General features: G+C 38.4%; 2 protein-coding genes across 14 annotated transcripts; both read right to left on the bottom strand.

Annotated features, from left to right (window-relative positions):
• Positions 1–18,732: 18,732 nt before the first annotated feature.
• LOC103559934 (zinc finger protein 420) lies at positions 18,733–76,980 on the bottom strand. The gene is made up of 11 exons (XM_070559514.1): positions 76,864–76,980; positions 68,577–68,662; positions 67,083–67,224; positions 65,634–65,726; positions 54,795–56,149; positions 40,122–40,479; positions 36,560–36,723; positions 35,937–36,023; positions 31,755–31,881; positions 30,539–30,637; positions 18,733–22,727 (listed from the first exon to the last, which is right to left on the bottom strand). Exons 2-11 carry the CDS (start codon positions 68,583–68,585, stop codon positions 21,361–21,363), a joined length of 3,801 nt encoding a protein of 1,266 aa, XP_070415615.1. The 5' UTR covers positions 68,586–68,662; positions 76,864–76,980; the 3' UTR covers positions 18,733–21,360.
• Positions 76,981–92,154: 15,174 nt separating this feature from the next.
• LOC103559933 (zinc finger protein 566) lies at positions 92,155–120,447 on the bottom strand. 13 transcript variants are annotated; one of them, XM_070557566.1, is made up of 6 exons: positions 119,722–119,863; positions 114,785–114,831; positions 110,289–110,360; positions 107,028–107,154; positions 106,629–106,724; positions 92,155–94,217 (listed from the first exon to the last, which is right to left on the bottom strand). In XM_070557566.1, exons 3-6 carry the CDS (start codon positions 110,295–110,297, stop codon positions 93,193–93,195), a joined length of 1,257 nt encoding a protein of 418 aa, XP_070413667.1. In that variant the 5' UTR covers positions 110,298–110,360; positions 114,785–114,831; positions 119,722–119,863; the 3' UTR covers positions 92,155–93,192. The 13 variants fall into 13 exon arrangements, with proteins under 13 accessions (XP_070413667.1, XP_070413666.1, XP_008531986.1 ...); XM_070557565.1 differs by having other exon boundaries at positions 106,629–106,727; positions 119,722–119,832; XM_008533764.2 differs by lacking the exon at positions 114,785–114,831 and having other exon boundaries at positions 119,722–120,447.
• Positions 120,448–132,531: the final 12,084 nt, after the last annotated feature.

Below are 132,531 nucleotides of genomic sequence, written 5' to 3'. Positions count from 1 at the left end.
ATTTTAAGCAGAAAGGGATTTAATAAAGGCTATTTTGTAATTTGAAGAATTTTCAGGAGACCAAGGAATCAGGCTTATGGGCTGCACAACCCTGAAGAAAGTAGTAAGGATAAAGGCCCAGCTATACCACAAGTATGCAGATAAAAGCTCAGATACACTGTTCCTCAAATGGTGCTTGACACAGGACAGTCACGTGCCACATAACAATGTTTCCGTCAACGACAGACTGCATAACGGCTGGTGATCCTGTAAGATTAGTACCCTGTAGCCTAGGTGTGTGGTAGGCTGTACTGTCTAGGTTTGTGTAAGTCCACTCTATGATGCTCACCCCATTATGCTTGCTTTCTCCACCTCCAAAGTTCAGGTAGTGGCTGGTGGAACCAAGATTGCCTGCCAACTTCCAGCCACAGTGGAGTTGGGGTGAAGTATGTAAATTGTAATGAGTAGTCACAACTTGGGGGATGATAAGGCAGATTCATTCTTGTCTGGCACTGTCCCATTAAATTTTTTTGGTGAAACAAATACTTTCTCTGACCCTGGATGAAATCATGTGCAAACCATGCCCTGACTTTGAATCCTATGTAGAAATCAAAACCATAAGCATTGTTCACAGATGGGGCTTCTCCCCTCCCTTAGCTCAGGCATGTTGCAAGGTGGGTAAGATGGCAGATGAGGAAAGAATACACAGGATGGCATCTGCCTTTCCCGTCCTCTTTCTCATCTCTCAGCTTGCTGTCCCTGGTTTCTGAATACTTCATGGGTGAGCTTAAATATTGGAGAGAAAAAGAGATCAAGTTCCTACTTGCATGATAACTCATGGTCTTGCCACACTGCGCTCTGCACTTGGCTGGTTCCCTGCTGGAGCCCTTTTATAAAATTCTTTGGAGGTCCTCAATATATGAGAGAGATCATATGTCCAATAATCTTTTTGCATTCCTTTTCTGATTTGTGTCTACATTGCTGTACTCTTCTTAAATTTGTCTAAATAATATGATTTTTCTTATTTAATCTGTTAATGCAATGAATTATATCACTCAATTTAGTTTGTTAAAGGTTTCCTCATAATTCGGTTCAGAATATGTATCTTTGCATTAATGAATTTTTGACAGAAATACTATATAATATATCTTCAGGCATTATGTCGGGGTGCATGATGTGGCTCTGACCTATTGGTGATGATAACTAATCACCTCATTAAAGTGGCACTTTCCAGGTTTCTCCACTGGGAAGAACACTTTTCTCTTTGTAATTAAGCAGTAGTATGTGGGGAAATGCTTTCAAATTATCAAAATAGAATCCCATTCCACATCAAAAGTTTAATATCCATTGATGATTCTTCATTGAATCAATTATTAGTATGATGGTCATATCCTATATGATTCTAATCCTTTAGAAATTTGTTGAAATTTGTTTTATGGCTCAGCATATTTGAAATTTGTAGAAAAGTTCTCTGCTTGCTTGAAAAAATGCCCACCCATCAACTCACTATTCATGAGCTTCCCAGGCTGCTTCTAAAGGTTGTACAAAGAATCATCCATTCAATGAATTAATATGTTTAAAGTGTTTAGAACAGATCTTGATTGACCTATTAACTGTTGATGATAATAATAATTCACATACTATTATGTAAATACATTTTAGCTGCTGTTACAACTGCCTTCATCAACAGTTGTGAATTTTCCTTTATTGTATAGTATATTAATGTAATTGCAGCAATGTCCCATTGTGGAATTGACTCTTTGGTTTCAGGCTGAGTCTCTAGAAGGAAAGGAATCCAAAATGGAAATGTGTTCTGTCTGCTAATATTTGAGAGGGAAACTCCCCTGAGTATAGGTAGAAACTGACAACAACAGTTATCCATAGTCTTGACTACCTTTAAAGATAACTTAGCACATTTCAGAAATCTACATATTGTGACAATTACGATGGAGGTGTGATAACAAAACTGGGAGGGTCCACATAGGATAACTAAACAAGGAGCAGAATGACCAGAAAAGTGAAGAGACACAGACTAGTGAATGCATACAGTGCTTAATTCTGTTCCTTCCTAAAATCCCATTAAAATGACAGTAAAGGAAAGGAAGTATAAAATCAAAAGAACAGAGAGAAGGGAAGGGGAAATAGTAGAAAAACACGTCAAATTTTTGGAAGCTGGAAAGCATATGGAAGATTGTCAACTGATACCATAACCTTAGGAGCGTAAAGAAGTCTTAAAGAAAAGAATCTTAGAAAAGTGAGACATTTTATCAGAGAGGCCCCCAACAATCCCATAGCAGCAATGGCGGTAACAGCAGAGGCAGCTGGGCCAGTGCCTAAAATTCCAAGGGAGGAAAACCACCCTCTGACCAGAGGAACTGTTTCTGAGAACATATGGGGAATCCTGTTGCTTTTTTTCTCTCTATCCTTTCGCTACTTGGCCCAAGAGGTTCATAGGAAATGCACGGCAGAACAGAAAAGCTAATTCCCTCACCTTTCTACCCAGAAGATAGGGAGGAGGGGTCTCTGAGTTGGAACATGTTAGGAAGATTGGAGAGAACGGAGCTCAAGGAAACAAACTCATAAAGTTGTGTGAACTGGAGTCACCCCCAAGATGTGCATTTGTGGGACTAACCTCAAATAGCATATCAAAGCCTTGAGAACTGAAATATGGGGTAGACCACTGCCCAGGTTTCAGACTGGCCATCGTGTGGCACAAATATGGAACTGTTCTGAAGAGAACTGCAACGGCCTTGAAAACTGAACTGATATTGAAACCACAGAACACGGAAGGTGAGTAGGAGCTTGTGGTCTGAACTTTACTGGGTCAATTGTCTGCTAATCCAAAAAATAATTTAAACACTATCCAGAGAAATATAACAGTAAAATGTCCAAGATGCAGTCCAACATTAGCTGGATGTAGAAAGAACCAGGAAAACCATGTCATCTCTCAGGGATAGAGATAATAAAAAGACACCAATCCTGAGATGACACAGGTGTTGGAATTATCAGATAATGACTTTAAAGTAGCTATTATAACCAAGCTCCTTATAGCTATTATAAGGGCAAATACACTTGGAATAAATGGAAAAATAGAAAGTGCAGAGAAATGAAAGATATAAAAAATACACAAATGGAAATATTAGAACCAAAAAATACAACATCTCAAATAAAAAGTTCACCATAGGACTCACTATCAGAATGAAGATGATAGAGGAAACATTAAGTGAACTTGAAGATTGATTAACGGAAATATTCTAATCTGTGAGACAGAAAAAAAAAGACTGAAAAAAATGACCACAAACTGCTGGTTTCAGCACTGACATGCAAAATGCTTGGAAGTCATCACTCCCATCCTCACAACAAGAAAAAGCTGGACAAATTAAAAATCAATAACTTTTCTTAGACACATGAGAAAACAGGTTGCAGAGCAAATCACTTCCCTGAAATCTAGAGAGACAGGCAAACCCAGACACAGTCAAGATCTGTTTACCTGGATCACAGCAGACTTCAGAATAAAGAACATTTTCAGGGATAAAGGGGGCACAGCATAATGATAAAGGAGGAATTTTCCAAGAAGATGTAATAACCGTGAAGGTGTATGCACCTGACAACAGAGCATCAAAATACGTGAAGCAAAAAATAATAGAATTGAAAGGAGAAATAGACAAATCCACCAGTGTAGTTGAAGACTTCAACACTCTCCTGTCAGTAATTGATAGATCAAACAGGTAGAAAATTAATGAGGATATAGTTGACCTTAACAGCACTATTAACCCACTTGATTGAACTGACTTTTTTTTTTGAGTTTTGAGTCATTTTTATTTTTTTCTCAGTTTTATTGAGGTATAATTGGCATACAGCACTGTGTAAGTTTAACGTGTACAACATAACGACTTGGCATACATATATTGTGAAATGATTACCACAATAAGTTTAGTTAACATCCATCACCTCATATGGTTACAGAAAAATATTTTTCCTTGTGATCAGAACTTTTAGGATTTACTCTGTTAGTAACTATATACCATACAGCAGTGTTAACTATGGTCATCATGTTGTACATTACATAGCCAGTACTTATTGATCTTACAACTGCAAGTTTGCACCTTTATAGAATACTCCATCCAGCAACAACAGAACACACATTCTTATGCTCCCACTGAACATTTACCAAGTTAGACTACATTATTGGCCATTAGACACACCTTAACAAATTTCAAAGAATAAAAATCATGCAAATACATTCTCAGGCCTCAATAGAATTAAAGTAGAAATTAATAACAGAAAGATAGCTGGAAAAATGTCCAACTGTATGGAAATTAAATAACACGGTTCTTTATAATAAATGGATGAAAGAAGTATCAAGAGAAATTTTTAAAAATATTTTTAACTAAATGAAAATAAAATACAACTGTAGTAAGTTGGAAAAATGGCCCCCCAATGATTCCTAATCCCTAAACCTATGACTGTTACCTTCTTTGGAAAAAAGTGTCTTTGTAGATGTGATTAAGTTACAGATCTTGAAATGGAGAGATTATTATGGCTTATCTCATTGAGTCCTAGGAGGGAGATTTGATGCACAGAGAGGAAAAAGTGATGTGAAGACACAGGCAAAGTATATTTGAAGATGCCAGTGCTAAAGACTGAAGTGAAATGGCTCATGGACTGAAGTGAAATGGCTCAAGGACTGAAGTGAAATGGCCAAGGACTGAAGTGAAATGGCTCAAGGACTGAAGTGAAATGGCTCAAGGAATTCCAGCAACTGCCAGAAGCTGGGAAAGTCAAGGAATGGATTCTCTCCTGGAGCCCATGGAGGAAACCTGACACATGAACCCTTGATTTCAGCCAAGTTCTACTGATTTCAGACTTCTGGCCTCCAGAACTGTGAGCAAATGATTTCCTGTCGTTTTAAGCCATTGAGTGTGTGGTAATGAGTGAAAGCAGTGGTTAAAGGGAAATGTATAGCATTGAAGAGAGAGATAAACTCAATAACCTGAGCTTTCACTGTAGGAAAGTAGAGAAAGAAGAATAATTTCAGCCTAAAAAAAAAAATTTAGAGCAGAAATCATTGAAATAAAAGACAAGAAAATGATAGAAGAAATCAATGAAAGCAAAAGCTATTGAAAAGATGACTAAGTGAAAAGATGACAAATCTCTAGGCAGAGTAACCAAGAAAAAAGAGAAAAGACACAAATGACCAATATCAGAAATGAAAGCAGGGTCATCAGTACTGATCCCACAGACATTAAAAGAATAACAAGGGAATCCTATGAACAACTCTTTGTCCACAACCTTGATAATTTAGATGAAATGGACCAATTCCCTGAAAAAATAAACTACCAAAACTCACACAAGGAGAAATAGACAACTGAATAGCCCTTTATAATGAAGAAATTGAATCAATAATTAATAACACCCTGAAGAAGAAAGACCAGGCACAGATGGTTTCAACAGTGAATGCTACCAAACATGTAAGGAAGAAATGACAACCAATTTCCACAATCTCTTTCAGAAAGTAGAATCATGACAGAACACTAATAGCTCATTCTATGAGGGCAGCATTATCTTAATACCAAAAGCAGATAAAAATATTATAAGAAAACTACAGACCAATATCTCTTATCAACATAGATGAAAAAATTATCACAAAATATTAACAAGTTGAATCCAATAATATATTAAAAGAATTATACACCATGACCAAGTAGGATTTATTCCAGTTATGCAAAGCTGGTTAGCATTCAAAAATCAAATGATATAATCTATCACATCAACAGACTAAAGAATAAAGATCATATGATCGTGTCAATGACACAGAAGAAGATTTTGACAAAATCCAACATCCATTCATGATAAAAAAAAAAAATTCCCAGAAAATTAGGAAAAGAGGAAAACTTCCTCAACTTGATCAAGAGTGTCTACAGAAAACCTGCAGCTAAACGTCATCCCTAGTGGGGAGAAACTGGATACTTTCCCCATCAGATCAGGAACAACACAAGAATATCCTCTTTCACCATTCCTATTCAGCATCACACTAGAAGCCCTTACTGGTTTAATAAGACAAGAAAATTAAATAAAAGGTATACAGGTTGGAATAGGAACCAAAACTTTTTTTGTTCACAGATGATACAATTGCCTACGTAACCCCAAAGGATCAATAAGAAATTCCTGGAACTAAAATGCAAGTATAACAAGGTCACAGGATACCAGGTTAATATACAAAAGTCAATTGCTTTCCTTTATACCAGTAATGAACAATTGGAATTTGAACTTAAAAATGCCATTTTAAAAAGTGTTGCTTTTAAAAGTACCATTTATATTAGCGTGAAAAAAAAATTAGGTACAAATCTGTTGAGAGTTTAGCTAAGCTACCCATCGTATTGCTGCCTCAGCATCCATTTTGTCTGGCCAAGCAGCCTGCAGGGGACCTTAAACTGACACTAGCCCCCTCATGCAAGTGCACACCCTAAATAACAGCCTGCTGCGTCACAAGCAAACGTAAGCTCCTGATACGACGTCCTCAATAGCCCTTGCGATCCACACTCTCCTCTGCCTCCAGCGCCTTCTTGTGCACCCTCACGTAAGACTCCTGTGGGACCGACCAAAACGCCACTCTTTTGGTTTGAATTGACCAATCCAACCTTAGCCCAGGAAGCCCAAATCACTCCAGCATGGACCCTAATAAAGTGTGTGCCCCGCGTCCTACCTCTCTCTATCCGTGCTCTGCCTTGACCTCCCCATGTGACCCCTGAGGCATGCCTGCTGATTCCCCCAGGACCTGTGAGTGACAAACTTCTCTATTTCATTTTCTCTTGTGGTCTGTTGTTGAGCCATGGCTCACTCTCTGGCACCCTGTGCTGCCCTTAACAAGTGTTAATTTGACAGATTCATAACAAAATCTAAGAAAATATGTGCAGGATCTATGCGTGGAAAACTACAAAGTTCTGACGAAAGAAATCAAAGATCTAAATAAATGGAGAGAGAATCTAAGTTCATGAATCGCAATACTCCATATTATGAAGAAGTCAATTGTTCCAGACTTGATCTGTAGATTCAACACAATCTCAACCAAAATGCTAGAAAATTATTTTGTAGATATCAGCAAAGTCATTCTAAAGTTTATATGAAAAACAAAATCCCCAGAATAGCCAACACAGTACTAAAAAAGAAGAACAAATTTGTATGGCTCACATTACACATTTTCAAGACTTACTATAAAGCTACAGTAATCAAGGCCACATGGTATTTGAGAAAGAAAAACACATACATCAATTGAACAGAATAGAGAGCCCAGAAACGGACCCACACAAATGTGGTCAACAGATCTTTGACAAAGTGGCAAAGGCAATTTAACAGAGAAATGATAGTCTCTTCAACAAATGGGGCTGGAACAATTGGATGTACATATTTAAAAAAAGAACCTAGACATGACCTTCCTTATACCTTACAGAAAAATTTAAATAATCATAGATCTAAATGTGAAATTTTAAACTACAACATATCTTGAAGAAAACATAGGAGAAAATGTACATGACCTTGGGTTTGGTGATGAATTTCTAAATACAGTGCCAATAGCAAGATCCATGAAAGGAAATATTAATAAGTTGGACTTTTTATTAAAATTTAAAATGTCTGCTCCATGGAAATATGCAAAGATAATGAAAAGATAAATCACAGGCTTGGAGAAAATGTTTGCAACCACATATCTCATTAAAGATTGTATACAAAAAAGTCTTTTTTTTTTTTTTGAGGAAGATTAGCCCTGAGCTAACATCTGCTGCCAATCTTCCTCTTTTTGCTGAGGAAGACTGGCCCTGAGCTAACATCCGTGCCCATCTTCCTCTACTTTATATGTGGGACGCCTGCCACAGCATAGCTTGCCAAGCAGTGCCATGTCTGCACCTGGGATCCGAACTGGCAAACCCTGGGCCGCCAAAGCAGAATGTGCGCACTTAGCTGCTGCACCACCAGGCCGGCCCCAGAACTCTTAAAACTCAACAAGCAGAAAAATCAAAAACCTATTAAAAAATGGGCAAAAGATCTAAGTAAACATCTCGCTAAGGAAGATATACAGATGCCAAATAAGCATAAAAAGATACTTGACATTGTTTTTTGTCATTAAGGAATTGCAAAGTAAAACAAGATACTGTACACACTTGTTAGAATGGCTAATATCCCCCCAAAACTGACAATACACTAACTGCTGGCAACACTAACGTGAAGAGCAACAGGAACTCTCATTAATTATTGGTAGGAATGAAAAATGACACAGCCAGTTAGGAAGGCAGTTTGGCAATTTCTTACGAAACTAAACATCATCTTACCCTATGATCCAGCAACTGCACTCCTTAATATTTCCCCAACTGAGTTGAAAACTTATGTCCACACAAAACACTGCAGGTGAATATTCATAGCCACTTTATACATAACTTTCAAAAAGCTGGAGGCAACCAGGATGTCCTTCAATAGGTGAACGGACAAGCAAATGTGATGCATCTATGAAAATGAATATTATTTGGCAATAAAAAGAAATTAACTATCAAGCTATGAAAAGACATAGAGGAATTTTAAATGTATATTGCTAAGTCAAAGGAGGCAGTCTGAAAAGTCTACATACTACACCATTTCAATTATATTGGAAGCCAAATATATGACATTCTGGAAAATGCAAAACTGTGGAAATAGTAAATAGGTGAGTGGTTGCCAGGAGTTCAAGGATGGGAGTGGGAGAGGAGAGTTGATAAGTGAAGCAGGGAGATTTTTTTTTTTTTTTTAAAGATTTTTTCCTTTTTCTCCCCAAAGCCCCTGGTACATAGTTGTATATTCTTCGTTGTGGGTTCTTCTAGTTGTGGCATGTGGGACGCTGCCTCAGCGTGGTCTGATGAGCAGCGCCGTGTCCGCGCCCAGGATTCGAACCAATGAAACACTGGGCCGCCTGCAGCGGAGCGCGCGAACTTAACCACTCGGCCACGGGGCCAGCCCCAGGGAGATACTTTTTTTAAGGTAGTGAAACTGTTCCATATGATACTGTTAACGGTGAATCAAGACATTAAGCATTTATCAAGCCCACAGAACTCTAAGGCACAAAGAATAAACCTTAATGTATACAAGTTTAAAAATATTTAGGAGATCAGAGAATCCAAAGATGGGCTGCAGAATGGGATAAAATAATCTAAATGTGTTGTTCAGGTTAGCAAGTCCATTATAGCAGACGCTATAGTGAGAGTTGTAATCATCATGAAATTGTTCTCTTTGGCATTTGTATTGTTTGAACTGAGTAATTAAGGAATTTTTGTGGTTTTGTTGGCATTCATTACTCCAGTTCTCTCACATTCAAAAACATATTGGGGAGGCTGGCCCAGTGGTGCAGTGGTTAAGTGCGCACGTTCTGCTTCGCGGCCTGGGGTTCGCTGGTTTGGATCCCGGGTGCAGACATGGCACCACTTGGCAAGCCATGCTGTGGCAGGCGTCCCACATATAAAGTAGAGGAAGATGGGCACGGATGTTAGCTCAGGGCCAGTCTTCCTCAGCAAAAAGAGGAGGATTGGCAGCACTTAGATCAGGGCTAATCTTAAAAAAAAAACAACATATTGGCTCTCTTTAACAGAAGCAGTTGAGAGAATCCTCAGTTTATTTGAAGCATTAAAGTCACAATTTAATTCTGAAGAAAAGGCCCTCCCAAATTTTTGTGGACTTTTTAAATAATCTACTGAGCGAAACTTACTTGTTAAATAATCTAACAATGAAGCCTACTTCTCTCTTGTTCATAGTTTTTAATATCTCTTTGTGATGGTTAATTTTATGTGTCAGCTTGGCTGGGCCATGGTGTCCAGATATTTGGTCAAACATTATTCTGGATCTGCTGGATCACATGGCCGAAGTGACAGAGCAGCTTGCATGGCAGCCTGTTGCAGAGCTTTCTCTTGTTCTGGGCCCCACTCAAAACTAGCAGCTTTCCAGGTCACTCGGCCAGTGGGCCAGAATAGCACATCCCAGTGAGGAATATGTTGCCTGCAAAGTCCAAAGAGGCCCACTAGGCACTGCGCCCCCTTTTTGGTTCTAGGAGTCGGACGCAACAACATCCCTCACCTTAGGAGGGATATCCTGCCATGCCCCACACCACCGGACCCATGGAAATTTCACTGAGGCAGAAGGCCTCTGAGTGTTTCTCAGATTTATTTCCCACCCTCTGACACACAAATATTTTACCAAGAAATCTAGAGTGGTTGCTACTTCTTGCTCACTAGATCCAACCAGCAATAACATCATTTTGTTCATTTTGCTTAGAAGGAGAAAAAGCCAGACGTATGATTATGTACCAGTTCATGGGCGTAGCCAATGGTTCAGCTGGATGGTCAGGGACCTGGAAGGAACATGATTGGAAAATTGATGACAAGGAAGTCTGGGTAAGAGATCTGTGGATAGACCTCTCTGAACAGGCGAAAAATGTGAAGATGTTTGTGTCTCATGTGAATGCTCACCAAAGTGTGACCTCAGCAGAGAAGGCTTCTAATAATCAAGGGGATAGGAGGACGTGTTCTGTGGATATCAGTCAGTCTCTTTCCCCAGCCATTGGGCTCATGAACAAAGAGGCCATGGTGGCAGGGCTGGAGATTATGCACGGGCTCAGCAACACTCACCAAGACCTACCCGGCTACAACCGCTGCTGGGTGCCCAATCTGCCAGCAGCAGAGACTAACGCAGGTCCTCAATGAGGCATCATTCCCCAGGTTGATCAGACAGCTATCTGGCGGCAGGTTGATTACACTGGACTGCTTCCGTCACAGAAGGGGCAGCATTTTGTTCTTAGTGGAATAGATACTCTGAACACGGATTTGCCTTCCTTGCACACAATGCTTCTGTGCAAACTACCACCCATGGACTCACAGAATGTCTTATGCACCATAGTGGTGTCCCAGACAGGATTGCTTCTGATTAAGGAACTCATTTTACAGCAAATGAAGTGCAGCAATGGGCCCATGCTCACGGGATTCTCTGGTTTTATCATGTTCCCCACCATCCTGATGCAGCTGCTGTGATAGAATGGTGGAATGGCCTTTTGAAGACCGAGTTATTGCACTTGCTGGGTGGCAATGCGGGCTCTGAATCAGTGTCCACTATATAGTGCTATTTCTCCAGCAGGATCCACTGGTCCAGGATTCACTGGTCCAGGGGTGGAGAAATGGGAATGGTACCACTGCTATTACCCCTACTGTCACACTAACAAAATTTTTGCTTCCCGTTCCTGCAACCTTATTCTCTGTTGGCCTAGAGGTCTCAGTTCCAAAGGAGGAGTAGGGGGCCGGCCCTATTGCCAAGTGGTTAAAAGTTCACGAACTCCATTTTGGAGGCCTGGGGTTCCCCAGTTTGGATCCTGGGCACGGACCTACACACCACTCATCAGGCCATGCTGTGGCAGCGTCCCACATAGAAGAACTAGAATGACTTGCAACTAGGATATACAACCATGTGCTGGGGCTTTGGGGAGAAAAAAATAAAAAGAGGAAGATTGGCAACAGATGTTAGCTCAGGGCCAAGCTTCCTCACCAAAAAGCATACTTAAAAAATAAAAAATAAATAAAAGGGAGGAATGCTTCCACCGGGGGGCACAACAATTCCATTGAACTGGAAGTTAAAATTGTGATCATTTGGATGTTGAAGGTGAGAAAAAAAATGGCATTCTCACACAATGCTGATGGTAGTTATATTATATCTTCTTGGGAAATTCAGTTGCTTCATATCCCAACATTTTAGATGTACATATAATTTGAACTTCTGATTCCACCTCCTAACATTTAATAGTTTAAAATAAAAAAGTGAAAAAAAAAACGGAAAAAGCATGTGACTGTTTAAATACACTATGATTCATCTGTGCAACAGAATACCACGTGGCTGTTAAAGTAATGAGGTAAATTCATATGTGGTGACACAATGACACTGCACTGATATTTTCTGAGAGCTCTACAAACTTTTAACAGTGGCTGCCTCTGGGATGTGAGATACAGACGGTCTCACGTGCCACAGAGTTTTACATTTGATCATGGGCTCTCATTTTCTTTCAAAGTTTTACCATATGCAGGTGTATTTTTTACTTTTTCAAGGAAAAATATTCCTTTTCAAAAGCATTTTTGCGTCTGTTTGAGGATCCATGCAACTAACTATATGCCTAGAGGCAGGATTTCTTTTCCCTTTTATCTCAAGGAAACCAATGCAAAACATATTTCCTGAAGATGTTCACTTTAAAATTATTTAAATAGTAAAACATTTGAAAATCTAAAATTTTCACTTATAAAATTATGAAAAAATAAAAACTAATTGTGTCCTAGTGGCAATTATTTTGCCACAACACCAGATAAGAAAAAACTAAAATGTCATTGCATAGTGAATTCTACAATGCCTGACACTGATGAACGTGGTCCCAAATCAGAAAGTAACAAAAAGCTGTAGTAGTCAGTTGTGCTATGATTGATTTCTCCCTTTTAATATTCTTTATAACTTTTATATTCTTTTAAAGGACATTCTATTTTGTGGTTGGGAATTAAGGAATAGAAAAAAAAACCTGTTAGGTAAGAGAAACAAATTTTAATTATTTTTTGAGCATAAAGGTAAATTGGCTCATTTTATATTGGTTCTTAACAGCATATACACATATGTGCACTAAGACGAAAAGCCTTTCTCTCCCCATTTACCACTCACACAAATGCAGTGGCCCGGGACTCGACTACCAAATCACAGAGCAGTGCAGCCCTTTCCAAAGAGATGTACTAACCTGATTACATCGCAGTATCCCCATCCCGCCCCCAATTCACACATTGCGTCTCATTCAGTTTCTTGTTCAGCCTGAAACAACCTATTAATGGCAGAAATATCAGCAAAAGTGGGAAGTAATTAGCTGTTCCCTGTTTTCACCGATTGAACTAAAAACATTTGTTGCAGGTGATCTTAAGGCTTTGATTAAATAAGGAAATGTACAACTTCCTTAGTGTTGAACCCAACTAAGCTTCTCGTCAGTCAGTTCAAAAACTGAACCCTAAAGTTAACCTGTATATCTTTATGCTAATATTTTTCACTGAGCATACGAGTTACATGGCAAAGGAGTGTCAGCGTCCTCCAGCCAAACTCCACCAGGAACATTACTGTAGCCAAGCAAGTTTGGTTTACTGCTCATTGCAGCAAAGAACACACCATTGGGAGCCAAGGGGACCTGTCTGCAAAAAGGTGTTAGAAAAGATTTGGGCTTGTGTTTACTAACTTAGAGGTTTAAGAAAGTGGGGCTTTGCTCCATATTGGGATGTTGTCAGGAATCAGGGGTAATTAATAAATCTTACCTCTAGGGAGGGCAGACTAAAGCAAGGCTAAAATTGTAATTGGTAAAGAAATCGCAGTCATTCACATTACCCAGGAGTATGTCTGGCATTCTGTGGCTTGAACGATGTTCATGTTTCATCTGTGTTTAGATATGATTACAGAGTGGTCTTGTTTTTGTCTTGATCCATCAGAGTCACAGAACTGGCTACCTGCTGATGTTCTGTGAATTCATTTACGAGCAACAAGAAGATACCAAGATGTACCAGGCCAGGTCCTGCCCATCAGGGGCTGCTTGTCTCTTTCTCACGTGCATAAAGGGCATAAATCCTAAGTGTACAGCTTGATGTCATTTTATCAACTTTATTGAGGTATAATTTATATACAACAAATTGCACCCATTTTTTCCCGTCATCACAACACAGTTACGAAACTTTGTTCTTGTGATGAGAACTTTTAAGACTTACTCTTTTAGCAACTTTCAAATATACAATACACCCATTTTAAGTGTACAGTTGAGTTTTGAAAAATGACATCCATGTAACCACCACGACAGTAAGATGCAGAACATTTCCACTGCTTGAGAAAGTTCCCTCATGGTCCCTTACAGTTAACCTCTCCCTCCACACCATGTCCCAGACAACCACTGATCTGCTCTCTGTCAATTGTATTAGTTTGAATTTTCCAGAGTTTCACAAAAAGGAATCACACAGTGTTTGCTCATTTGCGTATGGCTTCTTTTGCTTAGCATGCTTTGTGCATATGGTTGTATTTCTTTTGGGTAAATTCCTAGGAGTGGAATTTCTCATTTGTTTGTTAAGTTTATTTCTTATTAGAAAATGCTAAACTGCCTTCAAAAGTGGTTGTACCACTTTTTACTCCCACAAACAGAATTTAAGAGTTCCACTTGCTCCATATCCTTGCCAACACTTTGTCAATCTTTTTAATTTTGGCTAATGTTTCAGTTGTGGTGTCTCATTGTGGTTTTAATTTGCATTTCTGTGATAACGAGTGACATTGAGCATCTTTTCACGTGTATATTGGCCATTCCTGTATCTTCTTTTTGAAGTATCTATTAAACAAGACTGAAAGTTTTTGCTGCATGTCAGTACTTTCCTCAAAAGAGCAAATAGGGCCCAGAGGTCTAGGTTCTGAGCGTGCTGGTTATAGCAGAGAAATACTGGGTAATACTCGGACACTAAAGATGTAGAGGTCTGAAGGACTGCACGCTCGAATAATGGAAAGATAGAAGAACTGACTGTTTTAAAAAATATGACCTATAAGCAAGAGTCCTAGACCAGAGAGGGGGACATTTTTCCTTCAGTTGAGATTTGACCTGAAGACTCAATTCAATAGAGAACTAGACAAAAATTTGATAAGAACCAATTAAAAAGAAACCTGAATATGGAGTACTTAATGACCCCAGAAGAGGCACTTCCACATAGTTGGTTTTCACACCCTTCAAATATCTCTTTATCAAATTCTCCTGCTCCTCCCACTTCACATGAGACAGAGGGAAAGAAGATAAACACCAAAATACCCTGGTATGTTGCAGCACAGCAAATAGATAAGTCTGGTTCAAATCACAAATGGGCGCTGAGTAATAGGATGACCAACTTTTTAGAGAGGCAACTGGGGCACAGCCCTATGGAACAAACAAAAAACCTCCCACAGCAATATGATATATAATAAATAATCATACACATATGTATTAATATGAAAAATTAGTTTATTTGAAATTGAATATCATTCTGTATTATTTACTCTCCTGTTACATACAGGCAATCATTTAAACAAAACAACAGGACTAGTTAGTAGCTAACTAGTAATAATTTTTATTACTAATAATTAGTAATAATTATTGGGGCTAATTAAATGTGTAAGAAAATATAACAGTACTTTTATAAAGCTTCTGTTCTCTGATTCAGCAACTTAATTCTACTTGATATTTAAATTTCGTATGGGGCTGGCCCTGTGGCTGAGTGGTTAAGTTCGTGCGCTCCGCTGCAGTGGCCCAGGGTTTCACTGGTTGGGATCCTGGGTGCGGCCATGGCACCACTCATCAGAGCAAGCTGAGGCGGTGTCCCACATGCCACAACTAGAAGGACCTGCAACTATGATATACAACAACGTACCGGGGGCATTTGGGGAGATAAAGCAAAAAAAAAAAAAGATAGATTGGCAACAGTTGTTAGATCAGGTGCCAATCTTTAAGAAAAAAAAAGATTAAAAAAAAAACAAAAAAATAAAGAAAGAAATTTTGTAGGCCATAGTATTGTGTATTCTTAAGATACATATGTGTAAGACTTTTTAAAAAGAGGACGGAAATATAATAGGACCAATTAAACAGATACTACCTATACATAATAAAAATTAACAATGGCATGTTTCTGTCTATCCCTTGGTGTAGCAGGGTATTTTTACTCGTTTCCTTTTCCAATAACACTTCTTCTGAACTGCCTGCAGCCTTTAAGACATCATTTTATTCTCATACATTGGTAGAATGGAATACAGGCAAACAGAAAATTCACTTTGACTTGCAGCCTTGCTCTTCTCAAGCCCACATTACACTGATCCTGGGTGTCAGGCCAACGTGATGACATCACATTAAATATCCTCTCAACGAAAGCATTTGAGCACGGAACATACAGGATTTTACTTACAGGCAACATGTTTTTAGACTTGCAGGTGATGTATGGGCCCCTGGAACGTCCTGCCTGACAGGAGTGTCTTTGTTTTCTTGGAGGCTTTGAACACTAGAGGTCTGGGGACATGCCCTATCAGTTCTGACTTCTGGAAGAACTGGAGACTAAAGGTATGAGCTCCAACCTTCTGAAGGCGCTGAAGACTAAAGACCAGAATGTGACTGACCCCAATAAAAACTCTGGAGACCAAAAGTCTAAGCAACCTTTCCTGTGCATATTGTCACGTGTCATGGCCAAGAGGAGAAAACGCCATCCCTGACTCCAAAGGGAGGGGACGACTGGAAGCTTGCAGGTGGATCTCTCCCACACTTTGCCCTATGTGTCTCTTCCTTTAGCTGATTCTAATTTGTACCTTTTCACTATAATAAAACTAATCACAGGTGCACTTCTTTCCTGAGTTCTGTTGGTTGTTGTAGTGAATTAGTGAACCTAAGAATGGTCATAGGAACCCCTGAATTTGTCAAGAAGTCTGTATAATTCATCACATAAGGAAATTAAAGGAGAAAAACAAGTTTACCAATGGATGATAAAACAGCTCTGATAAAATTGAGCAGGCATTAAGTAAACTAGGACTGAATGAAACTACTTATATACAGCAAAGACTATTTACTCTAAATCAATAAGCACCACACTAAATGTTTAAATAAAAATGTGATTTCCATTAAATTGGAAAAATGAGGGAAATGTCTACTATCTCCACAAACACTCAAACTTATTCTGAAAATTCCAGCTACTGCAGTAAGAAATGTAAACAAAATAAATAATATAAATATTGAGGAAACATTTCTATTTGCAGATACCATGACCACATGGCAGAAAACATAAAACAAATAAAAAGAAAAAAAAAGAATACAAGTATTTGGTAAGGTTGAAAACAAAGACTGCATCTAAATTTTAAATGTTAGCAAGACAATAAACACCATAACACAATTACAACACAAGCCACCTTGAGAGAAAGTAAATCCAACATTTATAAATGTATAATGCCTGGAATTACCAAAACCTGGATTCAAGAATCCTGAAAAATCAATGAAATAACCAACAAGAAATGGAGAAAACGCATGAATCACAAAGCGCTGTAAGGGAAACGTGATTGGCCAACAAACACACATGAAAAAAAGATGCTCAACTCACTTGTAATCAGGGAAACTAAATATTGAAACCCGTAACCGAGGCAGGGAAATACGGACACATACTCAATAAGTGGAGGGATTCAAAATTGGTGCAATGATGGGGCAACAATCCGGCAACACGTGAAACTGGAAGTCCACACAGCCTACAGCGAACAACTTCACTTCTAGACATGCACCTGGGAGATTCTCGACTCTTTAAAGAAAATACACAAAACGGTATTCAACACTCCATTTTTATTATAACGAAAAATCATTTATGTCCTAATCCCTGTTTAATAGAACACTTAAGCATGTTATATATATCTATTAGCAAGGACCAGGCTGGAATCTTTTCCGCTCCATAGAAAAACAGGGAGCTGCTTTCAGAGCATGATGTGAGCTGCAAAGAAAGGCGCCCTTCCTCAGCCCTTCCCAACGCGCTCGCTCACCGCACTGCCCGAAACAACATCCGTGAAGACATTCATTGTGGGTACGGTAGCAGCTACCGAAGTGGTTCACATTCTAAAGATGTTAAGAGAGACTGGAGTGAGAATTCCACGATGAAGTAAGCTTGAGATACACTGTGTTAAATAAAAATTTCTTTCCTTTTTTTGACAAGCTGATAACGTGTACTTGAATTTCCCTGAAAGTAGATTTTTCATACTTTGCTTCATTTACTCTTTTTCCCAAGAAATCTTTTTTCCAAATATCATCAAAGACTAGCATTCCATGAAACAAACTTGCGCAGACTGTTGGGTTACGGCCTTATGCTGTGTTAACCACAGGTCGTGTGGAGATACCTGCTACCTGGGAAAGGCCACACACGGACCCCCATTAGCAAAGACTGATTTCGTAATACAGTCTAAATATACCTTATTTAGAAATACGAAGAATAGATTTTTCATAAATGAAGCTGGTCTACACTTTGCTTTTTAGGAGCTATCTTCATCTAGTTTTCTATCAGGATTATCTTAGCTGTGTAAAATTAACTAGTAAAATCTTAAGGATTATCTGTTTCTTAAGGCCACAACTATCAGACTTTTTCTTAAACAGGAACTTTATACCCACACACATTTGTTTGTTGGCCTATTTGGGTCATACAACAGTCAACTGCGGTAACATTCTTACAGAAAAAAATGTAATCCTTCTAAATTTTACACGTACTGGAATACCTATAGTACATACATATAGTATTAACTTATGAACAAAATAAAATTTCCTTGGTAATCTGTAGTTATGTCACTTTTATCATCATTAATGCTCTAAATGTATTATCTTTCATTTTTTTCCCCTTGACTAGATTTGCCAAAATATAGTCATTAACATTGGGTTAAGTATACCGTTATCTAGTCCCTTACTTTCTCCTTTTAATTGTACTTTGCTTCTTGTGTTGATTTTATTTTGCTGTTTCTAGTTTCTTGACATAAATGCTTATTCATTCCTTTCACACATTTATCTGTGTGAAAGGTCCAGTGCTGACTGCTGCGACTAAGTGAAGAGGAAGATGAAGATGGCCCCCAAAGTTTCCTTACTGGATTAATGCAGTAAAGGGCACTAATTTCTCACTGAACAGAACTTTGGTGACATCTGACAATTTTAGATATGCAGGCATCTCATTAACAATCATTTCATTTTGATTTTAAATACTTTATTATTGAAACTTTCAAATACATAAAAAAGTACAAATATTAGAACAATGAACCCCCACAAACAAAGCATTCCACTTTAGTAATTATCAACATTTTGCCAATCTACTTTCTGGCTCTGTTTGCCAATTCCTTTTCCTTTGCCGGAGTATGGTAATGCTAATCTGGATAGCTTATCATTTCATAAATATGTAAGTGTCTCTAACACATACGATCCTTTATTTTTTAATAACCACATCGATATTATCATCCCTAACAAAATTAATATTTCTAAATGTCACCTAACACTGAGTGCACGTCCACGTTTCCCCCACTGTCTCCAAAATGTCTTTTTAACATTTTGTTCGAACTAGGTCCGAGTAACGCCTACACGTTGAATTTAGTTGATACGTCTCTTAAGTCTCCTTTAATCTGTTAACAGTTGCCCTTTTCTTTTTCACGCCGTTCATTAGCTGAAGAAATCAGGCCGTTTGTTTTGCAGAATTTTACATATTCTGGATCTGCTCGGCTGTGGTGCAATTAACTTCATTCATCTATTCCCCAAATTCTTGGTTTTAAAGAATTTGATTTAAAGGTTTGAGTCCTTCAGTTCATCATTTTGGCAATAAGGCTTCACAGGCAGTGGCGTGTACTTCCCATTGCATTATAGCTGGAGGTGCATATTGTGGGACAGTCCCACTTTTATAGAGGTTAAAATTGACCAAAGGGTTCAGAGGTGGTCAGCTTGATAAATCCACTATAAAGTTGTCACTATAAAATCTTTCACCTAATAGTTTTAATATCCACTGAAGATCATTTTCTGGATCCATTATTCCATGAGGGAACTAGAAAGTGATGATTTTTCTAATCATATCAATCTTTTTGTATTTACTGGTTTGATTTCTTAAATTAAAAAAAAAACTACACACTTTAATTTGATAAGCTTTTGGTGGTCCTGAAATTTGGTTCACACGGGAAAAGCAAAATAAATGCTTATTTTCCCCCTTATTTATAGATTTCAGAATGATGAGTTGGCCCAAACATCTTCCATAGCTGACCAAATCGGGCAGCCATAACCAAGTAAACTATCAGACTACCACTAGGGTCACACCCGAAGACCCAACTCCCACTGGTTGAAGATGGGGCAATTTGAGCATCAAAAAGTATACTGACTGAAATGGAATGACGTTTCCTTTCTTTTATACAAGCACTTTACACATACACACACATGAACATGTACACACACAATATTAAATTTCCAAGTGGTTAGTTTCCTTTTCACCATCTCTTTGATAGCTTCTAATTAATCTTGAACAGTGGTCAGAAAATAGGGATTATAAAACATTTATATTTCGGAATTTATTATGGGAAAATAATATCCTATTTCTCTTTGATTACTTCAAAAGTTGTACTCTTTACAACCTCACATTCATGAAATTCATAATGTTTCTATTCCACATGAAATTTCTAATGCAACTTAAGTGATGAAGAACTTCTCACATTCAATATAACCTCTAGATTTTATCCAGAATAAATTATCTTAAGTTTAATAAGTGCTGAGCAGTGACAGGAGGCATTTCTACATTTATTACTTCTATAGGGTACTCCTTTCATATGAATTCACTAATACTAATGACAATAACAATTATAGATAATATTTACAGAAAACATGCTATGTGGCTGCTATTTTTCCAAGTATTAACTACTTATTCCTTACAACAATCCTATTACACAATGTGGCAGGCTGACTCTGAACTGGCCCCTAACGGTCCCTGCCTCCTGGTGTTCATACTCTTGTGTAATCCTCTTCCCTTCGGTGTAGGGCAGTTTAACTTGCTTTTAACCAGCAGAAGACAGCATAGGCGATGAAATGTTACTCCAGTGGTTAGATTACACAAGAAGGTAACTTCTATGATGCTAGCAGATCTATTGCTTTCTTGGCTTGCAAGCTTTAATAAAGTAAGCAGCCACGTTGAAGAGACCCACGTGGCAAGGAATGAGATCAGCCTTCAGCCAACAGCCAGCTAGAAACAGGATTCCAGTGCAACAGCCCTCAAGGAAATGAATTCAGCCAACATCCACTTAAGGTTGGAAGTGGACCCCTCTCCCAGTCAAGCCTTCAGATGAGACATAGCCCTGACTGAAACCTTGATTTTAGCCTTTTGAGAGACCCAGAAGCAGAGGACTCAACTAAGTTACACCCAGACTCCTGACCCACAGAAAGTGTCAGATAATAAATGTGTATAACTTTAAGCTACTAAGTTTGTGGTAATTTATTACATAGCAATAAATAATTACTATACATAGGTACTATTATCACCATTTTACAAGTGAGCAAAATGAGGCACAAAAGTTTAAGTACCTTGTCTAACAACATACTGTTAATAAAGAGGTGAAATGGAGATAATGATAGATAAGGCTAAAGATTTTCCTACATTCATTGTATTATTCTCTCACATGAATTTGCTGAAGACAAACAATGTTTGAATGTGATGGAAGGCTTTTAAAGCAACATATTTTTTTAGGTAAATTATATATTTAACTTAGGCTTAGTTGTGAGCATGAAACAAATTTTCTCAAAAATGAATTTTCTGATGTTCTGTAACATAATGTACATTTGAAGGCTTACTTCTATCAAATTCCATTATGAATTTTCTGATGTTGAGTCAGGTGTGAATGTTGTCTAAAGGCCTTCTTACATTCCTTACATTTGTAAGGTTTCTCACCAGTATGAATTCTCTGGTGTTGAGTAAGAAATGAATAAAGTCTAAAAGCCTTACCACATTCCTTACATTCATAAGGTTTCTCACCAGTATGAATACTCTGATGCTGAGTAAGTTGTGAGAGCAGTCTAAAAGGTTTTCTACATTCCTTACATTCATAAGGTTTCTCACCAGTGTGAATACTCTGATGTTGAGTAAGTTGCGAGAGCAGTCTAAAGGCCTTCCCACATTCTTCACATTCATAAGGCCTCTCACCAATATGAATGCTCTGATGTGAAATAAGTTGTGAGTAACTACTAAAGGTCTTCCAACATTCCATACATTCATAGGGTTTCTCACGAGTATGGATTCTCTGATGGCGAACAAGTTGTTGCCTTAATCTAAAAGTCTTCCCACATTCCTTACATTCATAAGGTTTCTCACCAGTGTGAATACTCTGATGGACAGTAAGTTGTTGGCATATTCTAAAAGCCTTTCCACACTCCTTACATTCATAGGGTTTCTCACCAAAATGAATTTTCTGATGTACTCTAAGGTCTGGACCACATACGAAGGCTTTCCCACATTCCTTACATTCATAGAGCTTCTCAGCAGTGTGAAGTCTCTGATGTCGAGTAAGGTGTGTACACTGCCTAAAGGTCTTCCCACATGCCTTACATTCATAGGGTTTCTCACCAGTGTGAATTCTCTGATGTCGAGCAAGTTGCTGATGTACTCTAAAGGCCTTCCCACATTCCTTACATTCATAGGGCTTTTCACCTGTATGAAGTCTCTGATGTTGAGTAAGTTCTTGGAGCACCGTAAAGGCCTTCCCACATTCCTTACATTCATAGGGTTTCTCACCAGTATGAAGTTTGTGATGTCGAATAAGGTGTGCACGCTGTCTAAAGGCCTGCCCACATTCCTTACATTTATAAGGTTTCTCACCAGTATGAATTCTCAGGTGTTGACTAAGTGTTGAGCGACGAATAAAGGTCTTCCTACATTCCTTACATTCATATAACTTTTCTCCATTATGAACTCTCTGATATTCAGCAAGGAAATTATGCTTTTTGTAAGTGGTCATTTTTTCAGAAGTAATTTTCACTTGCCCAAAATATCCCTCTTGTGGTTCCTTTTGCCCCTCAATCTTGCTTTTGCATTCCCAATCATTTCTGAAAATGGAGTCCTGAAGGCTATAGCTTTTAATTCTTTCCATTATCTCCCATTGGAATGAATATATTTCATAAATGTCCTTTTCTGGAGATAATGTATTGGTCCTGTATCTGGACTCCAAATCTGAAAAAAAAAAAAACAAGAAAGCAAACACAGGCTGTTTTCCTGTTTCAGAAGAAAACTTCTATAGAAAAATTAAAGGCACCTATAATAACGCCTGTTACAAGTGGATGGATTAGACATCTCTAGAACATAGGCATTTCTGCCACAATACCACATATGAGTACCTAAAAAACCCTTATCTTCTTCAAAATTACACACCAAAAATTAAGAGTTTATGAGGAAAATAGGGCTAGAGACGACCACTCAAATCTATGCAACTTTATTAGCAGAACACTAACAAATATAATAATTGATATTGAAAGAGATAACCCAAAACGCAGTCAGCATGGCTGAAGGCCACTTCATGAATATTAAAATACACAAAATAAAGTGGAAATGCTGGATTTCAGGTGCTGAGAAATTGCACATGAAAATAAAGTCTCGAGCCACTGAGGCTACCATTAAAGTGAGAACAGGGCGAAGTGTAACTGGTCTTTAGCTGGAGCTACGCAAGGCTGATGGTATATGTCTCTGGGGAAGGAACACTGTGTGCAGGCATTTATTATTAATTTTCTTAATATAGAGGTGAAAGGGCTCCTAAGAATAAAGCATCAAATTGAAGACTTTTGCCTTTCCTGCTGAATGTCATAAATCTACTTCTACTATTTTGTCTCCATTCAACTAGGAAAATTACCTGTGAACCAACTAGTTTCCACATTGACTGATATCATTCCCTGTTTCATATCACTCTTTAGCAAATGTGTATTATGGATTATTAATTGTATTATAGAACAGACTGTATTTTCATACGTTTCAAAGAAAGGCAAAGGAAACACAGAGAATCTAAGGAGAGACCAGGAATGGAGGTGAGGCTGGTGATTAGGGAAATGAGCGACACCACTGGAGGCCGATTCAGGTGTGGGTGAGAGTCACCTGAAGATTTGTTAAAACCATACAGGGGGATTTGTAACTGACTGAATCCAAACCTACGGGACTAGGTCCCGGGCGTGTTTTTGTTTTGTTCTTATTTACGCTCTTCAACAAATGATTCTGATGCTGACCAATGTTTGAGTCTCTCTACTCCAATGTTTTCAATGATCTCTCTTTGCAATTAGAATAAAATACCGTTACCTGAGCAAGGACAATAAGGCTTCTGCTTATCAACTCCTCTCCCATTTACTCACTCTCTTCATGCCACAAAGGCCTTTTTTCAGCTCACAAAATGCACTACAACTGTTCCCATCAAACAGGACTGTCACAGGCGGCTCCTTCTTTGAGAAATCCTCTGACTCGGCATGGTTGGCTTCTTTTCATCCTCAGGTCTCGAATCAAACATCACTTCTTCAGAAAGGCTACTCCAGCTGACCCGATTTAAATCTATGCACTTTATGGTCTCTCTCAGCAACCTGGTGCTCTTCTTTAGAACACTACTGCCAATGTGGGGATAACGTATTTATTATCTTTCTCATTTCTTATTCTGTTAGCGTCTTACCCTAAGTTTCCCCAGTGGCAGAAACAACCTCTATTCATTTACCATTAAATAACCAACCCCAAATCCACAATAGATGTTACTCACAATTAATTCCTATAATTACGTAACCACTAATAAATATGTACATCTGTCTCTAATCTTTTATACTGCCCTACAAGCCATGACTTACCTATCGGCACTAGAGTTTATTCCATTATTTATCAATGCTACATTTACTGCAACATTTGTGCCTTCATATCTTCCCTGGGTGCTCCTCTCCCACCCTACATGGCCAAAACAACTTTTGGACTTCCCAGAAAACAATCTCAAAGATTTTTCAATCATGCTAACATTGACAGGCTTATGAAATCCTGAGCAAAAAGGCATGGGTGGATAGTGAGTATAGCAGAACGACTCCCAAATGTGGAATTGGGATGGGTATCACCTGAGTGCAAGAGAGTAAAAATAAAAGTTATGTTGGATGTGGGCTCAAAGACGGTGATCCAGATGGGGGACTTGCGTGAAGAAAATCTCTATGCAGACTGAAGTAAGCAAAGAGATGGGGAACGATGGCATAGGAGAGAGAGGAAAGTTTTTTCTGTGACTACAATATAAACGTATAAAACTGTCGAAATGACTCAAACAACAGTCTGATCACTATGAAACAAAATGAGAAATAATAAAATCATAAAACCAAGAGATTTTCACTTCCAATTTTAAAAGCTCTCTACTAAATTGCAGAATTTCTAGAATATTGAAAATAACACATTTCACGAATCTATGAAATCTAGCTACAGATCTTAGAAGAAAATTAATTGACATTTAAATTCTTACAGCAATAAAAATAAAGGAAAAAATATATGAGTATCCCATTCAACACTTAGAAAAAGAACAACAAAATATACTGAGGAACCTAGGAGGGAATACATTAAAATAAAAGCAGAACTTCATTAATTAGGTAACAGAAAAAGAATTAATATACAAAAAACCCAGGTTGTTTAAAAAAAATAGTGAAATATATTAACCACTAGCTAAGATAATAAGAAAAAAAAGGAAAGTATTCAAACAAAACAAAAATAGCAACTAGGTACTCAGAGCAATTCACCATTTTTGCCCATCTTGCGAGCAGAAGCACTGACTACCTTTGTTCCGGGCTGTCTTTTCAAGAATGTTTGCAGAACAAACCACCCTGGAAGGCAGAGATAGTGTCTCTCTCTGGATAAATAGGCAGGCTTGCTAACTGCTCAGTATAATAGAGGTATTATCTCCCCCAGAGCTAAAGTCATACATGCTTATTGCCCATTCTGAACCATGTGGTTCTCTAAGCTCAGGGTTCCTCTCCAATAATGCAGCTCACGTGCAATCAGGGGTCTATGGAGACCCATCCGCACCACCCCCACGGGATGTGTAGGCAAAGAGGCACGATGCCAACATGCTGATGCTCATGCTGCTTGCTGTGCCGTGAGCAATAAAACCCTTTCTTTGGCTTAGGACTCTGTGTCTTCTGCCAGCATCCATGACACTGTGGCAGGCTAACTGCAAGTAGGGGAAAATTGCAGACCCTTCACAGTTCTTTATTAAAATTCCTAAAACTGGACACTAAAGAGTGAATTTTGATGCATGTAAACTATATTTTCACCAACAAACCAGATTTTAAAAAGTATTTAAAAAATCTACACACAAAAAAAGACACCACTACCCACTAATTTATAAAAAGAATGCAATCCTCAGGGAGCATATGGAAAATTTCCATACCTTCCACTCAATTTTGCTGTGAACCTAAAAGTGCTCTAAAAATGAAGTCTATTAAAAAAAAAAAAAGAATGTAAAGTGTCTTTTCCCCTAAGGCATTCATATTCTATTTCTTTTTTCTTGTTCTGAAGTATTTAATAATGAACTCAAAGTAGTGTTTCTGTTTGCCCATACTCTCCTCCAAAAATTAATTTGTAATGGTTTTCTTTAGTCAAAAGATCATCACCTAGAATAGAAAAAACCTGTAGGTCAGAGATTTAAGCAGCCTGATGCAATGTAATAATAATTCAATCATGACAGTATTTTGAATTAAGGATCAACACTATTTTACATGAATCTGTGTAACTGGCTTTTTTGTTTGTTTGTTAAGATTTTATTTTTCCTTTTTCTCCCCAAAGCCACCCGGTACATAGTCGTATATTTTTAGTTGTGGGTCCTCCTAGTTGTGGCATGTGGGATGATGCCTCAGCGTGGTCTGATGAGCGGTTGCCCAGGATCTGAACCAGCGAAACCCTGGGCCGCTGAAGCAGAGCCTGAGAACTTAACCAGTCGGCCACAGGGCCGGCCCCGTAAGTGGCTTTTAAGCATACGTTTTAAAAGGAGTGGGGAGCTATTTTTGTTTGGGGTTTTCTATCACTAATATATAACTACCATTGATAAGCTCGGGTAGCTGATCCCCTAAACCCAGGTCAGCCTACACGAGATTAGACTGCCCAGCCCTTATTTACGAGGGTAACACCAGCCGTCCCCATAACACAGAAGGGCTGGAGGACATCTCAGCAGGACAGCCAAAGAGACCAGGATCCGGCGGCACAGGTGCCGTAACCCGCTGAGCCCTCCGAGAGGAAGCGCTTCCGGCTCTGGCTGAAGCAGCTTCCAGAGGAAACACCACTGAGCAGCTCCTCCCTGAGAGATCCCAAAAGCATAAGAGTGGTGGCCATAAGCTGGCCTGTATTTTTTTTTTTTTTTAAGATTTTATTTTTCCTTTTTCTCCCCAAAGTCCCCTGGTACATAGTTGTGTACTTTTAGTTGTGGGTCCTTCTAGTTGTGGCATGTGGGACGCTGCCCCAGCATGGCCTGAAGAGTGGTGCCAAGTCTGCGCCCAGGACCCCAACCAGCGAAACCCCGGGTCGCCAGAGCAGAGCGCGCGAACGTAACCACTCGGCCCCTGGGGTTGGCCTGTATTTTTAATTGATGCTCTGTGATTCTGTATCTCACTGGAACTCTACTCAACAAGAGGAGAAAGAACATAATTTATTTCTCTAGAATCAGAAAATTAGTCTGTTACCAGAATAATATGCAGGCTAAGGATTGATTTCTTTCTTTAACGCCCTTCGGAAATGCAATTTGCTGTAAGGACCAACAGAAGCCTATTATGCAAACAGAGTGGTGGGACAAAAACAATGCATTCCAAATAGAAAATACCAAAGGATTTATTTCCCCTAGAATTAGACATGTCGATTCAAAAATCCACATAGAAAAATAACCAAGAATAATTTTTAAAAACTGGAAAAGAAGAGTAATGAAAGGTAGTACCCCAAGAGTTATTAAAAGCACACTAAAAAGCTTCAATAATTAAAATAGTATGATGGTGATGACAACTGAATAAAAATACTAAAAATTTTCATAAACATACTGTTGATAACAATATTCTGTTCTTATGCTAAAACTTAAATGTGTGTATGCATGTGTACTTGAATAAAGTAAATTATCAAGCATGTAGATTTCATTAGGACCCATGAACCTTTCTTGAGGAATGCAACAAAAAATAAACTATAGAAGAGCAAGACAGAGCTCAAAAGAAAGAAAAACAAAACTAAATCATAAGGACGAGGAGGAGCACTGAATCTTTTTAACTCTATGACTAGTATTAATACACCGTTAATCATGTAAGGATCACAGTTACAGAACATAATTCACATGTTATTTGATCTAAAATATAGAAATACTCTAACAGAAGATGGGAAAGGCGACTTCTGTTTCTGGCTATCATGCAGAAGCTGCTATCAGGCTAACCTACTAAAAATAACTAAAAAGGTTAAAGTAAAAATTGTTTTATGACACTAATGAACAACCACATAAGCCAGGACTAGACAGCCAAGGTCCTGGGCGAAAGCAAACAGGCTGAATTAAGCCGACACTGCAGGGAACTTCCCCTGAGGCATGTGCTGACTCTTGAGTTGTGCATCTACCCCAGGCGAGAAATTAAACAGAAAGCAGCTTCTAAAAGGCTAAGATCCAAGGAGAGATGTTGGCGGTCTCACAGCGCTAGTGAGAATAACCCTCCTCCTCATTCTAATCGCCCTGGCTGTTCTTCAGGAATCTTCCTGCTGTTCCTCAAACACACGAAGCTCCCGTCCCCCGATCCGAGGCCTCTGCATCTGCTGTTCTATCAGGACTGCTCCTGCTTTTGATATTCCTACGGCTTGAGCTCTTTTCCCATGTCTCCACTCAAATTTCACTCCTCAAAGAGCCCTGACCACCCTAAAACCAACCTGTCTACACCCGCGAATTTCTATTCCCTTACTCTCCTCACTTTTCTTAAAAATACCTGTCACTACCTATACTGTTTATTTATTTGGTTACTTACTGTCCTTACTCCTATTATAATGTAAACAACATGACTGCTGGGACCCCTCACTCTCGCTTACAATTGTTCCACTGGGGTCTAGCACAGTGCTCGGTTCAGACTGAGCACTCAATATAGCTAACCACTGGGGGCCGGGCGAGTGGCCGAGTGGTTAAGTTCACACGCTTCCACTTCAGTGGCCCAGGGTTCACCAGTTCGGATCCTGGGCATGGACCTACACACCGCTCATCAAGCCATGCTGTGGCAGCATCTCACATAGAAGAACTAAACCAACTTACACCTAGGATATACAACTATGTACTGGGGCTTTGGGGAGAAGAAAAAAAAAACCAGGAGATTGGCAACAGATGTTAGCTCAGGGCCAATCTTCCTCATTAAAATAAATAAATAAACAAAATAAATATATATAGCTACCATTGATAGGCTTGGGGAGCTGCCCCCTAAATCCAGGTCAGCCTACATGAGATTAGACTGCCCAGCTGTTAATAAATGAATGCATTTATTTTTAGGCAATGAAAGAAATACATAAACTAATCAAAATAGAAGCTGGAAAGAACCTGGATCCTATATGCTATGGATTGAACTGTGTCCGTCCGAAATTGCACATTGAAGCCCTAAGTGCCAGTGTGACCGTATTTGGAGACAGTGCTTTTAGGAGGTAAAGTTAAATGAAGTCATAAGGGTGGAGTCCTAACCTGATAGGATTGGTGGCCTTGTAAGAGGAAGAGAGAAAGATCTCTCTCCTTCCCCTCTGCCACGTGAGGACAGTGTGAGAAAGGGGCCATCTGCAAGTCAGCAAGAGAGCCCTCACCAGAGCCCCAAAATGCTAATCTCCATTTCCAGCCTTCAGAACTGTGAGAAAACAAATTACTGTTGTTTAAGTCACCCACTCTATGGTATTTTGCTACCGCAGCTCAAGCTAATCCAGATTTGGATATAGACAAATTGTAGTCACTGATCAAGAAAAAGAATACCTGGCCCTTTGTTCAAATATTTCACCCATCAACCCCAACAGGACACTTTTGTTTACTTTTCATTTTGAAATAATTATAGATTCACAGGATGTTGAAATGTAAAATGTAAAAGGAAAGTCTCTTACATAACTACAGAACAATATTCAAATCAAGAAATTAATGTTATTTAGCTTATTTAGACTTCACCTGCTATCCATGCCCTCCTGTGTGTATGTATATACTTTTATACAATTCTATATCACACATCTAGTCTGGCATGACCCCACCACAATCAAGACACTCAACCGTACCACAACCACAAGACTCCCTTGTGCTACTCCTTTACAGCCCTAACCATCCCCTCTCCCCTACACCCCTATCCCCTGGCAACCAGTAATCCATTTTCCATCACCATAATTTTGTTATTTCATTAATATTACATAATTGGAGTCATGCGGTACATAACCTTTTGTTATTGGTTTTTCTTACTCAGCATAACTTCCTTGAGGTTCTCTCAAGACATTGCGTAAATCAATAGTTTATTCCCTTTTGCTGCTGAGTATTATTTCATGGTATGGATGTACCTTTTATCCCTTTTTTTTGAGGGGAGGGCAGGTAAGATTTGCCCTGAGCTAACATCTGTGCCCATCTTCCTCTGTTTTGTATGTGAGACAGCACCACTGCACGGCTTGACGAGCAGTGTGTAGGTCTGTGCCCAGGATCCAAACCCGTGAACCCCAGGCTGCTGAAGCGGAATGTGCAAACTTAACCACTACACTACCAGGCCAGCTCCCCTTTAACCCATTTTTAATTGGGTTGTTTATCATTACAGTCATGTGTCCCATAATGACGTTTTGGTCAACAACGGACTGCATTTACGACAGTTCTTTTGCTAGTCCAGGCTTAAAAGCTTTTAATTTGCTTCCCAGGTCTCAGGTCTTTCCTCCACAGGACACGGGTTTTTGAAGAGAGATCCCAATGCCATCTCAAGGCTGTATCTCTACCCTAACAGGCTTGCTATGACCTGTAGTAATGACTTCCCCATGCCTGCTCAGCCCTCACTCACCAGGGCAGTGTCTTCTTGTCCCTTCCCTCACAACCATCCAGGGCTCCTTCCCTTCATCCAATAAGGTAACTGTGTCTGGTTTAGAAATGGAAGGTCCTGCTTAAAAGATAATGTGATATGAAATTATAAGCTCAAAAGTCCTTAGGTTCAGATTTGGTTAAATTTATAATTAACCATGGATCAAAATGGTACTTTATAAAGCCTAAGAGCAAAGCAACATGAGGGAGCTGAAGAACACTCATATTAGGGTAACCTCAGGACCATAAGAATTGGACACCAGATGGTTAAGAACAGGACTTAATACAATTTAAATTCATACAAGCTCCAGTGAGAAGAAGTCTTGTGTAGCGGTTGAGACACAGAACCTGGATCCAGATTGCCTGGGTTCAAATCGTGCCTCTGATGCTGCGTTATCTCAGCAAATTATTAACCACTCGTGCCTAAGTCTTCCCATCTGAACTGAGGATAATAATAGTATGTTTCTCACAGAGTTGTCGTGAGGATTAATTAATAATGTACAATGCTCAGAATAATACCTAAGCACATATACAATTATATGTGTGTATATATATATATATATATATATATACATAATATGTGTATTAGCTATTAATTTTTATTGTTATCAATTTGCTGAAAGGAGAATAAGAGGCTTCCTGAGACATCCTCAGATCCTTTCTGAGATATTCATTCAATATTAAATGCAGCGGTCTCATATTTTAACTTTCAACCACAAAGCAGGTGGAACTGAATATGTCTGTGATAGGAAACAGAAGGTGTTTACCTGCGTTTTAAATAAACTTTGTGGTTCTATCTCATACTATACAAGTTCTCCAGGCTGCTTCAATTTTTAGAGAGACTCGGAACCCCTGTGTCTAAGTAGTCTCCTTGCAGGTGGATCAGAAAGGCGTGGTAAGCACCTACATCAATTCTGAGCTCAAATACAATGTGAAATCTAGCTTCTCGATTTCTGTTGTAAGCAACCCAGAATTTAAACCCAGCCCCTTGAATACTAAGGAAACAAGGAAATTATAGAGCCTGAAAGGACAAGGCAGATGGGAGGGAAGAAGTGTTAAGTGGAGGGGCCTATTTCTAACCTAACAAAGTGTAAACCATGCCTTTGGAACAGGAAGAAAAAATGTATCCAGTTTCTCAAAACATCGTCCTGAAATTGACAGTAGAGAAAGTGAACATGGTTTGAGAGCAAGAGCCTTACCCAGCGAGACGAAGTTGCTGTAATTCTCCCACATCACATCCCGATACAGGTCCCTCTGAGCCGAGTCCAGGCACTCCCATTCTTCCTGTGAGAAGTCTATGGCCACGTCCCTGAACGTCACCGAACCCTGCAAAAATAAAACGCATGTACTACTTGTGAAAACAAATGAAATACTTTTAAAATAGAAAGAGAGGAGATTGAGGACTGCATTGCAGACAGGGGGTCACACATCAAGCAAACAGGGTAGGGCTGAAAACTTATGACATCCATAGCGGACAGTAAGAAAATTAGTGTCACTGAAGCAGAGTGCTACATGTCTTGAATAGTCCTGTGGCTACATGTAAGATTAAATTTTTACCTAAAACTATCTGGAAATAAATAAAATAATCAAAAAAAGTCCCAATGAAACGCAACAGTGCACACAAGCCTTCTGCAAGCTGTGTCTCCACCACAAACTCTTAAGAAATATGAGGTCTTCCACCTCATATTTTTCCATTTAAGGATCATGAAAAAAAAATTGGTAAAAATTTCTCCTGGATGTATTACAAAATCTCTAAGGAAATAGACTCCAGTCCATAAAGTCAGATTTTACTATAAATATTTTCCCTTTTATGACCAATTCTTTTTTTTTTTATTGGGCCATTTTCCAGGATTTATTTTCCAAAGGTAAAGTTTTAATTTAAAACACAATATTACACACTGTCGTCTCTTTCATATTTCAGGAAAGCATGATCTTGTTAAAACAGTTATTAAAGTTGAAGAACACTGCATTGCACTAATTATTTTGAAGCAACAGCAATTTCCAATTTACTTCAATGAAATTTAACTTCCTCATAACATGTTAACATACGTCTATTAAGATATTACAATGTATGACCAATTCTTTAGTAAACATTTAAAAATTTCGACATGGTAATCCACATCTTGAATATTTTAGATTTAATCTTTCTCTGTTTTTTCTATTTAGAGATTTCAAGTCAATATAAACTCAAAAATCTTCCTCAACTACATGGTCTACACTACCTATTACTTATGCATCTGGGTGACCTTCTTCTCTTTGTCACCCATCATCTCTCACTGAACACCTCTCCTCATTCTCAAGTGAGAGGACACTGAATCGTGAAGACATCCGTCTGGACCAGAGCTTTCCAATGAGGACTGATTTTACTCCCTAGAAGACAAGGGGCCATGTCTCGGGACAATTTTAGTTGCCACAACTGCAGGGAAGGGGTGTGAGTGTTACAGGCACGTGACGGATAGAGGCTGGGATACTGTTAGCCACCCTACAATGCAAAGGACACACAAAATAAAAGATTTCTTGGCTCAAAATATTAATAGTTCCAAGGTTGAGAAGCCCTTCTCTAGACCAGCACATCCTGTAAAACGACACAACGGACTCTGCTCCTGGTTTTCTTCTCTCAGGGTTCCCCAGAGATGATTCTTGATCTCTCCATTTGCAGTCCTGTTCTGATCGCCTCCTCTTCACACCATTGGGGGGGGGGGGGGTCCCTCGCCCTAAGCTGTATGAGATGGCTGAACACCCGACACCAGAGAGATGAGCCTGACGGCAGTTTATCAGTCAGATACACTCACAGCCGGGGGGAGAAGGACACCACACGTCATGCAGGGCCACACAGGGGTTGCACTCAGGAATACAGTGAACAAGCAGGGTGTGTGGGAGGCAGGCTTTGTCGTAAATAGAGGGTGAGGTGTTCCCTGGTTCCCGCAGGAGGACATGACTGGTTTGTGTGAGTAATTCTGCGGGCTGGCAGGGAGGTGAAACCCATTAGGTTGAGGACCAGGACGAGTTTAGCTGGTGTGGCTGATGGGGGAACTGGCCAGGTAGGGAGTCTTCTCCACTGGCTGAGGGACATATCTGGTGAGAGCAGGGGAACTCATGGGTAGGCCTTTGAGGTCTCGACACAGACATCAAGGCAGCACATGAAATTTTAGGTCTTCAGAGGCCCCAACCACATCCCTACCTAATCCACCCGAACCTAAAAGCATTACAACCATAAGATCTCAACACGTACAGAGACTGAGAGCAGCCTACACTGAACCCCATCTTACGCACTTGGAAAGCTCAGGGCTGTGGAGAAGTTTCGAGTTTTCCCTGTGAGCAGTCAAATAGGGCCAAATTCTCTTTCACCAAATCACAGGTCTTCAAGGAAAAGTCAAAACAGGGATCTCCCACTTAACATCAATAATCCATTCCTGCAAATCAGGTGCTGTCACACTACATTATGAACCAGCTGCCTATTTTCCCACCATATTAAAGCAAAGAATTATAAGGCATTATACATCAATTCTAACCCTCCAACTAGCTTCACATTTCCCCCCGATAAAGAATGACAGTACTGGTGCCAGCCTCATAGCATAGTGAAGTTTGGCACGCTTCACTGTGGTGGCCTTGGTTCATGGATTTGGATCCTACACCACGTGTCAGCCATGTTGTGGTGGCGACCTACACAAAAAGTGGAGGAACGGGGCCAGCCCCATGGCCGAGTGGTTAAGTTCCTGCGCTCCACTTCGGCAGCCCACGGTTTCACTGGTTCAGATCCTGGGCACCGACATGGCACCGCTCATCAGGCCATGCTGAGGCGGCGTCCCACACAGCAGAACCAGAAGGACCTACAACTAGAATATACAACTATGTACTGGGGGGCTTTGGGGAGAAGAGGAAAAAAAAAAAAGAAGATGACTGGCAACAGATGTAAGCTCAGGTGCCAATAAAAAAAAAAAGTGGAGGAAGACTGGCACAGATGTTAGCTCAGGGTTAATCTTCCTCAGCAAAAAAAAAAAAGAAGAAGCTAATACACATGGGTCAGTGCACACATTATATCTTTGGCTTTGTATTTTCATTGTCTCTTTTACTGAACTCATTTTTCTCATCTGTTTTGTTTCTTTCTCCACAATTTTCTTCAACACTTTTCCAACTGTTTAGGAACTCATTTTATACTAGACAAAAACAATGGCCATATGTGAGGTGCACTATGAAAATGCACAAAGGCAGGGATGGCTCACACTCACTATCATGCTCGGATGCCTCTTTTATCACCAGCAGCCCCAGATGCACACATCCCCTTTCAAGATACTTGTGTGCATTTCAAAACATCTGCCAATGCTTCTGACAGTCTAGCAATTAAACTTGGAATATGACAAGACTCTTTCTGCACATTGTTTTTTGTTAAAAAATGCTGCATTGAACTATATGATTTCACTTACATAAAGTTCTAAAAATAGGCAAAATTAATATATGGTATTTGAAGTGAGGGCAGAGGTTACATTTGGACTGGGTGGGGAGGGGGTGGCTCAAAGCACAGCATCACAAGTGCGAGTAATATTCTCTTTCTTGACTCGAGTGCTGGCAGCATAGATGCACTCAATTTATGAAAACGCATTCAGCTGTACACTTACAATTTGTGCACTTTTCTCCATGTACATTATATGTCAACGAAAAGTTCAAAAAACTTTAAAAAAAGGTCAAATTGTGTATTGGGGACATAAATTTTCCTACACACAACTAAACTAAAAATCACTGTACTCAGAGAAATACGCTTTCTCTGAAGTTGAAGTATTAAAAACAAAAGCTATTCTGTTGGAAAATGTTAACAGAGGGGACATCCTGCAGAGAATGCCTACATTTTTCGCAAGCATTTCACTTTTGCTCCCTCATGGCTCTTGACAGATGACTTTGTAGAGAGCAGATGCTCCACATTAGTGGAGAAAAGGGAAGGATGCATGGAGAGGATACTGAGCTATTTGTCCCCAACCCTCACAGGAATGAGAGGAACTAGAACAGGTTCTTAGATGGAGTTCTGCTAAATAGGAAATTTCAAGATAACAAATGAGTATGTAGACACGACCTAGAAATTGACAATATCTCAAAACAGAGAAAGAGGGGCCAGCCCCCTGGCCAACTGGTTAAGTTCACACTTTGGCGACCCAGAGTTTCGCCAGTACGGATCCAGGGCGCGGACCTAGCACCGCTCATCAGGCCATGCTGAGGTGGCGTCCCACATAGCACAACCAGAAGAACCTACAGCTGGAATATACAACTACTTACAGGGGGGCCTTGGGAAGAAGAAGAAGAAGAAGGAAAAAAAGAAGATTGGCAACAGATGTTACCGCAGATGCCAATTTTTAAAAAAAAAAAAAAAGGAGAAAGAAACATGAGCTTACATGGGCCATGGTTTCGAACTGCAAGAACTGGTCAGTCCTTCTCCAGACTTCTCTGTTGGAGAACGGCAGTGTCCAGAAAAGCCAGATCTGGAGGAAGAAAAGGAATCCATGAAACCAGATGTGCCTCAGAGCTCCCCAAGTGACTTACGTTAACACAGCTTTTTTTCCTCTTCCATTCCTGCTTCTAAACTATTCCCACCACTATACCCACACCAACCCCAGACCCACACAAACTGGGGGAGAGTATAGGGAGTCTGAAGCAATCCAGCGCCTGAAGAAATCCAGATGGACAACGACAGACTTGGGGTAGAAGCCGATACTTCTACAAGAGGATTCTCACCAGTTCTCTGTTTGGCAATGCGGATCTGGTCCTGACACTAGAGGACTCCAACTTGTCCTGAGCAGCTCTTCCTCCCTCTAGTACAACTTTTCAGGGCTCAGAAAGGGCCACAGCATCCAAATAGAGCCTCCTTTGAGCCCCCAGGATCCTGCCTGAGCTTCCTGAACACAAAGACTGAAAAGCACACGGATTGAGCCTGGCAGCTACAGCCCCTGCAAGGCCGCACTGGCCTTTTCCCCACCAGGACAGCTCACTACTGTTTCCCAAGCAGGACCTCACAGACCATGACATCCTCTGCCAACCCCTCTCTTTCAGGATCCAAGCTGGGTAGGGGGGGATCCATGATGCTGTGGTTAGTCCCCAACGAACAGTCACGGAGAACTTGTGCGTGATGGGCGTTGCTCCTCAGCACTGTTCTGCAACGTAGTGCTTCTCTCCTTCCAACAGCTCAGGAAACTGATGCTCAGGAGCCCGATCATTTGCCCAGATTCAGATAGTAAGTGGCAGAGCTCTGTTCTGCATCCACGTGTCTCTAACTGAAAAGCCACCTTTCAACTTTGGTTTTTGCCTCTGAAGGCTAGCATTTCTACTTCACTGAGAGAAACCTGAGCAAGGGCAATTCACCAAAAAACAGAAATCCCCTTTCAAAAGATACTGAACCTCATCACTAATTAAGGAGATGTGTGTTAAACAATCAAAAAAATATCTTTTTCCAGTGACTAGATGGGGAGATCTAAAAGACTAATGATGCCCCGTATCAGCAGGGTCACAGGGAAACGCACACTAGGTTGGTCCAAACTTAGAATGGTGAGAAGCACCATTTAGACCCTGTAGCCCTGAAAACCCTGTGAAGCAGAAACTCCACTTCCGGGACCAAAGGAACTATTTGTACATGTACCTAAAAATGTCTGCAGAGGGATGCTGAAGATGCTGAAAAGAATCTAGTCAGAGAAATGATTAAATAAACTGTAATGCATTTATACCACTGAAAACCATGTAAATATTAAAAAGTGACAATGTTGCCACAATTTTGATGAAATGAGTGAAGCCAGTGTGTTTAAAAAGAAAAAAACAGGAGCCGGCCGGTAGTCTAGTGGTTAAGTTCGTGAGCTCCATTCTGCCGCCCAGCATTCACAGGTTCGGATTCTGGGCACGGATCTAGCACTGCTCGTCAAGCCACACTGTGGTGGCATCCTACATAAAATAGAGGAAGATTGACACAGATGTTAGCTCAGTGACAATCTTCCTCAAGCAAACAGAGGAAGACTGACGACAGATGTTAACTCAGGGACAATTTTCCTCAAAGAAAAAAAACAACCTCAACATATGTGACATTAAACTATTTTGGCAGGAAAAAAAAATCACACATATGCCTAGAAGGACCAGTCAAATGTTTACAGTGACAGCCAGTGACGCTCACCACCATATTAAACATAGCGTGAACCTCAAGTACACAAATACTCCAAAGAAGGAGACTTTCCCAGTTCAAGGGTTTCTTTCGGTCTTCTGCTGAACTGAGAAAAAAGCTGAGGATACTCTAAAAACAGCTGTCGTTTTTCCTGAGTGACTTTTCTACTTCAGCTTCTAATTCACGAACCAACTCTATGATTTAATTTGCCCCTGGATGTTGGAGTACCACCCAGAAGAGAACGGCAAAAAGCCCGTGACGGACGTCCTCAGCAATGATGGCCATCTCACGGCTGCTGCCTTTCACGTCCTTCTGACAAATGACTTTATTTTGCTTCTTAGTCAATCCTTTGGGCTAAGATGCCTATGAAGCCCTCCCCTGGCTGCTGGATCTTCCTGTCCTACTAGTCTCACTTGGCATTGAACATCATTAAAATAAACATTGTAAGGCATAAATCCTACTGTATGAAATCCATTTACCTCCAGACCCCACAGCTTCAGTATGACCGGGACATAACTTGACAGTGCTTGCTGTCATCAGATTAACATCTTCTCTCTCCATCATGATGGATTACTGAGTAAGGTAGGAAGGATTCTTTTTAAAGTATACATAATGAGACTTGGTATACTGTTGTAATTATTAACACAGGCTTTGCTGTCAAACTTCCAGGATACAAATCTCAGCTCTGATAGTTAATAGCTGTGTCATCTTGGACCTGTTACTTAACTTTTCAGCCTTAGTTTCCTTCTATAAAAAATGCTGATAATTATAGATTCCATCTCAAAGGGTTGCTATGAGGATTGAATAAGACAGTATATATAATAAAGCACTAAAGTAGCAAATAAACCTTTACCTGAAGTCAGCTACATCACTGAAGGTGAAGAATATTACCTACTCTTCTTCCCAGAATTAAAGAAAATTCTCTTCTGCTCTTCCTTTTTTCTTCCATAAAAAGTGTGAGTTCTCAGCCCTGCTTTTTCTTATAACACTAACTACTAAATTTCAAAGTTTCATGTTAATAGGTACTTCCTCTTGATTAGCAACAATTTACGAAACGGGGCTACATGGATGGTATGAAGTAAATGGGACAAAATTCTCATAATTTTTGGATCCGAGTGATAAGGAAAAACATGGAATTACAACATAAGCACACCAATTAAATCTGTGGAGCACTTATCACATGGCAAGCATTATCTGAGAACTTTACATATATTAATTCATCTACTCAAAGCAACCCCACACAGAGGTTCTATCATCACCCTCCTTTCACTGATGAAGAAACTGTGACACAAAGAAATAAAATAAATTGCCCCAAATTCACCTAACTCTAAGTGGCAGGTGTAGGATTAGAATCCTGGTAATTCAGCTCCATACCCCATACTACTGCCACTACACTAAACTGCTTCTCATAAGACCACATAAATATGTGGCCTGAAACAAACTCGCTGTTAGAAACTTCAAACCACTTCTCAAATTTCTACTAAGGTCTTCCCTTCCCACCCCTGTCAACACAGATCTCTCTGTTAGAAACCCTACCACATTTTCACTTCTTAAAAGCCTCAAAAGCAGAAGACTCTGTCACCAACCAAACCACCTCCTTAATCTTCTCAACAAATCACGGCCTAAAATAAAGCTCTGCAGGCGGCCTCCCTTCAGGAGGTTTAGGCGGAGACCACCCAAATGATGAGACAGCAGCGGCCCCCAGGAGGGATTCAATGATCAGGCGAACACCCACTGGAGGGGGGCTACCCTCAGCGCCCCCACCGCTCACCGGGAAGGAAGGGCAAAGCACCAGGTCAAGGATAGGGTATTTCCGAGGTTAAAGCCTAACCAGCTCAAGGGCACCTGGAACAAGCCTGCATAGTCCGACAAAGTCAGATTTATTGACTCGAGAGAGAGAGGAAATTCCACAGGAGCGTTTGGAATGCGATGGAGGAGAGGGAGAAGAAAAGCTCTTTTGTAAAAGGCTAAGTTCCAAGAGAAGGATTTTGAGGAGGAGCTCAAAAGGGAAGCGGGGAACAATTCTGGAATAGTTCCTGTTTCTGAGGAGAAACTGGGATTAACTGGAGACAGTGCTATCATGAAGCGAGGATGGTTTAGCAATTGGGTATCCCCAGCACCAAAAACAGCAAAGTGGGTTGGAGCATCACTGGTAAGACAGCTGCTACTCTCAAAGAAGGAGTCGCTATGGCATCTTACAACTGCTGCATGACCTGGGGAGACATAATATTTTCTATTAACTTTGCAGCTGGCTTTGTCTCTTCTCGCCCAGCCTGATTAATAGCAGGGATGCTTTTTAACTGTTCAGTCCTAGCTGATTTTCACGCTTTCACAGGGAAAGCAAATGTTCTCATGCCCCGAAAAATAAAAATTGTATCTCACGGGCCAAAGAGGAAACACAATCTTCCTAAAGACCAGCGAGATTGGGGACGCAGACCGAAATCTCCAGACATGGAGCCTCCCGGGAGCCCAGCTGGCCCGGCTGACTCAGGACACGCCCCCGCTCCCACCGTCCACACACAGAACCCGAAAGGAGCAAGAGGGGGCCTGGGGGGAAGCTGGCCCTTCCCGGGATGAGAGAGAAAGGCCAGAGGACAAAGGCCAGCTCCGGCATCTATCCCCAGGTCCACGGCAGCTCCCTCGCGAGGGCGCTCTGGTGAGGCCGTGCTCCCGAGATCTGCAGCGGTTCTTTCCCACACTGCGTCTTTTTGTTGGGGGCCTTCACAGACATCTAACTCGGAGCCATTCCGGGCCGCGGGGTTTGTGCGGCCCTGAAGCGCGGGGTCAGAGGACGCCTCGGGGCACCCAGTGCCCAGTCACCGTCACAAGCTCCACAGTGCCTGCAAACCGGTTCACTCGGAGGCCCGCACCACCCCCGCGCCGCCCCCGCGCCCATTTCCTCAATGCACGCGACCAACTCACCTCTCGGAGCCGACACCAGCAAGGAAGCCGGAAGGAAACTGGTCCCAGAGGCCTGTGGGAAATGTAGTCTGCAGTAGAGAGGGCCTAGTCAATGCCCCAACGGGCTGCGCGGAGTGCGCAAGCGCGGGAGCTAGGGCTCTGGGCTTGAAGATGATCTGGCGAGGGAGGGGCTCCCGGGACCTGAACAAAGGGCGGTCTGCGAGCGCTGGTATGTGATTGTCGCTGAGGAAGCCCTACCAGAGCTTAGAAAGAACTCTTGGCATCAACAGGCGCCCAATATACGTACTAGGCACACAGCAGGTGTTCAGTATATATATCCAAGTAGAATGTGGGTACTCAATAAACATATGCTCCAAACCCTACGGCACCTGGAGCTGCACTTTAGGCGGCTGGCGCTCTGGCTCTCTCCCTCCCTCCCTCCTTGCGGATTTTTCCTCTTTCCGTCATGCAGTTATGAACGTATTGTTTTATAAAAGTCTATTAGGTTAAGGTGGTTGATAGTGTTACTCAGATGTTCTTTATCCCTACTGATTTTTAAAAATCTAGTTCTGGTAATTACTGAGAGGTGTGTCTATTTCTGTTCTCCGTTTAGTTCTATCAGGTTTTTGCTTCAAGTATTTTCAAGCTCCGTTAAGCACGTGCATTTATAATTGTTTGCCTTCCTAATGAGGAGGATTGGAGAGTGAATATTAGGAAGAATATCTTCAGAAGCCTTTCTCAGAGGAGTGATAATGGGTTTGTCCTGTCCTGGGTTTGTTCAGGAAGGAAACGGGATAAGCCCACTGGGGACTACAGTGCGGCATCTTCTCCATCTCACATTCTATGATATATTATTTAATAGATGGAAGAATTTGTTCTTCTAAGAATATAAAACTTTAGAAGTCATTTGAAAATGGCTGGGCCAATCTTAAGTCTCGTTTTGCAAACAGTAGAATATATGTGAAGTAGGAGTTAGGTGGAAACTACGATTATGGGTTTGTCTATTTCTCCGTTTAGTTTGCTGACTTTTTGCTTCCTGTTTCATATATATATATATATGTTGTATACACATTTATGATTGTGTGTCCCCCATGAATTGACTGTTCTATTATGAAACATTTCTCTATGTCTCTTGTCTTAACATCTGTTTTGTCTAAAATTATAGTCAGTCTAGTTTTCTTATCCTTTCTGTTTGGATGGTTTATTTTTCCATATTTTTTCCTTGAACCTATCTGATTTTATATTTAATATACATTTCTAGTCGATATCTTGTAGTTTGGGTTTCATATTTTTTATCCAATATGACAGTTTTTGGCTTTTCATTAAAATATAAAGTTTGTTTATATTTATGCAATTATTAGTTTGGTTGGATTTATGTTTACTATATTGTTAGTTTCTATTTGCCGCATTTTTTATTAACTATTTCTCCTTTCCTGCTTTTTTTGGGCAGGTTGATCAATTTTTTCTGATGTATTTGAATTCTTCTGTTGGCTCTTCAGCTGTACCTTTATGCATCTTGTTAGAGGTTGCTCTAAGGATTAAAATATGCATCCTTTTTTTTCTTTAAGATTTTATTTTTCCTTTTTCTCCCCAAAGGCCCCCTGGCACATAGTTGTATATTTCTAGTTGTGGGTGCTTCTAGTTGTGGGTGCTTCTAGTTGTGGCATGCAGGACACCGCCCCATCGTGGCCTGACTAGCAGCGCCATGTCCGCACCTGGGATTCGAACCTGCGAAACCCTGAGCCCCCGAAACGAAGTGCGCAAACTCAACCACTCGGCCACAAGGCTGGCCCCTAAAATATGCATCCTAATTTAACATGGTTCTACTTAGAATTAACACTGTACCGCTCCATGTAAAACATAAGAACTTTGTAACAATATCCTTTCACTTACACTCCTTATTCGTTTTCCTACTGTTGTCATACATTCAGCTACATATATTATAAATCCCACCACACAGTGTTGCATTATTTTGCTTTAAAGTCATATATTTTAATAACATTTATAGAAAACATATTTTATATATACCCACATATTTACCATTTCTGATGCTCTTCCTTTCTTCCTGTTTGTCTGTATTTTCATGTAATGTCAACTCCCTCCAACTGAAGAACGTCCATTAGCACTTTTTATACTGCAATTCTGCTAGTTATGATCTAACTTTTCATTTACCTGAAAATATCTTTATTTCATCTTCAATTTAAAAGGATATTTCTTCTGGAGATAGAATTCTTAGTTGACATTTTTTTATTTAGTGCTTTGAAGATATTATTCCATTGTCTTTTGGCTTCTGTTGTTTCTGAGTAGGAATCATTCATATTTTTGTTTCCCAATATGTTATATGTTGTTTTTCTCTGTCTGATTACAAGATTTTCTTTTTATCAAATTTGAGAGATTTTGGTAGTTTTGGTCATAGTTTTTGTTCTACCACATTCTGTCAATCCTCTCATTCTAGGACTCTATTTAGAAGTACAGGGGCTGGACCCATGGGCAAGTGGTTAAGTTCAGGGGCTCCACTTCGGCGGCCCAGGGTTTTCCAGGTTTGGATCTTGGGCACAGACATGGCACTGCTCATCAAGCCATGCTGAGGTGGCGTCCCACATGCCACAACTAGAAGGACCCACAACTAAAAATATACAACTATGTACCAGGGGGTTTTGGGGAGAAAAAGGGAAAAAACAAAAAAAATTAAAAATATTAGAAGTACAATATGTCACTTAATAGTATTGTTCCTTAAGTACCTTTGCTCTTTTTTTCAATCTTTTTCCTTTTTGTACTTCAGATTGGATAATTATTAGTGATCTATCATGGAGATCACTGACCCTTTCTTTTGATTCCTCTCATCTGCTCTTATGCTCATTCTGTCAAATTTTCATTTCAGTTTTTTAAGTTATAAAACTCTCATTCCCAGTTCTCTTTTATACTTTGCATTTTTCTTCTGAGGTTCCTGTCCACTTATTCATTACGACCATACTTTCCATTAATGTAATAAACATATTTATGTTACCTTCTAATTCCAGTATCTGGGTAATCTCAAGTTCTATTTCCATTGGTTGCTTTTTTCCTGCTTATGGATCACATTTTCCCTCTTTTTAAAATCAATATGAACTCATGTTTAGCTAATATAGTTGCTAACTCATGTTTAGTGTAAAATATATATACACACATATAGATATGTGTGTATATACTTGCGTTAGTATATGCAAATATATTTTCTAGCTGCGTCTGCTGAGAGCTGGGCAGGGAATATACAAGATGAGCTGGGAATATCAGAAAGTAAAGGAAGTGCTCAAGATACAAAATGATAGAGCTATGTCAAAGAGACACAGGAGCCAAATGAAAGAGCTCACAATGGCCAAAGTTGGAAAAGTTTGAGCAAAAGAAAAAAAGGTAACATAGTATTGTGTTATAACCCAAAGTATAAAATAAATATCCATGAGTCTATCCTGACATGAACAAATAAACAAATGGAGGAAAATGAACAAATCTCCCATGTAGGAGAATTCTGGATACTTTGTTTGGATTACCCCTCCTCAAGTAGTTGGAGCTTTACTCCCCACCCTTTAAGTGTGAGCTGTGCGTAGTGACTTCCTTCCCAAGAGTGCAGTATGGGAAGGCAGATAAAGTAAGATTACAGTGGAGAAATCTGGCAAGCACTACCCCAGCTAAGCGTTCGAGGCTAACATCATCAGTGACACTTTATGTTGCTAGCGTGTACCTTTGATATGATGTTGTGAGAGTGGCAATTAATGTGGTCTTCCTCCCCCCATATCCAACCCCCCTGTCTAACTAGGAGAAAAATATTAGTCAATTCCAACTTACGGGACATTCTATAAAATAACTGACCAGTGCTCCTCAAACTGTCAAAGACATCAAACACAAGGAAACTCTGAGAACCTGTCACAGTCTTGATGAACATAAGGAGACAGGATGACTCAATGTAATGTGGTATCCTGGATGGGATTCTGGAACAGAAGAAGGACATTAGATAAAAACAAAGGAAATTTGACTGGAGTATGGGCTTTAGTTAATAATAATGTATCAATATTGGTTTATTATTGTGACAAATCTACTGTAGTAATGTACGATCTTAAAAGGGGAAACTGGGTGCTCATTATTTGGGAACTCAACTATTTTTGCAACTTTTCCGTAAATCTAAAGCCATTCTAAAATAAAAAGTTTATTTAAAACAAAGTATGAGGCTATAGGACAAGATAACAGACACAGGAAACTTTCATTAAACCTTTTTAATTAAGAAGTAACAAGTGAAAAGTGAAATTTATTCTGATGATATTAGAGTGTTTCAAGGATCCCAATGGCAGAAAAGTGGCTCAGAAATATGGAACACAACCCTTAAAACCCAATTAAGCTTCCACATCTCCCACCCTACCTCAATTCCCACCCCCTGAAATATTAGGAAAGAAAGAGTGTGCATAAAACCAGATTAGACTTAAAAAACAAAATAATCTTCTCTCTTGGAGATTAAACACATGAATTAAATAACTCAATTGCTTGGCTGAATAGCAGACTGGAGATAGTGGAGGAGTGACTAAAAGAATAGAAAAATCGATCTTAGAGTTTCTCCCCAAACTCTGCACAAAAGAATAAAGATGGAAAACATGAGAGAAAATGACATGTAAAGGCAGTGCCTGAAATTCTAATGTCTGTCTAATAGGACTTCTAGAAGGAGAAACCAATAATAAGGAAGGAGAGGGAATAGGAAAGGAAAAGAAGACAAAAGAAGAAAATTTCTTGGAGGCAAAAAAAAGACGCAAATTTTCAAAAAATTTAAAAAGCTAAAATTTATAGTGCTCTTTCTATTTGGCAGGCCTAATTTTAAGAATGTTACATGTATTCCTTATATCAACCCCCTTATGTGGGTGCCATTTTGATCCTCATGTGATGGACACAGAGGCACAGTGAGGTGACATAATTTGCCCAACATCACAGAGCAATTAATGGAGGAGGCAGAACGCAAACCTGCTCTTTGTTAATAAAACTTATTATTTTGAAATAATTTCGAACTTACAGAAAAGTTGCAAGTATAGTACAAAGAATTCCTTATAACTTTCATATAGATTCTGCAATTGCTAACATTTATTGCACTTGCTGTATGACTATTTTTTTCTGAACAATTGGAATTTCATTCAGAAAGGTCAGTTGCACCTTTTCCTCTGAATGCTTCAGTGTTATTCATCCTAAAAACAAAGACATTCTCTTCCATAATCACAGTACAATGATGAAAATGAGAAAATTTACACTGATAACAATACTTTTATTTGATCTACAAACCTTATTCAAATTTCACGATTGTTTCAATAAAGCTTTAGAGGAAAAAAAAATTTTCTGGTCCAGGATCATACATTAAATTGTCATGTTTCTTTAGTCTCCTGTATTCTGAAATCATTCCTCAAGCTTTGTATTTCTTGACCTTGACATATTTGCAGGCCAGTTATTTTGTAGAACATTGCTCAATCTGCAGTTTTCTGTGATTTCCTTATGATTAGGTTCTGGTTATGCCCTTTGGCAGGAATATCACAGGAGTTGCTCTGTTCTTCTCAGTGCATTATAACAGGAGGTACAGCATGTCATTTTGTCTCATGCTGGTTATGTTAACTTTGATTACTTGGTTAAGGTGGTGCCTCCAGATTTCTTCACTGCAATGTTACTATTTTTCCCTTTGTGGAGAAACACTTTGATATCAGCATGGGGCTGGCCCTGTGGCCGAGTGGTTAAGTTTGCGCGCTCTGTTTCAGCAGCCCAGGGTTTCCCCGGTTCGAATCCTGGGCGCGGACATAGCACCACACATCAGGTGACACTGAGGTGGCATCCCACATACCACACCTAGAAGGACTCACAACTAAAAATACACAACTATGTACCGGGAGGCTTTGGGGAGAAAAAGGAAAAATAAAATCTTTTAAAAACAAAAATGAACTATAAATCAACACAATAATGATTAAAAAAAGAAGATATCAACATCTGTTTCTTATCAAACTTTTACCCACTAGTTTTAACATCCATTGATGATTCTTACCAGAATCAATTATTACTGTGATGGTTTATCGATGCCGATTTTCTAATTCCACCATTCTTTCTATGTCAATACGTTGGCCTTCTACTATAAAGCATGTTTCATGGATTCTTATTTCAGTCACTGGGTTACTCAATGGTTTTACTCAGTCTGTTACTATCATGACATATTTTGATGCTCAGATTGTCCCAGGTTTGGCAAGTGGGAACTCCTTCAGACTGAAACTGTGACCTTTTGACATATTTCAATCCTTTTTTGAGCACTTCCCTACTTTCTGCCCCCACAAAATGTTCCAACCCCATTTGTGTTTTCTCTACTCAGTGCTGGCATATGCTGTTTTTCCAGGGAGCCCTGTTTCCTTGGATCTGGGTGCTGGAGATTCTCATTACTACTGAGATGTCATTGCTTCTATGTCCTCTCCACTAGGAAATATATATATGTATTCATATACATATAAATATATATGTATTTGTATATAAGACAAAAATATATATGTATTTGTATATAAGACAAATATATGTATATATGTATACACAGACCTATGCAGTTCTATATTTATATATTTTTTAAAACCATGACTTTATAGTGATACCTCCAATTGCTATCCAGCACCACACGGTTCATTCTAGCCTCCTCCTTTGCATATTGCAACTTCCTTCTCCAGCAATGATAAACCTGGTTCCCATTATATTTACTCACTCCTACAATGTATTTACTTTTTTGCTTGATTCTAGTAGTTTCAGAATTGTTAATCTATATAACTGTGTAAATCAATCCTACTAACTGGGAGTTTATTTATATACAACTTTTTTTCTTAGACTGAGGGAATATGGTCAAATTGTCTTCAACAGTTGCCTGGGATAGTTCTTTTTTCCCCTTTAGTGTGGGGGAAATATTTGTTTTTGCTTATATTCCAATTTACAGCCTCTCCACTCTTTGTTGATATTTTTAAAATATGTAAAACATTAACATAGTCCCCGTAGTAAAAAATATACAAAAAGGTATTTTCAGAGAACAGTCACTTCCTCTATTCCTTCATGTACTAAATTCTCTGTATATTTGGGTCGATTTATGGACTTTCTGTTCCATTCTACTGGCCTGTTCATGCATGTTCTGTTCATCACATTATTTTGATTATACAGGTTTTTTAGTATTTTTAAATATCTGGGAGGACTAGTATCCCTTTGTAGCTTTTCTTTTTCAGTGTTAGCCTGGCTATTCTTGCAAAAAACCTGTACTGCTACCACTATGGATACCGTACATACTTCAGACGAAACAACCAACTGAATTGTCCCCCTCCAGTAATTCTCCTTCCCGGTACCTTTTCTCTTCACGGCCCTTATCAGTATGAAGTTAGGTACTCACTTGTCTGCTCCCAGAGTTTCTTGGTGATCAGGGATGTTGTCTTTAGCATTCCCACGTGTACTGTCAAAGGCTAGAGTGCTCTGGGGCACACTGAAGGTACGCATGATGCACAAGCACTTTGTGCACATTTTTTTCATTAGCTATTCTGGTGGGTGTATAGTCCTATCACATTGTGGTTTTAATTTCTCCATTTTCTTGATAATTAATGAACTTGAGCACCTTTTGATATCTTTATTGGCCATTTGGATATCCATTTTATTGAGGTGCTTATTTTTTTCCCCATTTTCTATTTGGTTGTCATTTATTGATCTGTAGTTCTTTATATATTCTGGATGAGTCTTCATGCAAAAATATATATTGTGGATATCCATTTTATTGAAGTGCTTATTTTTTTTCCCCATTTTCTATTTGGTTGTCATTTATGGATCTGTAGGAGTTCTTTATATATTCTGGATGAGTCTTCAGTCAAAAATATATATTGTGGATATCCATTTTATTGAAGTGCTTATTTTTTTTCCCCATTTTCTATTTGGTTGTCATTTATGGATCTGTAGGAGTTCTTTATATATTCTGGATGAGTCTTCAGTCAAAAATATATATTGTGGATATATTCTCCCACTCTGTGGCTTGCCCTTTCACTTTTTTTTTTTTTAAGATTTTATTTTTCCTTTCTCTCCCCAAAGCCCCCCAGTACATAGTTGTATATTCTAGTTGTGGCATGTGGGACGCCGTCTCAGCACGGCCTGATGAGCGGTGCCACGTCTGTGCCCAGGGTCCAAAGCGGCGAAACCCTGGGCCGCTGAAGCAGAGCGCGTGAACTTAACCACTTGGCCATGGGTTTCACTCGGCCCCAACCTTTCACTGTCTTAATGGTGTCTTTTGATGAAAATAGATTCTTACACTCAATATAGTAAAATTTACCATGTTTTCTCCATATGGTTAGTGCTTTTTGTGTTCCGTTTAAGAAATCTTTGCTACCTCAAGGCTAGAAAGATATTCTATGTTTTCTTTTAAAGCCTTTATCTTTTACCATTAGATCACTAATGCATCTGGAATTGATTAGTGTGTAGTGTGAGGTAAGAGCCGAGATTAATTTATCAATATGGATATGCAACTGACCCAGAGCTATTTATTGAAAAGACCACCATTTCCCAACCACACTGCAGAGAGGACCCTTTGTCATAAATCAAATGGCCACATATAAGTGTAGGTCTATTTCAGGGCTCCTTATTTTGCTTTATTGGTCTACTTGTTCCTTCTTGCACCGATACCATACTGCCTTAATGACCAAAGTACAACTTATCACAGTAACAAATTCAAGAAGAAAAATATTATATCGATGTGCCCAAATAGCATTTCAGCAGGCATTTCTATTAAAAAAGTTAAACAGAGACTGAAGGAAACAGCTGAGCCACACAAAGTCTGTTTACCTCAAACCCAGAGCAAACATTGCACCAAGGGTTTCCACTGAAGTGGGGAAAACAATTAGATGCCTGCTATCATCACTAATCTTAAACTGTTCTGGAAATTCTTTCTATTACAATAAGAATAATTAATAATCACTATAAATATTCAGAAAAAACCAAAATTATATCTATTTGCAGTTGACATAACTAACTGCCTAGAAAACCAAGGGTCTAGTAAAAAATAAATTAAAAAGATTATTGGGTAATAATGAAAGCTATGATTGCATCCATATTTAAAATTTTAATATGACAATATCACCATAAATACAGACATAAGCCACAATCTGGGAGAAGGTAAGTCCATCATTTACAATACTAAGTAAAGGATTACTATCTAGAAAATTATTTTTAAGAATCGCACAATTCTTACATGAACGTTGTTAAAAAAAGGAATATGGGCAAAAGACATGAATTGGCAAATTACAGTGTTTAGCAATAAACAGATGTGGAAAGACGCTCAACTCACTAATAACCAGAAAAATATTAAAGCACATACCAGAATTGGAGATACAATGAAATACTATTTCACTGGTTGGAGGGATTGTAAATTGGCACAATGGTGTCCTCCACTTTTATGGCAATATCTAGTGAGGTTGAAAGTGAATATAACCTATGACTGAGCAATTCCACTTTTCGATGAATACTTCAGAGAGACTCTTGCTTATGTATAGCAAGAAACACACATATCTATAAGATATTTTTCAGTGAGAAATTGTATATAATCTAAATAGTGACCAATAAAAGGTCTAAATACATATAGTATATTTATATAAAGAATAGGGCTGGGGTTTTCTCTTCTATTGAAAAGCACCATTTTAAATTTTAAAGACAGCCGGTAGCTAACAGTTGGACAGCATGACGTGAGTTGCTTTCCTTGCCACACAACCACACACCTGCCATAATGCAGACATTTCCATCCTTGAAGCCACTCCTTTTGGTTACAGCAAAACTGCCAAAGTGGAATCACATCTGCAGTAGGCATTGGGAATGGGAATTCTAGAGCGAAGTCTGAGAGACACTGGGTTAGATAAAAGGAAATCTTTTTTTTGATCGTCTTTTGATAGGCACTTAATGTGAATAATTTTTTTCCCAAGAAATACAGTATACAGAGCTCCCATGCTTGTTTGACCAGAAAATCATTTTCTTCAAGTACCATTAAGTACTATTGTTTTGTGGAACACAGTTTCAGAAATTTGGAGTTAGGGGCCGGTCGTGGCGTCCCACATATAAAGTAGAGGAAGATGGGCACAGATGTTAGCTCAGGGCCAGGCTTCCTTAGCAAAAAAAAGAGGGGGACTGGCTGTAGTTAGCTCAGGGCTAATCTTCCTCAAAAAAAGAAAAGAAAAGAAAAGAAAAAGAATACTTAAAATCTGAATACCTAATTAAACCACAACAGGTCAGGCCCCCAGATATTCCTGGCAGATCATTTTACATTTTATAATTGTTTTAATAGACTGAGTTCAATTTATAGAACTTTTTTGGAGTGTTTGCATGTATCTTAAGTAATACTGGTCCAGATTTTCCTTTTTAGGGGCTATCCTCATCTAATTTTATTATTGGGATATTGCCTTATAGAATGATCTGGCAAAAATTTTTAGAGGTTATCTCCTCTTTAAAGCTTTTTATTGCCAGCAAAACTATTGATTCTAGTTTTTAAAAATCAAGATCATAACTACATTTACATTTTTCCTTTGTTTATAGATCTATTCAGGTTTTCTATAGTATGTTGTTTTTTTTTTTAGAGATTGTTACCTGAGCTAACATCTGTTGCCAATCTTTTTTTCTTCTTCTTCTCCCCAAAGCCCCCCAGTACATAGTTGTATATTCTAGTGGTAGGTCCTTCTGGTTGTGCTATGTGGGATGCCGCCTCAGCGTGGCTTGATGGGCGGTGTCATGTCCGCGCCCAGGAACCCAATGGGGGAAACCCTGGGCCACCAAAACGGAGTGGGTGAAGTTGAGCACTTGGCCCTGGGGTCAGCCCCTCTGTAGTATCTTGAGTCAATTTTGATCATTTAGGTTTCTCTAGATAATTCATTCTCTATATTTTTATACATATTGAAATATATGTATATAGTAATACACATATAACTTAAAAAAATGTTTAATCTCCTTAATATATGTAGTGATTTCACCTTTCCCCTACATACAGCTGTAACTGAGGCATCTCTTTTTTCCTCAATAATAACTGCCAATTCTATATTCATGGTCTTTTCAAAGAGAACATCTTTGGATAAAGTCTACTGTTTTATTAACTATTCCATTAATTTCTACTTTTAGCGTATGAATTACTTCCTTCTACTTATTTTTTTTTCTAGCTTAACTTAATGCTTACGTTTTTCAACACATTTATCAATTGCCTGTTATGTGACAGGCACTGTAGGTGTGGGGACTGAGTGGTAAACAAGAGAAACACTAGTTCCTCAATCTAGGTTTTCTAAATGCATTAAGGTGATTAATTTTCTACCAAGTAGAGCTTTGGTGATTTCCTACAAATTTTTATTTGTAGGCATCACTTTATCATTTATCACTAAGTAATCTAAAATTTCCTATTTGATTTTCTACTTAAAAAAACTTTACTATGGAAATTTTAAAATATACGCAAAGGTAGTAAGAATAACACAATGAACCCTGTGTACTCATCATCAACCTTCAACACTTAGCAACATTTTGCCAATCTTTTTTCATCTATCACCCCCACCCTTTGTTTTTCTGAAGTATTATAAAGCAAATCATAGACACGCCATAATTTCACCCTTGAATACTTCAGTATAAGGACTTACACACACATACACACTCCCACACCCATGCCAGCATTGTGCCTAATCAAATGAACAATAATTGCTTTACATAATTTAACTCACTCTAGGTTTACATTTTCACAATAGTCTAAATTTTTTTCATGTATTTGTCCAAATCAGGATTGCATTGACTGTATTTTCTTATTTTCTGTATTCTTGATGGTCTGGCATTTGATGACTTGATCCTGGAAAGATTACCCCTCCGAGGGCTAGCAAATTCCTAGAGATGGCAAATGATACCCGCCTCCCCTGACCATCTCCTTTATCAAACTCATATACCAAGCCAATATTCCTCCTGCCCTAAATCACCCCAGGTACCGGACAACTAGGGCCTATCCCTATGGCTCAAAGCCCACCAAAATTATTCAAACTATCCAATCCTAAACTCACTTAGTGTACCTCCCAGTGTGGCCCATTCCTTCATAGGAAAACTCCAGTAAAGGCTCTGAACGATGCTCTGTCTTCTCCCCTCTTCTGCCTCCCCAAAAAACTAGGTGCTTCCCCATGTGGACCTGTGTGGCATGCGGTGCCTCCTATTTCTAGTGATCTCTGAGTATAAATGTCTTCCTTTATGACAACCATTCGTGTGTCTACGTGTCTAACCATATGTGATTAAAATAAAATCTCACTACATTTTAATGCAAGGATCCCAGTACATTCCATATATTGTGTTTAATTGATATGTCTTAAGTGCCTTTTAATTTGCAAGATTATCTTTTTATTTTATCTTGACATATATTGGTTAGGAAACTAGATCATTTATTATGTGGAATTTCCCACATTCTGGATTTGGTTGGTTGCTTCTTTGTGTCATTAATTTCTTTAATCCCCAAGTTTCTTGTAAACTAATTAGATTTAGAGATTAAATTATACTTCTGGATCAATATTTTGGGCAAGAATACTTCACAGGTGGTGCTGTGTACATCTTTTGCATCATATCAAGAAGCACACAGCCTGGTTGATCCAATTTTAAGATGTTTATAAATATAGATTAGGGTTCATTCTGCTCCATCTATTAAAACCTTCCTATCAATCTTTCACCCAAAGGTCTTCACATCCATTGATATCACCACCAAGATTCATTATTTAATAAATTTAAAACGTGATTTTTCAAATGCTATCATTCCTTTGACCTTTATTAGCTAGAATTCTCTAATAATAAAGAACTGTCCTTCACCAACTTTTGGTTGTCTTGAAATATAGTTCATAAAGGAACAGCAAGATAAATGCTCCATTTTCCCCCTTTATTGATCAATAAATGCCCAAATATGCTCCAGAGCTGACTAATGCATTTGGTCAGAAAAATAAGAAGCTATCAAATGCTACAGCAGTCATGACAAAAAGACACAGGAACCAACTTGAGGAAATTCCCATTGGCCAAGATAGGACAATTTGAGTATAAAAAAAGGCTACAATGGATTTAAAAAAAATTATTGCAGGAATTATAATACAGGTGATTTTAAATTTCCAAATAGTTTCTTTTTGTTACTTTTAAATTAAATTTAGACTGGGGTCAGAGAATGCAGATTGTAGAATACCTACTTTTTTATGAACAATTTTAGAAAGAATTTCTCTCTTTCATTATTTTAACACGAATAAGTTACTGAAATTCAATAAGGATAAGCATTGGTGGAGGGCATTTCTATATTCACTGTGCCCATCGTCTTTAATACGAATTTTCAAAACAGTAATTTTAAAGATGATATAATAAAACAAAATTTAGTGGCTTAAAACAAGAACCATTTTATTATATCTCATGATTTTGTAGGTCAGGAATTTAGGCAGCGGCTCAGTTAGTCGATTCTTCTGTTCTATGTGGTGTCAACTGAGGTCACTCAGTGGCATCCAGCTGGTGGCCAGTGAAACTATTTCACTCAAATGTCTGGTGTATTGGTGGGCATGTCTGGAAGACTGAGCTCAGCAGAGTGCCTCTCCCTCTCTATGTAGTCTCAGGGCCTCTCCATGTGGTCTCTTCAGCAGAGTTGCCAGACTTTTTAACATAAAGTTCAAGGTCTGAACTTGAGAGAGTATTCCAGGAGATGAAGTAAAATCTATCAGTAAAACCTGGGTCTAAAAACCGGCACGGCAGTACTTCTACTATATTCTACTGGTCAAGTCAGTCTGGCCAGATTCAAGGGGAAAGGATGTGGATGCCACCTCTTAATGGGAGGAGTCTCAATGAATGTGCAGCAATTTTTACTCTGCCACAGTATTATAGCACCATTTTATAAATGAATAAATTACAGCACAGAGCAGAGAAGCATCTTCTTCAATATAACACAAGCAGGAAAGTGATGGGATAGAGATGATGATGTGTCTTTCCCACATTCATTATATTAATAGGATTAGTTTTTAGAATGAATGTGAAGTTTACCAGGTTTGAGTGATGGTTTATCAGGTTTGAGTGATGGTGGAAGACATTAAATTAACATATTCTTTTAAGATATAAAATGTCTTATGCCAAGTCAATTACATGTATAAAGCAAAAGGGATTAATTACTATATTCACAGAGTGTTCTACAACACAGAACAGAAGGATATTCTTATATTTTAACATTATGAATTTTCAGATGATGGGTAAGGTGTGAATGTTGTCTAAAGGCCTTCTTACATTCCTTACATTCATAGGGTTTCTCACCAGAATGAATTCTCAGATGTTGAATAAGGGATGAATTAAGTCTAAAGGCCTTCCTACATTCTTTACATTCAAAGGGTTTTTCACCAGTATGAATGCTCTGATGTAGAGTAAGTTTTTGGCGCAATCTAAAGGCTTTCCCGCATTCCTTACATTTATAGGGTTTCTCACCGATATGAATACTCTGATGTTGTGTAAGTTGGGAGAGTAGTCTAAAGGCCTTCCCGCATTCCTTACAGTCATAGGGTTTAACACCAATATGAATACTCTGATGTGAAATAAGTTGTGAGTAACGACTAAAGGCCTTCCAGCATTCCTTACATTCATAAGGTTTCTCACCAGTATGAATTCTGTGATGAAGAATAAGATGATAACCACGACTAAAGGTCTTTCCACATTCCTTACATTCATAGGGTTTCTCACCAGTATGAATTCTCTGGTGGAGTGTTAGTTGTTGCCGAACTCTAAAGGCCTTCCCACATTCCTTACATTCATAGGGTTTCTCACCAGTATGAAGCTTGTGATGTACTCTAAGGCCAGAGCCACACAAAAAGGCCTTCCCACATTCTTTACATTCATAGAGTTTGTCAGCAATATTAAGCTTCTGATGTCGAGTAAGGTGTGCATACTGTCTAAAGGCCTTTCCACATTCTGTACATACATAGGGTTTCTCACCAGTATGAATCCTCTGATGGAGAGTAAGCTGTCCACGCACTCTGAAGGCCTTCCCACATTCTTTACATTCATAGGGCTTCTCACCAATATGAATTTTCTGATGTACTCTGAGGTCTGGGCCACATATGAATGATTCTCTACATTCCTTACATTCATATAGTTTTTCACCAGAATGAAGTCTCTGATGTCGAGTAAGGTGTGCAGTTTGTCTGAAGGCCATCCCACATTCCTTACATTCATAGGGTTTCTCACCAGTATGAATTCTGTGATGAAAAGTAAGTTGTTGGCGTACTCTAAATGCCTTCCCACATTCCTTACATTCATAGGGTTTCTCAACAAAATGAATTCTCTGATGTGGAGTAAGAGATGTGCGTTTCTGGTAAGAGGACACTTTTTGAGATGGAATTTTCATCTGACTGACATATCCTTCTTGTCGTTCAAATTTTCTTTTGGACTCCCAATCATTTTTTAAAATAAGGTCCTTAAGGCCATGGCTTTTAATTCTTTCCATTATCTTCCACTGGGATAAGTTTATTTCATAAATGTCATTTTCTGAAGATAACTTCTTGCTCTCATACCGGGTCTCCAAATCTGAAAGAAAATAAGAAAGCTAACATGTAGTTCCTTTTCCTAAAAGAAACAAAATTTCTACAGTAAAAATAAAAGATAACCAAAGTAACGCCCAATGAAATTCTAAAAGTATTGTTATACAATTTGAAAACAAAAAAACAAACATAAGGGAACACTAGGGAAAATGAAAGTTCACGTAAGAAAGTGAGATTGGTGATTAAGTAAACACTTTATGTCAGTGGTTCTCAAATTGAGATGTGGATCAGAATCACCAGGGAGCTTGTTACAAATACTGAGGTTTAAATATCACCAAAATCATTTGGATCAGATTCTAAAGTCCTGGGCACTCCTATATTTAATATTCTCCACACAATTCTGATGGAGATAAAAAGTGGAGAATTCATGCTTAACTTTTTTCAACAATTTCTCTTTATTCTTAGAATAAAAATCAAACTGCCTGTGGTTAAAAGGCCTCTGCTTACCTATAACACGTCTCAAACCACTGTCCTCTTTACTGCTACCTGGAGACCTCTTTTCGGATCTGAGAACACATCCCAACTTACTTCCACCTCTTAGGACTTTTCACAGTCTGCTCTAGCTCCCACAGATCTTCTCACTGAGCTCCTTGCATGGTTGGCTCCTTCTCATCCTGAGGTTAAAGTCACTTCCTTTAAGGCTGACTCTACTGACAGTATCTAAATCTGTGTTGTTATTTATTGTGTTGTTATTATGTATCATCAACATACACTTATGTGGAAATTATATATTTATTAATTTTTCAAATTGCTATTCTGCTTATTTTCTTACCCCTAAACCTCTTCAAGGGCAGAAACAATCTCTACTTTACTTTCTATTAAACAATAAATCCATAGCACACAATACGTTCCACTCCTTTAATTCCCATAGTTATATACTTATTCTGAATATATTTCTCTGCCTCTAATCTCTCACACCTTACTACAATGATTAAATACTGCCTTTATTCATCTAAGTTAGCCCAGCTAAATACATAAACAGAAAAGGGTGGTTGTCTATTACTATATAACCTTCCATTGCTTACACCCTTATCTATGCAGTGTTCTCTGCACTGCCCATTCCCTCCTTCAAATAGCTATGGGTTACTTTTTATTTGTCTCCACATCACAACAAGGTACTGAGGAGTTCTACTTATTTAATCTCCCTTTCAACCTATTCTATTACTCATCCACTTTATGAATGCTCAGCTGGTTTTGTTCCTTCATCCCCTTGCTCAGGTCTTCTCCCTTCCACTCTCTCAGGGGCAAGGCCATTCCTATGTTTCCTAGAAATGTGTACCAGTGACTTTTAGATAGGGAAACTCCTTTATACCTTACTGAAGTTCTTATGAAATCCTTAGTTTAAAAAAAAAAAAAAGGTGTGAAATGTGAAGAACTCACTAATAGGGACAAAGGGACTTGCAGTCATTTGAGTGTGAAGAACTTTGCTAACAAAGGTCATATAGACCAGAGGATGGTAAGCCAGTAGGAGAAATAGCCAGAGGAAAATTTATGTGCTGATGAGTTGTGTCTAAGAGAAAAAAAGGATGATGTTTTCAATTATTATAATATGGTCTGTATAAAAAAGTTAAAATCATATAGACATTTTCTACTAAAACTAGAAATTAATAACAAAGTAAAAAACAAGTAAATCCACTTGAAATTTTAGGAATCTATATAAAATACCTCTTAGATCAACAGGGAAATAAGATCCAAAATAGTATTTTTGTTTTTTAGAAAACAATGGTAAGAAAAATTTAAAACCCTACAATAATTTAGTATCTATAAAATATAACCATAGTGCTTAGAAGAAAATTCAAAAACTTAAATACTTATAGAATAAAAATGAAAGAAAAAATTAATTAAAAATCTCGCTCAAAAAATTAGAAAAAAAGAACAAAGTAAACTGAAGAAGAGGGAAGAAATCAACTGGTATAAAAGCTTTGGTTTGTTAGAAAACAGAAAAAAAAAACTAATTCATAAAGCAAAAACAGATTCTTTTAAAAAAAAATCAGTAAGATAAACAACTAGTAAATATAATGAAAACGGCCAAGAAAGCAGACATAAAAATAAGAAATGGCAAGGTGAAAATAATCATGAATACAGAAAGATAGCTGAAATAAAGATTACTTTGCCAATAAATTTTAAAACATAGCTAAAATGAATAATTTTCTAGGAAAACATAATTTATCAAAACTGATGACACAAGAGATATACTGTTTCAATAGATTAATTTCCACAGAGCAAATAGAGAATGTGGTCAGATTTACCACCTCTTTCTCCCAGGAAAAAAGCTCTAAAAAGGTTACTAAAATTTTAAAGAACAGGCCATCCAAATTCTATTTAGACTGAGAACTAAGAAAAAGGACTTCCAAACTATTTTCATGAAGTAATATCATGCTAAATAAAGATTGTTCATAAAAAGAAAACTACATACTAGTTTCCTGAAAATTGATGTAAAAACTCTAAACATCTAACAAAATAGCACACTAAAAGACTCAGTGTAGGGGCTGGCCCCGTGGCTGAGTGGTTAAGTTCGCACGCTCCGCTGCAGGCGGCCCAGTGTTTTGTTGGTTCGAATCCTGGGTGCGGACATGGCACTGCTCATCACACCACGCTGAGGCGGCATCCCACATGCCACAACTAGAAGGACCCACAACAAAGAAAATACAACTAGGTCCCGGGGGGCTTTGGGGAGAAAAAGGAAAAAAATGAAATCTTTAAAAAAAAAAAAAAAGATTCAGTGTTGTTTATTTGAAGAATGTTAGAGTGGTCCAATGTGGGAAAATCTATTAAGATAATTTAACATATTAATAGAGCAGAGGAAGGGGAAAAATCACATGAGCAACTCCAAAGATGCTGAAAAGACAAATAAAAAAAGAACCATTATTGATTTTAAAAAAACAGCTCCATAAAACAGGAATGATTCCTTCCCTAAAATGATAAACTATATAATCTTAACATAAAAAGGCAGCTTTGGAGTTATTAGTCAACACACTTAAATAGAAAAAAATTAGAGGTAGAATAATTTAAAAGAAGGAGGTAAAACTATTTCCAGATGATATCAGTGCATAAATGGAAAACTGAAGAGGTTTAAATAATATAAATGGTAACAGAACTAAGTAAGGCAACACGATATAAATTCAAAATACAAAGACTAATAGCCTTTATATATATATACCTTTAACAATAAAATATGATGGACAAAAAAGATACCAGTCTAGATAGTAACAAAAAGAGCAAACTTAAAATAAATATGTAGGGGCCGGCCCCATGGCTGAGTGGTTGGGTTTGCGTGCTCCACTTTGGTGGCCTGGCGTTTCGCTGGTTCGGATCCTGGGCATGGACATGGCACCGCTCATCGGGCCATGGTGAGGCGGCATCCCACATGCCACAGCTGGAGGGACCCACAACTAAAAATATACAACTATGTACGGGGGTCTTTGGGAAACAAAGGGAAAAATTCAAAAAATCTTAAAAAAAAAAAAATATATATATATATAATATGTATGAGGAAAACTCTAAAACACTCATGAAGCATTTGGCATTAGATTTTCTACAGAAATCATACACCGAATCACAAAAAGGAGAACTCTGCATAAAGTGAAAGTGGCCTACCAGGGGTGTTCATGAAGAGAAATTGAGCAGGTATGGAGACAATAGCTAAGAACAGAGTAAATACCGTGTTCAACATGGCCAGGCATATGGTCCCCATGATGGGCGCTCAGTGAGCCAAGAAGTTGAAAGAAAGATTTCTCGGACTCTGAAGGCCTGGCAGTAGTGCTCTTTTATTCAGAGAATAGCATGGAGTAGCATGGGGACAGGACCCATGGGCAGTGAAGAGCTGCAAACATGGGTTGAGGGTAGGGCTAAATTTAAGGCATAGGTATGTGAGTTATATCTTTACAAGACAAAGGAAAGATTATGTAAAAAAGTCATTAAAATGGTATCAGTGTACGTGGGGTCTGGTTATCAGGTGGTCCTATAACTTTAGATAAGAATCAGATCAGATCAGGTCAGGTCGTCCTATGGTTCCAGGAGGATGCTACAGCTCGGTATGTAGGGCAGGTCATCTTGGGCTTCTCTCCCTGGGGCAGCCTTGATCCTCATCACCCCTGCTGCAGCTCTTCACTGCCCATGGGTCCTGTCCTCAGGCCACGGCTCTTCACTGACCATGGGTCCTGTCCCCATGGTATTCTCTGAATAAAGGAGCACTACTACCAGACCTTGAGAGTCCAGGAAATCTTGCAACTCCTCAGCTCGCCAGGCCCACATCATTAAAAGTGAGACACAATAGAAAGAAAGGCTTGGACACATATCAGAAGTGTCGGCAAACAGACATACATTTTAATTTTGAGAGTTAAAATAATACTTTTATGGTATATACATAAAATATCTAACCCATGTGGGGGACTGGAATTGGCCACCCCAAGATCCGTCTATTTGGCATGAGGATTATTTTGGACTGGTTACTTTTAAAAACTGCAGACATGAGAGAAACTCTGAAAAGTAGAAGTTACCCTTTGTTAAGAGACATTTACTTTTGTAAAGGAAATCTCCATCTGTAAAGGTGTTTCCCTCTCTGTACCAGGAAGAAGGGGGATGACCTGATCTCTAGAAACTCTTACCAATGCAGAGGCAAGGACTTAAACCTGCATAATGACCTTACTCTTGCTTACCGTGCTTTTCTGGTAATCTCCCATAACTCCCAACATCCTCCTTTGCCTTGAGCTGAGGAGTGTATTTAAGACGACAGCCTCTGCTATTTTGGTGAGTTGCTCAGTTTGCCTGAGTCTCTCCCATGTATACATGTTATAAAGCTTTGTTTAATTTTCTCCTGTTATTCTGTCTCATGTCAATTTAATTCCTAGTCCGGCCAGAAGGACCTAGACTGAGCAGAGGAAATGTCTTCCTCCTCTACACCCATTTTTACGAATTAATAGAACAAATACCAAAGGATTCTAGTCTATTAAAGACTGCTGATGAGAATACAGAAAAACATACGCTCTTTCTTTAATCAGCTAAAAATATGTAAACATAAAAACATAAATGTAATTCCCCCTTTACAGAGAACCACTTTAACTGAACGGAAAATGTCACACAAATCACCTAGACTTATTAGTATGTTTGGGCATTTTATTTTTAACCACCTTGCTTTGTTGATACAAGGTCTGGGATACAGAAGATTTGGTTCCAAGGAAGTCCTATTTGCATTTCAACACTGGGGACAGTGTACAAAGATCTGAAAATAATAAAATCTGACATCCAAGGAACTGTACTTCTGAGAACCAATTTTAATCACATCCTGACAAGCCCATACTGAATGCTGATATTGAACAATCTTCACAGTCTATTCATGATCATCTTTCTTATTTCACTGAGAAAATAGCAACAATAGAAGAATATGCTATCCTCTCCACCATGCTGACCAACCTACGTGCATTCATAACTACACTGCTTTCCCTTTTACTCCCTCTTGTTCCCTGGATCCTATCCTCTTCCTCCATCCCCACCTCAAAGGCACTGCTCCCACATTTATGCTCTCTCTCTATTGCATCAATTTCCCCCACCTATAGAATCATTCCCATGAGCACACAAACATGCTCTAATATTTCATATCATAAAATACACTGCTTATAACCCATATCCCCAGGGTTGCTATGAACTCTACTTCCCAGCTTCCCTCCATATATAATTCCTCCAAAGAGTTGTCTTACACTCATTCTCATCACCGTCTCATCTACCCTTTTCTCATTAAGTCGTTCCAATTATGTTTTCACCCTGACTCTACTAAAATCACTCGTGACAAGGTCACCATCTTGCCAGAACCTGGGGTCAATTCTCAGTCCTCGTTCTCTATTCTTCCCATTTGAAACACTTTCTTTTGTTTCTATTTTATATCAGTGGCTGCTCCTTCTCCACCTCCTTTGCTGCTCCCTCTTTCAAAGGTCTAAATGGAGGAGTGCCCCAGAAATCGATCCTCAGGCCACTTCTCCTATCTGCTTTCTTCTATCTGCATGCCTTCCTTAGATGATCACATTCAGACCCATGGATTTAAACTTCAAGTAAAGACACCCAGGTGGACATCAGGCCATAATCTCTCCCTGACTCCAGGGGTACATATTCAGCTGCCTTCTCAACATCTCAAACTGGAAGAATAACAGACATCTCAAACTTAAAATATTCAAAACAGAAACTCTTAATGTCTACTTTCCAACCTGCTCTTCTTATCTTTCCCCCCTCAGTAAACTGTGCTTCCATTCACCCAGCTATTCAAGCTAAAATCCTTATCTCCTCCTTTGATATCACTCTTTCCCACTTACTCCACTTATACTTCCATCAGCATGTTCTTTTTGGCACTACCTTCATACATATCACAAGTCTAACAGCTTCTTACCATCTCCTACCCTTGCCTTTCTTATCCAAACCACTGTTATTTCTAGTCTGAACGGCTGAAATTGCCTCCGTATCAGTCCTTCCTGCTTTTGTGCTCAACCAGAGGGATCATTTTAGAACACAGAGCAGACTATAGCTTCCAACTTCTCTTAATGATTATATTATCGGGGCCTTGCCTGACTCTGATCTCATCTCTTGTTACTTTCCCCTCCCCTTCCCTGTTCTAGCCATAATGGTCTCCTAGTTATTCCTCAAATATGCAAAGGTAGCTTTTTTCTATCTGCTCATTAAGTCATTCCAATCACGTTTTCTATCTGCTCAGATTGCTCTTCCCCTAGAGAGTTACATGGCTTGAGCCCTTCATGTCTCTCCTTAAATATCACCTCCTCGAAAGTCTTCCCTCATTGGTCTACTTCTCTGTATGCATGCTATACTTCAGTAAAATTTACTTAAAGGAAGAAAGAAACAAAGGAAGAAAAGAAAAAAGACTAATGAATGATCTTGTTTAAGATGTCTAACTTTGGGGCCAGCCCTGTGGCGCAGTGGTTAAGTTCGCATGTTCTGCTTCAGTGGCCCGGGGTTCGCCAGTTTGGATCCCGGGTGCAGACCTAGCACCACTTATCAAGCCACGCTGTGGCAGGCATCCGACATATAAAGTAGAGGAAGATGGGCACGGATGTTAGCTCAGGGCCAGTCTTCCTCAGCAAAAAGAGGAGGATTGGTGGCAGATGTTAGCTCAGGGCTAATGTTCCTCAAAAAAAATAATAAAATTAAATTAAAAAAAGATGTCTAACTTTGAGTCAACAATTATTATGGCCAAATGTTTACTGACTAAACTGATATTATCTTATTCACTTGGAACCTCTGCATTTCATTGTGTTTTTTAGTATTAATGACATTTAGTTGTAAATGTCATTTAATTACCTAAATGTAAATAAGAAAATAAGTTAAGAGAAGAAGGGCATGTTTTTCTTTCCTTTGGTAGAAAATGAGTCAGGAGATAGAACATTATAAACAGTGGGGGCACTAAAATAGCTTATTGTTACAAAATAAGAACTTCTAGCCTAAAATGAGTCTCCTCAGCCAGACCTGAATATACAAAGAGTAAAATACAAAATGATAATGTACGTCTCTATTAAAGAATTTCAAGGATCTTTTTTCAACAAGAGGTTCAAAGACAGATGAAAATAGCAGAGGGGCAGAAGCTAAACCAAGGGATCATTCTCCCTACAGGTTCTCACAATTCAATACATACATACACACATGGAAAAAAGCAAATAAGAATCCAAGGATCTAAGGATCTATCTTCTAGAGTAAGTCATATGAAACTTTAGTTGTTGATAAAACATATTATTACGTCAAGTATATTTTTTGTAGCCTTTTATTTCCCATTTAAAAATTTATGAGGAAGTTAAAAAAAGATTTCTCTGACCATAACTGAAACAGCATTCCCATCCCACCCCATTCTCTATTCCCTTCCTCTGCTTACTTTTCTTCAGAGCACTCTCTTATTACCTGACATTCTATTTTCCATTGATCTACAGTTACTATGTTTCTCTTATTACAAGGTAAATTCCATGGGGACCAGGACTCTCTTAGTTTTGTTTACCACTCTATCAATAGTGTCTAGCACAGTGCCCAGCTCAGAGGTCAGTCTATCTGTTTGATCTATAAATGCAAAAGAAGAAAGCAAATGAATCAAAATATAGATAGAATGGCTGTCAGGAAGGAACAAAGGGAGAACCTCTCCACCCCATGCCCCCTTCAAAGGGAGAGAAAAGCGGAGAGAACAACAACAAAAAAGAAGAGTGGTAAATGAGATAAAGTAGTTCTGTTAGCATCGCCAACTAAGACCTTAATTGCTCCCCAGGTCTCAGACCTTTTCTCCTTAAACCAGGGACCTTCATAGAGGGCTTTCTAAACAACATCACAAGGGTGCGACTCATGAATAATCAGTCGCATGGTTTCCTCTGTGCCGGGAGCCGCCCACCAGTCCGCTAAGCCTCTACCCAAGGACACGGTCCGGGAGAGAGATGAGGGAACACACGGCGGACCCTCAGAAGATGGCGGTCGGCCGCTCCTGATCCTACTCATGCTACTAATCTTAGCAATATTGCTCTTGCTGTTCTTTTTCTGTACATGGGGATATGTGGGGAAGATCTCTCCAAGCAAGGGAAAGGAGCTGATGTAACCTGGCCTTCTAGGGAAGGTTCAGGGGAACAACAGCCTGAAGGGAAAAAACCTTCTGACCCCCTCCTGGAAAGGTGGAAAAGGAGCTTGGACAGCCCTCAAGGAGGAAGGCTTCTAATAATCAGCCTCAAAGGAGAACATTCCCTCCTCAGGTCCTTCTAGGAGGTAGATATTATCCTAGGCCTGTTAGGACAGGAGGTAAATGGTGGCACCCACCCAGGAGCAAAGATATGCAAAAGGTACACTCTCCTAAAACAACTCATGATCCTGATAAAGTTGCAGAAAAATATCATAATATATTGACACAGAGGAACTGGGATTATGATGAGGATTGGGAACCCTATAAAATAGTTAACGGTAAAAGAGAAACCCCAAGCACTGTGCCTGCGTGGCTTTCGATCAGACAGAGCTGGGGGCCTATGTGTACTTGGTCCCCTTATACTGTGCGATACTTCTGCTTTCGTTATTACAGGAATAAAGATAGAGGCTTAGGGCCATTCGACCCATAGGGAACTGAATCTAGACGTTACACCCCGTTTTGCAATCAGTCTTAGACATCTAGACGCCTAGTAGATATATAGAAAAGGTCAATACCTATAATTAACAAGGGTTGCTTGCTTCTCATACACATACTGTGCTAATATTATAACAAGATATGCTTATGTACCCATTTTGTTTGTCAAAATTATGTACTGGGATAATTCCATGAAATCATAAATGCGTGATCTGGACCCTATATAAGTGCTTGAATGCTTTGAATAAATGAGACTTGGAAACCTCACTTCCAGTCTCACTGCCTCTCATTCGCCAACACCGTCCATCCCTCAGGAAACCTGGACTCTGCTGAAGCTGGACTCCAGCACCTCTGGTGATGGCTTCCCCCTGCCCAATTGGCCCTCACTCACCTGGATATCGTCTTTTTCCTTTCCTCACAACTTTCCAGGGCTCTTTTCCTTGCTCCAATAAAGAAATTACATCTGGTTTAGAAATGAAGCAACCTGGTTAGAAAAAAGGAAATGTAAGGTGATAAGGAAATAAAAAATAAATTCAAAAGCACTTTGATTCAGTGTTGGTTAAACTTTTAATAAACTATAGGTCAAATGGTAATTGATAAAACCTTTAGAACACAAAACAGAAAGATGGTTAAAAAACATTCACATTAAGGTTACAGAATAAATGGAGAATAGAGAGGGAGGGAAAAAGTCTTATTTTAATTTATATTCATAAAAGTACTCCTTCTTGAGAGGCAATAGTGGCTGAGAACACAGACTGCCTGGCTTCAAGTCCTGCCTCTGCCACATCCCAGTTGTGTGACCTTGGACAAGTTACCTCTATGCTTTATTTTCCTCATCTATAAAATACGGATAATAATTATACATATTTTACATGATTGTTGTGAAGGTTATATTAATATATATCTATACCTCAACATTGCCTAAAATATATACTAAGCACTATATATATTTTATTAGCTATTATTTATTGTTATTGTTATTTTGCTGAGAGGAAAACAAGAAGCTTCCTGAGGCATTTATTGTTATTTCTTAGGATATTCAGACAATGTTAAATGCAAAGTTCTTGGATTTTTTCTTTTTTTCTGCTGAGGAAGATTCACCCTGAGCTAACATCTGCTGCCAATCTTCTTCTTTTTTTTTTTTTGCCTGAGGAAAATTAGCCTTGAGCTAACATCTGTTCCAATTCTCTATTTTTTTGTATGTGGGACACCTCCACAGCCTGGTTGGTGAGTGGAGTAGGTCCACACCCAGGATCCAAACCCAGGCTGCCAAAATGGAATGCACAGAACTTTAACCACTCGGCCAAAAGGCCAGGCCCAGTTCTTGGATTTTTAACTTTCAATCATAAAAGTAGATAAAAGTGAATCTGCTTGTTTATTAACAAAAGGAATGAGTTCTTTTGAATTGTAAATAAATCCTGTTGATCCAACTTACCACTACAATAATTATGTGTTCTTTTGATAGTCAGAGAAAAACCAAGACACAGAGTGTAGCTATTTTCCCTACAGGTATATAAAAAAACAGCAAAACACCTAGAGCAATTCTGAGTTCAAACACAAAATGAAACCTGGTTTCTTTGACGTTGGTAAGGCTGTAAATCCCCCAGGTTTCAAATTCAGCCTTTTCATCATTAAGGAAGGCCTGAAGGCCACTTAAGGATGAAGATGAATATGCTTACTGGAGGTGCTCAATTCCAAAGAAACAAAGTTCAAATCATTCCCTTGAGAACAGGGAGCAGAAATCTACATAATTTCTTGACAGATATTCCTGAAATTTCCAGAGAAGAAAGCTGGTATTCCAGAAAACAGAGTCTAAATTACTAGAGGCAGATAACTTTACCCAATGAGACCAAGTTGCTGTAGTTCTCCAACATTACATCTCTGTACAAGGCCCTCTGTTCCAAGTCCAGGCACTCCCACTCCTCCTGAGAGAAGTCTATGGACACGTCACTGAACATCACTGATCCCTGAAATGACATATACTATGTATAATACAATTAAAATTCAGGAAAATTTGCTTTAAGATAGAAGGAGAAAAGATAGAAGAGATACTGCAGGAAACAGACCACATAGCAAGCAAACAGGCTTGGGCCAGAAGCCTGTAACATAGTGAGTTAGGAAAAGAGTGTGCCCCAAGCAGCATGCCTATATGTTCTCGAAGGATCCTGCTGCTACAGACATAACCTCTTGTGTCCTCTGGCATATCTTAATTATCCAAACGTGTGGGAAAGAAAAAAAGACAATGAGTTTTCCAATTAAATGCAATACTGTATATAAACCTCCTGGCTACTAAGTATCTCCCTCATAAATTCTCAAGAAATGTGAGTTTTTCTACCCTTTCCCCTTATAGAACAGATTTTTAAAAAAATTTTCCCTACAATTTTTATGTTAGAAAAGGATCTAAATACAATTAAAGAATTTCTCCCAAGTTCATCATTGAAACAGATCATATCATAAGCATTTTCCCATTTATGACAGATTCTTTAATTAACTTAAAAAAACCCAGGTTGTATAATAGTCTATGCAATGGATATATGAGATGATCATTCTTCTATACTTAAATATTTTTGGTATATATAAAACATTTAAGGTCCTCCTCAATTCTGAGAGTCTACAACTACTTATATATCTGCATGATCTTCTTACTGGCTATCATTTTCTATCCCTCATTGCATGCATTCCTCGTTTCCTGAGGCAGAGGATACTGATGTAGGTTCTGGATACTGGTGATCAAGAATCACAAAGATGTCATTTTAGACCAGCACATCCAATTCACCTACAAATGGAACCCTGCTCCTGGTGGATAACTCTTAGGGATTCCCAGAAAAGATCCCTGATCTCTCTGGAGGCAACATCCAACCACGTCCCTACCCAGTCTTAAAAGCCTCACAAAGTATGAGATCTCATCATATACGGAGGCTGAGGCCAACCAAGAGCAAATCTTATCTTATATACTTGGAAAACTCAAATCCAGAAAAGTACAGAGTTTTCCCATGAGTAGTCAAATGAGGCCATCCTCTCTCATCAACTCACAGGAGATGGTCAAACATCTCCCTCAAGGGATTTCACTTCTGTTTCACTGCAGCTGTTAGCAAAAGATCAAGGACATACGAAAGAACTGAATGATTTGTTCCATGGATACATGAACAATGACTGAAAAAAAGAGGACTCATAGGATAGACACTGTGCTATTTAGCCTCATCCCTCATTGGATTTGAACGAACTGGGAGAAGAGTATTAGATGCGGCTCTGATAGGTAGAAAGTTTCAGGATAAAGAAATGTTCATAGGACCTTAACGATGACTATTTCCAGGAGAAAGAAAGAGTGACTTACATGGGCCATGGTTTAGAAATTCAAGAACTGGTCAGTCCTCCTTGGGGTTTACTTGCATGGAGAAGCAGAGTCCATAGAGGCCAAAGCTAGGGGGAGAAAAAGGAGGCCATGAGATCAGACAGGCCTCATAACTCCCAAAATGACTTGAGCTAGTATGTCCTTTCCCCTCCCTTGACCTTCCCACCACACACACCCACACACATCAACACACATACACACATACACACATACACACTGAGGGAGATTTGAGGGAGTCTGGACAAATCTAATCCCTACTCATAAATTTCAGGGCTGATAAAGGTCCATATCATCTAAACTAGAATTTCTTTAAAAGAAAGGCCTGCTTGGATTCATCACATACAAAGAGAGAAGTTCATAAGAACCAACCCTGGCATCCATTACCATTGCAAAACCGCTGCACTGGCAGCCGTGCCTGCCTGCAGCCAGAACAGTAACTCCCAATATTTTGTGCGCTCATCAACCATTTTCAATGAGAATCATCCACATCGCTTTCCAAAATGACTATCATTTGCCGTTCTCTTTCTCACAACCTAGTCTAAAGAGGTGTGGATTCACGCTCTCAGCAGGCAGACAATAACACATATCTACTTAGCAAGAACTTTCACATGATGCCTATTTTATATACAGTAACTGTAGCCTCAGGATTGCCATGTAGTATAGTAATTATCCCCTCCATGCAATGGATCAGAAAATTCACACTAAAAGAAGTAAAATCACTTGCAGAAATTTAGTTAATAACTGGTATACCTTACAGGTATACCAAAAAACTGGTAAAGCTGCATCTAGAATCCTTATTTTTCTAACCACAAAGTCAACTGTCATTCACCTCTAGCGCTTGGCTCTGCAACCAAGAATCTCTTGTCCCAATGAGAGAACCATGAGCACGCATGACTCCCTAAAAAATAGAAATTAACACATCAAATCGCCAAAAGATATTAAACCTCACTTTGAGTACTGATGCCCCTATTAGCAAGTTTGTGAGGAAATGAGCATTCTGACTTGCATACTTTGTAAATTTAAAAGTACGTGCAAGCAGCATTTAAACCATGCAAACCCTCTGACTCAGAAATTCTAATTTCAGGATTAGAGAAAATAATTACTCAGGTAGACAAAGATGTAAGATTGTGCTGACATTATTATTCATAATGGAAAAAAGCTGGAAAGAACCTAAATGTCCTTCAGTAGGAAATAGATTAAATAAATTATAAAGCATCCACAGAGTGAAAAAACTTGTCATTTAAAAATAAGGACGTGGGGCCCTGCCGGTGGCGCAGCAATTAAGTTCGCACGTTTTGCTTCTCAGTGGCCCGCGGTTCGTGGGTTCGGATCCCGGGTGCAGACATGGCACCACTTGGCAAAAGCCATGCTGTGGTAGGCATCCTACGTATAAAGCAGAGGAAGATGGGCATGGATGTTAGCTCAGGGCCAGTCTTCCTCAGCAAAAAGAGGCGGATTGGCAGTAGTTAGCTCAGGGCTAATCTTCCTCAAAAAAAAAAAAAAGAGGACATAGATCTTTAATTGGAAAGATGGAAATATGTTACTACATGTTGTTGAGTGAAGAATGCAGGGAACAACGGTTGTGAGTAGTGTGATGCTGCTATGGCAGGGCAAAGATAACTGTATGTATATACGTATTTGTCTACGTGCAAAGTAATCACTAAATGCTAAACATCAGAAAATATACAAGGACATGCAAAATATTCAAGATATGTTGTCTTTAGAAAAATAAAATAAAATGGACGTTATGATTACATTTGTAACGTATACACATATATCAGCATACAGAGGCACTAATAGGCATCAACAGATAGAAAAAAATCTGCAAAGGTTGCTTATTTCTACATGGTGATCTTTTAGTTTTTTTTAAAGATTGGCACCTGAGCTAACAACTGTTGCCAAGCTTTTTTTTTATTTAAAAAAAAAATTTCTTTTTTAAAGATTTTATTTTTTTCCTTTTTCTCCCCAAAGCCCCCCAGTACATAGTTGTATATTCTTTATTGTGGGTCCTTCTAGTTGTGGCTTGTGGGATGCTGCCTCAGCGTGGTCTGATGAGCAGTGCCATGTCTCCACCCAGGATTCGAACCAACAAAACACTGGGCCACCTGCAGCGGAGCGCACGAACTTAACCACTCAGCCACAGGGCCAGCCCCAAATCTTTTTTTTTTTTCTTTAATTGCCCTTTCTCTTCAAATCCCTCCCCCCCCCCGGCATATAGTTGTATAGTTTAGTTGTGGGCCTTTCTAGTTGTGGCATGTGGGACGCCGCCTCAACATGGCTTGATGAGCGGTGCCATGTCCACGCCCAGGATCTGAGCCAGTGAAACCCTGGGCTGCCGAACCGGAGTGCACGAACTTAACCACTTGGCCATGGGGCCGGCCCACCACATCGTGATCTTAATTTTCTTCTTTTTGCTTATATTTACTTCATAATTTTATATGGTCATATATATTCTTGAAATATATTTTTAAAATTTTGTAAACAAAATACTTTTCTTCAAATAGGCAAAAGAGACTCACTTTTCAAAGCAGTCATCCCTTGAACTTGGAGAAAAAAGCTGCTCTGCTTTTATTTATTTCAGCTCCCAATAACTGAACCAACTCTAGGATTTGCAAGTTTGTTCATGTATGTTGGAATTTTGCCTAGAAAAGAATGGTTAAACCTCTCCAACTAATGCCTTGTTTCATCCCTGCTGCCTCTCATAACTTCTTGAATGATGCATTTATTTTGTTTCTTTTTTTTTAAAGATTGGCACCTGAGCTAACATCTGTTGCCAATCTTTTTTTTTCTTCTTCTTCTTTTTCTCCCCAAAGCCCCTCAGTACGTAGTTGTATATTCTAGTTGTAGGTCCTTCTGGTTGTGTTATGTGGGATGCCACCTCAGCATGGCTTGATGAGTGGTGCTCAGTCTGCGTCCAGGATCCAAACCAGCGAAACCCTGGGCTGCCAAAGTGGAGTGCGTGACCTTAACCACTAGGCCACAGGGAGGCCCCTATTTTGCTTCTGAACCAGTCACTTTAGACACATGTCCTCCAAAGAGCTACTGAATCTTCTTGTCCTATTTGGTCTCACTTTGCATCAACATCATGAGAATGAAAACTGTGAGGCATAAAGCTTATTTCGTAAAATCCATTTACCTCTAAGGAAATCCCATGGGTGCAGGCATTTGGTCACAACCTGACAGTGCTTGCTGTAATCAGAGAGGTCTCCTTCCCAGAACTCACAAGCCATGCCATCTGACTTCTTCGATGACCTTTATCACACTTGTCTTTGTGTTATTCCTGAGAGGTGTATCTAACTCAAAAGATAATATCTATCTTGAAAGATAATAAGCAACTTAAGGATAGCAACCATGTCATTTTACTCACTAGCACAGTACTAGTACTAACACAGGATCTGGCATATTGTGAGTACTTTATAAGTGTCTGATAATTCAACCTAGAAATTCCATTCCTAGGAATTTATCTTTCTGAAATATTTGTAAAAGTACACAAAGAGATATCTGCAAGGAAGTTCATCAAACAATAATTTTTATAACCAAAAGTCAGAATACCTAACAGTAAGCAACAAGCTAAATAAACTATGTTTCACTATATGAAGGCATATTATGCAATTATTAATAATGATGATATTGGTTCATATTAATTAATGAAGGAAGAGATCTACAACAAATTGCCAAGAATGGCAGGTAGACTAAAAAGAATATGCACAATGTTGGAAGGCAGCTGTCTCTCATATATGAAGAATACAGGCTTTGTTGTCAGGATCCAGGACATGAATCTAAGCTCTGACAGTTATCAGCTAGGAGACTTTGGACATGTCACTTCATTTTCAGTGCCTCTGTTTCCTCATAGATAAACTGGAGAATAATAACAGTATCTATCTTACAGGGCTGTTATGAAGGCTAAATAATATAACACATCTAAAGCACTTAAAATGGCTTACTATAAGCACTGAATAAAATACATTTGCCTTATTCCATTAAAGAAAATTATTTTTAATAATTTTTAATTAAAAACTTTTTGATAAATTATATTTAATAATTTTCTTCAATAATTTTAATACTAGGATGCTGTTTTTCTTTTTCCTTATAGGAAATTTTTTGAGATTTTTCTGGACTGCTCTTTCTTACAACATTAATAAATTTTAGAACTAGGCTTGAGAATGTAACTTTTCTTAATAATATTAGCAAAACAGATTCACAAAAATCCAGAAGTTATAAGTAGAGCAAGGCCTCTCTTGCTCTCTATCCCTAGCAGCTGCGAGGAGACACCATTCAGCATCACAAAACTCAAGAAATTTGATTTGATAAGGTGTCATATTGAACACATTAAAACGTTTCAAGGTCTTCTGTATAATGTCTAAATATTTATCACTACTACTACTCTTTTTCCCCTGTTATTATAAATCTGTACTTGGAAGTAAATTTGAACCACTAAAAAAAGTTTCTAACTCTGAAGAGATATAAGAACTAATAATTATTTGTTAATTAACAGTAATTTGTTGCTCTGCTAATTGTTTTAATCAATGTCTCCATAATCCTAAAATGTATAAATTCTTGAAAAGTTTTTCAAACTAGAGGGGCACCACTGCACTCTGTACAGGCATAGCAATATAATAAATCTTATGACTGCACTGGATTTCTTTTTCAAAGTGTTGGAGACTCTTTACTTCCTTAAATAATCAATTTTTCTGATTCTATTTTGCAAAGCAAACATATGTACACAAGTGCACAGAAAAATATTTGGAAAGACAATCATCTAAATAGTAATATTCAGGAGGCTGGCCCCGTGGCCGAGTGGTTAAGTTCGCGCGCTCCGCTGCAGGCGGCCCAGTGTTTCGTTGGTTCGAATCCTGGGCGCGGACATGGCACTGCTCATCAAACCACAGTGAGGCAGCGTCTCACATGCCACAACTAGAAGGACCCACGACGAGAATATACAACTATGTACCGGGGGCCTTTGGGGAGAAAAAGAAAAAAAATAAAATCTTTAAAAAAAAAATAGTAATATTCATTAACTCTGGATGGGAGGAGGATGGGCAATTTAAATTTTCTTCTTTATAAGTTCCTTAGTTCTCTGTATGATTTTTTTCTTTTTACAATAAACTTGCATTAATTCTATCATCAGAAACAAAAGTTAAACTATTTCCATACAAATCAAACAAAAAAGAGTTGAGGAGAGGGAATATCTTCCAGTTGTTAAGAGAAATGTGAGACTATAGGCCTGTGACATGAGTAGGTTCTGCCAAAAAAAAAGAGAAAAAATTTGCATGGCAGAAATAAATAAACACTCATCAATTCTTGTACTGTTCTTCATCAAAACAATGAGCTTCCTTCACTATCTTCTGTGCCTGAACACAACCAAAGTAAGCAGCATTCCCAAATTATACCAAACTATACAGAACACTATTTGGTACAAATAGATGTTTTATCTCTGCCTTTCTCCACTGAATAGTTAAAGTTCCATATTAGATATAATCCTTGTAAAATGTCTTAAAAATCCTGAGTTTATTAAAAGGGATTCATACATAACTAAAAATTTCTTGAGTCATCTTGTTCAAAACTATGATTATTGCTTAAAATTGATCACCTACCTTTTTTCTTTCTCATGATTCACATAATGGCATAAAACTGCATCACATGGATTTATTGTGATTTATTTAATAATTTCCTATTATTAGACACAAATTTTATATAAGGTTATCTCAAAGAACACTCTGAGATATTACAGTCTTTGATTCTAGGCCAGTGAATCTGAATCTTTTTGGGTCATGTTTGATAATCTCATTAAATTATGGACTTTCTCTCCAGAAAAATGGCATATTAACAAATATCTACAACAATTTTACATATAACTTCAAGGGGTTTCTGGATCTCTGAAAGCCCCAAATGGATTTAAATTACCTTTGGTTAAGAATTCCTCTATATCCAAAACATATAAAGAACACATACAACTCAACAACAAAAAGCCAAACAATCCAAGTAAATAATGGGTAGAGGATCTGAACAGACATTGTTCCAAAGAAGACTGACAGATGGCCAATACGCATATGAAAAGATGTTCAACATCACCAATTATTAGAGAAATACAAATCAAAACCACAACAAGCTATCACCTCACTCCTGTCAGAATGGCTATTATTAAAAAGACAAGAAATAAGAAGTGCTGGAGAGGATGTGGAGAACAGGGAACCCATGCACACTACTGGTGGGAATGGAAATTGGTGCAGTCACTATGGAAAACAATATGGAGATTCCTCAAAAAATTAGAAATAGAAATACCATATGATCCAGCTATTCCACTTCTGGGTATTTATTCAAAGAACACAAAAACACTAATTTGAAAAGATATATGCACTGCTATGTTCATTGCAACTTTATTCACAACAGCCAAGACTTGGAAACAACCTAAGTGCCCAACAACAGATGAATGGATAAAGAAGATGTGGTGTGCATATATATGATGGAATACTATTCAGCCATAAAAAAGATGAAATCTCGCCATTTGTGACAACATGGATGGACCTTGAGAGTATTATGTTAAGCGAAATAAGTCATGATTTCACTCATATGTAGAAGATCAAAACAACAAACAAGCACATAGATGCAGAGAAGAGACTGGTGGTTACCAGAGGGGAAGGAGGGGGAGGGAGGGCAAAAGGGGTAAAGGGGCACATAAGTATGGTGAGAGATGGCAACCAAACTTTTGGTGGTAAACACAACATAGTCTATACAGAAGCTGAAATATAAGGATGTACACTGAAATTTATCTAACGTTATAAACCACTTACTTCAGTAAAAACTAAAAAAAAACTGTTCTATACCATTTGAGCATGTCTTTTTTTTTAAACTAAGAAGTGCCCATCACATGTGTGTGGTGATGGATTGTAATTAGTCTTTGAGTGGTGAACATGATGTAATCTACACAAATATCAAAATATAATGATATATACCTGAAATTTATATAACGTTCTAAACCAACGTTACCGCAATAAAAAAAAAGAAGTGCCCATCGCAACTAGCTTGGTATTTTCATTTCTCTTGCTCTACTGGAAGCGGATGGGCAATTTCCCAAAATCACCACAAACAGTTAATGCTTATTAAGTACTTAGGAAATAGCAGACACTGTTCTAAGAACTTTACACATAGTTGTAAAAAGAAAGCTCATAAAAGTAATGGGAAGTATCTGCCAAATGGATATGTGCATATAGGCATTAGGGAGAAGGCGTAGGTATTCACTCACTGGACAGGTCATTTAAGGAGGAGGAAGCAAATGTTCCCATGTCCCCAAAAATAATGCATTTCACAGAACAAGAGGAAATACCCACGCGCCTTGATATTGACTTTCAAGTGGGCAATAGCAACTCATTCCTTCTCTCTCCCTCCTCAGAGCCCTTCTCTTAGGGGATCTGAAGACAACAGGCCCTTCTTGGAGCCCAGTCCAGCCTGGCTAATTAGGGCACGCCCCGACCACACCTCTCCATGCCCCCCCCCACCACCACACACACACACACACACACACACACACACACACACACATCCAGAGTAAGGGAAGAGGGAGAGAGTACTGTTGACCCTTCCCAGCATTAGATAAAGGCCAGTCTCACGGAGGTGCAGCTCTGGAGTCGGATTTGACAGCACTTCCTGGAGGGAACTGGGTGGTTCCGAAACCTGCAGGTGGACCCTCAGCGCTGTAAGGGTGTGAGCGAGGCCGCGCGCGTCCGCGCGCCCGAGGATGCGGGGCGGCGGGAGTACTCCCAGGAGCCCGCCTGGGGCACGCTCAGCTCCCACACTCGCATCCCAAGATGCGGGCTGAGCCTTTCTGCTGGGAGTCTTTTCTCTGGCGCCCAGACATCTGACGGGGGCCCCTTCTCTGCGGCTGGGCCCGCGTGGCTAGAGGGCAGAGGATGCCGCGTGACGCTAAGAGTCAGAGTCACACACTTCACGGCCACGGCCACCTTCCGTCACACAAGAGGCTCTGCACCCAACTGAGTCACAAACACGCCATCACCCACTAGTCCCGGCCTCACAAGCGCGCAGAGTCCCGATGCCACGCCCCAGCCCCGTCACGCCCCCAGACACACACACACACACGCACACACACACACAGAGTTACACCACCGCCCTTCTCACGCACACTCGGGCCTGAGGTGCGGGTCTCCCGAGGCTCTACGGTGCTGCAGCGCCTCCCTTCCTTCTCGTCATCCCCGGGCCGCAACACTTTTCCAAGAGATGGCCGGAACCAACTCTCCGAGCCAGCACTCCTCACCTGGGGCGCCGACCCGGTCTCACAGGGATGCCCAGCGGAAGCGACGGCGCAACTGCCCAGTCGAGTCCACAGTCTCCCGGCCCTAACGGGCCGCGCGCGGGGGTTGCTGGGAACTCCGGCCGCACGCACGGAGTGCGCAGGCGCGGCCAGCTCCAGGGGGCGGGACTTCAGTCCGGCCGGTTAGCGGGAGGTCCAGTCCGGCCCAAGCGAGGGCCGCTTTCCTGGCCCTTTGTCCCCAGAAAGTGGCGGCGGGACCTGGAAGGGGGTGGGGCAGGAGCATTAAAGGGGGATGTGGGTAAATGTGACTCTCCGTCGGCCAAGGCGGGAGTGCTGTGCCCAAGGACGGCGCTGTGTGTCTTTGAAGCGATTCTGGGTGCGATTTTTTCGTTGGGTGTGTCTGGTTTGTGTTTGAGACGGTGGACTGCAGGGACCAGGATGCGGTTTGTGAAGGAGCTTTTACGAGTGGAGTTGTGTGTCGGGCTGTGTAGGACTGAGAATGTTGAGGGGGCCTTTGAGATAATGGGGTGACTGTGAGTGCATGAGATCGTTTCTGTGAACGTGTCTGTAATTGACTCAAATTTTGCAGCGCGGTTCTGGCAGATTTGTTTTCCTTGGGCCTTCCCTGTAGACCGTGGGTGTGAGTCACTCAGTGTGTGTCTGAGGAACGGCGGGCGTGATTGTGTGGCGAGTGTGTGCGCTTCTGGTGTTTCTGCGGGACTGTGACGAGGTGGCTATCTGGATGATTGGATGTGACCAAGAGCCTCACTCACCTCAGTTCCGAAATAGGTAAAGGAATGTTGCATCTTCAAGCAGCATCAGCTTTATTGAAGGATTTGGTTAAAAAAAAGACCCGAATTTTTCTAGAAAATTATATATTTATTTTACATTCAATCACAGCTTTATTATGGAGAAGAACGTCAATAAGCATAACTTTGAAAATAAGATTTCCAAGGAAATTCCTGTTGTGAAGTAGTTGATTTGCTTCTGCCCCAGATTCCCATGAGGGAACTTTCCCTGTTTCTTGGTGTTAAGAGGATTTTGTTGGGAAGATTTAAGAAGCCCTAAACTAAGAAAAAACGTCTTTGCATAAAAAAAAAAAAAGGCAGTATAACCAGAGCAGACAACCCAGGATTAGGGAGTCAAATATCTTGGGTTCTAGATCAGGCACTCTTTTATCTTTGTTAAAGGAAGGCAAGAAACTTGTTTAAGATTCAAAGCGTGAGTTCATGCTGACATTACTAATTCGAATATAATGTTACAAGGGTTTTATTCTTACCTTTTATATTTCTGCTTTTCTTTAACAATCTTTTTTCTAGAAATTCTGGTTCTTAGTAATATTATTTATATATTTACATTAGCTTAGAATCACCATAAAAGTATTTAGAATTGCAATGCCAATATTATTACTAACAATAAAGCTGGTAAATAAAATTTTTAGATTATAGATCTTCTAAAGCGGGGGTTCGCAAACTAAAGCTTGCAGGCCAAATCTGGTGGGCCACCTGTTGTATAGCTAGTGGGTAAAGAATGGTGTCTATATTTTTAAATGGTTAAGAAAAATCAAAAGAATAATATTTTGAGGTGTGAAAATCATACATTTCAAATTTCAGTGTCCATAAATAAAGCTTTATTGGAACATAGCCATGCTCATTTATGTATTGTCTGATGTGGGCTTGGTGAGTCAAGGAGTCAAAAGAAAGATTTCTTGGACTCTCAAGGTCTGGAAGTAGTGCTCTTTTATTCAGAGAATAGTATGGAATAGCATGGGGACAGGACCCATGGGCAGTAAGAGCTGCCCACATGGGCTAAGGGTAGGGCTAAATTTAAGGCATAGGTATGTGAGTTATCTCTTTACAAGACAAAGGAAAGAATATGTAAAAAAAGTCATTAAAATGGTATCAGTGCAGGTGGAGTCTGGTTATTGGGTGGTCCTATAAGTTTAAATAAGAATCAGATCAGATTAAGTAAATTGCTGAAGCCACCACCTTAAATATCATCTTCAGCTAAAGACAAAGGAGGATGTTGGTGGTGAGGGGGTTCAGTTACATGAGGTTACCAGACAAGTACAGCAAACAAGAGCAAGATTTTTATACAGCCTTAAGTCCTTGCCTTCCCCAGTAAGAGTTTCTAGAGATAAGGTCATCCCCCCTTCCTCCTGGTGCAGAGAGGGAGACACCCCCACAGATGGAGACTTCCTTCACAAATGCAAATGTCTCTCATCAAACGGCAAGCAAATTCCACCCTTCAGAGTTTCCTTCCTGTCTGCAGCTTTCAAAAGTAACCAGCCCAAAATAATCCTCATCATTGTCTATGGCTGCATTTGAGCTACAAGGGCAGAATTGAGTGATTATGCAGACAGAATGGCCTACAGAGCCTAAAATACAGTTGATTCTCATTATTCATGGTAGTTATATTCTATAAAGTTGTTGCAAAGACTAATTATGGAACTATTGCTAGTAGGGTAAATACAGGGTTAGCTTCCTGCAAGCATCTGGTCACAACATTTTCATCAAGCAATCAATACATATCCTTGTTTTATGTGTTTCTATTTAAGGACACTTTTTATATATTGTTGATTCATTAACATTGAACTCATGGCCAACAGCACTATAACTCATGCCTGTGAATGAAGCTTATCTAACATATATTTCCTCTGTAAGGCACATCACAGCCTTCTTGCACTTGGGAATACTAGATAGCACTTTAGCATATGCTTGGGGGCCTTTTTAAACAACAAAATCACCAATAAAAAGCAAGAAAATGAGAAAAAAAGTGGTACTAACTTGACTGAAAAGGACACTTGTTTACGGTATAAGAGCTAAAACAAGAAGGCAGAAGGTCGCTTTGTTTGACTTCAGCTGAGAACATATGTGTTGGGGGACTCGTTTTTCATTGTTCTTCACATGTCCATGAATGACCACGAAATTGCTGAGTATTGACTTTTAGCAAGTAGGCAAGTTTGCAAATACAGACTCCACACAAAAATGAGGATCAACTGTGTTTACTGTCTGGCCCTTCACAGAAAAAGTTTGTCAGTCCCTGTTTTAGAGTATATCCCCCTTAACTATACAGAGTTTTTAAAAAGTACTTGAAATAATTCTTTTCCCTGTGCTATCAATATTTTCTATAACTGATTGTAACTCATTAAATAAAAATCCATAAACAAGAGAAAATGGAGTAAAATAGAAAAGCTCTTCTTTACAGAATGCCAGCTAATAAGTTTGATTTTACATGGCTTGTGAACTCTGCTTCAAATGTATTTATGATATTTGGTTTTGATGAGGATTTTGTACAGTATGATGTTTTCCTTTAAGTTCAATTTCATTTCTGTTGTCTCCTCTCATGCCAGCTATCACCTGCAGTTAGGTAAGACAGTGACATCGTTAGAAGGGATACATCTTCATGGCATTAAGGCTAGCCATTGGTGGGGTAATGTATCAAGATTTACCCAGCAATACTGAGTTTTCTTTGAAATCAGTCACTGATTCCTTCAGTGCTTGATGTTTGCCTTGTCTGCTAGTGACCAACTTCTCTGCTTCTTTATAGACCCTTGACACTCATGGTGCCACTCGCATTGGGGGAAACAAGGTGCCCAGGGAATAGCTTTTCCAAAGTTGGGCAATGACTGGGTGAATGAGTTTTAATTATGGAAGCAGTACTGGTAGCTTGTGTGCATCCACAAGTGCATTAGCCCTAGGGTGCTGGCTTAAGCCTATGTGGTTGCTGGGTCCCTGTCCAGGGAGGGAGGGTGCTGCTGCATTGGTCACTCCTTAGGTGTACATTGCCTGGAACAAACCTCATATTTGCTTACTAAAGAGTTCTGCACTCAATTCTAATGTGTGTGTGTGTGTGTGTGAGGGAGGGAGTTTCCCCACACCGCCAAGCAATTCTCAGACACCACCTGTGTGTCCTACAATTCAACTCAATTCTGACACTTATCTACCTGGAGATAGCATTAGATCCCACAGGTTAGGGACTAAGCCTACAAGACTGCCCCCTCCCCCACTTCAGATGGCAGTCGCAAGTCCAGGTTATAACCTATGCTTCTCACCAAGGGGCTATAGATTGGAGGTTCCAATGACCTTCTCCTTGGGTTTGATTAATTTTGCAAGAATTGCTCACAGGAACCTTTTACTTACTGGATTACTGGTTTATTATAAAAGGATATAACTCAGGAACAGCCAGACGGAAGAGATGCATTGGGCAAGGCATGGGGAAGGGGCATGGAGGTTCCCTGCCCTCTCCAAGTACACCACTCTCCCCAAATCTCCACATGTTCACCTACCCAGAAGCTCTCCAAACCCCATCCTTTTGGGTTTTTATGGAGGTTTCATTACATGGGCACAACTGATTAAATCATTGGCCATTGGCGACTGATCCAACCTCCAGCCCCTCTCCCCTCCCTGGAGGTAAGGGGACTGGGACTGAAAGTTCCAACCCTCTAATCACATGGTTGGTTTTCCTAGCAACCAGAAACGTTAGGTGTTTCAAAAGTCACATCGTTAACAAATCAAGAGACACCTTGATGGCTCTCATCACAGGAAATTCCAAGGGTTTTAGGAGCCCTGGGCCAGAAACAGAAGGAAGGCCAAATATATATTTCTTATTCTAAATCACAATATCACACTTACTCTCCATCATCACTGCTGCCATGAGCAGGTAGGCTTGAGTGTGAAGTGCTCCTCAGGACTCTCAGGCTAAGGCATTCTCTTAGCGGCTACAAAGCCTTAGAGAAATTGCAAATGTATTTGTATCTTTACAACAATGTATTCATATATTATGTATTTAATGCAATGAAAGAAAGCAATACAAAAGTTGAACTTAGTAATGGAAAAGGATATGAATAAGCAGTTAATAAAAAAATACAGCTAATACACACAAATTTAATCAAGTTAGTAAGAAGAAACATCTCAAAAGAAGTGTCAGTTAAAATGAATTCTTTCAAATTAGGCAAAGAAAATTTTAAAAGGTGAAGAACACCAAGGGTAGTCATAGAAGTGGAAAACAGTCATTCTCCTGAGGGCTTTTTAGTAATATGTATCAAAAACTACTGACTGAACTTGTAGAAGTTATCTTAAGAAAATAATGAGACAAATGCACAAAAATATACTTGTTTACCGAGTATTGTTTATAATACTGGAAGTAGTACATGATCAGGGAAGTAGTTAAATTTGGGGGTTCCATATGTAAACTATTAATCTAGACAACATATACTATGTACAGACTTGTCTGCAGAATATATATATAAGTATATATTATTTCCAGATTAAATTAGATTGTGAAAATCACCTAGACCAGTATGACCTTTAGTATGTTCTCAAGGAAAAAGTTACTTCCTAGATGTCCAAAATAAAGGGAAAAAAATAATTTCTTTATTTGATATGTATTATTTGATATGCATTACAAAATCTATTCAAGTAATCGGTATTTAAATGTCACTTCACTTTTTCTTATGTATTATGAACAACACACTTAAAATTATATTGTGAAGATTTAATTTATTGCATATGCTTAATAAATATTTTAATGGGTGCATAATATTCTTTTCTACTAGATGGAGCTATGTTTATTTCATACCTACATACATTTTCCCTTGAGAGGAAGTAGTCTCACTCTTTGTAATATAAGGAAAAGTCATGAGTTAGATATTTGAGATTGTTCATAGTCCCTGGAAAGAAAATGTGACTCCATCACCTGCTTGAGTTTTTTGGGGTTCTGAATCCTATCCTGGCCTGCAGTTCATTTCTCAAATACAGCAACCAACTGCAAAGTTTCATTTTCCAAAAAGATATGTCTGCAGTGCATTCTTTGTCTAGCCTATGGGCTGGAAAGGGGCCAAAGAGGAGTTTGCCAAAGCATAATTAAGGCTTAGGGAGGGTGAGCTTCCTGGCATTTTAGACAAACTTGGGCTACAGACAGAATTTTTGGTTTATCCTTCTTATAAGTAGAGAATAGATTTGTGTTCTTTTGTGAGCATAGACGATGAGTCCAACTCTCTTGTTAGAGAGTCTTCCCATTTCCATGCTCAGGAAACCAGCTCCTTTCTTGCCTATATTTCTCCTCTAATGGAGCTAGGCCAATATGAAGAAAAAGAAAAATGACTTGACTTGATGCCTCTGCTCCTACAAGGACCAGCTATTTTTTGTGTGATACAACTGCTTTCTCAGCCTAAATACCATTCTAGACCAATTGATTCATAAACAAACACATAATCTCAAACTCCTCAGGAATCTAAGTGCAGAGTACAGTTCTACATATGCATAATTAGGCCTGGGTGGTGAGATACCACAGACGGAGATAGACAGAAAGCTCTTCAGTTTGGGACTAGGGATTTCAGGGGGGTGGTGGTGGGAGATTTCAGCAATTGACTTCCGAGCTAACATACATAGTGTCTATTTACAGCTATTTAAGGCATCCTTCACTCCTTGGATAGTCGCTGGAGATGGGTAACAACTGGCCGTTGTTCGTGTTCAATCACAAATAATTGTTACCACTCTGCTTCCTTTAGATTTTAATACTTAGAAAAACAAACCACATCTCTTATCTTGTAGAGGAGGTCTGTGACCAAAATTCCCATGCCCCTCCCTGACACCTTATGATGCTGTTGAATAACTCTCCAGGCTGGAGTTTCTCAACTATGGCACTATTGACATTCTGGGTCAGATAATTCTTTGTTGTGGGGGTGCTTTTCTGTGTATTGTAGGATATTTATCAGCATTCCTGGCCTCTTCCCATGAGATTTCAATAGCACCACTTCCTCCACCCCAATGTAACAACCAAAAATGTCTCAGGCCATTACCAAATGTCTCCTGAGGGGTGGCGTGAGGAGGAGAGGGGGCGTTGCTCAAGTTGAGAATCACTGCTCTTAGGCTTAATTTTTAGGTTACTATGGGGATCTGTGTCTCTCTTAACCAGAAGACCAGTAGTTGAGTATTATTAATTGGGTTATTACCCTCAATTCCTAGCTCTAATTTTCATTAGGAACAGATAACTTGCTATTAGCTAGAAGGACATATCCTGTGAAAACAACTCTGTAATTCTGTCATTTTACCAGAGACCCAAGAGGTGCAGGTACCCAACCAAGACTGAGAAAGCCAAATTTAGGAACATAATGGAGTTTGCTGGGGTTGCAGTTTCTGTCTTCTGTTATAATTTAATTATTGATATATTTTGCTTGAAAAATACATTGAAAAAAATTTGGCTTAGTAAGCCCTAAAGCAAGTCTTAAAATTAATTGGTTTTTGTTTGTTTTGTTTTCTTAGAATATTTCTGCACACATTCTGTCTATCCTTTGTATTTTATTCTATGTGGGATGCCTCCTTTGCTAAAATGATAGCTTTGAAGATGTGCTTATGCATTGTACCTTGGTGGGACACAAAACCCCAAAGACACTCAAAAGAAACTCTACAGGGATGACATGTAGGGGAATTTCAGCAATGTGCTACCGCTAAATATATTCCATTTTTCTCCTGTTACTGTTCTAGGATAATAATTTTGGTTTCTCCTTGGCACAGTCTATACAAATTCAGAAATTCTGAACTGGGCATTGAAAGAAGAGAAGAGAGAAATTTTTTAAAATGTTGTAATCGACATGAGGGAAGAGGACTGAGAGCAGCCCTTTGTCATTTATCTCCCATTGGTTAGCATTCGTTCTCAAACACATAATGTTTATGAAAGATCTATCCCTGTGTGCAAAGGTGTTTGTTTTGTTATTACTTTGGAAACACTGAGCTTGTGTATATTAGTCTAATATTAATTCTTTTTTTACCAACCGACACAAAATTAAAGGACAATTATGTACATACCTTATAATGTTCAGTAAAGTTTTGTACAGCTATGTGGTTAATTAAACACACTTCTCTCTTCACCACATCTTGTTGTTTATTTCACTTTATTTGGAAAGTGGAACTCTCTAGGATTAATGAGGCACAGGATTCTAAGATATGTACTCTGTGGGAGTGTAGTACATATTTTTTCAAGTTAAAAAAAAATCAGTAAGCCAGAAAGTTCTAAACAAAGGATCATACATGTAAATCAAGCTTCCCATAGATACAGGTGAAGAAAAGCTGTTTAGTCATGGCTTCTACCTCGTGGGGCAATTCCCACAAAATGTGAAGTAGTCACCCAGAAGAGGCTATAGAGGAGATAGCCAAGGGATATAACAACACTACAATTGGAAATTAAAAGACATGCGCATTCTACATGTTGGAAATATTTTTGTCAATGTCATGTTAGATATGAGAGTGTCCACATCAGTCTGAAACCTAATACATGCTTATGCATGATAAGAAATTTAGACACAGCTTAGATCTTATCCACTGAAGATGGGAGAAAAGCCATATTAATGTGATGAATGTCTAGAGGTGTTTGGCTTTCAATCAATGCATTGTAATGCTCCGAAAGGCTTCACAGGGAATAAACCTAATAAATAAATGCAGAGTATGGAAGAATGAAGCCATACAAATATTATAATGTGGTAAATGTTTCCACTGAAGGTCAAATCTTTACACTTACCCAAGTGTATTCATAAGTGAAAAGCTGGGGGCTGGCACATGGCATAGTGGTTAAGTTCGTGCGCTCTGCTTCAGCGGCCTGGGGTTCACAAGTTTGGATCCAGGGCATGGTCCTACACATTGCCTATCAAGCCATGTTGTGGCAGCATCCCACATACAAAATAGAAGAAGACTGGCACAGACGTTAGCTCAGTGGCAATCTTCCTCAAGCAAAAAGAAGAATTTAAGCCCTGAACATGGTTTAAGGTAGTTTCCACAGGTGCCCCCATTAGCCTGACAGAAGTTATATCAATTGTTTCTTGATCTCAGAGAATCTTAATAAATAATTGTTTTCAAGGGCTGTCAGAAGCATGTGATAAAAGGAACTAAGCTGAAGCCGATAATGAAACAAATTACAATCAGAGAGAACCAGCAAAAACACAAGACAGCAACAATAGGCCTTCATTTGAATCATAGACATAAGTCACCAGAGAATTTACTTATATTTAAAGCTTGATTTTATTTCCTTAAAATATGTGTAGGGGGGCTGGCCCAGTGGTGCAGCAGTTAAGTGCACATGTTCCACTTCGGTGGCCAGGGGTTCACTGGTTCAGATCCCAGGTTTGGACATGGCACTGCTTGGCAAACCATGCTGTGGTAGGCATCCCACATATAAAATACAGGAAGATGGGCACGGATGTTAGCTTGGGGCCAGTCTTCTTCAGGAAAAAGAGGAGGATGGGTGGCAGATGTTAGCTCAGGGCTAATCTTCCTCAAAAAAAAAAAAAACAAACTGTGTAGGGAATTATAAAAATTACAGAGATTTGAAAAAGAACCAAATAAAACTTATATATGTGAAAAGTACAATAACCAAAATTAGATACTTAGTGCACATGTTGGGCACAAAATTGGACAAAGCAGAAAAGAGAACTACTTACCTGAAAGATCAAAAAAATTACCCAAAATCTATCACAGATAGACAAAATGAGGAAATATATAAAAGAGAGCTTGAAAGATATGAATAAGATAAGTAAGATAGAGTGAGAAGGTGAGGAGGTCCAACATAACTTGAGTTGGAGTTGCAATTAAACTTCAACGTTAGAAAAACCAATAAATGAATAATTTCCAAAGATGATGAAAATCTCTAAATCATTGACTCAAGTCCCCCAACCTAGACCCATCATGGAGAAACTGCATAAAATCGAAGACAATGAGAAAATCTTAAAGCAGCAAAAGAAAAAAGGACACATTCCCTTCAAAGTAGTCATTAGACTGACAGCCAACTTTTCACATCAACAGTGAAAGTCAAGAGAGTGAAATGGTTGAAATGGTTGAGTGAGGAATGGATATATTATTTTAGGTGAGGTTTTCATTTTCAGTTATGAGAAGAATTATATATATTGATGGAATGCCATCTTGTGAACACTGTTCATTTGTTTGGCTGCCCAATATTTGTGTACTCTTCCTATGATGAGAAACACCCATCTTTAAGAAGCAGAGGCGCTGGCCCGGTGGCGCAGCGGTTAAGTTTGCATGTTCTGCTTCTTGGTGGCCTGGGGTTCGCTGGTTCGGATCCTGGGTGTGGACATGGCACTGCTTGGCATACCATGCTGTGGCAGGCATCCCACATATAAAGTAGAGGAAGATGGGCATGATGTTAGCTCAGGGCCAGGCTTCCTCAGCAAAAAGAGGAGGACTGGCAGTAGTTAGCTCAGGGCTAATCTTCCTCAAAAAAAAAAAAAAAAAAAAAAGAAGCAGAGGCTGATTCTCACTAAATTGAAAATGTATCTCAGCCTCCCCAGCCACATAGGAATGGAACCCAGGCTTCGGCACTCAAACACACCCATCTCAGAACAGCAAGGTGATGATGATACAAAGGACCAAGGTCTGTGGAGATTCCATCTAGGTGATAGGTAACCCCAGGTACACATGTAGCAGTAGCAGGAACATCCAGAGTCCAGCGCCCATCTGTCAGTAGGGTAAGCTGGGGATTCTGTGTCCAGCAGCAGCAGTGACCTCACCACACAAGTTCTGGGTCATCATTTTGAGCATAGTTCCTGGTTCTTTATCTTTGTTCCCCAGCACTCTAAGATTCTCTATGAGCAAACTCAATATTCTATGAATGAATTTCTTATCTACTCAAATTAACAAAAGGTAGAACATATTGACTATAACCAATATGTATTTCCATTAAAATTAGAAATAAAACGGGGCCAGCCTGGTGGCATAGTGGTTAAGTTCACATGCTCCGCTTCAGGAGGCCAGGGTTCACAGGTTCGGATCCCAAGCACAGACCTACACACCACTCATCAAACCATGTTGTGGCAGTGTCCCACATACAAAATAGAGGAAGACTGGCACAGATGTTAGCTCAGTGACAATGTTCCTCAAGCAAAAAGAGGAACATTGGCAAGAGATGTTATCTCAGGGCCAATCTTTCTCACCAAAAAAACCCCTACAAAAACTAGAAATAAAACAAAGATGACTATAGTAGAAATTTCTGTGGGTGATAATCATAACTCTCTGGACTAATTAAGAATAGAGCATTTTTGTTGAAAGAGGCAGCTAGAATCTGGAGTTAAAATGCACATCCTGATACTTCATTGAAACTTTAGATATTGGGACATATGCAAGCAGAGGACTGGGCCTCAGAGTAGGCATAGAGAATCACAGCCTGCCCCAGGGAACATAAGAAATTCATGTGAGATAAAGGGAGATAATTTATGTGTTTTAACACATTTTATCAAGGCAATAAATCATTTCCCTCATGACACACAAACAGGAGTAGGGATGAAAACAGGAAGCAGAAATTATCTTGAAAAACTGACCTGTCAGTCTGTAAAAATGGGGAAAATACGGTAAAAAGTCTTGCCCAACACCCACTGTCATCAGGTCTACAACGTGAGATAAAACAAGAAAGTAAAATAGGTATAAATACTGTGAGATAGGTATATCACTTCATCTGCAGATTACAAAAGATCAAAAGAATCTATTTTATAACCAATACTCTAATAAAAGATATTAAACTTTCAGATATTACTAGCATATTTTAAGTATGATGAATCATTACATTCTAAAGATATTAGAGAGTAAGGAGGATGAAGAATTGTCAAAGAAAATTCAAGACATACATGTATTAATGAATATCCACTCAATGTCAATTGTGAATTAATTTTTGGATACTCTGTATTTAAATTGAATAAAATTCAAAATATAATCTCAATGAGTTTTTTCTTAGAACTGGATAATTTAACAATTATCATGAACAAATATTTGTCTTTATTTCCAAATAAAAACTATATATTGATAATATACATATCTTTATTTTCAAGTAATAAGTTACTGAAAAGTATAAGTCAGAAACTGCTGGAAAATAGAGTACAGAAATAGATCTGAAGATAGGAGCATGTAATACATGATAAATAGTATTTTATTTTACTCTTTTCTTGAGGAAGATTATCCCTGAGCTAACATCTGCCACCAATCCTCCTCTTTTTGCTGAGGAAGACTGGCCCTGAGCTAACATCAGTACCCATCTTCCTCAACTTTATATGTGGGATGCCTGCCACAGCATGGCTTGACAAGCAGTGCCATGTCCATACCTGGGATCTGAACCAGTGAACCCCGGGCCGCCAAAGCGGAACATGCGAACTTATCTGCTGCACCACCAGGCCGACCCCAATAAATAGTATTTTAATTCAGTAGGAAGAAGGTTAATAATAATTTGTTCTAGCATGATTGGCTTTATTTCTGGATGGAAACAAAGCTGACAATCTGTATCACACCATATACAACAATGAATTCCAGATGGATTAAAACATTAAATCTCCATGTGTATACACACATCCACATAAACACATATATAAAAATTGCACACTCTGTTCCTTTGTCCTCTTGCCCTCTATAACTGTCTATAAGCAATACCTTTCTAAGAAACATAGGAAACACTGGAAATGGTTTGCAAAACCTATTTTACAAAAATAAAATAAGTAGACAAGAATATAATAGAATGTTTATTGCAGCACTACTATTAAACGGCAAAGAGCAAACAATCTGAAATACCACAGTTGGGAAATAGTTGACTAGGTATTGGTACAAGCATACTGCAGAATATACTGTAACCATTAAAAAAACTAAGTTGAATCATCATTTAGTGACTTGAAAGGAAGTCCAAAATGTACCGTTGAGTGTAAAAAAGCAAATTACAGAGGATGTATAAAGTATCACCCATTTTTATAAGAATATACTAAAATTAATAATTTATTTGTGTTAACATTTAAGCACAAAGAAATATATGGGGAATATACCCAAATTTTAAACATTACTCAGAAGGAAATGCACAGAGGGGAAGGGAGTGAGGAATGGAGAGGGGCAGAGATTATTTATTTATTTATTTATTGGCATTGTTTCATTGGTTCAGTTGCAAATGCATCACCTCTGTAATTTTATTTTTTATTTTTTATTTGTGCAGGGAAAGATTCACCCTGAGCTAACAAATGTTGCCAATTTTCCTCTTTTTTTCCCTCTCCAATGCTCCAGTATATGGTGTATATCTTAGTCCTTCTATGTGAGCCACTGCCTCAGCGTGGCAACTGACAGATGGGTGGTGTGTTTCTGTGTCTGGGAAGTGAACCCAGGCCGCCCATGCAGTGAGAGCCAAACTTTAACCACTAGGCCATCAGGGCTGGTTTGGGTTTGTAATTTTAGATGAACTCAAGAAATGATTAAAAATATGCTCAAAAAAAATCATTTAGCAGTTCTCATTTTGATAGTAAAGCAAAACAGAAATAGCGTGTCTTTACTAATTCTCTCATTTGCAGAGATTTTGTTCACTCTACTTTTCTCAAATTGATTATGAAATAATTTATAGGCATGAGCCTATAAAAAATAAAGCCTATAAAAAATTTTAACTCAATGTTAAAAAAACCCAAAAACCTCTATCATGGGATCTAAGAAAAAAGGGGAGTGGGGCATGGAAGGACAGACCTCTACTAACTCTGGATGTGTGGATTTTTCTGCCACAGGGTGGTATCCACGCAGTGTAGGAAGCTGCTTGCTGAGCAAATTGAGGCACAGGAAAGGTCCATGTAAAAACACTAACAACATAAACAAAGCTAAGCTGTGGGGTATTTTTTTTTTTAACTTCAGGATTTCTTAATCCAAGACTTTTAGCAGGCTTCCACAGTATAATGGCAGAGTTGAGTAACTGCAACAGAAATAAAATAGCCCACAAAGGCCAAAATATTTACTATCTGGCCCTTTATGGAAGATTTGCTGACCCTTCGTCTAGAACACAATATGTAACTCCAGTGACATATTTTCTCCTCACGTGAAATTGTGGTCTGGCTATTTTTTCTCTTGATAGATTATTTTTTAATTTTCAGTTGTGTGTGTATATATACAGCTCATGAATGGGATATACGACACATAAAATACATCCTGTTTTTAAACTGACGTCATGCTTAGAATAAATTAAAAAACTGCATGTAGAAAATATTGGGGCTGGAGCAAGTCCTTTCTTTTTTTTAAAAAAAACTTTATACCTGGAGTTTAGCTACTTATCTCTGGAAGTACTTTTAATCTAAAACTGTTCATATCTAAGAAATTCTGAATAAACTATCTTGTGTTGTACTATTCCTTCCCCCACCTTAAATTTCCTTGAGGCCAAGGGATTTGCACCATTGAGAACTCCTGCAAGCCTTTTGCACTCACTGCTCTGGTGTCCAGAACAAAAGTAACCCACAGGCCACTTGCTACTTGCAGAGTCAATATATCTTTGGCCCTCATTGCTTTTTTTTCAAAAAAATGTGAGCTGCCATTTAAAAACCAAGAGCTGTCACACACTAAAAAACAACAACAACAAAACAACAACTCTGGATTCTCTCAAAAAGTCAGAAGAGTTGGCAAAATGGGGCCTGCATTTCCTCGCAGCATCAGTTGGCTGTAACTGGGCACTGGGCATCCTCTTTAGCTACTGTCCCAATCAGGGTCATTTCTATTCTTTTATTAGATACGCAGTTTGTTAACTTCTTTTTTATGCTTGCATGTATCTTCCTGGATGCTACTGAAAAATAGCTTCCTTTTTATAGTGCCCTCCTAATCCATTTCTAACATCAAGATTATGTTAGAGTACGTTATGAGATGTCTACTTCTATTTAATAGCTCCTTCAACACTTGATAATGTTCTGCCTGAAAGGAAATTGGGTTTGGTGCTTCATTAGTGATGGCTACTAAATCCCATGCTAAACTTCTCCTTTTCCTTGTGTTTATAAGAGTCTTCCAAGAGTTCTAATTCTCTTTAATACTGGTAATTTTTATTTTCCAAAAAAATAATTTTCTTTAGGTTTTCAAATGTACTGGAAAGAAGTGTTGTATTCAATATAACATTTAAAGTGGTTAACCATAAAGTTTCTCTCTCTCTCCCTATATGTATATATATATATCCATTTTTCAAACAATGCTATTTGTGTTTTCACACTTTTTCTTCATCAGTGTCCCCAATGTTTTGTCTATATTCTTGTCTGTTTTTACATTAAGTATTATATGATGTAGTAAAAAGGATGCAAGTCTGAATAAAGTCCTTCCCACACACTACATACATCACTTTCCCCACCAACACCCAGGATTATTTCATGTTTCATAGGAAATAAATGATGATGGAAAATTTCCTTAATTCATTACCCTCCATGGGTTTCTTCAATTAGACATCCTGTCTAATGTTGAGGAAGGTCAGCAAAAACAGCTGTCTTTCAACAAATAATACTAAAGGCAACGATGAATATAATGACAAAGACCAACATTCAGGGAGTATCTATTTATTATATGACAGGCACAATTCTAAGCACTTATGTGTCTTAATTTATTTGATACTCACACCAAATTATGAGGTAGGTATTATAATTATCCCCACTTTATAATTTCTACCAAGACATATATATATAAAAACATAGAAAAATGCTCAAAAAGGATAAATATTAAACAAATAATCACTCCTTCAGGAGAATGGGTACAAAGATGGTGGTCAAAGGGTATGTCTGCCTTATTTGTAATGTTTAAATCTTTTATAAGGAAAACATATTCATGCATTATTTCTGCAATTAAAAGAGAAGACATGATACAGAGATATGCCTAGGGCGAATGCCCACCAGGGCACTGTGTATAATGGCAAAAATTCTGAAGGAAACTACAATGTCTATCAATAGGGATTTGTTAAATGATATTACAGCAACACAAGGAAACACCATGAAGCTACTAAAGGGTCTCTATTTACTCAAAGTTGTTCATGAAAGTTTTTACAATAAGAAAGCCTAAATTTTGTAAAGAGCAAAAATACGCCATTTTCAAAAATAAAGAGGTCACTTCTCTCAGGTATTAAAGGTATTTTAAAAATAAAGACATTTTGCAAACCATGATGTAAACAGATGGATTTTACAGTCATAAAAATCTAAGACGGATTAAAAATATAACAACTATAGACAAGTTAGGGGAAAAAATAAAATGAAAATGACAGGATTATATTTCAGCATGGACTCTCTGATGTTTAAGATAAGGTTAGAAAGGTGTCAAAAGTGCTGTCATTTTAGTATTTGCTAGATCGAATTATCTCATGTCAAGAGAAAAATGAGCTTTTATTAAAGGGCTTCCAAAATGTATCCTACTCATAGGGTGATTCTTCTACATGATTTTCCTCGGGCTGAATAAGCTGTAGTCAACAAATAAGATGTTTCTACATTATTCTATTTAGAGGGATTATTATCAAGATAAATTTCTTTGATGTTGAATAGTTTTGAGCTGTAATTAAAAGCCTTCCCACACATTTCATACATTCTATGGTTTATCACCAATACAAATTCTGATGTTGAATAAGTTGTGAGCTATAATTAAAGGTCTTCCCACATTCCCTGTATTCATAGGGTTTCTCACCAGTATGAATTCTGTGATGACTAATAAGTTGTGAACTCTGAGAATAGGCTTTCCCACATATCTTACATTCATAGGGCTTCTCACCAGTATGAATTCTCTGATGTCGGGTAAGGTCTGAACCAGAACGAAAAGCCTTTTCACATTCCTTACATTCATAGGGTTTCTCCCCCGTATGGATTCTCTGATGTTTAATAAGTTGTGAGCTCTGACTAAAGGCATTGCCACATTCCTTACATTCATAGGGTTTCTCTCCTGTATGGATTCTCTGATGTTGAGTAAAGTTTGAGCCACTACTAAAGGCCTTCCCACATTCTTTACATTCATAGGGCTTCTCACCAGTGTGAATTCTCTGATGTCGAGTGAAGTTTGAGCCACTACTAAAGGCCTTCCCACATTCCTTACATTCATAGGGTTTCTCACCAGTGTGAATTCTGTGATGTCGAGTAAGGTCTGAGCCACAAATAAAGGTTTTCCCACATTCCTTACATTCAAAGGGCTTCTTGCCGGTATGAATTTTTTGATGATGACTGAGTCTTGAGGGATGTCTAAAGGCCTTTCCACATTCCTTACATTCATAGGGTTTCTCAACGGTATGAATTATCTGATCTGTAGTAAGTTGTGAGTCATGTCTAAAGGTTTTCCTATATTCCTTAGTTGCACAGTATTTCTCTTTATTATTAATGATTTGCTGTAATGTAAACGATGGATGCTGACTGAAAGTGGGCGTGCCTTCATGGGTGAATATCAGTTGACTGAAATGTCCCTTCTGAGAACGATGTTGCTTCTCAAACTGGCCATTACATTCCCAATCATCTCTGAAACTAGAGCACTGAAGGTCACATCTTGTAAGTCTTTCCATTATCTCCCACTGGGCTGACTCTACTTCATTAATTTCCTTCTTCAGAAATAATTTCTTGGTCTCACATCTTGATTGGAGGACTGAAAGAAAAAACAAAAGCAATCATTCATATTTTTTCTTGTTTGGGAAAAGTAAAAGTTCAATAAAAATGGGAGAATTAAACAGAATTTTTAAAAAATAGATGAGAAAAGAAGAGTGAAAAGAGATCACACAGTAGGATGAGGGCAGTAAGCCAGCCACTGGTTTCCAAACATTGCTATAGGCTAAATATACAGACACCTTAGTCTTATCTCCCTTGTTATAAGAGGACTCTAATCATAAATACACACACGCACACAAAATCTCACAGCATATGCACACATATATAAGAGTATCCCATAGCATGAACTGTAAAATAAGGGAAATGATCATACCTACTTAACAGGGTTGTTGTCAGGATTAAATGAATATGTCTAAGAGAAAATTCCCAGTGGTTGACAAACTATGGCCTGCAGCCCTGCAACACTTTTTATAAGTAAAGTTTTACTGGAACACAGCCACACTTATTCATTTATATATTATCTATAGCTGCTTTTGAGCTACAATGGGAGAAATGAGTAGTTGAAAAAGAGACCACACTGACTGCAAACTTAATATAATTACTATCTGGCCCTTTAAGAAAAAGATTGCCAGCCCCTGCTTAAATCTGTGTTGTCCATTACAGTAGCCACTAAGCATATATATCTATTTAAATTTAACATAATTAAAATTAAGTAAAAATTCAAATTCAGTTCCTCAGTGGCACTATCTAGGTTTCTAGTGTTCAACAGGCAAATGTGGCTAGTGGCTCCCATACTGGAAATCATAAACATAGGATATTTCCATCATTGATGAAAGTTCTATGGGACAGCATTGGTCTGGATTCAGTAACTGGAGCCCCAGAGTCTCTTTAACAAAGGATAAGGAAACAGGGTGGCAATCCAGATGAGAGAAAAGCTTAAGAAAAGTCAAGTGTTCAATGAATCTAGCATGGCAGATAGGGAGGATTCTTTTGTGGCTAGATATGGTACATGTTTGGGGTTGGATGAAAATACAATTGGCCTTGGAATTCTGTGATGGTGACCTTAGAAGAAAAGAGAAGAGGACTTACTAAGCGCACAAGTACTATATTAGCGATGACCAACCGACAGGGAGGGCATTTGTGGTTCAAAGAGGAGGGGAGAGAATATAATGGGAGGCAGTATATCACTATTGCAAGAGCAGAGGTACAAGATTCAGTTATATGCGTTTTGAACTCTAAATCAGTTAACTACAAGCTTTGTTTTCTTGGGCAAATTAGTTCATCTTTCTGAGCCCCCAATTCTCAGTCTATACAACAGGAATAATAAGTAACTCTTATGATCATTGTGAGGATTGAGAATAATATATGAAAAGTATTTGGTAGAAGTATTTAGTATTTGGGAGATAATATTATTGAACAATGTCTACACAGAAATGGGGACAGTAGGCAAGTGAAGTGCTTTGAAGACCCCACAATGGACACAGAGGGAAAACCTCAAGCCAAATGAGTGAAAATGATTTAGTATCATCTTCCTCCTCTTGTATAATCAGTCAGCAAATACTGCCTAATCTTGCTGCTAAATATATTTTGAGACTCTTTCCTCTAAGTTCAACATCTAATATAAAACATATCTCCTTTGAACTATTGGAATAGTCTCCTACTGTTTCTCTACTTGAGGTTTGCAATCTTGAATCCATGTCACTGCAATCACATTAGCTTGCCACTGCTCTGCTTAAAATCCTTCAGGGCTTTCCCATACAATTGGCTCTTACAATAAAAGCCAAACTCCTGAACATGGTCTACAAAACTCTGAATGATCTGGTTCCTGTCTGCCTCCTCAACCAAATTGCACACTATGCTCCCTTTTGGTTTCTAAGCTGCATCCACACTGGCCTATTTTGTGGTTCTTCAAATGCTCCCAGCTCTTGGCCCCTTCTAAGGCCTTTGCAGGTACTTTCCCTTATGTCTAGAAGGTGTTTTCTTTCATTCTTGGGCCTGATAACCATTGCCTATTTTCCAAATCTCTACTTAAAGGTCACACTTTTTGAGGCCTTCTCTCATCCCATGACCAAATTATACTCTGTTTATAATTACTCTTTTAGCACTCTGTTCTCTTCCTTAAGAGGATTTTCACAATTTGTAATTACATATTTATGTAGGTTCATTTAATATCTTTTCCCCTCAATAGGTCTTAAGTTCTATGAAGGCAAGGAGAATGTCATTGTCTTCATCGACACATATCCAACTTTGAGAACAGTATCTGGTACATATTGGAAGATCAACTAATATTTATCAACTGATTCAATTAGCAAGTGTTTAAATGTATACTCCTTAATAAAAAATGTCTAAAAAATTCCTTTAGAAAAAAAGGACATACTCTTTTCAAACATGGCACGTTGAATATATGCATTTATTACTGCTCCTTCATGAAGTCCCACTAAAGTGATAGTAATAAGATTAAAGGTAAGAAGAAACTCCATGAGGACAAAGAGAATGGGAGAGGAAAGAGTAGCAACACAATTTTGGAAGCTAGAGAGTAGATGGAACAGTAATAAATGATGTATCAACGATAAAAAAACTGAAACTGAAGTCTCAGATTGGTTCTACTGTGGAATCTCAGATATTTTCAAGAACTGCAATCATCAGGTACCTTTGAAAGCAGGGTGCATGAGGGGCTGCAAAAAGGAAGATTAATTGAAAATCTGTAGGAAACAGACGGACCTCAGATTCTCAAACCTACCTATACAGCAGGCTGATTCCCTAGCCCACTACACCCAGCAAACTCCCAGAATCTGGTAGCCAAGCGTATTTTATTAATTCCCAGAAAGAAAGTAGAGGATTCCATTCTGCAGAAAACCAGCCCAAGAGAAGAGACCTGATAGGTGGTGTCAGCCAATGAACCATTCTAGGCAGATCGTTACAATGACTACCACCAATAAATCTACACATCCTCAGACACAAACAAGCTCAAATCAGTTTTTTAATGCCACAGTTTTATATGACCAGAGAGCCTTGAGTCACTAGCTATTTCAAGAAAATCTTAAACACAAATGATTAAAATAAAGAGGAGAAAAGAACTCAGGAAAAAGAGACAATGGACAAAATTAAAAAAAAAAATTCAAAAGAAGAATGCTTCTAAAAAGAACATATAACAATCCCACAAGAGAATGATGTCAGAAAAATAAACGTCAAAAAAAAAAAGTTTTAATAAAAATTAATACAAAAATTAGAACTTAAAAAAATCTCACAGAAGGTACAACGTAAAAAAAGAACTGGAAAATAGAAATTAAAAAAAAGAAATTCTAGGGCTAGGACAAGAAATCTAAGATCTGAATTATGAGTGTTTGATCATTCAAAAAGTTTAACGAGTCCTTAATACGTGTCAGATGTGGTTCCGGGCCCTGGATATAAAAGTGAATAATCGAAGTTTGACACATAGAGAATAGAGAAAACGATGGGGAACAAATGATCCAGAAAATTACACAAGACAATTTCAGAGATTTTAAGTTTCCAGAATCAAATGTGTCAGTACACACCCAGCCAAATGAAAGAAGAAAATCAACACCATGATACCTCAACATGAAATATTAGAACATCATAAATAAAGAATGCATTTTAAAAGCTGTCATAAATAAAGAATAAATTTTAAAAGCTTCCAAAGAGATTAAATAGGTCACATAAAAGAATTAAGAACCCTAATGGGCCTTGGACTTCTCAACAACACTGGACACTTCGATTTTACAAATCCATGGAGCAATGCCTTCAAAATTTTGAAGGTAAGTTTTTCAACCTAAAATTACATCTCCTGTCAAATTATCAATCAAATAAGAGGGTGAAATGAAAACATTTTCAGACATAGAAAGATTCACAAAATATACTTTCTAATTACTTCTCTTGCATTACTTCTCTTTCCTTGGTTGCTTTTGGAAGACGTGCTTCAAAATAATGAGGGAATAAAGCCAAGAAAGAGGAAGGCAAGAAATCCAGCAGTCAGGGTATACAAAGGCATCCAAGGCATCCAAATACAGATGAAATCAAAAGGAATTCAAAGGCGAGAGGTAAAGGGAACCCATGGGATGATCCTAAGGGAATCCATGGGACCATAACGAATGGAAATTCTAAAATGACAGCTGTGTAACAGTCTCAATTGGGGCAGAAGAACAAAGGGTTAGAGGGATGTCTCAGTGGAAAAACAAACAAACCACAGCTACCTGATGTGTCTGAAGAGTTAGATTAGTGACAGATGCACAGAAAACTAAACAACTCTTAATTAAGGCAAGGATTAACTGTATGGAAAAGAAAAAGGAGTATAAGTGAAATGTGACTACAAGGTGCAGTACTGAAAACTATTTACACAGTGATTAACTGAACTGAATAACGACAACTTAAAAATTATGATTATTCTATTTGGAGGATGAGGAAAGAGGGTATAAAGTAAGTCAAATCTTCAAATTCCACAGTGAAAAGTCAATCATCACTAAAACTAGAATTAACTCTTGAAAATCAATTCTCAGAGGAGAAAGGATGGAAATGGTCACTCCGCGCCCCCCAACCCCCCAAAAATGGTGCCAGAGTCATGGAGAAGGAAAATTATATAGGAAATAGATATCAGGAGATTTAGTGCTTTAATTTAAATTTCTGGCTTTCCTTGAAAGACTGGATCATCTGGCAGCACTGGGCTTGTGATCACATATGACAGCTGTCTCCTGGACTTACCAAGTGCTTACCCCTTTGAGACAGATACAGACTCTCTCATTAGCCATTGTCCCCAATACTGCCTAGAGTCACAAGGACTCCCAGGCCAGTCTGAATTGCCACGCACACTTGCAATGTTGCTTTTCTTAATTATGCCTTCATCCCTGATAGGTTTTTGCTGGATATATAGAATTTCACGTTGACAGTTCTTTAGCACAATAAAATATTGTTCCACTTTTTTCTAGCCTCCATGGTTTATGAAGAGAAAGCCAGCCATTCAAAATGTTCTTTTCCTACAAGTAATGCATTATTTTTCTATGGTTCTGTCTACTTCTTTTTGTCATCCATTTTCAGCAATTTGATGATGATGTGTCTGGGTATGGATTTCTTTGGGTTTATCCTCTTTGAGGTGGCTGCATTTCTTGAATTGGTATGTTCTGTCTTTCACCAACTTTGGTAAACCATTATTTCTTCAAATATTTTTTCCAGTCCTGAACTTTCTCTTCTCCTTCAGGGTCTTCAGTGACACAAATGTTAAAGGTTTGTCCCACATGTACTTGAGTCTGTATTCTTCTTAAGTGTTCAATATTTTTTCTGTTATTCATATTGGCTAATTTCCTTTGATCTACCTTCAAGTTCACCAATTTTCCTCTGCTAACTCCATTTTTCAACTGAGCCTATCCAATAAGTTTTAAAAATTTTGGCCATTGTATTTTTTAGTTCTAAAATTTCCATGTTCCTTTTTATATCTTTTATTTTTAAATTGGGTTGTTTGGGGTTTTTTTTGCTATTGAGTTACATGGCTTCTGCATATGTATTTTGGATATTAATCCCTAATACGATATATGATTTGCAAATATTTCCTATTCCATAGGTTGCCTTTTCATTGCGTTGATGGTTTCCTTTTCTGTGTAAAAGCTTTTTAGTTTGATGTAGTCTCACTTGTTTGTTTTTGTTTGTGTTGCCTTTGCTTTTGGTGTCAAATCCGAAAAATCACTGCCAAGACCTATGTCAAGGAGCTTACCACCTATGTTTTCTTCTTCAGATTTTTATGGTTTCAGGACTTACATTCAAGATTTTAATCCATTTTGAGTTGATTTGTGTCTATGGTGTAAGATAGTGGTCCAGTTTCATTATTTTGTATGGTGTCACTTTTCCAATACCATTTATGGAAGAGACTGTCCTTTTCCATTGTATATTCTTGGCCCCTTTGTTGTAAATTAATCGATCACAGACGTTTATTTCTGGGCTCTCTATTCTGTTCTGTTGATCTATGTGTCTGTTTTTATGCCAATACCATACTGTTTTGATTACTGTAGCTTTGTTATATGGATTGAAACCAGGAAGCATGATGCCTCCAGCTTTGTTCTTCTTTCTCAAGATTGCTTTGGCTATTCGGAGTCTTTTGTGGTTCCATACAAATTCTAGGATTGTTCGTTCTATTTCTCTGAAAGATACCACTGGAATTTTGATATAGATTGCACTGTATCTAGATTGCTTTGGGTAGTATGGACATTTCAACAATATTAATTCTTCCAATCTATGAGCACGGAGTATCTTTCTGGTTATTTGTGTCTTCATTTTCTTTCATCAATGTCTTATAGTTTTCAGTGTACAGGTCTCTCATCTCCTTGGTTAAATTTATTACTAATTACTTTATTCTTTTTGATACAACTGTAAATGGCATTGTTTTGTTAATTTCTGAGTGTTCATTATTAGTGTACAGAAACATAACTGACTTTTGTATATTGACTTTGTATCCCGCAACTTTACTGAATTCATTTATTAATTCTAACAGTTTTTTTGGCGGAGTCTTTAGGGTTTTCTATATATAATATCATGTCATCTGCAAATACAGACAGTTTTACCTCTTCCTTTCCAATTTATATGTCTTCTATTTCTTTTTCTTGTCTATCTGTTCAGGTTAAGACGCCCAGTACTATGTTGAATAAAAATGGTGAGAGTGGGCATCCTTGTCTTGTTCCTGATCTTAGAGGAAAAGCTTTCAATTTCTCAGAATTGAGTATATTAACTGTAGGTTTGTTATATATGGTCTTTATTATGTTGAGGTACGTTCCCTCTATATCCATTTGTTGAGAGTTTTTATCATGAATAGATGTTGGAAAAAACAACATTTTCAATGAAAGTTTACTTAATGTAATTTTTAAACTTATATGGAAGACCAACAAGACAAGTATAACCAAACACTTCTGAAGAAAAAGTTGGAGGGATCTGTCCCACCAGAGATCCAGACTTCTTATAAAAGCAAGGGTAATTAGGACAAGAGTAGATAAAAAGGCCAATGGGACAAGAGAGACCCATGTATACATGGAATTTTAATATATGACAGAAGAACATTGTGGATCTGTGGAAAACAGATGGACTTTTCATTGAGTGGGGCAAAGATAACTTGTTTTCTATATGGGAAAAAATTACAATTGATCTCTATTTCATACCATTTATGAAAATCATTTCCAGTTACGTTAATAGGACTTTAAAATAAGAAAGTCAAAACAGAAAAATGCTTGGAAGAAAACAGAGGAGAAAGGTGGGCTAGCGAAAGGTTTCTTAAGACTCCAAAGGTGTAAAGAATACAAGGGAAAAGTATAATTTTTTATAAACTATATATACTTTAACCATTAAATATATAATTTAACCACACTAACACAAACAATTACTGTTCATCGAAAGATATCATAAAGAAAGTGAATAAAGAAGCTACACCTGGAGAAGATGTCTATAAAATATTTCTGACCAAAAATTAGTACCTAGAACATATATAAGGAATTCCTACAAATCGTAGGAAACAGACAAATAGCCTGATGTAACAACAATCAATACAGCATTCAAGAGAAGAGACAATCTAATGGCCAAATAACATATAGAAAGGTAATCATCTCCAACAATAACCAGAAAAATTTAATTTAAAACAATGAAACAAGATTTTATACTCATCAATCTGACTGTTAAAAAACGAAAAAAATCTGGGGCCAGCCTGGTGGCGCAAATGGTTAAGTTCACACATTCTGCTTTGGCAGCCCGGGGTTTGCCAGTTTTGATCTGGCTGCTGACCTACGCACTGCTTGTCAAGCCATGCTGTGACAGGTGTCCCACATATAAACCAGAGGAAGATGGGCACAGATCTTAGCTCAGGGCCAGTCTTCCTCAGCAAAAAGAAGAGGATTGGTGGCAGATGATAGCTCAGGGCTAATCTCCCTCAAAAAAAAAAAAAAGAAAGAAAGAAAGAAAAACATCTTATGATATCAATTATAGGAAAAATGGTGATACAAACACTTGGAAAAGTTTGGCATTACCTAGTAAAGCTGAATAAGTATGTATGCCAAGACCCAGCAATTATATTCCTTGGTTTATTTCCTAGCAAGTCTCCTGTGTATGCAAATCTAGAGATTTATATTTATTGTCTTATAATTTTACTAAGTTAATTGCTATATACATCCTATTACATAAACATTCTATTTTATAAATAACTATACTACTTTTTTAAAATAAAAAACTTAATGGATAGGTTGAACAGTGCAATATAAATGAAGCCAAGGAATTCTAAGCAAAGGCAGTATAAGTGGAAAAGCAGAGGAAGAGTAAGAGACTTTGGAGATGATCCAGACGTTCTAATGTCTGTTTAATAGGAGCTTAAGAGAGAAAACGGGAAATGGTAGCAAAGTAATATTTGAAGAGATGACTGCCAATGATTTCCTAACACCAAAAAAAGATACGAGTCCTCAGATCGAAAAATACTACCAGAAGCAAAATATGGGGGGAATAAAGGTAACCACACCTGAATACATCACAGTAAAAATTTAGCCCATTAGAAGAAAGGATTATAAAGGAACGAAATCATTCATCAAGAAGAAAACAGGAGAATATCTTCACGGTCGTATAGCAGGCAAAGACTTCTTAAACAGGACAAAAAAGAACAGATAGTATGATTCTGTTTATATAAGATTCAAAAATAAGCCAAGGAAGAATTTCTTACGTAAGACCCAACAAGCGTGAAGCACAAAAGACAAGACTGATGAATTTGACTGAAATTAAGAACTTCTGTTCATAAAAAGAAACCATAAAGATAGCTAAAAGACAATTCAGAGTGGGGAGAAGACATTTACAATTTTTAAAACATGGAATGTACTCATAAGCAAAATATATAAAGAACTCTCACACATCATTAAGAAAAATACAGACAATCCAATGAAAAACAGGGAGAAAAGCCTTGAACAGGCAGTTCACTAAAGAAGAATTTCAAAAGACCAATAATGATTTGAAAATGTGTTCCAACTCATCAGTAAGAAGGAAAATGCAACTTAAAACCACACTGAAGTATCATTGTACACTCACCTATTGCTAAAAATCAAAGTTTGACAACACCACACATTAGGAAGCACGCGCATGAATGGGAGCTCTCATATACCGCTGGTGGGATTGTAAACTAGTATAGTCATTAAAGAATAAAAGTTGAAAATTAGGCAGCTGGAGATATGATATCTTCTGATTCATCCATTTCTCTCCTAGTCCTAAAACAAAGAAATGTTCATAGCAGCTGTTTGTAACTGTCAAAAACTGGAAAAAATCCAACTGTCTGTGAACAGTACAACTGATAAACAAACTGTGATATACTCATACATTAGAATGAATCAGCTCTGACTACAAGCACCAGTAGGTATGAATCTTAAAAGCAAAATGCTCAATAAAAAAGCAAAACATAAAATAATATATATAGAATGATTCCATACATATAAAACTCAAACTCAAGGAAAACTAAACTATATTGTTGTGTGTGCCACTCTTAGGTGGCAAAACTATGAAGGGACACACAGATATTGTGGACACAAAGATCTGTGCTGGTAGTGTTGTAGTTGTTGATCTGAGTGATGGCTCCATGAGAGTTCATTTCTTTCTTTCTTTTTTTTGGGGGGGTAAGGAAGATTGGCCCTGAGCCAACATTCATTGCCAATCTTCCTCCTTTTGCTTAAGGAAGATTGTCATTGAGCTAACATCTATGCCGATCTTCCTCTATTTTGTATGTGGGATGCTGCCTCACCTTGGCTCAATGAGTGGTATGTAGGTCCATGCCTGGAATCTGAACCTGCAAACCCCAGGCTGCTGAAGCAGAGCATATGAATTTAACCACTATGGCATGGGGCTGGCGCTGAGAGTTCATTTCTTAATTGTTTGAATATCTACCTATAGCTTGTTATTTTTCTGTATATGTGATAATTTCCAATAGGAAGAATTTAACTGCCTGCTAGGCATATCTATCTCTGATGGCACAGGAGGATAGACGGATCAAAGAAACAGAAAAAGAGGCCCTGAAATACAAACTAACATAAATCAGAACTTATTACAGAATAGGCAGATAAAACAACGATGAAATAAGCAGGTGCTGAGTAAATGGTGCTCAAATAAGATGTGCGTGTGTAGGGGATTGATTTGGACTCTCAATTTATACCTCATTGCAAAAGAAATTTAAAATGGATTTAAATTCTATAAAACAAATTGCAGAAAATTGAAAAAGAAAAACATAATAAAATATCTATAAACTTTGTAGAGGCCAGTTAATTTTCTAAAATCAGAAATCAAAATAACCAAAAAGAAGATGACTACAAACACATTAAAACATACATATTAAAGATGCTAATCAAAATTAAAATTATAAAGTAAAAACACCATCTGGAAATGGATAAATGTTTTTATTTCACAAAGTCCATAAAAACTGACTGAAAAAATAAGGATGGTAATAGATAAAAAGTGTAAAATATAGTAGGGAACAAATTAAAGACAATAGCACCATTAAGGTGAAAATGTCCACTCTCACAAGGACTAGATATAGTGATACTAACACAATTCAGTGTGCCAAGAAATCATCCTAAAATTTATTAGGGATAGTAACGGCATTCAAATTACGTAAGGGAGAAAACGTCCATATTTTTTAGAACTACATATTGAGGTTGTACAAAGGTGAAATGACACAAGGCCTTGGATTTATTTGAAAATATCTGAACAATAACCACTGGGATATAAGAAGCACTGGCATCCTGGCTGCTCCTCCAACACAGCCAACGCACACCTGCCCCAGGGAGACTTGAATATTTGGTTTTCTCTCTCTGGAATGTTCTTCCTCCCAGTAACCACATACAATGATTTACTACAGTGTTTCTTCAGGTCTCAGCCCATGCCAACTTACTGGAAAAAGTTTCTCTTACTATGCCACATAAAATAGCACCCACAACCCCCTTTCTTCCGTTTTTCTTTTTAGCACTTACTATTACCTGATATCATATATTCCTTTATTTGTGTATCTCTCCCCGCACTGGAGGGTAAGCTCTGGGAACAGAGATATGCACGTTCTAGTCACTGATGTAACCTCAGTGTTGAGGGCAGGGCTGGGTACTATTGAGTACACAATAGGTACTAATAGTACACAAATATATACTGAAGGAATGATTGTGTGTGCTGTCCTGTTTTCCCGCCTTCATATCAAATCTCTCTATCCTTGCCAGCTCTAAGTTCTCAGGGAAGGCATAGACTCTATTTCCAACATTCTATCTAAAGTCAATGACATGCAGGCTCAAATCTCATCCTATGACTTCTACATGGATCTTTAGCCTTCACTTTCTGCTGAGCTCTCTATTTTATCCTCTTATGGTGGTTCTACTTTATAGAAGCTAAATACAGACATGTTCTGGTACTTGTATTAAGCTATAAATTCTGAAACTGCTTATTCCTTTTTTAATCTCTGCAGCACCTTGCAGAGTATCTCACATACATGAGAAAATCAGTAAATGCTCATTATAAGTATGAATGAACCAATGAGTGTATCAACTACAGTATCTAAAAGAACTCTAGGGGCCGGCCGGTGGCACAGCGGTTAAATTTGCACATTCCACTTCTCGGCAGCCCGGGGTTTGCCAGTTCAGATGCTGGGTGTGGACATGACACTGCTTGGCAAAAGCCATGCTGTGGTAGGTGTCCCACGTATAAAGTAGAGGAAGGTGGGCATGGATGTTAGCTCAGGGCCAGTCTTCCTCAGCAAAAAGAGGTGGACTGGCAGTAGTTAGCTCAGGGCTTCCTCAAAATAAATAAATAAAAAAAAATTAAAAAAACTCTAAAGAAAATAAGTCTTGGGCAATGTAGAAAAGAAAGTTTCAGGAGACAGTGATACTTTTTTTTTTTTTTTTTTTTTTTTTTTTTTTTTTAAGATTTTATTTTTTTCCTTTTTCTCCCCAAAGCCCCCCGGTACATAGTTGTATATTCTTTGTTGTGGGTCCTTCTAGTTGTGGCATGTGGGACGCTGCCTCAGCGTGGTTTGATGAGCAGTGTCACGTCCGCGCCCAGGATTCGAACTAACGAAACACTGGGCCGCCTGCAGCGGAGTGCGCGAACTTAACCGCTCGGCCACGGGGCCAGCCCCGAGACAGTGATACTTTTTAAAGACTAAATACAAAAAAAGATGAGAAGCTGATAAAGACCTAGATCCAAAATATGGATAGAAAGGAATATCATTAGAGAGGGTGAAAGAGGGCACCAGCTGGTTAGAGTTGGGAGAGAAGTATAAGAGGAGAAGAGCAGGCAGAGTATGTTAAGTAAGGGGAAACAGTCCGGTCATTTGAAAGCGCGTGCTGAAAAGGCTTACTTTTGCACAGCAGACCTAATGCTTTTAAGAGGAGCTTTACAGACAGCATCTCAAAGGAGCAGTGTCTCCACCGACAAACTCGGTTGTTACCTGCTGGGCCTCACTTACCTGGCCATTGGCCTCTTGTAAGTTCTCTGTGAACCAACCAGGGCTCCCTGCCCTGCTCCAAGAAGGAGATCACATCTGGTTTAGAAATAGAATGTCCTGCTTGCAAAAGAAGTAATGAGACAAGTTTACGATGAGAACGTCCCAGAATTCAAATGCAGTCCCTTCATTAAGAAAGAGTCAAAGAAAGGTATAACAGATTTATGAAACAATAGAGGATTGGAAACTTCACACATAACTCAATGCAGCTTCCTCTTTCTAATCTGCAATATTAAAAACATTCCTCTGGGAACAGGATGTAGAAATCCAGCTTGTTATTTGCAAGGTAGGTGAGCATTTCACAATGAAGGAAGTAGACCTTCTGGGGGCAGAATCTGAATGATTATGGACAGATGTCCTTACCCATTGAAACCAGGTTGCTGTAATTCTCCAACATCACATCTCTGTATAACTGTCTCTGATCATCATTCAGGCATTCCCACTCCTCCTGAGAGAAGTCTATGGACACATCACTGAACATCACTGACTCCTGGAACAACAACCATGTATATGACTTGATTAATAAAAAGAAGTGCTTTTGTGAAGGAAAGAGAGAAGAGAAAAATAAAAACAGAGGAAGTGAAAAACAGCAAGCATACAGAGTGGGACTGAATGTCTGGAATGCAAGTGGAGGACCGTAAACAAATACGCATGACTGAATCACCATGCGTCCACGTCACTGTTTCCTCCAGACAAAACTGCCTGTGTAAGGTGGGACATGTCCATTATGCAAAGAAGTCTGGGAAGGTACAAAATTCAGCTAATAGGAGTTTCTCAATTAAATGAAATAGCATATACAAATGCCTAGCACAATACTTGTCACACAATACATCATCAACATGTGAGCTTCTTCTCTCTCCTCTTTTCCCAAATAGCTAAAAGTAAACTTTCAGAATAAGGGATAAAGAGAAGACATTAAAAAGCAGCCAGAGGAGAGTAGGTCACATAAAAGACATCAAGAATCAGAGAGGCAATGGGGTTCCCAACACTAGCACTAAAAACGAGAAATAAGAACAATTCTTTAATATTCTGATGGAAAAAAGAAATTCTGATCTAGAATTTTATAACCAAACTATCATTCTGTTGTGAGGATTGAAAAAAGACATTCCTAGACACAGAAGGACATAAGCGCAATTTTCTTAGGAAACTACTAGTGATGTGCCCCACCAAAATGGAGGAATAAACCAGAAAAGACGAAGACAATGGAATTCAAGAAAGAGGTGAATTAAAACAGGAGAACAGTGGAGGAAAATCCCAGGAAAACAAAAAAAGGAAAGTCTTGGGAAAACTGCGGCAGGCCTAGAGAGTAACCAGATCAGACGGGAGCAGGGCGAAAAAAGCAATGGGGACGGAAATCTCCAAGCTCAAAAGGAACTCATGTGTTTGACCAGATGGAAAACATCTTGACTGGCACATGGCAGTGATTCTGGAGATTTTGGATAGAAATACATGGACAACTAAGCAAAGGGGGGCAGTGTGTGGAAGCAATTAACCCCAGGAAAAAATGAAAGGTTGTGATAGAATAAAGCCACGAGCTGGCACAGCAGTGAGTGATATTTGTAGTCATAATATTATGTACACTATTGATTTAACCCAAAATTGTGATATAATTATTCATAGAATCAGAGGAAATAAAGGGTATAATACAGGAGTACAATGTCCCTTCTACTATGCAGTAAGTCAAGAGATAATGAGTAAAACTGATTCATCAAAAGATAGCAATTAAACCATATTCAACAGGTGAGGGCAGTCACCTTTTGGGAGCAGGGCTGGTGATGGGACAAGACTGGAACTGTACTACTTCACTTGTAAACGTGTAAAATGACTTAAAAAATATTTTATCTTAGAAAATTAAATTTGCATATCATTCAAGATTTGATCCATTCTCATATCACACACACTATTATATGATAACAGTTACTCCTTGTTACAACAAATTCTTTTCATAAGCATATTTTTTTCACTGAATAATATTCTATTATATGGATATCAATCGTAACTTTTCTTTTGCTTTCAGACATTGAGGCTGCAGGTGATCTTTAAAAACCTCTCCAAAACCGGCCCAATATTACCTATAACCACCTATTGCTTAAATGTAAATCCCCTTTGTTCCTGAGTTACAGGAAATTGATGGATGATCCAGATTTGCACAATGGCATTATGATGACTATGCATCATGAATGATCTGGTGGGGCGTCAGAGTTCTGTACTGATTACTAGTCATACTCGCAAACCTGAAAGGTTCATACATCAGGAGATCTTCCCATGTATTAAGACTGAAATCAAACAGAAACATTCCACATATTTTCTTATTGGAAAATCTAAGTCTGTAGAGATGATTAGGGCTTCTCCCTACGAGGTGTCCCTAATTACTCATCTCCATCTTATCAAACCACTGTCCAAGCAAATTAGATTCATCAACAAATGGGAAATACATGTCTGTTCTATCAAGATTTCTGGCAGAAGTCTGAGATAGAAGATGCTGCTTGGGGCCGGCCCAGTGGTGCAGCAGTAAAGTGCGCATGTTCCACTTCGGCAGTCCGGGGTTCGCTGGTTCGGATCCCGGGTGCGGACATGGCACTGCTTGGCACACCATGCTGTGGTAGGCGTCCCACATATAAAGTAGAGGAAGATGGGCATGGATGTTAGCTCAGGGCCAGTCTTCTTCAGTGAAAAGAGGAGGACTGGCAGCAGTTAGCTCAGGGCTAATCTTCCTCCAAAAAAAAGAGAAGATGCTGCTGAAGGACTTACTAAATGAGTTTGTAAACATTATTTAAAAGAAGAGGGAACTGGGGAGGGCACTGGGTTGCTTAGGAGGAAAGAGAGGTTAGGTTCCTGAAGGGGAACCATGTTAACTAGTATAAAAATATTTTTTCCAGGAGTGGCGCAGTGGCGTAGTGGTTAAGTTTGGCGTGCTCCACTTCAGAGGTCCAGGTTCGTGAGTTTGGATCCCAGGCACAGACCTACACTACTCATCAAGCCAAACTGTGGCAGCAACCCACATATAAAATAGAAGATGGGCACAGATGTTAGCTCAGGGCCACTCTTCCTCAAGCAAAAAGAGGAGGATTGGCAACAGGTGTTAACTTGGGGCCAATCTTCCTCACCAAAATATATATATATATATATATATATTTTTTTTTTTTCCCAAACCTGGTCTCAATCAGGCCTTCTTTTTACATTATATAATTCATAATCTTTTTGTGGGAACAAGTAAGGATTCTTGATGAAATCCATAAGCAATTTTCTGATGGATTTTAATCTGCTTAAGACCGCTTCAGAGAAACTTGTTATCCAACCACTTGGCCCTCTAACAGTTATCTGTAAGTTAAGATTGTAAAGATCTTTAACCAGACATTCTTTACTTTTTCCAACAATGATTATCTAAGCACTTCTTTTTTCCATAAATATCTCCAGCAAGACAGCAATTCTGAATTGGCTTAAGAAACTTTTTTCTTTAGAGTAAGGGTAAGCGAACTTTGACACTGCTTATAACCAAACTGTCTGAAAGCTTTTGTTTTGCTTTCTTTAAACACCAGAAAGCATCATGACGAGGAAAGCAAATGTTTACATGTACTAAACGTACAAATGACTCTATATGAGCAAAAGTAAACAGCATCTCACCTGAGCCATGGCTTTGATACTTGCAGAAAAGTACCAGTCCTCCTCTGGGTCCTCTTTTAGAAAACGGCAGAGCTGGGGGAGCAAAAGAACTACATAAGATCCCACTTGCCTCACAACTCCCAGAATGATCATTTCTCCTCGGTTCACTTCACACAAACACCTGAGGGGGATTAGTGAGAAGAATGGGCAAATCTCTCGTTATCCTCAACTCCAAAAACCTCAAGTTTTGACTGGAGCAGGACAGATTTGGACAACCCGAGATGGTTTGGAAAACATAGCTTATATGTATACATGAATACACACAAAGATAAAATTTTTTAATACAAATTTTAGCATATTATACACACTGTTACACATACTGTTGTTTTTATTTAATATATCTTGGCTCGGATCCCAACTAGTACATACAGAGCTATATAATTCTCTTAGCTATGTTGTATTCCGTTAAAAGATAGACTTTATTGAACTAATTTGCTGCCAATGATCATTTGGGTTGTTTCCAGTCTCTCACTATAACAAACAATGCTGTAATAAATATTCTTGTACATATACCATTTTACCTGTACATGAATTCTGAATAATTTCTAAAACTTGACCATATGCATTTTAGTTTGGATGTACATTGGTTAAATCAGTTTTCAATGATCTTGGATTGTACAATCAGGGTCCCAAGTCCTGACCAAGAAACAACTGATTGATAAACCAGGTCCTCTAATTTTGCCTAGTTGAGAAGACTCAACTTAAATCCAGAAAAGTAAACAAAGCCATATTACTGAAACTTTAGGAAGATATTAAAATTAGCATAACAATAGGAAGGAATTAAAAAGTACAGGAAAAAACGTAGAAATGGATTAAACCCACATCACTGATGCTTTAGAATAGATTTTGACTCTAAGTGTAGTAATAAAAATTGTAATAATTGTGTATATTCTGTGTGCTTAAGACATTTAAAATGTGCAAAAGAGTAAGTTATACTAAAAGACTATTATTAGTCTAAATTGTTTAAAGGGAGTAACTAAATCTGTGATTGATGTTTAAATGTTTAAGAAAATTTGGGTTTGTTTATTAGATGTAGAATATAATAAAATGAGCATTATAAAACTACAAAAGGCAGTGAGCATTCCTCTCTAAGTACAAAGGTCCTTGATCATTAAACAATTTATCAACAATTTCATGCAAAACTGACCACCGAGGAAGCAGCACCATGTTGTTAATTATTTGATGGCTTCTACCCTTAGGCACTCACTACATCCCCCCAGGAGTATACATATTCCAGGAAATGAAAACCAAAGTAATCCACAAATTTCTCTTCCTTAAAACCTGAAAGTACTCCTTTAATATTATTATTGCTATTTATTAAGTTTTCAGTATTCTTTTATTACTCACACAGCCTCTTCTGTGCCAGGCATTGTACTAGATACTAAACAATCAAGAGTAATCCAGAAGACTTGGAAAGAGAGTTCCTTCTCCCATAGTCCTCACTTTAAGTCCCCTTTTCTGGTCCCTCCTCCTGGACTCTCCCTGGTTAAAGGGATGTCCTCATGTGCTGCATCGTCCAAGCGGAATGGGCAGGAAACACGCTTACTTCAATAGCTCCATATTGTGTTTGTCACATTCCCAACCCTCTTCATCGTTGCCCCTAGGGAGTGTCCTCTCAGGCTGAATTCTTGCATCTGGGGGATCTGCTCCTCCCTTTTAAAACCACCCATCTCTGTGGCTAAGACTGTAGTATGCTTGCAAAATGACCATGCCTGGAGTATGGAGCACTGCCAAAAGATACCACTACAGAGAAGCGGGTCCTTTGACAAGTAGTAAATAACTTAAAATTGGGGGGAATTTTGCACTCTTCTAAATAATAGACTTATCTTTTAATAAAAAATGTTTTAAATTCCTTCCAGCATTATCCTGATAATCTCCTGTATGCTAGTAATTGTATTTGTGTGTTAGTAACAGAGACCTGAAAAGCAGTTTAATTTTTCTTATATAATGAGAAGGACAGAGGTAGGTTATCGGCTGGCCTTAGCCCCCACGGTTGTTTTAGACACCATATCTATCATACAATTAAAAATTACTAGACATGCAAGGAGATAAAAACAGAAAATAGGAGCAGAACCACAGATAATTCAGATATTGGAGTCAGCAAACAAATAATTTAAAATCTCTATAATTAAAATGTTGAAGACAACCCAGGAAAAGATAGGCAAATGGATAAGAGGAAGAAATCAAACAAAATTGAAATCTATAAAAAAGAATCAAGAAGACAATCTAGATCAACAGATTAAGAAATTAAGAAGTCATTGCATGGTTTTAACATGAGGCAGACAAGCAGAAGACAGAATTGCTGAACTCAAAGACAAGTAAAAAAAAAAAATCCATGTGAAGTAGAGAGGAAAAAAGAACAGAATTGACTATAAAAGACACATGGCACACAGGTAAAAGATCTGCCATACATGTAAGTTGAGTCTCAGAAGGAGAAAATAGATTGGAGAGGAACGAATATTCGATAGACTAACTGATCAAAAGCCTCAAGAAGAGTCTCAAGAAACTCAGCAAACCTGAATAAAAATATAAAAAAAGGAAAAGAAAACAAACACATAAAACAAAAAGCAAAACCACAACCAAGCACATCATAGTCTAACTGTTGAAAACCAAAGAGAAAGGAAAAAAGTCTTGAAAGTACCCAGAGGAGAAAAAGACATTACCAAGAGCACTGATGAAAATAAGAAACAGTGATGCAAATGAACAAAATCGGGAATAAAAAAGGGAACATAATTACAGATGCCAGAGGCATTAAAAAGATGATAAGAAAATACTAATACCTTTATGTTCTTAAGTCTGGAAGCTTAGATGAAATAGACAAATTCCTTAAAAGACATGCTAAAGCTGACAAAACAAACAAAAACAACAGAACATTTGAAGAGTTAAACTGATTCCATAATTTAAAATCTTCCTATCAAGAAAATTTCAGGCCCAGATAGCTTCACCAGTGAATTCTTCCAAATTTAAGGAATAAGTTTAGTCTTACATATAGTGAATAGAGAAACACAGTGAATTCTTCCCAACTCATTTTATGAGGCTACCTATAAGCCTGATACCAAAACTTAACAAAGACATTAGAAGAAAAGAAAATTATGGGCCAATATTTCTCATGAACATACATGCAGAAATTTTACACAAAATATTAGGAAATCTAACCCAGTGAAGTTAAAAAAAAAAACAACCGTCTAATACATCATGGTCCACTAGGATTTATTTCAGGAACACAAGTTTGGTTCAACACTTGAAAATCGACGTAATTTACCACATTAATATATAAAAAAAGAAAACCATAGGATCCTCTCCACGCACAGAAAATGCGTTTGTCTAAATTCAGCCCTCGTTAATGTGAAAAAGTCTTAGTAAATGAGAAAGAGCACTTCCTCAACTTGACAAACAGCACCTACAGAAGGTGTTTCGCAGGCGTTAGCTATAAGGACAATATACAAAAAGCAATTGTGCTTCTGGCGACAAACAATTGGAAAATAAAAAAAATGAAATACCATTTACAGTTTCAACAATAAACATCAAATACGAGGTATAAATTTAACAAAAGATGTGCAATGAAAACTACAACAAATTGTTGAAATTAAAGACCTTAACAAATGTATATATTTACTATATTTATTAGTTGGAAGATTCACTATTGATAAGATGTCAATTCTCCCCCAATCAACATCCAGATTCACAAACAAAATCCCAACAAGGATTCTTTGTTTTTGGTGACAATTAACAAGTTGATTCGAACATAATAGGAAACCGAAAGGACTTAAAATAGCCAAGTCAGTCTTGAAAAAGAAGGAAAAAAGTTGGAGGACTAATACCACAGATTTTAAGACAGTGGTACTGACAAAGAGACAAAACAGAATACAGTCCAGACAGAGAGTCACATATATAATATCACTTGATTCATGATAAAAGCTCTTTGCAATTCAGATGGGCAAGGACGGTGTTTTCAGTAAGTAGTGCTGGAATAACTGAGCACTTGAAGGGAAAACAATTAACCCTTAGCCCTGTCTTTCACCGTACACAAAAAATTAATTCAAGATGCATCACAGATTCCAATGTGAATGCTACATCTATAAAGCTTCTAAAAGGAAACGTAAGAGAATATCTTCAAGATCTTGCAAATAAGCAAAGATTTCTTTTCAAGATATAAAAAAGCACTAATCATAAAAGAGAAAGGGCTAAAAACCTGCTGGAAAAATGGGGAAAGATCTAAATAGGCAATAACATACATAAAAAAGGTAAAAGAATGTTCAAGCACACTCATAATTAAAGAAATAAGAAAACACTGAGACACTATTTCTCATTAAAAACTAAAAAGCATGACCTACATCCTGTTGGCTAGGCTGTGGGGAAAACAGGCCCTCTTACACATTGTAAGTGGAAATGAAAACTGGTACCACAGTTCTAGAGGGCAATTTAGTAATACCTGACACAACTGCAAACACACTTACCTTTTGACCCAGCAACTTCACTTCAAGGAATCTACCCGAAGATATGCCTCCAGCAATACAAAAATACACATACAAAGTTATTTATTGCAGCACTGTTTCTAGTAGCAAAATACTGTACATGACCTAAATGCCCACAATAGGAGAGTGGTTGAATAAACTTTAATAAATCCATATACTGGAATATTATGCAGCTGTAAAAAAAAAAAAAGAATTGAGTATCTCTTTGAATTGTGGTGGAGTAATGTCCAAGAGATATCATTAAGTGAAAAAAGCAATGTTCAAGAGAGCACCTACAGTATGTTATCTTTAATGCAATAAAAACAGAAGGTCAGGGGCTGGACATGGCACTGCTCATCAGGCCATGTTGAGGCAGCATCCCACATGTCACAACTAGAAGGACCCACAACTAAAAAATATACAGCTACGTACTGGGGGGATTTGGGGAGAAAAAGCAAAAAGAAAAAAAGATTGGCAACAGTTGTTAGCTCAGGTGCCAATCTTTAAAACAAACAAACAAAAAAGAAAGTCATTCAAAAGAATACATGTATCTGCTCATTTGTGTAAAAAAAATACCAGATGAATAAGGCAGAAAGTAGAGACTGATTATGTTCAGGGAGTGGGTAGGAACCACATTAATGTCTTCATACTCAAAATATTCTGACATGCTACCATCAACTAGGATGTGGGGGAACCCAAAGAGTAACAGACAAAGATAAATGCATGAAAAATGAGTAACAAAACTACACTGAAGAGGGTGGCTAAGAAAAGAACTAAATGGAATAACTTTGGAAACATTTTTGACGACACACTGAAAGGTTAAAAAAAAAAGCTGCACACAAATAAAAGCTGCATACAAATACTTTACTGTCGTTAGTAAAATTGTTTTTTACACAAGTATGGGTTAGCAATTCTGAAACTACTTTACATGTATTCCAGGATATGTGTAAAAAATTATTGATATTAAGCAGGTTTCTCACTGTTGGAGAAAGGAGTTACAAATAAAGAAACGGCCAAACCCGTTCGGAGACAGCTCCCCGGATCTTCAGTGTTTCTGGACATCTTGTGATCAGAAGCACTAAGTGCTACTATTTTGAACTATTTCTCCAAGATGTTTATATAATGAACAGCCTTGGAAGACAGACAGTTTCCTTCTAGAGCAAAGGGCAGGCATGCTTACTGCCTATTACAAAGATTCAGGTTACCTAAATTCAAGGGAGAACACAAGTACCCGTGTATTTTGCATCACTCTAGGGGTGCAAGTGAGTCAGTGCAAGAAAATGTTCATACTCTGACTATTGTTCTGAGCAATAAACTGTCTTTCATCTCTGACTCAGGAGTCTCATGTCTTCTGCCAGCATTGTGAAACTGTGGCAAGCTAACTTGTTAACTTACAAGTAGGGTAAAAATCTCAGTTTTTGACAGAAATTCAAAGTTCTTGACAGGATCCTGTGGTATTGGATTGGAATTGAAAGTATCAGTATGAATCGGTGTTTTTTAATATATAAAAATAAACAGATAAATATATAAAGATGTGTGTATATACATTTGTATATTTTCAGGCTCTGTCCACTGACAGGAACTAGAGCAATTACACCTAGATAGCAATGAGCACATGCAGGGCCCAGAGCTTGGTTTATAAATTCATTCTCCAATAAAAGAAACCAGGGCTCCTAGGAGAAACTGTTGATTCCAGGGCTGGAAAAGGAAAATACAAGATGGACCCTGGAACATCTTGGTGCCAGAAAGTAAGAAAGCACTCAAAAATTGATGTCATGTTGAAAGGACCCTGGAGCCAACTTGAAGGAGTTCCTAATGGCCAAATCTGGGACAATCTGAGCAACAAACTATATAACAATAAACTCAGAGAATAATACAAATATCCATGAGTTCATAAATAAACAACTGAATAACACATGAGGAATAAGGGACAGCTCTTCTTTACAGAAGAACTTGAATTAATAAATGTAGAAGGGGGCCAGCCCAGTGGCGCAGTGGTTAAGCACAGATGTTCTGCTTTGGCAGCCCAGGGTTTGCTGATTTGGATCCCTGGTGTGGACAAGGCACCACTCAGCAAGCCATGCTGTGGTAGGCGTCCCACATATAAAGTAGAGGAAGATGGGCACCGATGTTAGCTCAGGGCCAGTCTTCCTCAGCAAAAAGAGGATGACTGGCAGCAGATGTTAGCTCTGGGCTAATCTTCCTCAAAAAATTTTAAAAAATAAATGTAGAAGGAATGATGGAAAGAGAAAATCACCACTAGGCAAACATCACAGTAATAACTGTTACAGACAAGAATTATCAATGGATGTTAAAATTAATGAGGGACTATGATGAGAAACAGTATTTTTGCATAGTCTCAAAGCATCTCCCCACAAGATACTTACTAATTAAAAAGGGAAAAATAGTAATTTTACAAAGGAGAAACCTGGCAGACAGCACCTTAACCAAGTGAGCAAAGTTAACATTACCAATAATGAGATATATTGATATCAAATAACTCCTGATACGACACACTGAGGAGAACATAACATCATTTCTGCGATCTTTTTACCAAAAATGCACAGTCTAAATTTAACCATGAGGCAACAGTAGACAAATGTTCAAAAAGGTCAAGGTCATGAAAGATAAAAAGGATTAAAGAAGCATGTCAAGACTGGAGAAGACTAATAAGACAAGACAATCAAATCCATGTGGGATCTTACATTGGATCCTGGAACAGAACAGGGCACTGATAACACAATTAGCAAAATTTACAGGAGGTCTGTGAAGTGGTCCAAAGTCTTGTATTAGTGTAAATTTCCTGGTTTTCATAACTGTGCTGTATGCACCTGAGTGAGAGTATGTAGGAATTCTTTACGCTATGTTTAAAACATGAAAATAGTTTTTTAAACTGAAAAAATTAAAAAGGGGCAAGTGGGTTAAAATACTTGAACAGACACTTTAAAAACAGGATGTTGGGGCCGGCCCGTGGCTGAGTGGTTAAGTTCGCCTGCTCAGCTTTGGTGGCCCAAGGTTTTACGGTTTCGGATCCTGGGTGTGGGCATGGCCCCGCTCATCAGGTCATGCCAGGGCAGCATCCCACATGCCACAACTAGAAGGACCCACAATTAAAATATGCGACTATGTACTGGCGGGATTTGGAGAGAAAAAGCAGAAAAAAAAAAAAGAAGAAGATTGGCAACAGTTGTTAGCTCAGGTGCCAATGTTTAAAAAACAAAAACAAAAATAGGACGTCTAAATGACCAATAAATGTATGAAAAGGCGCTGAACATCATTACACATCAAGGAAACGCAAATCACAACTGCGATGAAACTCCACTACACAACGACCAGAACAGTTAAAATAAAAGACCGACAATATCAAATAATGGAGATGACGTGGAGCAAATGAAACTCTCAAACATTGCTAGATGGAGTACAAATTGGTACAAGCACATGAGAAATTGGTACTATCTCTTAAACATATGCCCACCCTATGATCTAGAATTCTACTCCTAAATATCTACCCAAGGGAAAAGCATTTATGTGTTTACCAAAAACATAGTAGAATGTTCAGAGCAGCAACACAATTTGTAATAGCCCAAAACTGGAAATTATCAAATGTATCAACAGTGTAATCAATTAATAAATTGCAATATATCCCCAAATGTAATGAGAACTAAGTGCAATTACATTCAACATATGTACAATTGCACTCAACAACATGGATGAATCTCACAGACATAATGTGGAACAAAAGAAGCCAGGCATAAAAGCACAGGCTATATAATTCCATTTATATATGAAATTCAAGAATGGGTAAAACTAATGGTGACAGAATTCTAAATAGTGATTCTGGGAGAGAAATAACTGGAATGCTGGCAAAGCTCTTTATATTGATTTAGGAAAATGTTACTTAGCTGTATACTTCAGATTTGTGCACTTTACTGTATATATGCTGTATCACAAAAATTAAAAAAAAAACTATCAGAACCGTGTTTTGGTAGGGATATGGAGCAATGAGATGTTTCAAACATTACTGTGCAGGTATAAATTTGTGCATCCACTTTGGTAATATTTTGGCACTATTTAGTAAAGTGGAAGATACCATATGACCCAGCAATTCGACTGGTAGGGAGATAAACTCGTGCACGTGTACCCTGTGTAAAAGAATGCTCGTGGCAGCACTGTTTATAAAGTAAAATACTAGAAATAATTCAAATGTCCATCATTACTAGAAGGGATGACTAAATCGTGGTATACTTCAAAAGATGGAATACAACAGAGCAAACAAAATGAATGAACAGCTATTATATCTAAGATGGATAATTCTCAAAAACATAGTTGTACAAATAAGCAAAATAAAAGATAAAAAAGTATGGCAGAATGCATATAAAGTTTACAAACGGGGGGAAACTACAGTATAACGCTTAGAGAGATATACAGAAGTGAAAAAAACTCATACATTTATCCAATTACACAAACATCATCACAAAACCACCATGGGGACATATAGCTAGACGCAACCACAGCCAAAGCAACAGGGTCGCAAACCCAGAGCCTCAAACTGTCACGTACGCACAATCACACATTTACTAAGAGGACACTCAGTCACAGTCACACTAACCATAGATAAAACCACACCATATTTGCAAGGCCCCCCACCTATACTCTGCAGCACACGGTCATAGAATCAAACACCCAACGGGGACAAACGCTATCACATCCACCGAGTCACAAGCTCCCCACAGCCGCACACACAATGCCGCACGTGGTCCCAATCACGCACACACCATAGGGTCGCATCTGGTCACATCAGCACAGTCACAGCCTCCCAGACTGTGCTGCACACGGTAATCATCGGAACCACACACTCACCACAGGAACAGCCAGTCACAACCACACGGGCATTCACCACATACCATCACACAGACACAGTCACACAACTTCAACCTCACCTCCTCCGCCATACAAAGCCGAGGCTCGGGCTCCGGCTCCGGCCCCGCCCTCTCCTCAGGTCCTCACCGCGGGCCTTCCAGGCTTCCAAAGCAGCAGACCGCAACAGTTGCCGGTGCAGACCTGAGGGTCCCGCCAGCGCGTGACTTTGAGGCTGAATTCACGCGAGGATAACGCTCATGCCGAGGGGTCTTCTGGGAAATGTAGTCAGAGACGTACCTGTGCCGGACAAAATGGCTCCCGAGAGTCGGGATTCCTCTTAGAGTTTGGCGCGCCCCCTCGTCAAACCCCGCGCCGGGGGCGTCAGGGAACCTGGCTCAGTCTCGGGCCGTAGCTCCCGAAGAAGTCCACCCCTATGCGTTTGAAATGGGCTTCCTTCTCAGACTCGTCCTACTATTCCCGAGTTGAAGAGGCTCAGGAAGAGGAGGGTTAGTTTGCAAGGGAAGATAATTCGCACCGCCGAGCCTTCTGGGAAATGTAGTTCGGAGCAGGAAAAGCGGTGGATGGACCGCTTAATTCTCTTGATTCTTCACAGCCTTCGCCTGGCCACACTCGGGAGACTTCTGAAAGTGCCCCTGCCCCCAAGGAATCCACAGGCTTCCTGGGTCGCCGTTTTGGCCTTTGGGCGTAAGTTTGGCTTGGGGTTCCTCAGTGAATTAGAGTTGTGGGACCTCAGCTTCTGAGACCCAAAGCTCGTTAGGGAGCCGGAAGGGGAGGAGACCGGGAACCTGCAAAGGGATTGGAGAGGTGAAGGGGAGGAATCGCTAAAAGTGAAACGGGGTTGGGGAGGCCAAAAGGGAGAAGTTTCCGAAATTGCTAAGGGGGCTAGTGTTCTGTGCTCTGACTGCTGTGTGAGAGGCTGGGTCTGAAGAGAATGAGGGAGTCGTGAGGCAGACTATTCAGGAAGCGAGTAATGAGAATCCGGGTGCTGGGGGTAGCAGAGAGAGGGAGAACTTGGATGCAGGATTTTATTGGTGGGCGTGTGTGTAATTGGTAATTTAAATGAGTATCACTGTATATATGGCTGGGATTGTATTTTGGAGAGTAATCTCTGAGCCTCATCCGTAAGACGATAACAAGGATAGATCTTCTTGGAGCATCAATTTTTTTATTTTTTTTTTTTTTTTAAGATTTGATGGGAGAAATGTCAAAAGTTCAGAAATAGCCAGAGTAAAACCAGTGAATCTCCGAAGTGATAATTAGTAAAAGTTTGTTGTGCACACACCGAAAGACAGTTGGCCAACCGAGAGCACTCAAAAACCAAAACAAGGCTTGGGGGTATATTGTTAGAAGGTAGCTTATATCACAGTGATTGGTTATCATATTAGAATTTTCCTAAATGATAGAGAATTGGTCAGTGTTTACCTCCTATGGAACTTGGGAAGCAGTTTAAGGTTTGCTTTTGATTTCCAGAGACATAAGCAAGAAATGACCCAGGTCAAGTGAGTTTTGCAAACTAAGCTAAATTAAATTTTATTTGTGACTAAACTGATTTTATCTGCTCAGGAAATTTTCCAGGCTTGTCTCTATTTGTTTTTAGTAAAGGTTACTTAATTGAGCTGATAAATAACTTAAAGCTAGACTTTTATGTAAAACCAGAAGCATCTATTATGGAGTAGAAATGAGAACAGCATTGTTTTCTTAAGAAAGAAAGTCCATTTGAAAGGAACTTTTTTCTTTTTGTGAGGAAGATTGGCCCTGACCTAACATCTGTTGCCAATCTTCCTCTTTTTGCTTGAGGAAGTTTGTGCCTGAGCTAATAAGCGTGCCAATCTTCCTCTATTTTTTTTGTGTGGGATGCAGCCACAGCCGTGTCTAGATGAGCCTGATCTGGACCTGTGAACCCTGGGGGGAAGCTGAGCACCTGAACCTAACCATTATGGCACCAGCCAGCCAGAAAGGAACTTTTCAAAATAATTAATTAATTAATTAAATTCTTTTTGAGGGAGATTAGCCCTGAGCTAACGTCTGCTGCCAGTCCTCCTCTTTTTGCTGAGGAAGACTGGCCCTGAGCTAACAACCGTGCCCATCGTCCTCTGCTTTATATGTGGGTCGCCTACCACAGCATGGCTTGTTAAGTGGTGCGTAGTTCTGCACCTGGGATCCCAACCAGCGAACCCCAGGCTGCCAAAGCGGAAGATGTGAGCGTAACTGCAGTGCCGCGGGTGGACCCCAAAAGGAACTTTTTTTATGGAGTGCTTGCTCTTACTTAGAGCCCAGACCCTGGAGACATAGCCATTCAATCTTCTGTGTAGTTTTTAGAGTCCTGGGGGAAGGGTGTAGATGTAAGGAAGCTGATTTGTGAAGTCCTGGACTACGAAATAAAGTTTGAAGGGTAGTGTTGACAGTTGTAAATAGCCCAGAAATGAAGTAAGCAGTATTATTCCCATTTTCTGTAGAAAAAACCATAGCTCAGAGAGAGCAAGGAATGTAAGCTTGAAGTTCTTCAAGGAGCTTATTGAGATCAACTGACTTACTAATTGCTTCTGGTTACCCCCAAGCCAGGTGGATTTTGTTAAGTATAAAAATAAATTGCTTCTAGCTGCAAAGATGCTTTCTCCAAGTACAGTTACTTTTAAAGTAATTTTAAATAAAAGGAGAAAGTAAGATAGGTGGGTATAAAATTCATGTAAACAAACTTCATATATACAAACAAAACCTTGGAATAGTATAAAATGCTTCAGAATAATCCTAGCAAGAAATAAATAGAATATATATAAGAAAAAGTTTAAAACACTATGAAGGACACAAAAAAAGATTTAAATGAAAATTTTACCCTATTGACTTGAAATCCTTACCATCATAAACAGCTCATTTTAAATTAATTTATGAATTTAACATGAAATCGTGAAAATATGCTTTTATAAATAGGGGTTATTCTGAAGTTCAAGTGGAAAGATAAAGGTAAGAATAGAAAATATCTGGAAAAGAAAGCGGGGCCGGGGAGTGGACATTTGGGGCTAGTCTTACTAGATAAAACATACTCTAAAACTTCAAAAATTGGATTAATATGAGATTGTCATCTGACTATACAGACCAATAGAACAGAATAGAGAATCCAAAAATAGAACCAAATAAAGGACTTTAGTGTGTGGTGAATAGAGCCTTTCAAATCAGTTGGGTAAAGATGGACTTTTCAATAAAGATAATAGGGACAATTTCCTAGCTTTTCTGGAAAAAAGAGAATGGATTATGCCATGTACTGAATTCAGAGTTAACTCCAAATGTGTCGAAATTTAAAATAAAAATATTAAATTACAAAGACTGAAAACTTTGAGTGAATTTCTTTATAACCATGAAATGAGGAAGGCCTAACTTCAGAATCCGAAAACCAACACATAAAAGATTGGTCATCCCTACTACATCAAAGAAAAGGTTAATGTGACAGACTGGAAAAATATTTGCATTTTATGTTACAAACAAATGGCTAATCTCCCTAATATATAAGGAAGCACCAAAAAAAATTGCTTAATAAAAAGGTTAACAATCCAATAAAAATGGAGAAAGAGATTAACAATACACAGAACAGAATCTACATATGCGTAAATATATATATATATGAAATACACTCAACTTCATTCATAATTAGATAAATGCTATTGAAACTGTATAGAGAGGGGCCGGCCTGGTGGTACAGCGGTTAAGTTCACCTGTTCTGCTTTGGCAGCCCAGGGTTCACCGGTTCGGATCCCAGGTGTGGACATGGCACTGCTTGGCATGCCATGCTGTGGTAGGCGTCCCACATATAAAGTAGAGGAAGATGGGCACAGATGTTAGCTCAGGGCCAGTCTTCCTCAGCAAAATGAGGAGGACTGGCAGCAGATGTTAGCTCAGGGCTAATCTTCCTCAAAAAACCCCCACAAAACTGTATAGAGACACTGTTTCTTATGCACTAGATTGGCAAAAATTACCCAAATTGGAAAATTTATATTGGGGGAGAGGGACTGCAGATAGGTACAAACTTTCTGAGGGCAATTTGGGAGCTTCTTTCAAAATTCCAATTCCATTTAACCTTTGAGCAATCCCATCTCTGGAATTTCGTCTAAGGATCTAGTTACACAATGATGCATATCCAAGGTTATTCATGTAGCAGCCTTCACAATACAAAAATATTGAAAATAGCCATAAATAAGCTGCTGAAAATAGTACAACACTATGCACTTGGAGAAAAAAATGAGAGCGCTGTCTATGGCCTGATATGAAAAGCCTTCAAGGTGCATTAAGTAAAGGAAAAACAAGATGCAGAACCTTATGGTATAATATGCTACTTTTTGTATAAAAGAGGGGGGAATAAGAATAAATACTTGTTTGCACAAAGAACTGAAATTTTCATAAGAAACTAATAAAAATGATTTATTTGGCAAACATTGGGGGCAATAGTGTGTGGAGGGACAAAGAAAGGAGTAATTTTTCACTCTATTCTTTTTGGGAACATATTCTATCTACATAAGTTTTTATTCATTGTCATCTTTATACGAGAAGGAAGAGTTGACTTTTTGTGTTCCAGTCATTGGGTATGTTTCTTTCCAGAAATGTATCATGACCATTTTCTTGTCAATTTCCTTGGTTTCCTCGAAAGCACTCTTGTTTTTCTAATTTTAATCCTCTGATCACTAAAACAAATAATTAACAACAACAACAACAACAAAAATACTAATGAATTGTTTTTCCACTTGTCTTTTTACTTTTATTTTTCCTTAACTATGAAATGACTACTTGTTTTAGCAGTTAAGAGAGGTAATATATGAAAGTGTTGGGACAGTGCCCCCGAGTCCATTTTAGGTACACAGTAAATACTCATTGAACCTAACCCACTTGTCTTTTTAAAATTAGGTTTCTGTCATTGACCATCTTTTCTTAATCTGTACATATTTTTTTAGCAACCATATCCCACTACCAGGGCTTCAACAACATTTACTGACTCATGACCAACAAATTTATTTGCATTCTAGGCCTGTCTTTCTGTTTTTTATAATTGTGGCAAATTATACATAAGATAAAATTACCATTTTAATCATTTTTAAATGTATACACCTATACAGTGGCAGTACGTTCACCTTGTACAACCACCAGCACTGTCTCCAGAACTATTTCATCATCCTAAACTGAAACTCTGTACCTAATAAACAATAATTTGCTATCCCCCCTCCCCTCAGCCCCTGATAACCACTTTGTTACTTTCTGTCTCTATGAATTTGACCATTCTAGGTACCTCTCATATAGTGGAACCATACAATACTTGTTCCTTTGTGTGTCACTTATTTAGCTTAGCATATACTGTTTTCATGGTTCATCCATGTTGTAGCCTGTATTAGAGTTTCATTCCTTTTGAAAGCTGACTATTTCATTGTGTGTTTATACCACATTTTGTTTATCCATTTATCTGTTGAAGGACACTTGGGTTGTTTCCAGCTTTTGGCTTTGTGAATAATGCTGCTGTGAACATGGGTGTACAAATATCTCTTTGAAACCTTGCTTTCACTTCTTTTGTGCGTATACCTAGAAGTGAAATTGCTGGATCATATGGTGATTAAATGTTTAATTTTTTGAGGAACCACCATACTGTTTTCCACAGTTGCTGCACCATTTTACATTCCCACTAACAGTGCACAAGGGTTCCAATTGCTCCATATCCTCACCATCACTTGTTATATTCTGGCTTTTAAATAAATGGTATCTCATTGCAATTTTGATTTGCATTTCCGTAGTGATTATTGATGTTGAGTATTTATTTGTGTACCTATTCGCCATCTATATATCTTCTTTAGAGAAGCATGTATTCAAGTCCTTGGTGCTTTTTAGATCAAGTTGTTTGTTTTATTGTTATTGAGTTGTAGGGGTTCTTTGTATAGTCTGGATATTAATCTCTCATCACATAAATGATTTGTAAATATTTCCCCCCATTCTGTGGGTTACCTTTTCACTCTGTTGATAGTGTCCTTTGATGCACAAAAGTTTTTAATTTTGATGAAGTCAGATTTGTCTGTTTTTTCTTTTGTTGCCTGTGCTTTTGGTGTCATGTCCAAGAAATCACTGCTAAATCCAATTTCATGAAGATTTTTCCTCATATTTTCTTCTAAGAGTTTTATAGTTTTAGCTCTTTTGTTTAGATCCTTGATCCATTTCAGTTCATTTTTTATGTGCTATAAGATTAGGGTCCAACTTCATTCTTTGGCGTGTGGATATCCAGTTTCCCCAGCACCATTAGATTATTTCCAGGCTTATGCTAGCATAAACATATTTGTAATAGATATCCTTGTTGTGTGGAGGGTTCCCAGACCATCCTAAGGATTGATGATTTGGTTGAAGGACTCAGAAGACCCAGAAAAGTTGTTATACTCGTGTCTATGGGTTATGTTATACTCATGCCTAAGGATAGAGATGAAAACCAGCAAAGAAAAAACGAGCATAGGGTAGAGACCAGGAGAGAACAGACACAAGGTTCCAGTTGTCTTCTCCTAGTGGAGTTGTACAGATAGCCCTTAATTCTGCCAGCAGTGATGTATGACAGCATGTGCAAAGTGTTGCCAACTATGATAGTTTACTTGAGCCTTGGTGTCCAGGATATTTTTTTCATCTATTTCCCCCCTTTTTTATGGAGCTCATAATAGTTCATAACATTGTGAAATTTCAGTTGTACATTATTATTTGTCAGTCACCATATAAATGTTCCCCTTTACCCCTTATGCCCACCCCACAACCCCCTTCCACTCTGGTAACCACTAATCTGTTCTCTTGGTCCATGTGTTAATTTCTCTTCCACATATGAGTGAAATCATAAGGTATTTGTCTTTCTCTGTCTGGCTTATTTTGCTTAACATAATACCCTCAAATTCCATCCATCTTGTTGCAAATGGGACAATTTTGTCTTTTTATTGTGGCTGAGAAGTATTGCATTGTGGGTATATATACCCATACGCCACATCTTCTTTATCCATTCATCAGTCAATGGACATTTGGGTTCCTTCTGCGTCTTGACTATTGTGAATAATACCACAATGAACATAGGAGTGCCTGAGTCTTTCAATTGTTGACGTCAAGTTCTTTGGATAAATGCCCAGTAGTGGAATAGCTGGATTGCATGGTATTTCTATTTTTAATTTTTTGAGAAATCTCCATACTGTTTTCTGTAGTGGTTGCACCAGCTTGCATTCCTAGCAGCAGTGTATGAGGTTTCCCTTTTCTCCACATCCTGTCCAACGTTTGTTATTTTTTGTCTTGGTGATTATAGCCATTCTAACTAGTGTGAGGTGATATCTCAGTGTAGTTTTGATTTGCGTTTTCCTGATGATTAGTGATGTTGAACATCTTTTCATGTACCTGTTAGTCCTTTGGATGCCTTCTTTGGAAAAATGTCTATTTATAGTTCCTCTGATCGTTTTTAATTGGATTTTTTTTTGTTACTGAGTAGCATGAGTCCTTTATACATTTTGGATATTAACCCCTTAACCAAGATATTACTTGCAAATGTTTTCTTCCGTTTTGTAGGTTGCTTTTCATTTCACTTGTTTCTTTTGCTATTTAGGAGCTTTTAAGTTTGTTGATCTTGTTGATCTTGGCTTTTTTTGTCTTTGCTTTTAGTATCATATCCAAAAAATTATTGCCAAGACCAATGTTGAGGAGCTTCTTGTCTATGTTTTCTTTGAGTTTTATGGTATTAGGTTTATGTTTAAGTCTTTCATCTATTTCAAGTTAATTTTTTGAGTGATATATGACAGGGGTCCAATTTCATTTTTCTGCATTTGGCTATCCAGTTTTCCCAACATCATTTGTTGAAGAAACTGTTCTTTTCCCTTTTGAGTGTTCTTAGTTCCCTTGTTAAATATTAGTTAACCATATATGTGACAGTTTAATTCTGGGCTCTCTATTCTGTTCCACTGGTCTGTGTGTCTCTCTTTATGCCAGTACCATACTGTTTTATACTATAGCTTTGTAGTATAGATTGAAATTGGGAAGTGTGATGTTTCCGGGTTTGTTCTTCTTTCTCATGATTGGTTTGGCTATTTGGGATGTTTTGTGGTTCCATACAAAATTTGGGATTGTTTTTTCCATTTCTGTGAAAGATGCCATGGAATTTTGTTAGAGATTGCATTGGGTTTATAGATAGCTCTGGGTAGTATGGACATTTTAACAATATTAATTCTTCAATCCATGGGATATCTTTCCATTTGTTTGTGTCTTCTTCACTTTCTTTCAGCACAGTTTGGTAGTTTTCATTATACAGATCTTTCCCTTCCTTGGTTAAATTTATTCCTAGGTATTTTATTGTTCTTGATGCTATTGTGAATGAGATAGCTTTTATTTCTTTTTCAGATGTTTCATTGTTAGTGAATAGAAGTGCAACTGATATCTGTATGTTGATTTTATATCCTGCAAACTGAATTTGTTGATTAGTACAAACCGTTTTTTGGTTGAGTCTTTGGGATTTTCTGTATATAAAATCATATCGTATGTGAATAATGACAGTTTTACTACTTCCTTTCTGATTTGGATGCCTTTTACTTCTTTGTCTTGTTAATTGCTCTAGCTGGGACTTCCAGTACTATCTTGAATAGTAGTGGTTAAAGTGGGCATCTTTGTCTTGTTGTTGCTCTTAGAGGAAAAACTTTCAATTTTTTACCATTGAGTATAATGTTAGCTGAGAGTTTGTCATATATGGCCTTTATAATGTTGAGGAATACACCCTCTACACACAATCTGGGTTTTTATCGTGAAAGGACGTTATATTTTGTCAGAGGAGTTTTCTGCATCTATTGAGATGATCATGTGATTTTTATCTTTCACCTGATTAATGTGTTATATCTCATTTATTGATTTGTGGATGTTGAACCATCCTTTCATCCCAGGGATAAATTCCCCTTGGTCATGGTGTATAATCCTTGTAATATATTCTTGAATTCAGCTTGCCAATACTTTGTTGAGAATTTTTGTATCTATATTCATCAGGGATATTGATCTATATTTTTCTTTCCTTATAATGTCCTTATCTGGCTTTGGTATTAGGTAATGCCGGTCTTGTAAAATGAGTTTGAAAGTGTTCTCTCCTATTCAGTCTTTTGGAAGAGTTTAAGAAGGATTGGCATTAATTCTCCTTTAAATAATTGGTGGAATTCACCAGTGAAGCTGTCTAGTTCTGGAGTTTTCTGTGTTTGGAGGTTTTTGATTACTGATTAATTTTTTTTTTGAGGAAGATTAGTTCTGAGCTAACATCTGCCACCAATCCTCCTCTTTTTGCTGAGGAAGACTGGCCCTGAGCTAACATCCATGCCCATATTCCTCTACCTTATATGTGGGATGCCTGCCACAGCATGGCTTGACAAGCAGTGTGTACGTCTGCCCTGGTGAACCCTGGGCCACTGAAGCAGAACATGTAAACATAACCACTGCGCCACTGGGCTGGCCCCCTGATTCAACGTTTTACTTTTTGGTCTGTTCAGATTTTCTGTTTCTTCCTGATGTAGTCTTGGCAGGTTGTGTGTTTCCAGGAATTTTTATCTGCTTTTTCTAAGCTATCTAATCTGTTGGCATATAATTGTCTCTTATGAGCGTATGTGTTTCTGTAGTATCAGTTGTAACATCTCTTTCATTTCTGATTTTATTTATTTGAGTCTTCTCTATTTTTTTCTCAGTCTAGCTAAAAGTCTGTTTTTGTTTTCAAAAAACCAGCTCTTAGTTTCATTGCTCTTTTCTATTTTTTTTTTTTTGTGGTCTCTATTTCATTATTTCTACTCTGATTCTTATTCTTTCTTTCCTTTTGCTAATTTTGGGTTTAATTTGTTCTTGTTTTTTAGTTCTTTGAGGTGTGAAGTTAGGTTGTTTATTTGAGGCCTTTCTACTTTCCTAATATATGCATTATCTCTATTAACTTCTCTCTTAGAACTGCTTTCGGAGAATCCCATAGGTTATGGTGTATTGTGTTTCCATTTTCATTTGTTTAGAGATTTTTAAAAATTTCCCTTTTGATTTCTTCTTTTACCCATTGGTTGTTCAGAATTGTATTTTTTAGTTTCTACATATTTATAGATTTTCCAGATTTCCTCATGTTTTCATTTCTAGTTTCATACTATGGTGGTCAGAAAAGATGCTTAGTATGATTTCAGAAATCTTAAATTTGCTAAGACTTGTTCTGTTGCCTGTCGTAGTATAGCCTGACTGCATCTTCATGAGACCACTGCCCCACTGCTAACCCTTGCTGCTTGGGGCATCTTTTTGGACTACTATTGGACATGTATGGTTTGCCTTCAGAACTCTCTGAAATGGGTCATTGATAGCACGTTAGTTAAGCTAACCTCAAAGTGCTGCTTTGCCCAAATGCCAACAATTCAGTGACAAAGATTCTTTGCTTGACCAAACTTTAGTCAGACTCCTGATCCTTCTCTTAGGCCTATCTGTGCACTTACTTGTAAAATCTAGTTTTAGCAAGAACCCTTCTAAGTAAGTTTAATCAGAACCCTCCACTCTCATTATCTGATCACCCTTGATATTTGGTCAGGTTCCTAATCCTCCACTATCTCCTAGGTGATATCTGATCATGCTGGCCTGTACTCAGCAAGACTCCTGTTAGGTTGGGTTAGCCAGAACCACCCTTACCCCTGATGTTTCCTCCTAGAATCTTCCATCCACTGACCCTCACCCTGCGCTCTCGTTATAAATTTCCACTTGCCCATGCTGCCTTCAGAATTGAGCCTGGTTCTATACCAAGATCTCTTTTCCACTATTGAAATAGTCTTCGGTAAAATCCATTTTTACCACTTTAACTACTGTTCAGCTCTGGTTTGTCTTTCACATCAGTCTCTAATTTTTTCCCATCCTGAATTATGCTCAGCTTCAATGTCTAATAAAGCCCACCACAGAGATTCTATGATAAGGAATAACAAAATACCCAACATAAGATGCACCAAATTTGAGAAAAATTTGCTTCTACTCAAATTTCCAGGGAGAAATTAATGTCCAAAAACTAAAACCCCTTGAAAGTTAAAGTCCAAAGCAGTCAACATTCAAGAATTGAATCTGAAAATGAATCCTCTTGCTCCTTTGAAATAAAATCCCATGGATGAATAATGTTCCATTGTTTGTGTGATACACACACACCACATCTTCTTTATCCATTCATCCATTGACGGACACTTAGGTTGTTTCCATATCTTGGCTCTTGTGAATAATGCTGCAGTGAATATGGGAGTGCAGATATCTCTTTGAGATGCTGTTTTCATTTTCTTTGGATATATACCCAGAAGTGGGATTCTGGATCATATGGTAGTTCTATTTTCAATTTTTTGAGGATCCTCCATACTATTTTCTATAGTGGCTGCACCAATTTACATTTTCATCAACATTGCACCAGGGTTCCATTTTCTCTACATCCTCACCAATATTTGTTATCTCTGTCTTTTTAATGACAGACATTCTAACAATTATGAGGTGGTATCTCGTGGTTTTGACTTGCATTTCCCTCATGATGAGTGATGTTGAACATCTTTTCAAGTATCTTTTGGCCATTTGTATGTCTTTTATGTACAATGGAATATTATTCAGGTATAAAAAGAAGAAGATCTTGCTATTTGTGACAACATGGATGGACTTTGAGGGCATTATGCTCAGTGAAATAAGTCAGACAAATACCATATGATCTCACTTATATGTGGAACCTAAAACAAGCAAACAAACAAAACAACTCATAGAGAGCAGACTGGTGGTTGCCAGAGGTGTGGGGTGAGGGGTAGGCAAAATGGATGAAGGTAGTCATAAGTACAAACTTCTAGTTATAAAATTAAAAACTCCTGGAGACATACATATGGCAACTATAGTTAATAATACTGTATTGTATATTTGAAAGTTGCTAAGAGGGTAGATCTTAAAAGTTCTCATCACAAGAAAAAAATCATAACTGTGTGGTGACTACTAGTCTTATGGTGATCATTTTTCAGTATATACAAATATCAAATCATTATGTTGTATACGTGAAACTGATATAATGTTATATGTCAATTATATCTCAATAAAAAAGGAAAAAACATAAAGGAACTAATTATTAAAAATAATCTAGGGGCCGTCCCGGTGGCGCAGCGGTTAAGTTCGCACGTTCCGCTTCTCGGCGGCCCGGGGTTCGCTGGTTCGGATCCCGGGTGCGGACATGGCACTGCTTGGCAGCCATGCTGTGGTAGGCGTCCCACGTATAAACTAGAGGAAGACGGGCACGGATGTTAGCTCAGAGCCAGGCTTCCTGAGCAAAAAGAGGAGGATTGGCAGTAGTTAGCTGAGGGCTAATCTTCCTCCAAAAAAAAAAAAAAAAAAAATCTATAAAACTCTTGAAAGAAAATATAGCATAATAGCTTTGAGACCATGGAGTAGGAAATATTTCTTAAACAAGATCCCAAAAGAATAAGGTGACTAAATTAAAATTTAAAACTACTGGGCATCAAAAGAGATCATAAAGTAAAAAGAGAAACTGTAGTCTGAGAGTAGATATTTGCAGCGCATGTAACTGACAGATTAGTATCCAGATTGTATACACAATTCATACCTACTTATTTTTAAATGCAAAAAATGGAGGAAAAAATGGGTGAGGGGTATATATGAACAGAAAATCCACAGAAGAGGAAAGTAGACAGACAAAAAACATTTGAAAAGAAGCTCATCCTTACAAATAACCAAGGCAATGCAAATTATAGCCATAATGAGCAACCATTCCACAATCAACATATATGGGAAAATTAGTCTGAAAGCAAGGGTTGGTGAGGACCTGCATCAGTGGGGATTCCCATCCATTGCTGAGGGATTGTAAACTGGTACAATTTACAATCAATGCAATT

The sequence above is a fragment of the Equus przewalskii genome, chromosome 9, assembly GCF_037783145.1.
Source record: "Equus przewalskii isolate Varuska chromosome 9, EquPr2, whole genome shotgun sequence".
Taxonomy (NCBI): Eukaryota; Metazoa; Chordata; class Mammalia; order Perissodactyla; family Equidae; genus Equus; species Equus przewalskii.
The sequence above is the reverse complement of the archived record's forward strand: the minus strand, read 5'-3'. Positions and strand labels throughout refer to the sequence as shown.

Excerpts from the sequence above, each read along its gene's own strand:
- LOC103559934 (XM_070559514.1), bottom strand. Across the intron at positions 56,150-65,633 it reads AGGAAAAAGACGATATCCAG|ATTTGGAGACCCGGTATGAG; the intron begins GTGAGTGAGGGC and ends ATTTTCTTTCAG. Across the intron at positions 36,024-36,559 it reads GGTTGGCAGAGGATGTCATG|ATCTGGCTTTTCTGGACACT; the intron begins GTCTGTGAGGTC and ends TTCTTCCTCCAG.
- LOC103559933 (XM_008533763.2), bottom strand. Across the intron at positions 107,155-110,288 it reads GTATCAAAGCCATGGCTCAG|GAGTCAGTGATGTTCAGTGA; the intron begins GTGAGATGCTGT and ends TTGTTGTTCCAG. Across the intron at positions 106,728-107,027 it reads CAGCAACCTGGTTTCAATGG|CAGGACATTCTATTTCTAAA; the intron begins GTAAGGACATCT and ends TTCTTTTGCAAG.